The following is a 143,599-nucleotide window of genomic DNA, read 5'->3' on the forward strand; positions in this document are numbered from 1 at the left end:
GGAGGAGGTTCACATTGAGGCACTAGACTTGCAAGACACCTTGGAGTATGCAGAATACCAAGTCAAGATCTTAGATCGCGTGAAAAAAGGTACAAGGAGGACGTTCGTCCCATACTGAAAAATGCTTTGGAGCAACCATACCGAGAGGGAGACAACTTGGGAGAAAGAGGTCGATTTGAATAAGGAGTTTCCACACCTTTTTGAGGGGGAGGTCGAAGCTTAAATCTCGAGGACGAGATTCTCTTAGGGTGGAGACTGTAATATTCCAAAAATTGTAATATTTGTATGAGTGAATTTTTGTAAAAATCTAAAACTTTTTATTTCAATTGTGTGCTCATTTGAAAAGCTAGATATCTCTCTCTTACCCTAAATTCCATTTCAAAAATATGTGGCATGATTTGGATCTTCTTGAATTTCATTTGGAGTTCATGTTTGAGTGTTGTTTGAAATTTGAATTCAATTCAAAATTCAAACTAAATTTAAAACTAAATCAAAACCTAAATAAAAACAAAACCTAAACTAACCAAAACTAACTCCCCGGCCTGCTAACTGCCAGCCCAGCTCACACTGCCCTCACCCACGCGTGTGCCCACACCTCGCCGACCCAGCAGGCCGTCTGCACTGCGCACCCACGCTCGCTAGCCCAGCTCGCCCGCTCGTGCTCGCCTCGGACCAGCAGTCCACCTAACACCCCTGCGTGCGCTCGCCCTGGCTCAGCACGCGATGTGCCTGCTCTCGCCCTAGCTCAGCACGCGACGTGCCTGCGCTCGCCCGCTTGCTCGCCCCTCTCTCGCTGCCGCCTTGGACCCACAGGTCAACCACGCGCCCTGTTCTTCTTCTCTGCCGCACCCACGCCCGTGCCGAGCTAGAGCGTACTCCCGCACTTGCACGCACACCTGTGACCTCGCCCGCGCCTTTAGCTTTTGCGCTGGCGGCTTGGGATGCATGCCATGCTGCGCGCTACCACATCCCGGCGCCCACATCATCGGTGCTGCGCCACCAACCCCCTAGGGCACCGCCGACCGCTCTAGAAGCCTCCACCACCTACCTGAGCCCTAACCGTACCTGCTTGCCACTATAAATAGCACCCCGGTGCCCTCCTCTCGCCATCCCCCCCAAGCGCCGCCCGTCCGCTGCCACCGAGAGAGACAAGAGAGAAGAGGGCCGCAGGAAAGGAAGGAGGGAAGAGAAGAAGGAGAAGGGGAGAAGAGGAAGAAGAAGAGGAGGAGAGGACGAGGAAACCGTCCATGGGAGCACCGCCGCTCGAAGCCATCCACTCCCCTCCGTCGCCGTGAACCGCTTCTCCCGTCCCTCTCTCTTTGCCTCGGTAGAGTAGCAGTAGCCGTAGGCCACCGCTGTCACCACTTTGCTGCTGGCCGCTGCGGGCCCGGAGCGCCGGGACCCCTCGTGCCACCGCGGCCATGCCGTGGCTAGAGAAAACCCTATGCTTACGCGCACGCACTCGCGCGCCCTCACCGCGGCCAAAGGCTCCGCCTTTGGTCGGGTAGTGGCCGCAGCTGCGCTCGCCTGCACCCCGCGCCTGCTTGCGCTCGCCGCCACCCGCACGCCGCGCCGCCGCGCGAACGCAGCCCACGTGGAACTGATGTGGCCAAGCTGGGCCCACCAGTGGGGCCTCCTGACAAGCTGGGCCCATATATGGGGCCCACTAACCCGGTGGGGCCCACCTTTGACCGTTGACCGATCAACGCTAACGTCAGCATGACGTCAGTAGACACATGGCACCCCCTCTGGCTGCCACGTCGACCAATCAAGAGTTGTGTCACCCTTTAATAAATATTTTCTGAAATAATTAAATAAATCCTTTAATCTTTAAAAATTCATAACTATTTCATTTTAACTCTAAAAAATATGAAACCAGTTGCATTAAATTTGTAAAATCGAGCTCATGTTATTTGTAGCTAGTTTGGTGTTATTTTATCTTCTAAATTTAGATTTCTTGGAGTTTTTGCCTAGATGTAATGCCATTTAATTTATGCTTCATCGTATCTTGTTCTGTTCAGTCCTGAGTTATGACCAGGAAGACCTTCAGGACCCCGAATACGCTGAGGAGGACTCGATCCACTATGAACAAGGTGTCATGTCACTCCAAATCATATAGATCCTATGCATGCTTAGTTGCTAGCGCTTTACTTATATTGCTTGATGATGATGGATTGCATATCCAATGATTTTAGCCATGCCCTGATAATTGTTTTAACCTATTTTCCTTGTTTACCAACTTTTTTGGACTAGCTACAGACCCCTAGCTAGTCCATCGCTCATATATCCATATACATGCTTTTGAGTTATGGATGGACATTTGCCATGGATTTGGTGATGGGATTTCTTCAACACTATCGCGTGTGTTTTGGGTGAGTGTGACTCCTTGATGTGTTTTTGGTGGGAGCGAGCCATGGTTGGTACTGAGAAGTGCCTAGCCGGGAGAGAGCTTTCTAGACTCTCTCTATACCCCATACCTGTGGCGGGTACCTTGTTTGTTACTGAGGAGCAGGTGGCGTACTTGTACGTTGCAGGTGCTTCGGCACATACTTGTTGGTAGAGTGCTCGCTCTCAACCGCTTAAGGATCGAGTAAGTTTACCACCAGTCACAGTAGCTACTTTTCGTACTTACCACTCGCTTACGTTATGGGCGGGGTTCGGTCCAAGACTAGTAGTGGATAGTGCTCTGCCTGTACAGATTGGAGGATCCTGTAAGGAGTTTGAGGCGTTGGCCCGCTCTAACCAGACTGCACCCCAGCGTGGGTAGGTTTCACAACTTCGAGGTTCTCAGTTGTGACAGCGTACCTTGCAGCTAAGGACAGTTCTAGACTCGAGGAAATAGGAGAGAGCTATCCACTTACTAGGGCTCCGGCTATTAGGTGGGGTTTTCACGGGTAGCTACCGTTCAGGCAGCATCCAAGCGGGTACAGTTGTACAACCTCTGCAGAGTGTATAAAGCTATAGCTATAGTCCATGTCCACTGGTTATGAACAGTGTTGTTGACTACCGCTACTTCTGACTAGACTTTTCTCGTGCTTCTAGCTTCCCTCTTTTTGAGATAGGCTGGTGTTTGCCGTTGAGATGTGAGGGAAGGGAACTCTCACATCACCTAGTGTGTTTGGGTGCTAGACCCTTGGGTGAAGGATTCAGTGATTTGTGCCGACTTCCTTGATTGAGGTGTTGACCTCGGAGATGATGTGCTTGCTGCTGCTGCATAAACCCCTACAACCATATATAGGTTTTACTCATGCATATAGTATAATTCTCTCATTTCCTTAGTTTTGCTGCTTTTGGGAGTTGACATGGCCTACCTACTGCTCGAGTAGATGCTGGCTTTTCAGGGTCGGAGCCTGACTATGACTTTGACAACAATGGTTGGGAGGACTAGGGGCCGTTCTTTGCTCGAGTTGCCTCTGAAGATGGATTTATCCATAGCTCGTGTTTCCACTGCGTAGATGTTTTACCTTTGTTTATTCAATCCTGATGGACTTGTACCGGCATGTGCCGCTGAGATGTACTCGTTACTCATGTTAACTATTATGTTTGTACTTTGTTTCTCTCTCTCTCTCTGTTTCTATGTTGGTATGGATCTGTACTACCTGAGACATGGATTCGCATGTGATAGTCTTCCTGGGACTATCACCGAGGTGCGTAGGCTTGAATTCTCAGAAATGGGAATTCGGGTCCGTTTCAGGTGAAGTCTGCAAAAGTACTCGAAACTGCTACATTTGACTAAAAAGTGCTCAGGGGCTTGTCGTACATACATCTATAGGCCCTCCAGAAGGTTTGGACAGTTCTAAATATGGAGCTGGACATCGAGTCATATATGACATGGAGACTATGGTGCAAGACGGTGTAGTCTACGTGGCAAGATAGGAACTAGTCGAGGATTAGGAAAAATACTCATAGCAATAAGAGTAGAACTCGTCTAGTCGTTCGACTAGTATTCCTGTAACCAAACGACCTGTAACCCTACCCCGACAATATAAGGAGAGGCAGGGACCCCCTCCAAAGCAATTTTCAATCCAACCAACACACAGGACGTAGGGTATTACGCTATTCAGCGGCCCGAACCTGTCTAAATCGTGTGTCTGCATTCATTTTCGAGTTCCTGATCTTGACAAGCCCCACTAACTAAAACACTACCTCAGGCACCCCCTCGGTAGGTTGCCGGGTCTAAAATGGGAATATATATGTGTGTGTGTATGATAACCACCTCCAATTTCATCACACATGCATGTATATGCCATTTTTTTGCATTACAAATAAGCTAATTGACATTTAAGTGTTGAAATTAGGAGTTCCACACCACAATTTGGAACCATTTGAAGGAATTTAATTAGGCCGATTGGTTGTGTTCGAAACTTGTGTTTGCAAGTTTTGGACACAGGTGCGAGGGCACGTCTAGCTACCAGCTCATGCTTCCGTGGAGAAAGAAAAGCTGTAAGCAGCCCACTAATCCACCCGGTATTTTCTATCCCATTGCAATATATAAATATAAAACCCCAATACCGAAGTACAAGCGCCGCCCTGTTCTTCTCTGTTGTGCTTTGTGGAATTCGTGCGAGGTCTGTATTAATCGAGCAATATGTGGTTTATTTTCTTGAGGATGTATGTAGGTAGTCTGCGATGATTATTTCCCCGTCGACTATTCCGTAGCCATAAATGACTCTTTCAGTTGACATTTTTCCTTCGAAATTATACTTTTTTTAAAGAGAAGTTCGAAATTGTACATGCCGGCACGTATAATGTCAACTGCCACTTTTCAATTGGCGTCATTGCGCTAATTGCAGAATGTCAAACCCACCGCGTCTCAAAAAAACACAAAAACTCAGTTTGAACAAGTCTTTCCGATCGCGCCACATTCATATACATGTTACGATCCGGCAGTTGAAGCTAGCGTCGAGATTTGTCGAGTTTGGGCAGGACAATACATGATGTCAGTGAGCTGCAGGGGAAGCGCGATGGGCTTCCTTGCTCATGATGTTGCGCTGCTCATTGCTGTGCTCATACTCGGCTGCGCTGGGGCTGCAGCTGTGCAAGCATCCGGCAATGGCACCGTTCCCTCTGCAGCCACGCTCGCCAACTGTCCGAAGACGTGCGGCAACCTGACCTTCGAGTACCCCTTCGGCATCGGTGTTGGGTGCTTCCGGGACGCCGACTTCGAGCTCATCTGCAACCACAGCGCACAGCCACCAAGGCTCTTCCTCAATGACGGTAACACGGAGATCATCGACGATATTTCAGCATCTGACGGCCAAAGTTCTCCAGGTACGCACGTAATAAGTAGGGATTTTACATTATTGATAAATAAAAATATCGGTGGTTGGTGATAAATGAGAATGCCAGATATATCTGAATTTTACTAGTGGTAGAGAAATTTTTTCCAACAAAATTTATGATAAAAAAAACTCTCATTTTGTACATAAATGGACATAGATTCTCTCCAAAGCATATAAAATAGAATAAAACTGCATTTGGAGGGTTGGATCGTCAGAGTGGAACCAAATGAATGGATTTATAGTGTTAGAGGATGACCACATGCCCATATCCATGCTACGGTGGGCTAAAAGGGCATGCACACGTTTGTAGGTTAGCTTAGTGCACACGTTTGTGGGCCAAATGGTGATATTTTTAGCGATAACCTAATTCTATCGGCCATCACCCATAAAACAGAGAAATCTATCACTGATAATGTGAACTCCGAAGTCAATCTGAGATAACATCTCAGACGACAGGGTTTACTCGATTATCAAATTGCTACTACCAACATCTCAAACAATCAAAAAACAAATTTTGAAACAGCATACTGTAGTACACAATATCTGAAAACCTGCCAACATTTTTTAACCTAAATCATTTCTTTTGGACAATTGGCAATAATCTCTTAAACGAGTTCAGTAATTTCTCATGCCTGTCAATGGCTACAATATGGTGTAGATTAGTGTTTGTGGGTTTTGTTAGGACATGAGAAAGAAAAGCTGCAAGCAGCCACTATTCCACCCGGTATTTTCTATCCCCATTGCAATATGAAAGTATAAAACCCCAATACCGAAGTACATGCGCCGCCATGTTCATCTCTGTTGTGCTTTGTGGAATTCGTGCGAGGTCTGTATTAATCGAGCAATATGTGGTTTATTTTGTTGAGGATGTATGTAGGTAGTCTGCGATGATTATTTCCCCGTCAACTATTCCGTAGCAAGTGGCCATAAATGACTCTTTCAGTTGATATTTTTCCTTCAAAATTATACATTCTTTTTGAAAGAAAACTTCGAAATTATACATGCCGGCACGTATAGTGTCAACTGCCCCTTTCCAATTGGCATCATTGCACGCGCAAAAAAAAAAAAGGCATCAGTGCGCTAGTTGCAGAATGTCAAAGCAAGGTACCCACCGCGTCTCAAGAAAAAACAAAGACTCAATTTGAACAAGTCTCTTGAAGGGAAACGGGTACGCTACTCTAGCAATAACAAATACATCTACCACTTCACGTAGAGGAGTCATGAATCGTTACCACTAGACACGTAGCGTAGACACGTAGCGCAGTGGAAGAAGAATTGGAGCAACCGGTCCAATATAGATGTGCATCGGTGTAGAGCAAGTAGTCGATCGGATCGTCTCCTCCTCGTCCTCACCCCAACAACAGCCTTGCGCCGCCGTAGCCGATCAGCACAGTAGCAGCACCTCCACGGAGTCTACACGTGCGGGGAAGGAATGCCCTATGCCGGTGTGCTAGCACCGTGCGCACAGCTAGGGTCTCGGGTCAGGTCAAGAGGAAATGGCGGCTAGGGCTGCGGCGTGGTGGAATGGTGCGTCCCTAGCCCTACCCCTTATATTTATAGAGTACAATAATGAGCTTCCACCCTAATCCCTCGTGAATCAATTATTATGTGGACCTTTAGTCCGAATTGTTATGGTTGGCACATCACCAACATCACTCCGAGCCACAGTCATGATTCATATGTATGTAACGATCCGGCAGTTGAAGCTATCATCAAGATTTCTCGAGTTTGAGCTCGACACGATATATTCACTAGAGAGGCAGTGAGCTGCAGGGGAAGCACGATGATGGGCTTCCTTGCTCATGATGCTGCGCTGCTTATTGCTGTGCTCCTAATTGGGTGCGGGGGGCCTGCAGCTGCTCATGAATCCGGCAATGGCACCATTCCATCTGCAGCTATGCTTGCCAACTGTCCCAAGAAGTGCGGCGACTTGACCATCAAGTACCCCTTCGGCATCGACGCTGGGTGCTTCCGGGGTGGCGACTTCGAGCTATCTGCAACAACAGCACAAAGCCACCGAGGCTCTCCCTCAACGACGGCGAGACAGAGATCACCCTCGACATTGATGCATCAGACGGTCAAAGTGTACGTTCCTGGTATGCGGCTTAATAAGTAGGTCTTGCAGGGCTACCGCAACGTTCACTGCCTAATTATAAAGTGGCAACTGCATCAATTTCTATAAAGTGGCAACTGCATCAATTTCTCAAACAATCAGACAACACATTTCCAAACATACTGTCTCCATCCCAAAAAGAATGATATTTTAAGATTCAGAATTGTCCCTAAAAAATGACATCCTGTGATTAAATCTCGTTCACTCATAATCTGACGTGCTAATCTCATACACGCATGATTAAATGAAAATAGATTTCTTCCATCTTCTATATGCAAACTCAACTATCCAAGGTTTTTTTTTCATCCATAATCTGTCTGAAAAATCTTAAGATGTCATTGTTTTAGGATAGGAGGAGTACTGAAAAAAACCCGCCAACATTGTTTGAACCTTATAATTAGTAGATTTTTGAGTATTTGGCAACAATATCTTAGTTGAGTAATTTCTCATGCCTGTCAACGGCTACCCTATGTGGTATACATTTGTGTATGTGGATTTTGTTAGCACTTGCAGATGTGCAGGCATTGTTCCATCTGTGTTTAGTCGGGCTTTGTTTGCTACGGTACTCCCAAATGACCGTGGGCCATCCATTTGGATATATGTAGTAGTTATTATCACATATTACCTCAAGGAGATAATAGGAGAAATATATATTATATAACTTTTATTTAGGAAAATATGCAAATATCTTTTATTTAGAGCTAACTACCTTTCATGATGCCATTAGAAAAAACTAACTTGTCATGTGGGATTTTGAACATGTCACCAATGGTAAACAAAAGAGATGTTTGTACGCGTTAACTGCAACCAGTGGCGTGGGCTTGGATCGGTCCCCATGTTTGGAATTGGATGGCTCCCTTAGCATGCGGCATGCATGTGATAGAGATTCCGAGACAAATATAAACACGCATGCATTCACTAGCGGAAAAGTCCTATGAGTCTCGTGTGTCCAAACCCTCTTTAATCCCAATTGTTGGATTCGGGACTACAAATCCGGGACTGAAAGTCCCGACCTTTAAGTACTGGCGGTAACTCATCCGGGACTTAGGACTAAAGCATACCTTGTAGTCTCGATTATTAGCACCAACCTTTATTAAACAGTTTTGCGTCAAAAAATTATTCTAAATTCTGGGGAAGCTCACACACACGCGCACATCGTAAGTCACAAGTCACGTGATTTTCACGTGAAATATGCATATGTGCGGTGCGTGGAATTCAAACCTACGACGACCTCTTGCCTCGCGCTTAGCTTCCTTACCATCTCACCTACACAGCACATGTGATTGAGTAGGAGATGCTTTCATTTTGAAGTCACGTACTCATGGGCAGAGATGGGACTTGGGCCATGTTGTACCAGCCCGGCCCTCTCATGCCTTGTGTTGCATCGTGCCTAGACTTCTAGGCATGCTAAGCACATCGTGTTGTGCCATGCCGGCATGGCATGACTAGTCTTTTACTAGGCCCAAGCATGGCACGTGGCACGGCACAACACGGCACGACTAGTCTTTTACTAGGCCCAAGTATGGCATGTGGCACGCCAGCACGTCTTCGTGCCGTGCTAGCCCATGCACGACCCTCATGATACATGTGTTTATCTTTTATTAGTACTCATTTGCTTGCAAATACTTCAACTCACATACGTAGAAAATAATTCTACAATTAATAGTGGAAACAAACCTTATTATATAGATATTGTCAATGACTACCTGTGGCTATACGAGAATGTAGCATTGTTATGTTCATTATCACGATTCCATGTTTATAAGGTATATGTTGTGGTTTCCTTCCATGGTATTAGTTAGGTTACGCTATACAATACATATAACAAATGATATTCGGATGATATAGCCTACTGATGTGCTAATGGACCATTTCTGTGCCGAGCCGACCCAAGCTTGGCTCAAGATACGTGTCATGATGTGCCACCTGTCTTGCCGAGATCCTAGACATGGTACGACCCTCACATTCGTTTCGTGCTTTGGATCGTACCAAAATGTCGTTGTCAGCACCAAGGAAACCAGAGTCCCTAAGAAGGTGCTAAAAATATGGGGCTCCTAACGCCCAGGGGTTTCTCTCTAGAAGAGCCTAAGTAAGAAGGTGGGCCTAAAGCCTGAGGGTCCCAAACCAGAGCTTCCTCCGGGCCACTACAGTGCCCTCTCCCAGACAGACCTGGAGGGCCACACGTGGCGGCCGCAAGACGATTAGGACGGTTCGCTTCGGGGCGAAGGAATGGTGGCGTGCACGGCACGGCCGGGCACGACAGACGAGGGGGCCAAACTAACAGTCGCCCCTAAAAACATCATCATTACGGTCGATGAAGTGAGCCTGAGCACCTCAGGGGACGGTGGCCTATCCCGTCCCGTCCAATAGGGGTGGCAGCGCTGCAGTTGCGGGCGCGTTCACACGACCCCAACCTCCCTTTTTCCAAGGTTGGGTCCCACCCGGCGCGTTCACACGACCCCAACCTCCCTTTTTCCAAGGTCGGGTCCTACACTGCGGGGCCCCAGGAGGGACAGGGACCTCCCGGGAAGGAGCCCCACGACAAGATCAATGCGACTCGAGAAGGAAGAACCCGGACTCGGGGGATGAAAGGCAGTAAAAACAAGGAGATTGCCCCTCTTGAGGTAAAATAGTAAAAAGAAGGAATCCAACATGCAGAGGCATACGAAGCCCTGGAGGGATCCAACATGGAGAGGCATACGAATCCAACATGCAGAGGAATCCAACATGCCAAGTCACAGTGGGTCAGCCTAGTGGCCTAACAACCAGAGCACTGTAGCAAGGAGCGCGGTCATTGGGCCGCTGCTTTCACATGTAAGGGTGGCAGGAAGGATCGGGGAACAAGCCAATCCATCCTCACCATGGTACTGGGCCTCGCTTATAAACTTGTAACGTAAGAGGGATAAGCAACTAAAAGCCACAACACACAGAACGTAGGGTATTACGCTCATGAGCGGTCCGAACATATCTTAAAACTCTGGCGTAGCCAAGTCTCACAACCTCTCGAGTGCTCTCTCAAACATCACGTGCGTACTAACACTACTAGAAAACGCGGTATTAGTCCCGGTTGGTAGGGGTCAAAGATCCTGAAAATCCATCCGGGACTAAGGACCCCCTTTAGTCCCAGTTGGTAAAACCAACCGGGACTAAAAGATTTCAAAAAAATAAAAAGAAGGCACCCGCGCCGGCCGTCCGCCTGGAAGAGAGGGAGGAGGGAGAGGAGGAGGAGGAGGAGGAGAGATAAGGTGCGTCTGGAAGAGAGGAGGAGGGAGATAAGGCTGCGTGCGAGATAAAGAAAGGGAGGGGACGAGATAAGGTGGAGAGAGAGGGGGAACACGTGGAGATCTGGGCTTTTGTCCCGGTTGGTAATTCCAACCGGGACAAAAGATTTAGTCCCGGTTGGAATTACCAACCGGGACAAAAGTAGGGGGTCTTTAGTCCGGGTTGGAAGTACCAACTAGGTCAAAAGGGGGGAGCGTCGATGGGATTTTTTGTAGCTATTATAACTGGAACTAAAGAGGGGCTTTAGTCCGGGACTAAAGCCCCCCTCCCCCGTCCCCGCGCGCTGGCTTTCGGTGGTACATTTTTGATAAGTGACTTTAAGGGGTCCCATCAGATCCCCGCTCTTGGTGCTCAACCATTGTCAGTCGTGCTTAGGGTGGCCCACAAATAGCACGGCCCAAGTGGACCTTTTACAACAACTCCAAGAGCTCCCTTAAATTACCTGTAAACCCTTAATTAGGGGGAAATAGGAAAAAAGGTTTCTCCGACAGGTCCCCCAAACCTCCCGCAAAGTTGCGTACACCCGCATCCAGAGCTGTTCCGCCTGCAAATTTGCATGGTGCTTTTCCTCCCCCAATCCACCCACGCACGCCCGTGCCTACCATTTTGGCTTTTTTTTCGCGCACCCGCGCCTGCCTTTCCCGAGCGGCGACAGCAGCGGCGGTGGCAGGCCCTCCCGAGCGGCAGCAGCAACGGCATCGGCAGCTTCTTTCCCGAGCAGCGGCGGCTGCTACTCCTTTCCCGAGCGGCGGCGGCAGCAGTGGCAGCTGCTCCTTTCCCGGGTGGCGGCGGCAGCTGCTCCTTTCTCGAGCGGCAGCGGTAGCGATGGCGGCGGCTCCTTCCCGCGCGTGCCAGATGCTTCCCACTCTCGTTTTTTTTTTTTTGCCACGCGCGTGCACCAGCACGCCGGCCGTCACCTGCTCGCCCCGCGTCGCTCGCCCCGCGCTGGCTAGCCGAGTAGGGAGGGAGGGAGAATATGACGCGGCCCTCAATGTAGTAGACGACGCACTCGATTTAGAACTCGTGTGCGCAATGGAGCTGCAGAGACCCTGGACCGTGGACGAGAGAGGCCGGTGATGGGTGAAATGGATGCGGGATGGTGAGGGGAAGCTGCTTGTGCGAGGAATCAAACGGAGGCGGCCGGGATACGGCAGATTTGGCCGGCAGCGAGCTCTGCTCGAAGGAGCGATGGAGCTCTGTTTTGGAAGTAGAGGGGGGCTCTGTTCTGGAGGCAAGCTCAGTTACGATGACGTGGCAAATATTGGGGCAGTTATTGATATTCTGCTATGGGTTGATATAGTTTTTGGGAAAGAAAATTTTAGCATAGTCCCAATACATTATTTTGGGAAAGAATTTTTTGGGTAACTCTTGGAGTTACTCTTAGCACCGTTTTGCAACACTAACCGAGACTAAAACCTACCCTTTAGTACCGGTTGTTATTACTACCTAGTACTAATGTCTTGAGAAGTATTAGTACCGGGTGGTAATACCATCTAGTACTAATATGCCTCCTCCGGGGATTATAAAATTTAAACCCGGTACTAATGCCACCGTGTCCAATTCATTTTCAGATTTTTCTACTGTGATTTGGGGGAATAATTCCAAGATTCTAGGGATTTATTTATTTTTCATGATTAAATAAAATGTTTTTATCTATTCTAAAAGTCAACAGATGTGATTTATTTGAGGTCTTACCTCCTATATGGTAACCGGTATCTTAGAAACGATTTTAGTTTCATATGCTTTGAATTTTCCGGAGAAACAAATTCAGATTTCATTGGTAATTAACAGGTTTATGGGTCGAATTTTCGCGCGTCATCCCTATTAGTTCTGGCATTGATGTGTACAACATGTCTTGGACACCTGGCCGGTCTTTTGCTGGATTGGGCATTATGGAAGTATCCTTCACTGGGTGCAACTTCGACGCGTACCAGCTCTATGACCTATACCCGAGGACGTTGATATGCACGGTTACCTGTCCTAACGAAGGGATCACGGAAACAGACCCCGACCTCTATGACCCGCAGCAGTGCAATGGCACTGGATGTTGTCGGGGGGGTGTTCAATTGAAAAGTGGAGAAGATTCCAGCTTGAACCTCCAATTCGTCCGGCACAACCACAAGCTCGAAGATGAAGCAGAGATGCCGCAACCACCTACTCGGAACTCTCTATGGGAAAGAATCAAGGTTCAAGTCAAATACGCAACGCTTTTTTGGGCTGTCGTAGATGAACCGAATTGCGCAGCTGCGTCCAAGAACAAGACCAACTACGCATGTGTCAGCGAGCACAGCACCTGCACTGACAACTCCATGATTTCCCCCTCGTATCTCTGTGTGTGTGGGGATGGATATTTTGGCAATCCGTATGTACCAGGTGGCTGCTCGCGTGACCGAGGTAAAATGATTGTGTCCTAGCTGTTTAAATTCGTCACACTATTTAAATAATGTTGCTGTACGTTGTTAATGGTTAAAATTAACTCGTAGTCGTAAACGGGTAACAGGATACAGTTCAGCTCCACAGAAGGCGAACTGTGACAGAGCATGCGGGAACATCAGTGTTCCATTTCCATTTGGCCTAGAAGAAGGATGCTCTGCCAGGGCAGAATTTCAGCTCGACTGCTTTGACAAGACTTTTTCCAAGCTTCAACTGCATAATTTTGGAATGGACGTGTCCGATATAAATGTAGGGGAGGGCATGATGGGCGTTAAAGTCACTTCTTCTGGCTCTAATTACCTGCTTAGTCCTGGTCCTCTCTACACTAGCTCTTCGCTCACTCAACAGATGCACTGGGTGGTAGCCAATCTTAGCTGCCAAGAGGCAGCGCTTGATATTACTACATATGCATGCGTTAGTGCGAGCAGCACATGCCTGGGTCTCAACCTAACAGATTATAACTACGGCCATCGCTACATTGGCTATCGATGCAAATGCGAGCTTGGCTTTCAAGGAAATCCATATATTGCAGACGGCTGCCAAGGTTATTACTCATACACAGAAATCACATATACATTGTGGAAGGCACTATAATGTGTTATCTTTAAATTGATTTCTTTCATCTTACAAAGATGCATGTGGTTGCAGATGTTGATGAGTGTGAAACAACACCGGGCATTTGCAGTGGACTATGTCATAACACTAAAGGAAGTTACTATTGTACTCCATGCCCTCACAAAACACAATATGATACCGTACAAATGCAGTGCACTCAGTCAAAACGACAAAAAAGTCTGCTGTTAGGTGAGTTTATCGTCCATTACATTTCACAAATTCAATCAGGATATTGATAGGTATGATAATTCATGACAGGTATACTGATTGGTCTTGGCGTTGGCTTTGGAGTTCTACTTATTGCCTTATGTGCAACATTTGCTGTTTATAGATGGAGAAGGGATGTCCAGAAGAAACTGCGAAGGAAATATTTCCGAGAGAACCAAGGTCTTCTCCTTGAACAATTGATATCGACGGATGAAAATGCAAAAGACAAGACAAAAATCTTCTCTTTGGAAGACCTTGAGAAGGCAACAAACAACTTTGATGAAACACGCGTCCTTGGCCGTGGAGGGCATGGCATGGTGTACAAAGGAATCTTATCTGATCAACGTGTTGTGGCAATAAAAATATCTAAGGTTATTGAGCAAACTGAGATCAATCAATTCATTAATGAGGTCGCTATTCTCTCACAGATAAGCCACCGAAATATCGTAAGACTTTTTGGATGTTGTCTTGAAACAAAGGTTCCATTATTGGTATATGACTTTGTTCCTAATGGCTCCTTATATGAAATTCTTCATACTGAATCAGAAAGCACATTCTGTTTGTCATGGGATGATTGCCTAAGAATTGCTGCAGAAGCTGCAGGGGCACTCTGTTATCTCCACTCTGCAGCCTCAGTATCAGTCTTCCATCGTGATGTCAAGTCGTCTAATATACTCCTTGATGCAAACTACACAGCTAAAGTTTCAGATTTTGGAGCTTCGAGATTGGTTTCTATTGACCAAACACATGTTTCTACACTTGTACAAGGCACATTTGGTTACTTAGATCCAGAATATTACCATACTGGACAACTCAATGAAAAGAGCGATGTGTATAGTTTTGGGGTTGTGCTTCTAGAGCTGCTATTCAGAAGGGAGCCTATTTTTACAAGTGAGTCAGGCTCAAAGCAAAACCTATCTAGCTACTTTCTTTGGGAGTTGAAGACAAGGCCAATCACAGAGATAGTTGCTACTCAAGTTAGAGAAGAAGCAACTGAGGAAGAGATTGAAAGTGTCGCATCCCTTGCGGAGATGTGCTTGAGGCTTCGAGGTGAAGAGAGACCTACTATGAAGGAAGTTGAGATGGCATTGCAAACCATGAGAACAAAAAGGTTCAAGTCATACCGCGCCGTTTCTGGAAGTGAGCTTCATCAGTTGATACATTCATGAACTAATAAAGATGGTATCGATCATTCATCAGTTGATATAACCTATTTACCAAGCCATAGATGGTACAGCTTGGACAAAGAGTTCATATCATCCACTGAGGTAACTCCATAGAAGCGCACGTGGGTATCTGAATGTGGATTAAATAATTATTTGCCGTCCTTGTTAGTAGAACCTGATTTGCCATCCTGGTCCACTTTCAGCTATTAATCCATAATATCTAACTGAAGTGCATCGCCCTTTGTACTTTGATGCATCTGCTTTGTTTTGTGTCTTTTTGGATATGTTGTATATTATTTTTTTCCTTAGAAGCCCTCAGTGTACTGTATTCTTAACTTGTTTGAACACTAATTTGCTGTGAGATGTAACATGCCATCAAGAGAGGTAAACCCAGTTGTACACTTTTTTTGAACGAATGGGCACGAGATTGTGCCTATTTCATTGATAGAGAAGGGAGTTACAACCGACTAGCCATTTAGAATACACGTAATTACACGATTACTCTTTAGAGGAAAATAACGCTAAGTCCTTTGCCCCTGCTATTATCCATGCTCCAACTTCTTCCTTGATTTTTGCAACTAATGTGGTGGCTGCCATCTCTGCTTGCCAAATTTCCCATATGATCAGCAGTGTCATGGAGCACATTCCCTTCCTGGGTGCTTCTATTTTGGTGGTCATGTATATCTACCAGTCCAACACGTTGTTGCTTTGTCGCCATTCTGAGGGGTGTATGCTTAGTTGTGTCATCCATTCCGCCACCAGGCTCCAAATCCTCCCGGTGAATCTGCATTCGGCCAATAGGTGATAAGCTATCTCCACTTGGCATCTGCATAAGGGGCATGTAGGGAGTGCAGCCATCCCCTACGTGCCATCCCCTACGTGCAAGCCGATCAGCTAACCACACTCGGTTTTGTAATATCAGCCATGCAAAGAATTTGCACTTCGACGGCGCCCAGCAGCGCCAAAGTGTTTTGCTATGCAGTGCTTTGTGGATCCAAAGAACTGTGCTTCGTATGCCGAGGCCGCTGAGTACTTCCCATTTGACATAAATTTCCAGCGAATGAGGTTGCCACTGGATCTCTGTAGTTAGTTGCCAAAGTGTCGTAAATTCTTGTAGGTGCATTGTTGTTACTTCAGCGTGTATGTTTATGTCCCTGATCCAATAATTCCCCTGTATGGCCTCCGGCCAGACATCTTTTTTTCATTTTGGAGATCCCATAGATATTCAGCGCAATGTCCTTTGCCCTCATGCCTTGCACCTAGCCCGAGTGCCAGAAGCTCGTCTTCTGCCTGTTCCCCACTGTGATATTTGTACATGCCGCGAACAAAAGTCTATCCGTGTCATCACTTGGCGTCTCCATTCCAATCCACGTTTTTTGCGGCAACTCCCACTCGTACCAAAGCCATTGTAGTCTCAATGCTCTTGTGAACTTGTGAAAATTAAGCACACCTAGCCCTCCATTTACTTTCCGTAGGCAACTCCTGATCCAATTTACCTTGCATTTGCCTCTAGTGAGCGCCTTGTATCCTGCCCACATGAACCTTTCTTTATTTTATCGAGATCCTCACGTACTTCGTTTGGCGTCTTGATTACGGTCAGTAGGTATAGCGGTTGTGCTGGTAGTACCATTTTGGTGAGGCAAGGTTGTCCTGCTTGGCTGAGATTGCGGTTGTTCCATCTTGAGAGCTTGTTTGCTACTTTATCAATCAGAGGTTGAAACTCAAATTTCTTTAGTCGTCTAGAGAGTCTGAGGTATCTCATCGGGAAACCTATTCGAGTTATTGGCAGCTCTGATAGGACTTCCTCCAGATCAACACTCTCACAGCTGATGGGAGCCACGATTGTTTTTTGAAGGTTTGTTTTTAGTTAAGTTGCCTCTCCGAAAAGGCGCAACAGTTTTGTGGTGTTCGTGATGTCCGCAAGTGTTGGCTTGTTATACTTTGCTTTGATCAAGTCATATTGTTAAAATTGGACTATGAGAACTTTCATGTCAGCTTCTTCATTTCCACTGTTTCCTTTAATCGGCAAGCCAGACTTACATGATCTGTCATATGCATACGCATGGCATACTTCTACATATACAAAGGGATAAAAAAAGCAACCGGAAACAATTGCCGGTCGATCAGGAATAGGCCAGATTTCACAATTTAAATATTCAGTGGTGACTAAAATACGGTACTGGAAAAAATAGAAAATCCAAAATTATATATGGTAATGGTCGGAAATGGTGCCACTTTTATGGAAACAATACGAAAACGAGCCCCGTAAATAGGATTTTCAGTTACGGTTTTCATCCCTACTTTCTTTGATCCCTGTTGCACAAATTGATGGGCGATATGATTCTTGCTGACCAACACCACCACTTGCAACTTTTTGGAGAATACTGTTGCTTAGCGCGTTGACCCAAAGGGGATGTTTAGTGAAGTCGGCCTATAAAGTGTAGGAAGAATTAGAATATACTCAAACATAAAGTATGCATAGATGATGGGAGCACAGAACATGGCAGCAGTTCGGGGCCACTGGTCACTGTCTGAATGGGAACCTCCTTCCCGTGGAGGAAGGTTTTGAAGATGCGCTGCTCTAACAAGCAGAAGCTGCAAATGTTTGGGTCGCGTCTGGCTCACAATAGCTTGCCAATGCGACGGAGGATCAAGTCCAGGGGGGATGCAGGTCGACACTATTATATGTCCATTGTGCAACAGACTTGACGAAGATGGGGGCCATTTGTTGTTTAAGTGCAAGCTTGCAGAAGCGGTGCGGCGTTGTCTGCTATTGGAGGAACATAGGGGCTGCATTGGCTGTGCTACATACCATCGCCAAAGCAAATGTTGCTATACTTTTGGGAGCAATCGGAGAAAGTGCAGGTTTTGCTCATCACTACTCTCTGGGTGTTGTGGTCGGAGAGAAATGATGGGAATGCTGGGGAGTGTTTAAAACCTGCGCCTCAAGTTTTGGGTCGTATCCAGAGGCACAAGCTGGAGTTCTCTGAAGCATTCTCTCGGGGAAGGTGCTGCCTCACTGTGGCCTGTGGGTACGGGAGAAATCGAAGCCTCATCTCAGCCAGATAGGGCGTGTTTGGAAGGCTGAAAAAGGTTGGACTGGCCCGTGCCCGTACTATAGGATGTGTTTGGTTGCTTGGATTAGTTATAGCCGGGCTAATAATTATGCATGGTCCAATGTAGCCTGTGTTAGTGTAGCTAGAGCCCATCTGTTTGGTTGGGTGGCTAATCTGGGTCAGGCCAAGATGAATTCGTGTTTGGTTGATTGGCTAACAGTCCGGCCTGCATAACAATGGGCTTTGCATCATGTTTGGTTGGACTGGCCAAACCCGGTCACTAGTGTCAAACACACGCCTGCAGGATGCCGCATCAGATTTTCAGACGGCAGCAGCCATTCGTCTGCCTTTTGAGTTTTTAACGACTGTTTCACAACTGAATACTTCTCACTTAAAATATCTCGTTTCAATTTCCAACACTGATTACATTTGAACACGCATGCGAAAAAATGTTTTCAGAGTATATGAGCAGTCGCTTACACAGATAATGTATGGCTTAACCTGACTTGTCTTTGTAACATCTAAATCATAATTTTCCTGAAGGAAACAGCAACCCTTTCATCTAATGGAGCCACAGCAACCCTTTCATCATACTATTCAATAGACAGCAAGTTCAACAACTCACCTTGATGTGCCCTTTGTAGTGCTCTGGTGCTAGTGTTATCATGTAGTTCTCTTCATCCCAATTGGACCCGCTAAGCTCCTTCAGTTTGCTGATTTTCACCCATTTGGCCCGCCATTTGCGAAGATGATTGTACACCTGAGTTCCGCTAACCTCCAACCCTGTAAACTCACGCAGATCACTAGCCACACTATTCAGATGTACCTCTTTAAAACCTTTGTCGGTCTTTAGTCCCTCCCCAACCAGCTTAGTGAACCTCCTTAGGACAAATGCAGACATTACTTCTGTCCACACTAGTCTTGCAGGCCCCTGCCCACCATTTCCCTGCCCACCATTGCCCCCAAATCCCTCAAAGATACCCTCAAAGATACCATCATCCATCCCTGACTATGTAAGATAAGTATGTAAGACATATTGTAGTCAGAGATTTGAATCCAGCAAGAGTTACAGTGATCAGAAAAGGTAACTGATGATCTACAGAGCACACATTCAGGTAATTCTTCTAAAATGCAATATATACAGGAGTATAAGATCAAGAACATGTTGAAATAACTGGTTGCAAGACATGTTGAAATGTCTCATTCTAAAATGCCCGTGATACAAACTTCTAGCATAGGATACCCTAACACAACAACTTAAAACAAGATTTCAAAGTGGAAACATGCCGCTGTGCAAATAATCTGCATGTTGTGACCTGACAGAGTTGAAGCAAATTCTTGAATATATATACAGACATGGAGTGCGGCCATCGGAGTAATTTCTAACAGTAAATCAGAGCAAAATCAGACATGCGGCATTTTTCAGAATATGAACTGGTTGCAAGATAATAACAGAAAAATATTTTAGAATCTAAAGAGCAAAAGTAACAGATAAGTATGTAAGACATATTGTAGAAATGTAACAGATAATTAGGTAAAAAAATAAGTAGGTAATCATTGCAGTGCAGCAAAGGTCTCAGAAAAATTTAACAGATAAGTCTCATCATAGCAGAAAAGTAACAGATAAGTACGCAAGATATATTGTAGAAATGTGACAGATAATTAGGTAAAAAATAAGTAGGTAATCATTGCAGTGCAGCAAAGGTCTCAGAAAAAGTTAACAGATAAGTCTCATCATAGCAGTGCAACAAAGGTCTCAGAATAAGTTAACTGCATCATTGCAGCAATACATAGTCTTAACAAATGTTACAGCAACAACTGATAACAACAGTATATTCTAGTTTCTAAGGTTGCCCCTGTTATTCCACATTTGCTCAGCACAGTTGTCTCTCAGGGAGGCCCATGTGCTATTATCCACAATGACATCATTGTGGACAGCCTCATCATTCACATTCTCATTCCATGTGGACTCATTAGGTACATACTCATCTACTCCAAACCTAAGGATCCAATTGTGCAAGATGCAACAAGCTAGGACCAATTTGACTTGTGTCTTATATGGGTGGAAAGGCTTATTGTCCAAGATCCTGAACCTATTCTTGAGAGCACCGAAAGCCCTCTCCACTGTGGTCCTAAGGGAGGAATGCCTGAGGTTGAAGAGCTCTTTAGGAGTCTGTGGCACCCTTGCACCAAACTCTCTCAAGTGATATCTTGTGGCTCTGTATGGAGGCAGGAAGCCTGGCCTCACTGCATATCCAGCATCTACCAAGTAAAATTTACCTACCATATGACAAACATAGCCAATGAGGTGGTGTTTCTAATTGTGTGTGGTATAAATAGGAGCATCCTATTGTTAGTTACCTGGTGGCACCCTTAAACCGTCTTCCCTTTTAAGAGCATCATTCAAGATTAATGCATCATGAGCGGAGCCCTCCCAACCAGCCAGAACATATGTAAACCTTAGGTCAAAGTCTACAGCAGCAAGCACATTTTTGGTGGTTGTGTGCTTCCTTCCTAGAAAGGCAGCCCTGATTGACCTTGGAACTCTTGCAAGAACATGAGTCCCATCAATTGCACCTATGCAATCCTACAATGTGAAACAAAACAGATGGTTACTACTTCCCATCAACTGCACCTATGCACTGGTTTGTGTATGCTAACCTTAAAATATGGGTTCCATCGACGGCTACCCACAATCTTGGGATGAATAGCAGTTGAGGGAGGTTGGATCATCTCCAGTCTAAGCTCACCAACAGTATAAAGGACCTCCTGAAAGTGCCTGCTAATGGTTTCAAATGACCTCCTAAAGGATAAATTGATTACCCTAAACCTTTGGTTGTGACCAACTACATGCAAGAACATTGCCACCTGCTCTTCCACATTACAGTGCATTGTGTCCTTCAGCAGCTCTCTTGTGCGGAGAAGGTCACACAATTGGAAGAAGGGTGCTCTTTTCATTCTAATGAGGTCAACACACCTAGTGTCATCAGCTTGATAAATGTAACTGAGATTGTTCTGCCTCTGTTCCTCTCTAGCACTCATGGGGGCATATGTGATGGGTGATCTGGTGAGACAACGGCGCCTGAACCTAACAAACATCCAAGCTGTGACTACAACAACAAGTGATGCACCCCTCAAAATCAGCCATCGGCGTCTTTCAGCACCATCCATCCTCTAGAACAAAGCATCACATATATCAGAATACTACTATTTCATCAGTTGTGCTACAACATTTGAAAAGAAATAGATGCAAGTCACGGCTGCGACACCCAGACAGATGCGCCTCCTAGTGGCAACCATCAAGAACCGTGCACTGCTACTCAGATAAGTTTAACTAAAGCAATCAGCCAGACATGAAAAATTAGAAATTTGTCATCATTGACCTTGCTACACCGCTCATATGTAGGTAACAAGAGTAACAATTTAAGCATTACTGCCAGATCTACAAAATCAGTCATACTGTACCATTTCATCAAGTAGACCTAATATTTCTCAAGAACATGAGAGCACAAATTCACAAATCAAGACACCAGTAACAAGCATCAAGAACCATGCACCGCTACTCATAAAACAATCGGCCAGACATGAAATTTATCATCATTGACCTTGCTGCACCGCTCATATGTAGGTAACAAAGTACCAATTTAAGCATTACTGCCAGATCTACAACAAAATCAATCTCGCAAGAATAAGCAAATCAAACACATCTCATAGGAAAGCATCACACGCAGAAGGGAAACCATGCGGGAGTGACAAGTCTTGAGAGGAACTCGCTCACAAACCAGTCCAAGGAGCCGCTAGGCAAGCGATCTTACCGGATCGAAGAAGCTTTCAACCTTGCTACGGGAGGAGGAAGACGAACGGGAGGAGGCGACGGCGAGACGAGAGGGGTGCAGGACCCCGATTGCGGCGCAAATGGGGAGGGCAAGCGGTAACCCTAGCGGCCACCTGCGTCAAGGAGCTGCACAAGTCGGGCCATCGATCTGCACAAGTCGGGCCTGGCTGGTTGGAAACGGCCGAATCGGCCGTATTAGCTGAGCCTGGCTATGCCCCCTCGGGTGGCTTGGGCTGGGCTGGCTAAGTCCTCTAGCCAGGCAACCAAACTAGTGCATCTTGCATTGGGCTGACCTGGTTAGGGGGATAGCCACCCAACCAAACACATTCATAGACACGGCCCTCTTGAGCTAGCCTGGCTGCAGCGGTGCAAGAGATGCTGTTTGGAACTTGGAGACATCTGGAAGGCGGCGCGAGGTGCAGAAGCCGCCGCCCGCCGGTGAAGTCAAAAAGCGCGCGAGGCCGGCTACCTGCCTTCCCCGAGCGCGGGGTGCAAGAACTGGATGGCTGGGAATTGGAATTAGGCGAGGAGCCGCGAGCCGAGGAAATAGCCAGCACCTGGGTCCCGGCAACGCCTGTGCCATGGGTGGATGCTACTCCGCCACCATCACGGATACCAAATGGAAGATCCTGCACCGCGGTGGTCGACCAGCTGCGACCGGCTGTGCTGCTCCCCGACCATGACATCAGCATCATCGACGCACCAAGGAGCACCGTCACCACCGGGGCCGGCAAGTTCGTTCCTCTATACCTGGCTGGATGCCTGTCTAGCCTACCAAATGGGCCCATAGTTGCATCTCCATGAAGGAAATCAATAGCACTTCTAAATTCAGTGATTATGGAAGAAAACGTTACAGAACTATGCGGTATACAGATACTGCAATACTGGTGAACCAATGAGATACGCATAAACTCAAGAAGAATGCATAACAAACAAGTGAATAACAGTATCTTTCTCACAAAAAGATATACAATCCAAGACTTCATTTCATTCTTAGCACCGAAGTCATGACAGCAGGAAACCCACTGCTAAAGTTTCACTTATTTTGTGAACATTATGGCAAGAGATTGTGGGACCTCCAACATTACTTGGCTTTGGCAGATTCTCCAATCTTGGCGAGCTCCTGCAGCTTCCTATCGATTTGCGGTTCCGTCAGGCCATCTAAGTTCACGCATCTCTCCACACCCATTTCTGACAGTTAAATAATATCAGAGGATTAAGACCAACGATATGTTCCATATAGCAACCAAGCAGTGATGAAGATACACAATGGAGCAGCTATATCGTCCTTGAAGAAAAGCATCCAAAAAAACATAATGTGCTGTGGCCATGATTATCTTTTACCTAATATTCCTTAGTGCATTTATGAAACAAAACTCATTAGCATAACCCAAAACACTGTCTTGTATAAAAATTGCTCTTGCCATGTTGATTCCATTAAGATAGCAGACATAAATGAGAAGAAAACAGTGTCAATAGTAGTGTTGCACCAAGGTTATTAAGGACATGTTGCTGATCTAACTTCTGTCAAATTATTTGTGCGCACATTAATGATTAATGAGCTTAGGAGGCATTTGTCACAGTAGAATTAATCTGAGGCCTAAAATAGAGCTTGGTTCAACTTACATAGTTGAGCAGGTATTTAGGTTTTATTTGGCTAAGGCAAGATTGGCAATACTAAAAAAAGCCACACCACGCCACCTTTTCCCAAAAAGCTCAATATTCCTATCAAACATTTTCTTGCAGTTATAAGATTATTTGTAGTGAAAAAAATGCCAACTGCTTTGTATCACCACAGCTTTGATGGCTACAGCTGCAATGAGCAAACCAAGAGATGCAGAATAATGGAATTCTGTGGAATTGGAGTGAGTAGATGCATGGCACACTAGTGTCAGGTAAATATGAAAATGTTGCAGCCCCACTTGAAAATAATGAGGTGGATGAAATGAGGAACGATGAAATTTTATTTAGCTGCGGGTTGTTGGAGAGGGATGAGATGGCAAACACTATGGGTAAAAGGCAAATCTACCTCCTGCGGAATGTGGCAGCTAGATGGAGCTTCAGGCAGGATCTACATTGTGACTGCCCTGAGCCACAAACTGACTAATTTGGTATGCTCAAACTTGGCCAAACATCCGGGAAATAATGTAGTGGAGTATCACAGTAAACCTACTGTAATTAGCGTATGATGCAGATGAATCTAGATTTTAAGTTGAGCATATGGCCATAGCATGCTATAATCCTTTTGACTGCACATCTGCTTTGCAACAACTGTGATATAATTTTGAAATCAAATCAAGATGTTACTAATGAGATAGCTCTATTGCTTTTACTTGCAAGCCAAACGAAGAAACAGAAAGAATGCAACAGTTACAACAGAAGAACTGAGGAAGAGAATCTTCTCCCGGACTACAAAGCTGAGGGGGGCCATAGAATCAATTTAACCGTCACATACCAAAACAGTGGCAACACTAGTTTTTTAGGTTGGATTTGACATGGTCCTGGTACAGTACAACACAACATTTTACAGTCCAGGGCAGCTAACCCAGAGGAGGTTTCACACGAATAGACCATCAACTAGCGCGCACAGTTATCCTCAACTAATCTCTGGCAGGTTTTTTAGTAGCTACTACTACCATTTTGGCTCAAGCATGAACCGTGGGAAACCTCGGGAGACAAGATCCGGCAGTACATATCAGCTATCAGAAAATTCCACACGGGAGACGGCAACAAAGAAGCTGACCCCTAGAAATGGCTAAAACTAAAAAGCAGTCGAAATCTGATCTCGAGCCGGAGAAAGAGGGCCAAGGAAGAGGGATGCGGTACCGTAGCGCGCCCAGAGCTGGGGCTGGACGCCGGAACACTCGCGGACGAGGAAGGGCACGGAGGGGTTGCGGGACTTGATCTCCGCGTAGTTCTTCTTCACGAACTCCCTGCGGGCGAACAGATCGGCAACACCATGAGGGGAAGCGGCTCCAGAGATGGAGAGAATCGGAAGGGAAGAGAAAGGAGGGAGAGGAGATTGTTACCGAGCGGCAAAGCTGGCCGGGGAGGACTGGCAGAAGAGGAAGCGGATCTCCTTCACGCTCCGGGACAGGGTCCCTGTCCACGCCATCGCCGCCGGCTGCTCGCGCGTTCTATTCGATTTCTCGCCGCCGGCTGGTGTCTCCGGCTGGCTTGTGGGGAATGGAGGATCCGAGGCCGAGCGGGGGAACGGACTGCAGCCGGGCTCGGTGGATTGTTGGATAGGATCCACACCGTCCGATCACCGGTCGGTGGTCAGGATGCAGGAGGTGTGAATACGAAAAGATTGGGTGGGTTTGGTTCGGTCTCCTATTTTGCAACTTTACACTTGTCCCGAAATATTCCAGCTCAAAAAAACCACGGCTTGGAACATGGTCTGGTTCAAATTGAAGAAGTAAACTGAAACAAAATGATCCATGAATTTAACCTTTGTAACATCTTCTTATCGCAGCTAAGGTTCACAAATATTTTGTAATCAAACGAAAAGAAATGTATACAAAGCTTTAAATAGACTTTCAAGTTTAATTAGGCCTTTCAAAATTCCAACGGAGATAGATTATGTGTGAGCGTACGAGATCATCTGCATTTATTTTCTACATTTCACAAAAAATTCCAACTTTAGTTGCTGAACTTGGGAACAAAGGAAACCAAAGACTCAATGAAAAAACAAAAATTAAAGTTTGAACTTGATTTATTTTACTTTTCACCAATAATTAAAAGTTTATTTTTGGAGTTTTTGAACTTTAAAGGCAAGACTATGAGTTTTCAAGGAATCATCAAAATGGTTCTACTCGTAACACGTAAGCCCCCTTTTGTAGAGTTTCTCCACCAGTTTTTGGTAAAGCCCTACTAAAGAGGCAACTTCAAAACAGCTGAGGAGAAAAAAAATTGCTTCACCGGCTTCTCCTCCCTCTCTAAGTATTAATTGACCATAAAATTACCCATATTATCATTGAAAAGCCGTTTTACCAAATGTTTTCCAAAACGGCTTCAGCTCCACTAGAATAGCCACTCCACCAGAGGAGTCAGAGTCAGAGCCGTTTTGACAGGAGCTAGAGCTCTACCAAACGGGATCTAAATATCCAATTTGTAGGCCAATATTCAACTACGAGCCACTCTTTTACACGAAATAGCATAGAGAGAATAACGAAAAAGATGATCGGACAATAATGCCACTCGTCCATAGTCGACCAAGCGATGCTTTTACATTACCGACCAAGTGATGATCAATGTGGCAGCCGTACGTGGAATGAGAAAGAGAAACAGGAGCTTGAGGTAGAAGAAACAGTGGTGGATACAGGAGGCTCATCCACCTTTCTTTTCCTCTACCTCGTCATTTTCTTCTTTTTTTCTAAAAAAAAGTCATGACAGAGAAACATACGGAATCGGCTTCTCTTGCTTATACACTCATAAAATAGTTGTTCTCAAACGGTTTCTGCAACCGGATATAGCACATGTTCAAGTACATAATTGACAACACCTCTAGCGGCACTCGTTTGAACTCGCATTTTGCCTAGCGCTCGTATACATACTCCAAGCAGGGATTTTAAGTTGAGCGTGGCTACTTGCCCTCTGCCGCGGCGGCCGCCTTGGCCCTCTCGAGGAACTCGTCCCTGAGCTGCCTCCGCAGGATCTTGCCGGACACCGACTTGGGGATGGCGTCCACGAACCGCAGCAGCCGGAGCTTCTTGTACGACGCCACCCGCGCCGCCACGTACGCCATCACGTCCGCCTCGCTCTCCGCCGCGCCGCGCCGCCGCACCACGCACGACGCCGGGACCTCGCCGGCCTCCTCGTCCGGCAGCCTGCCACGACGACGACCCAAGAAAAACACGAGCTCAGTCAACGTTCGGTCAAATCCCTGTACGATCAGGCTGCTGCTTACCCGAAGACCGCCGCGTCTTCCACTGACGGGTGGGACAGGAGGATGGCCTCCAGCTCGGCCGGCGCGACCTGGAAGCCCTTGTACTTGATGAGCTCCTTGATCCGGTCGACGATGAAGACGTCGCCATCGTCATCGATGTAGCCGACGTCGCCGGTGTGGAGCCAGCCCTTGGCGTCGATGGTGCGCTCGGTCTCCTCCTTCTTCTTGTAGTACCCCTGCATGACGGCCTGGCTCCGGACGCAGACCTCGCCGGGGGTGTTCTTGGGCAGCGACCGGCCCGTGTCCGGGTCAACGAACTTCACCTCCAGGTTGGGCAGGATGAAGCCGACGGAGTTCTTCTTGGCGATCTGTACGGGTCCCCGCTGCGGGTCTCCGCCGGCGTGCGTCAGCGTGATGCAGCTGTGCTCCGTCAGCCCGTACGCCTCCTCCACCTGCACCCCCGGGAACTTCTCCTGGAACGCCGCGAGGAGGTCGGGCGCCAGCGGCGCGGCGGCGGTCATGACGGACCTGAGGGCGAGACCGGAGAGGTCGAACTCGGCGGCGACGGGGCTCTTCACCATGGCCAGCATGACCGGCGGCACGAGGGGCGCGAACATGACGCGGTGCGCCACCAGCGCGCCCAGGAAGGTGCGCAGGTCGAAGCGGTCCATCACCACCACCGTGCCCTTGTGCCGCAGCGTCGCGCAGCAGATGCCGGTGATGCCGTAGATGTGGAAGAAGGGCATGAGCCCCAGCGTCACCACCTGCCCGGCGAGCTCCTCCCCGACGGCGAACATGGAGGAGCAGAGGTTGGACACCAGGTTCCGGTGGCTCAGCATCACGCCCTTGGAGACCCCCGTCGTCCCGGACGAGTAGGGCAGCGCGCACAGGTCCGACTGCTGCACGGGCTCCAGCGCCACCACCGGCGCGCCGGTCCGGTCAGCGGCGGCGAGGAGCTCGTCCCACCCGATCGCGCCGGGCATACGCTCCGCGTCGCCGATGCCGATCACCGGCACGCCGGCGTCCTTCACCTTGTCGAAGGCCACCTCGTTGGCGACCACGAGCTTGGCCTCCGAGTCCTCCACCTGCTTCCTGATCTCGGCGGCGATGGCGCGCGGGTTCACGCCGGAGAACACCGCGCCGGCAGACATGATCCCCAGCGAGACGACGGGGTACACGGCGAGGTTCGGGAGAGCCACCACCACGACGTGGCCCTTGCGGACGCCGACGGACCGGAGCGCCCGGGCGAACCGGGCCACGTCACGGGCCACCTCGCCGTAGGTGTAGGACCGGCCCCCCGGCGCGGCCTCCACCAGCGCCACCTTGTCAGCGTAAGCCTCGGCGCCCTCCAGCACGAACTCGGGCACCGTCACGTCGTCCGGCACCGACACTGGCGGGAACCGGCTCCGGAAGATGTGCTCCTCCTCGTCCTCACGCACAACGGCGATGGCGGCGTCGCCCATCCTGAGCTGCTGCTGGCTGTTGTTGCTGGTGGGTTCTTCTTGGGTGTGGGTAGAAGCGAGTGCGGCGGTGGTGGGGAGGAGGAAGGGCGCGGCGGCCTTGGAATTTGTAGAGACGAGCGGAGGTCTTGGCGAGGGATGGTGACGGGAGGAAGGTGAAGGCATGCGGCTCGCCGCGGCGGTGACACAATTCTTGTGTGGTGTCAGGACTAGTGGTGTGCAGGTGAGGTTTGGTTGGGTCATGGCCTTTGAGCTCTCACCGAAGACTTTGGCTTATTGGCTGTTATAACACCGGGTCTCTTGTGGTAATCTTGTACAGTAACCACGGTTGCGCGTTCTCGAAAAAATAAAAGTTGTTAGAACATCTAGAAACACACTCAGGGCTCTAACATGATATCGTGGCAAACAAATAAACTAACAGTCGTTAAAGCACAACTGCTATATTCTGCAATGCATTATGTGTGCATGCCATTATGCATTTTCATTATGTTTGTTCAATTGTTTGGCTTTAGGCTAGCGGGTGCTCATCGGTTTCAAGATCCTAAGGTACTACTCCATCCGTCCTAAATTACTATTCATTTTGATTTTTCTTAAATACATTTTAAGACGAAGGGTAAAATGCAGAGTAATTTAGGACGAAGGGAGTAACTACAAGCTAGCCGTAGTTGCTAAGCTTACGCACGTTGTACTTCTATAAAATTGAAGCACAAATGCCCGTTGTATTAGTAGTTCTTCAAGTGAGCCTAGATGAGTGCTCCTATTAGTTGTCCTTTGTTACTTTGTGTGATCACAACTTATGAGCTGCCGGTGGCGCTAGGCTTGTTAGATATAGTTTATCTAACTAATGAGACTGCTTAAACCGTATGGGATCCTACCATGAAGTGCGTTTTCTTGTGAAATGGACATACTACTACCACCAAATGAAGGTGGCCAATGGTCAATGGAATCTCCAATGGATTGAAGCTAAGGTCAAGAATGTTAAGTTAATTTTGGGAGATCGTGAGAAGAAAACCATCCAAGGAGATAAGCAAGTTGCCATGATTAGTACAAAAATTAATCATCCATTGAACAAGCAATGTCTTCTAGCAACATTTATACAGAGTTTTTTTTGTCAAATACAATGGAGGCCAGATAATAATTAGCATTTGACAAAGAAAAAGCAACTTCATGTATTTTAAGAATCAAATATTACAATATTCAGTATAATATTTATACAAAATCTATTTGGTAGATGTGCACTGTGTGTGTCCTATATACAAAAATAAACTTTGCTGCATTCAATACCAACGCATGAAAAAACATTTTTTTTGTGGTAATTTATGTTACAAGAGGATTATGATGAGTCACAATTTTGGACATTCGCTAACCTTTGATTCACATGATAATAAATCTATTAAATTGCCATGTGATGGAACTAAGTGGTTTCTTAATCCCGCTAAATTGACATGTAGGAAAATCTGCCAAAAGAGGAAAGAAATATACGTATTGCAATTGTACTAAAAGTATAAGTACATTTCCTAAAAAGACAAACTACAGACGAAAAAGTCCACACACATTGAAGTGATTTGTACATCTCCAATAAATGAAGCATCCATTTTATTCCCATAGTTGCATTGGCTGTAACATTGAGCACCACTTGCATGTATTAAGTTTTGTTTGCATTCTTCATTATATACTTATTATATATTAGATGATAAATGATTTTTTTCTCTAGGGAATAAAATTGTTAGACCACGTGTACCTACCAAATTAAACATCTTTAGTTTATTAAAATTTGTTAGTGCTTGGTTGGTGTACAATGTCTTATAGCGTGTGTGCTTTTTATATCACAAATCCCATCTACCCTTAAGTTTAAAACAATTTGTATGAAAAATGCATACACGGTACAAAGCTATAATGATGATATAATTTTGTTTGAAATACAGTTTAGATGCGGAAGATACTCATATACATGTATGCACACTCATCTCTTAAACATAAACTCTTCCCTATATATGAGCATCTTCTTGAGGCTACAGGGTGATATGAGCTGGTTGTTTATCACTAATTGTAATTAGGCGAATACATGAGGACCCGTGCTGAGTTGGAGGCTTGGACCTAGGTGGGTAGGTTACCACAAGAAGCAAGTCTCAGTAGAAGCTAGGTTGAGATGTGATATACTGAGCTTAAATTTGATTCTCCATCTCCAATTGTAGGGCTTCTTTGTCATATGAAAAATATAGGTCTCTCAATCCTATTCTTATAAGATTTGGTACTGTAGCAACATTTCGAACGTAGGATTGAGTTATAGGAAAAATAAAAGAAGCTTACCCATAGGTGTGGTTTCATAGGAAAGTTGTAGGATATGAAATATCCACTCCGACCTTGTTTCTTTTTTCACTCCACATGTAGGATAGAGGCAAACGATAGCTCTTTGAGATAGGTCAGTGCTTAATTGTAGTTTGGTGTACGTGCTCATGGTTCTTCAACTTCTCATATGTATCCTTATTTCAAAATCCTGTGTTTTTTTTATGATCCATCCAAACGCCAATTCCTATAATTTTGGTGTTTTAGAATCCTCTAATTTTGTTATGCAATTCTATCATATTCCTATATTTTTCTATTCATGTGTTTTTCTACACTGCCTTCCAAAGAAGCTCGTAAGGTTGCACCAATCCATAAGATGGAATGTTCAATATCAAAGGATGCCACAGATACAAAATTAATGTTGTTTTTCTTCATTTATTGGTTGGATTCTATTGCTCCGGGCTCTTCATGGCATGCCTGCAAAATTCATTACTTGATTAAATGAAGAAAAACAACATTAATTTTGTATATGTGGCATTGACATCCTTGCTCTTCATTATCTCTTCAATAATCAAGTAATGGATTTTGCAGGCATGTCTGAAATATTTGTTTGTTGATTGTTTATTACACTTTTAGCGGAGAGTATCGGTGTTTGTCGGAATGGAAGTGCCATCATGGGAACTTAATTAGGGTTATAATTACTACCTAAATAACTATTGTACAATTGATGATATATATTGTTGGTGTATATGTTAGCATATATAGATGTCATATGTGGACCGTGAATATTTTTTATAGCAATTCAATCCCATAAAATTTCTTTGTTATCCCACCATTGTGCATAAAGTCTTTTGATACATGAATATAAAATTTTCTTTACTAGATTTTTTGAAAACACATCATAAGTTATTTGATATAAATACTTGCGGTACGGGTTAACTTATTTGGTTGTTACTGAGTTTAACTCTTTTTTAATAGTTTTTTTTGAAAATATGCACTCGTTGCCGCATGTGCATATTTGCTCTAAATGTAAAATTACTACTCCACATGCGGCAAATAATTTTATATATAATTTTGTTAGTTTTTTTTTGAAAATAAGCGGAGCAGTTTCTACTGGCATGTTTGACCACCGTCCACCGATACATCCATACATGCATCTTCGTCAACCTCCCATCCCATCTTCCCAGCGTGCTTGATCGCTTGTCGCACCAAGCCAGGTGGCCCCATGTGTTCCTCTACATGCCACATGGCATCCCTCTACGTAGCAAGTGGCAACTGCAGTAATAGCATCTCCAGCAGATTGCTCATCCTCCACTACCAAAACATCTTCTCTCTCCATCTCCAATAGTTACTTTTGCATTTTTGGTAATCACCACTGCAGCAGACTACCAAAAACTAATCTCCAATATCTCCTCCCAACGCATGGACCCATACATCAGGAGGTTTTATTTATTTATTTTCCCCTCACCAAGTCACCCTTCTTCCTCCCACACCTCCCTCCTTTCTTCTCTGCTCTGCTCAGATCCGCTGCCCCACTCAACCTCCCCCTCTTGCCGGTCGCCCCCTCCCAACCTCCACCCTCCGCCCACACCCTCTCTCGTCGGCCACCCTCCCTTCTCCCTTCTCTCCTCCTGGCTCCCCTCCCTTTTCTCTTCTTTTCTCCGCCGGACCGCCGCCGTCCCGACCTCCCCGCGTCGGTCGCGCCCCCTCTCGGTGGCGATGCCCGCCCGCTCCTCTCCTCCCCTCACCAGCGGCGGCGCCCGCGCTGACGCTGGCCCACTCCTCTCCTCCCCCTCACTGGTCGTGGCCACGGTCGCCTCCTCACCCCTGCGTCGTCGTGCTCCCCGACGGCAGAGCTCACACGACGAGGTAGGGGTGCGCTAGCGCGAGTTGAGGTGGGGCGCGGCCGCCAGGCCCCTAGCGCAGCCGGAGGCAGGGGGCGGCTGGCGCTGGGTTGCCGACGCAGGCTGAAGATAGGGCGAGATCGCATGGCCGCTGGGTTGACGGCGCTGGGGTGGAGCAGCAGCGCGCGTGCGGCGCGGACATTTCCGCGCGCCAAGATCAACCGCCGATAGGGGAGAGGCTTGCATTCCCCTGTATCAAGGGAAGAGGAGGTGAGTTTTTAGCAATTGGTAAAATTTTTTTGGTATTGTGAATCTATTGATAATTTGTTAAAGTTCTCTCTAATCTTCAAAATCTCTAGTTTTTTTATATCGGGAGCGGGAGCAATCCGCTGGAGAGATTCCCTCCCCTCATTCCGTTTCACTCAGCTCGGTCATCTCCGCTTCCCTAAGCTTGCAAGTCATTGACATTATGGCCCACCAAACCCGCGTGGGGACACATCGCGCATTACCAAGCCGAGGTGGCGAGAAAAGGTAAGAAAAGTTCACGCCTCCATCCTTTCCTCTTCCTAAGGCGCTTTCCAGATTTCCAGTGCCCCTATCCGTGTGCGCCCGGCCCAGCTGCAAATAATGGACCCACATGTCGGTGAAGTATGCAAATCCGGCATGCTTCTGTACCGCGTTCCGGAGCGCGTGCCGGTGCCAAATAGAAATCCGGTGTGCGTGGAGAGGAAAAAGGGTTCAAGGGAAAAGCAATAAAAAAGAGGGCAGAAAATTTACAGATGGATCCCTCGAACTTTTCGAGATCGCTCATGAGCCCACCGGTGGTGAAAACCGAGGCGGCGGAGGAGCGCGGCTCCCTGCCCCGGACGCCGGCGGCGGCCACGGCGGGGGCCAACGGCGGGGCCGCCAGCGCGTCCCCGGCGGCGGTTATCGACCTTAGCAGCAGCGACTCCGATTCCGACGGCGAGGGCGCGGGCGGGAGCGGAAAGAGGGCGCGGGGCGCGGGAGGGGGCGGCTCGGCGGGGAAGCGGGCTAGGGTTTCCGCGGCCGTCGACCTGCCCCCGGGGTTCCTCGAGCCGATACCGCTGCCACCGCCGGTGGTGCCGGCAGCCTGCGCGACGAAGCAGTTCTGGAAGGCCGGGGACTACGACGGGAAGCCGCTCGGAAATGGGGTGCCGCAGCCGTCAGGTACAATCCGATGCTAAAACCCTTCTGCATTCATCTCCCTTCGTGGAATTATTGTTCCTCTTGAAGAATTCGTGGACTTCTCTTTAATTCGGAAAATCATGCGATACGATGTCTTCAGATTTTTGCACGCATTACTGCTTTCTTATTTTTGCTTCTGGACATCAATGAGTGGGGAAAGAGATAATGTCGCTGTATCTATGAGCTTGGCTATGGATTAATTACTTTTAATGACAATGCAAAATGAGTAATGGCCCTGCCAGTCATGTCTTGAGACAGGCCGGATCATAAGTTTCCACATGCAAAGTATAGAATGATGTTTGTTGTGTCTGACGAATTTTCTGATATTAGATTTCTATATGCTGAAATGCAATAAGTCACTTGTATTACAGTATTAGGGTGTTGTGTGCTGTTGCTTGTGTGCGTGATGTTTCTAGATGGGCATCTAGTTTGTCTTTCAGTGGTTATCTGTGTCCTCACCAATTTTTCATTTCAGCGTCTGGAATGGATCATGTTCGTGTGCATCCTAGGTTTCTACACTCAAATGCAACAAGTCACAAATGGGCTCTAGGCGGTATGGTCTTCCTTTCATTTCTCCTTATTCCTATCTCTTTTCTATAACATGTGGAATCAGAGTTCAGACACACCACTCAGCAATGTGTTACTGGCTTCTGTTATAGACTACTTTGATCATATTTTTTGGTTAACATGTGCTGTGATATTGCAGCTTTGGCTGAGCTGCTGGACAATTCTCTCGATGAAGTAAGCTTAAATAGAAATATTAATTGTTCTTTTTATCATTGAATCCTTTTATGGTTATTGAGTACCTATTCTTTTGAAGGTCATAAATGGAGCTACCTATGTGAACATAGACATGTTAGAGAACGAAAAAGACAGTGACAAAGAGATGTCAAGAATGCTTCTTGTTGAAGGTGCTTAACTTTGTTATACCTTGCATTAAGTTGCATTGTTGACACATATGTCGCTGAGAGGATTATTTATGTTAGCTTGATTAATCTGACTAGAAGCAATAATTTTGCTATCTGCAACAACTATCAAAATAAACATGCCTCTTTCTAAGTTCCTTTCATGCTAGTACTGAATATAAACTATTCTAAAACTTGTCTGCTGAGATAAGCGCTGATTTAAGAGTTGAGAAAATTGCTTCAAACTCTATCTTTTATGTTTTTGGATTTTAGTTCATATTAGCAGGGTGCTCATATTGCAATGGGTTTTAAATAAACAATCATTACAAGGCCATATGAATGTCATTGTGTCTCAGTGATTTCGTTGTGAGCAAAGGGATCCAACATTGGATAGGTATATGTGCGCCAAACCAGTTTGCAAAATCCTCCAATATCCTACTACCAGTTATTAAGTACCAAAGATGCAGATACTATCCTTTGACTTTGGCAGATCTCTTGACTTGTCCTGTTGACATGTTGATGTGGAGTCGGCTATACAGTATTTCATAGGATGTCATCCTCATGTGTTAGAAGTGTACATGGAATGCTGTTCTATTTTTTCTCTACTTACCAATTAAGTAGCAATAAGCTATGTTCAGCAGAGAAAGAGCTATATACTTCTATAGAACACTGTAATAGGCATATTCTTGAATGAACTCATAAATAACAATCAGCAAATTGCTATTTTTGAATTTTGACCCCGTATGCAGTGTTCAGATTGGCACATAGGAAGCCTGCAACGCAACTATCTGATGATATGAGTGGACTAGTGGAGCCACTGATAGCATTCAGATAACCATGTTATAACTGATGTTTTTCTTGTTAATTACTGTGTAGATGATGGTGGTGGCATGGACCCGGATAAAATGAGGCAGTGCATGTCCTTGGGTTATTCAGTTAAGAGCAAAATTGCTAGTACTATTGGGCAATGTAAGTTTTGAAGAATAAATTATATTCACCCATAAAATATCTGTTAAAGTTTTTTACATTCAGTGTCCTTAATTTGTTGCCTTGTAGATGGTAATGGTTTCAAGACAAGTACGATGAGGCTTGGTGCTGATGTTTTAGTTTTCTCCCGTAGTCGTGGAAAATCAGGCAAAAGGTTCTGGTCCAGTTTATCTGACTTACAATGTAGCAACAAATATTCTTGAAGATGCCTGTTCTCATGATTATTGTGTAGTATTTTAAACCATAATCTGTATTTGCCTATTTGGACAAAAGAGGAGACAGAAAACACTTTAGTTTGTTTGGTTTATATGATCTTTTTTTTTGTGTGGATGGTTTACATAATCTTGATTGCACAGCAATATATCTGTTTAATTTTGATGGCTGTTCAAGTTTGATACGGAGTGAAATGTATGGTGGATTTTACTGTCAATATTTTTGGAGAATTTTCCAATTCCAGTGACTAACACATACAATTAGAAGCAACTTAGATTGGCTATATCAAATTGGCATCATGTAGCTTAATTTTACTAACACATGATAAGAAGCAGTGGTAAGAGAGAGTAAAAAACAACACATATGGAGTACTTTGTAGTTGGATGAATATGTAGACTGCATTCATATGGCATTTCTAGCGTTTAAATGGTTAGGATTCCAGTAAATGACTCATGGTTCTTTTCCTTTTCAAACTAATTAGTTACATTTTTTTTGCTATGAACTTGTATTTTCTTTTACTTTGATTCATTTTGAGTTTTGTCAACAAACTTAAACCTTTTTACTTATTACTTTTGGTTGACATGAAGGCCTACTCAAAGCATTGGCATGCTATCTTATACATTTCTTAGGAGCACTGGCAAAGAGGACATAATTGTTCCAATGGTAGTATCTCTTTCTTCATGAATTATTCAATATGTTCTTAGAAATCACTGTATTAGTTGTCTTCTGAATATATTTTTGACAGACCTAGGTCGTTGTTTGATTATTATTTACTATGAGGAATAATTTGCTGGACATTTAGTGTGCTGTATCTAGAAGTTGGCAGGCAGTCCTTTTATTTTGAGGCACGTGATCAGCTTCTTGATCTTAAATAGACCAGTACTATCTGACTTTGTATTTTATTGCGCATTTTCAGATTGATTATGAATATAAACAAGGATGGGAAAGAATGGTCCGAACTACATCGGATGATTGGAACACAAGCTTACGTACAATCATTGCATGGTCTCCATATTCAACTGAAGCAGAATTACTTGAACAGGTATAGTTGATGCCATGTACGATTGTACCGTGCAGTTTCTCAAGCATCACCTTTTCCTGGTGCTTGCTTTAGAGAAAAAGAACATCGTCTATCTAACTTTGTTGGATAAAGTACTACTGTGATTGCTTGTTAACGCAATAATACTTAGGAGTAGTTGGCCCTATTGATGGTCAAATAATGTACAAAACAAAGGTTCGTAAGGCATCTAGGTGATTATGCATATCTCGCCACAAGTGCCTAGTTACAGCTTGTCACCATAGGACACCCTAGAGCCTTAAGAACCTTGTAGGAAACTATTAGTGTGCTTGAGTCAAAAGTATTGGGTTCATTTTTTTTCGAGACGAGGCTCAACCCCATCTCCATTTCAACAAACAGAAATAAAAGTAGTGGATTCATGATGTACATTGGCTGTGGAATTGTATCTAGAGAAAAATGCAAAGACACTCTCCCTGGAAGTCACTTCAAGATGGAAATACTAAGCCTACTTAAGCTCCAGCTTTGGTGCAAATCCCTGTGAGGCTGCTTAGGCGATCCAGTGTCAGTAGTTCAGCTGTGATTACCTTGGATGCTCATGTAAGATGCCAACATGGAAGCTGGGGAGTGGTTGAGGGTTTAACTATGAACTAGGTCCCACAAGACTTAACGCTTGGTGTTCATGGAGGGAACATTGTCTACACATCTGATATGGTGGGCTCTAGTGCTTAGTTACATCCTCCCCAATTCCCTTTCGGTGTTGGCATACTGGCATGTGGCATCCTATGTGGATGATTGGAAGTGGCATCTACCCTTTGGGGAGGTTTTGAACTGGTGTCGAGTTGTACCCTCCACCCCAGAATACAAGCACTTTTAGGATTTAGGACAGATTAAGCATGAAGGTAAAAATGTGCCCCTCATTTATCAGCCAGCTGTTTAGTTAATCTAGACCATAGATAGCAGTTTCAATTTGTGCACAGATTCACTCGTCAATCAGAACGACAAGGTGGGCCCGAGGATCAATTAATTGTAAGTGGTGTTGGGAATGTTGAATTCCCAGGGACAAATTTTGAGCGCTTTAGAAGGTTGTATTCTGGGATGGAGGGAGTAGAATGGTATGTAGCAAGGTATTTGCATCTTGAAGTGACATCTACAGGATATTTGCAATTTTTCCTTGAATTTTATAATCATTCTTTTTAGAGCATGCTTTGTTTCATTGGAAGCGTCCTATTATTTATTCTTTTTCCCTATGACTGTATATTATGATGTATTTTCAAGATTAATTTGGAATACCAAAATATTGTAAAAAAGCTAAATGATATGAAAAACTGTCAATCTGTTTTCTGGAGTGCCACTATCCATCAAATTTTGGGCCTCTAATTTTTTAATTGTATGTGTTTTATTTTACTTTTAGCATGCACTACATTTATAGTATTCTAAATGGCCACTGCAGTTTAATTCTATGAAAGAACAAGGGACGCGTATTATTATTTACAATCTTTGGGAGGATGACCAAGGGGACTTGGAACTTGATTTTGATGCTGATGTACATGTAAGTTCCATTGTCCAAAAACTGTGCCACCATTCTAGTTAAACAGCTCCTCTGTGATTTGTAGTGATGTCTCACATGGCAGGATATTCAACTCAGAGGTGGTAACCGTGATGAGAAAAATATCCAGATGGCAAACCAGTTCCCAAACTCCAAGCATTACCTCACATACAGGCATTCATTGAGGGTAAGCTTGATGTATGCATACACAATTTGGTAGTAAATTTTGTTGAAGTCATGTATAAAATTGATGTCTGGTAGTCATAAATCTCAGCACTTTTTTTTTGCTATTAGTCACAAAATAGTGTTTCCATTTCAACGATTTATTTTATGTTAGATTTTATTTTAACTCAAAACTGTACTTTAGTGCATCCCCCTTTTTTACTGATTTAGCAGTGACTTGGTCAGTTCAGTTCTGATTAAATGAAACTGGACATCAAATGCTTACCTTATGTTTCTGCTGTGTGCAAATCGTGAAAACCTGGTGCTTCTGTTCTAATTGATGTGTCAATAATTCCTTTTATGGTATCTTGTAAAATAAGAAGTCTTAGGATTCTGTGCATGAAATTTTATGTACATTGATGGTTTCTGGCATGTTCACTAAGGTGACAAGGCAGCGTGCAGTGCCCGATTACCATTACACTGCCCAGTGCATAAGGCATATCGTGTAGAGGACAGACATACATTTCAACCTGGCACTGCAGTAAATCTAATCAGCATTTAGTACCACTGCATATGATGGTGCTTGATTAGTTATCCGTTTGTTTCACCCAGGAGTAGCTTAATGTTGTAGTAAGCACAATAGCATGCACTATGCTGCAGTAGTTAACTATCTATCATCAGCATCGCACTGTAGCACATATGTGTACACCAGCAAAAGAAAGAAAAAAAAGCTGAGCAGAAAAACAAATGCATAGGAATGACAGAATGCATACACACGGACATGTTTGTATGAGGGAAGGGTATACACAGATTTGAATGTCGAGGCAGAGGAGTCGAGCACGAGGATGGCGGCATGAGGCTAAGCAGCAGATGGAGGCTTGGAGGAGTGTAGGAAGACTTGTTTTGGCCCCTTTTTCCTTCGCTTCCTACTTATGCTATCTGGTTTGCATTCATGCTCCTGTTAGCACTTGTGAACTGCTTTTGCCCTGAGGTCATGCCATAACACACCTTACTGATGCATTATGCACATGGTTGATACCATATGCATGCAAGCTATGTATCATCGATACCTGATATAGGTACGCCGACACAGTGATATGTTGATGCCTGAAAAACAAGGATACGCTGATACGGCGAATAATAATATATTTAAATTAACTGCATTATCAGATCCTCAGAGAATTCAACAGTCAAGAACAGCCACAATTCTTATGCATTTCCTCCCACAAACTTCATCCCTGGACCATTCCAGCAAGAGAATCAATCGGTACCTCTTCAAGTCTTGACCTTACGTGCGACAAAGCAGCTTTAGAGTACGATGTCTCGGCTTCATGATGCTCCAGCAGCTTTACTCCAGCTATCGGCACATGCTTTGGAGAACTGATTTTTCTTGTACCGCGGCTTCGGGTCCCTGTGGCGGCGCTTGCTCTCAGCAGCAAACGTGATCCCAATGGCAAGGCTACCAAGGGATGGCACTCGCTAGCTCCCCGCATGTGCTCACAGGTCGCAGCTGCTCTCGCTAGCAAGGGGCAGCCGGGAAAGTGGTGGTGGTGGCAGCGCACGAGCTAGGAGATGAGGGAGTAGAGAGGATGAGTTGTGTGGTGTGCTGTGTACCTGTGGGCCAAATGGTGCTGGGCTTTGAAAAATGGTTTAGCTGGGCCAACACATCGGGGAGGAATACCGGGCCTATGCACAGCATATCGATAATTACTTGTTTTATTTTTAAACCGTATTTTTCTGTTACTTCCCGATACTTGTATCGGGACATATCGCCGTATCCCGCCGTATCTGATATGGGTACGGCACCCTTCCTGCCGTATCGGTGATTCATAGCATGCAAGGCAAGTCAGGGCCATGGCTAGAGATCCTGGACACCTAATCGATCCTTAATAACCATGAACTCTGGGCATAAAGGAATTGAACATAACTAAAATATCAGGTTTATTACGTGCCCAAGCATGGGCATTTGATCAATTTAACTGTTTGCAGCTTTATTGAGACTCAAAGTACTCTCATGTTCTCTTAGTACTGCTGATTGCTTAGAAGCAGCAGCTCGAGTTTATGCAGTTTTATGTAGGATATAGTATTACAGTAGCCCCTTAAGTTTTGTTTGCAGATCAGCATAGTTTTTAGAATACATAAAGATGGTTTAAGTGCATCTTTACAATGCAGAACTATTTTCCTGCTTTGCATTCTCCTTGGTTGATAAATCATAATTTATCAGCATGTTATTCAAAAGAATGTTAGCTTCAGTCTTAATTGGTGTTGCCTTTAGATATGCTTGCTAAGAATGGCTTGTAAATTTTTTGCAGAGTTATGCTTCAATTTTGTATCTGCGACTTCCAAATTACTTCCAAATGATTTTACGTGGAAAAGAGATTGAACACCATAATATTGTGACTGATATGATGCTGAAAAAAGAGGTTACATACAGGCCAGTGGCACCTAACGGACATCCAAAGGATTCAAATGTAAATGACTATGACTGAAGACATTTTTTCTTAATGCCGTTGATGTATTGGTAACTCATTGGAGATCTTTGTTGCAGATGGTAGCTGATGTAACCATTGGGTTTGTAAAAGATGCAAAACATCACATTGATGTTCAAGGATTTAATGTATACCACAAGAACCGCTTGATAAAGGTATTATTTTTCTTTTGTAGTCCTGCTGCCACTATAATTACTGGTTTCTCACTGTTCTGGTATATTTTTTGATGTATCAATGGTCAGTAATGCTGGTAGAACAGATGCTTGGTTAGTTATCAGTATTATGTAAAAGAGAAAAAATTCCTTCAATACACTCAATAAATCCCCCATCTGCAACTGCATGCTGGCCTATATACCTTTGATTCATAAACCGGATGTTCCATCTTTGTGGCCATTTTCTTGTAAAATAGGGTGTCATTTAGTAAAGATGAAATTTATTGTTTACTCTGAATAGTACTAGTGATTGATTGGCCTCACTCACTCAATGGTGTTTACCTGTATTCTGTATTTCTGTTTCTAACATACTTCATGGTAGTACTTCACATGGTGTTTATCGATTTGTTAACGTAAGTGTTTTTTAGCCTTTCTGGAGGGTGTGGACTGCTGCAGGAAGTGGTGGCCGTGGTGTCATAGGTAGGCCCTCTTCCTCGCTTTGGTATTTTTAGTCTTTTATTGTATATTGAGTTCAAAATCTAGTAATGATCAATTTACACTGCAGGTGTACTTGAGGCAAACTTCATAGAGCCAGCTCATGATAAGCAGGACTTTGAGCGCACAACACTTCTGGCAAGACTTGAAGCACGCTTAGTTCAAATGCAGAAGGATTACTGGTACATTTTGCTATTATTTGTCTTCGTTCATCGTGTGGCTGTTTGGTATAATAATACATTAGTAGTAAGGGAACGTTTGGATGGACGCTTGAGTCCACCCATCATTGGGTTGCCTGACCCAGTGCTGGCTTTGCTAGCTGTGTTCTGGTCAAATCACGGGCAAACCAGCTATAGCGAAATCGGGCGCCAATTTTCTAGTGAGTTCACTCTTTGGTGGGCAAGTGGGGCGATTCCGAACTACTTCCTCGTTTGTGCACCTTTTGGCAGACCAAGTTGTATGGAGTGTCAGTCTTGTTCTCAACATTTATCTTCCTCTGTTTCTTTCTGATAGGTCAGGGAATGCTCATCGGATAGGATATGTTGCGCCGCGACCTGGCAGAATCTCTGAGTCAGGAGAGGGAGGTAAATAATGGGATAATTCTGGATTTGACTATGCTGTGACTTGCTGCGAGCATTTTAGTTTACTAATTCTGTACATACTTAGTTGTTACTCCGTCCCAAATTATTAGTCGTTTTGATTTTTCTAGGTTTATACATTTTACTATGCATCTAGACATAATATATATCTAGGTGCATAGCAAATTCTATGAATTTAGAAAAGACAAAACGACTAATAATTTGGGACAGAGGGAGTAGTTAGGAACTTTATAACCTGTTGACTCCCATTGCTTTGGAGTGATTAGAAACAGAGCCACTTGTCTTGGGCCTCTAAACTTTTGGCTTTTCTCCTGCTTCCTTTTTTGGTTGTGAGCACATTGGTTCTCTTTTGGTTCCTCAACTTTTATATCTAGTTTTTTTATTTTGCTCCCTTCATTCAAGCAGTTGAGCAGTTGTTAGATCTGCAGACTTTGTGCCACTCACAAGTGGGCTCAGACTACTTGTTTGTGACAGACATCTCTGTTGGGCCAGGGGTAGGTATAGCTACCAAATTAGCTCCCATCGAATGGTAAAAGAAACAGTTGTCTGGACTTAAACTATCAAAGTTGTGCCTCTAAATTATAATAACCTAGTACGCCCTCCGATTCGAAATATTTGTCACCGTTGACTTTTCCTCGCAATGTTTGACCATTCATCTTATTCAAAACTTTATTGTAAATATACAAAAAGATAAGTTATGCTTAAAATACTTTTCATGACAAAGTAAGTCACAAACTAAATAAATGATACTGACATAATTTTCTGAATAAGATGAATGGTCAAACATCGTGATCAAAAGTCAATAGTGACAAATATTTCGATATGGATGTAGTATCAGTCATGCCAAAAAATGCATGAAATAGAGATACTACTTAGTATTGTTGCCCACATATTGGAACTTGCAAGAGAGTTTTGAGGATCATCAATGTAAAACATAAACTATTCTTGTAAAACAACAAATAATGAAAATAGCAACAAAAGCCTTTGTCCTAACTCCCAAGCAAATTGGGGTAAGCTATTTGAGGACTATTGTAATGAGAACTAATTTTTTCTTCTTTGAGCAAATTATCTTTGCCATTTCTTAGAGTTTGCATTAATTGTTCTTCTGTTCATGCACTAACCTCAAATCCAACAACCACTTTAATTACAATATGATTTCGTATGACATCTTTATCGTTTTTGTTTGAATTTATTTTACATATGTGTAAGGTAGCGCAACAAATTATACAGTTTATTGCATATTGAATAATCAGAAGCATGACAATTTTCTCTCCTATTTTGACAGAAATTTTTCCTGAAAACACCACAAGTGCACAACCATCACCCTATTGTTCTGGGAAAGGCTACACATATTCGAAAGATTTCCACAATAGTAAAAAGAGTGGGAAGGCTGGCACATCATTTGGTATCCAGCAGAGAGCTGAGAAGTCTGCAAGGACTAAACGATCTACAAAGTCAGTACTACATGGGCTACCTGATAGCGATGACAGTGATTCTGAGTTTGTGGGCACTCCGTCATCAAGGTCAAGATCTCACATCCTTAATATAAACCAAAAATCATTTCAAAATGGCAGTATTGGTTTGACAACACCTCAATCCAGTGGACTCACAGAAAGAGAGAGAGTCAGAACTGAGTCACAGTTGATGGTAATTTTCTTCTGCTAATGTTCAATTATACCAGCCTACATGCTTAATTTCCTATTTGCAAATGATAACTGGGGCCATGGTGTGCTAGAGCATTATGATTTATGCAGCTTTCAAGAGTTTTTCTTATTGTATTAAGCATGGAAGCTTCTTACCACTTTTTTCCATAATAACCTGTATCCTCCTATGTCTTTGCTTTGTGTTGATTCCTCTATTGTCTTTATCTTTTTGCATTGCTTTAGCTGGGTTTAGGTGAAATGCTAGTTTTCTTTTAGTTTGGTAATATAAACTGCACAGTTAAGTGTAAAATTTATAATCTGGGTTGGTCCATATTTTCTTGCTGAATCGCACATGGCTGGCTGTAGTGCCTGACAGCTATTTCTGCCATAAAAGGTATTAGAAAATTTTTGGAACAAGTAGTAACATTCCTCTGATGGAATAGCTGCGATATCAAAATTCTACAAGAGTAAGTAAATATGGATTGATGCACGCAGGTGTTTATGCCCTGGCGTGCGCACATTCCGGGCTGTTCGATCGGTAACTGTGAGGTCCAATGTGAGATCAAACTGTGAGAAAGGGCCTCTAGCCTAGTGGTTAGAGCAGGTTCGATTCCCCGTGGGAGCGAATTAAATGGGGCTGGATTAAAATAAAGGTTACTCACTGGTTCCCTTGGTTGGCAACCGACCTGTGGTGGGCAAGGCCCTCGTGTAAGGGGCTAGTCGTGGGTTGGGCCTCAAAGCGCGGGTAAAGGCCTATACCACAGGGGGCGGCATCTCCATGTATGAGGGGGGCCAGCTCTCGTGACCTTTCTTGGCCGGGCTCTGGTTGAGCTCTTCTTAGTGAAATACTGTGGGGGCAGTGGTTTTCCCCCACCAGCCGAGTTTTTTTTCCCCCAACCATTCACTTCTTATCCTTTCAGCCTTAACCTTTCTCCCACTGTTTCGAACCGTCGCCCCGCCATTCTTCCTTCGATTCGTGCTCGCTCGCCCAGCTTCGGTGCGATGGCGGACTCCGACAACCCCAAGCGAGTTATTGAGGTTAGCGCTTATAGGGTTTGTTGGTTTGGGATTATGGTTTTCGGGTTTTTATTTTGGGTTTTTTTTGGGGGGGTTGGTGGGTGGGGATTAGAGGATGGTCGTGGGGCTGGCCCGGCGGTGGTGATGGGTGCTGGCCGGTGGGGCAAGGCGGCGAGGGTGCCGCCGGCTGGGCAGCGGAGGACGGCCAGTGGGGAGACTGATTGTGGGTTGTGGGTGGCGTGGCTGACGGTGATGGCGGCATGGCGCCACCGGCCGGGCAGGGGTGGGGGCCAGTGATGACGGGGCAGTCCTGGTTCATTGAACCTGGACCGTGTGGTGGAGGCCAGCGGTGATGGAGCAGTTATATGCGCAGGCACTAGTTGAGTCCTTATTTAGTTATATGCCATGTGAATTAATGGATTCAGGTACATTGTTTTCCTCATTTATATGGTATTGCAGTCCTATATAACCTGCTTGATATAAAACTTATTTGTTGTTAACTGCTGATAATATTCACTGAGCTTCCAAATTTTTATGTGGCACTCATTGCTACTTGCCTACTTTATAATTATTGATTATCTTGTCAAGGCATCATTATTTAATCTGTCTGATATTTACTTCCCAGGACCCAAATGCAACTATTGATGAGTATGAGGCTGTTATCAAGCAATTAAGGGATGAAAACTCATCACTAAAGGAAAGGTAAATATCAGCAGGTTTAGCTTCTATTTTTCTTGTTACATGGCAACCAACATAGTTACTGTATGTGGATGACCTTTGATGGGATTTAATCAAAGATCGAAGTATCAGATTGATCATATTGTCACTTTCTTACCATACTCCAAGTTGTGCAACTGTTGAGAGAATGACCTTAAAATGTAGCAACAAGTTTGTGTAATTGAGTTAAGGGATTGCTTGCTCAAATGAGGTATAATATCAAGAGTCATGTATAAGAGATTATGATGGTCCACATCCCACATTCAGAAATTAAGACTTAAATCTGACAATGGATTTGTACTATATACCAGTTCTTTTGATCTTTTAGTTAGGAGAGGTATGTACTTTTATGAAAAAGATGAGGGCAATGAGATGCATACCTAGAAGCGCATTTTGAAGGAAAACCTAAGATTTCCATCCAAGTAAGCAACATTGTCTATTTGACCATGATAACTTGGTAGCTGGAACTACCAAACCAGCATGCTTGCAATGTATCAACGATATTACAGTTTACTGAGTTGCAGACTTGCAGTATGGTGGCTTGTTAATGATGTTCTTTCCTCAGATTATCAAAGGTGGAAGAATCGATGCAGCAAGAACTGGTGATGGAGCGTGACAAGAATAAGTCTCTGACAGAGAGGGTACGCCCTTCTGTCTTTTCTGCTTGACCTAGAAAAACAAGAGTCTGCCCGCTCTATTGCAGTGAATGCAGGGTTTAGTTTTGTTGCCTGTTAGTGTCTTGAAATGTTCTACCCATCCATCTAAAATGTAGGTTGTTTAGTTTTGTCCTATGTCAAACTTATCTGATTTTGACAAAGTTTATAGAAAAGTATATTAACATCTATAATACCAAATAAAATGCCCTAAACAAGTTCCATGGTGGATTTAACGAAACTGATTTGATGCTGCAGATGTTGGTTCATTTTTTCTGTAAACTTGGTCAAAACTAGAGAAGTTTGACTTGACAAAACTAAGATAACTTATATTTCGGTATGGAGGGAGTACCACTAGATTCTGTGTTTACATGCCTGAGCCTGACACACGTGCTTGGTAGCCATAGTTTGCTCTTCCACCTTACAATTTACAAATTCATTGTTTATCTGTGTTTGGTCAGTAAGATAACCGACTATCTTTCTATATTACCTAAATCCATGACGTGATCAGTGACTGCTTGCTAGCAGCACCTATGAGTATTTGTGCTTATTGTATCCTTTACTTTGCTCCATAAGAATACATTTTGCTCCTGGGATAATATATTTTGCTCGCCCCTTATCTATTCCTTTTACCTTCCAGGTGGAGGATTTGCAGAGACAACTTGTGTCTGCAACCAAGGAACAAGAAGCACTGATTGACATATTCTCCGAAGAAAGAACCCGTCGAGACCTAGAAGAGGACAGCCTGAAGAAGAAACTGAAGGTGAGTGAACAAACTGTGACAGCAGTTCCCTGTGTGGCATGTCGCAGCAACGCCTGACTCTTTTCTTTCTCGTCTCTTATTACATTTCGTTTCAACTTGCATTGTTTCCTCTTTGGCAGGAAGCATCTCTCACCATACAGGACTTGCTGGAGCAACTGAACAACGCCAGGAAAGGCCGCAAATTTTGAGGAAATAAACTAGCAGCATCGCTACCCTTTCACTAACTAGTGGAAGCCGTCGCAGAGGATGCTGTAGGGCAGGGTTCTCCTCCATGGTTTGCTTGCCTCATTGTTGGTTTAGAGTTGAGGATTAGCTACACCATTGTCGTGCACCTGATCGTCGTCTGGATCATCTCGTGTCGTGTACAGCGGACAGCCAAGTAGTAGTGACAACCAAAGGGCACATCATGGTGTACCGGCAGTCAGTGGTAACCCTGAATAAACCCCTTGCTTAGTTATCTCAATTCGTTCTGTTAATATCATTCATGCATGCGTCGAGTCGTTGCCAGTTTCTGTGCGCTAGTGCTGGCTTAGGCTTGGTGCATAGTACTTTGTAGCATTGGCCAATTGTGGGTTTGGACGACCAGGTTGCATCTTACAAGTCTTGGATCTCAGCAGCGCACCTTGCATGCGGGCAAGTGTAGGCACGGTAAATGATGCCGAGATCCGTAGTTTACGCTTAGATTTGAAGACGGGTAGTGTATTACAGTGGCTTGAACGTGCTTTGCCTAGGGTATAACAAGGTTAGTAAAGGCCAGATTCGGTCAACGTGCTTCTCTTTGAAGTTTGAACTAGTAGTAGTACAAAAAACTAAACCACTGTATAACGTTGATATGGATCTAGAAGAACCGTACGCGTAACTGCCGCAGCATCCAAAAGTAGATAGATAAAAATAGGACACTAAAAAAAATTACCAAAATGCAAAGCCAAGAGCCGGAGCACCTTTCGGTTGCGTAGGAGTTAGCAGAGATTGGCAGAGAATAGTGTTCAATTCTATGTAAATCCCTCTATCCATGATAAGTGAAATCGCCTTGTCCCCTTTTTATTGGCGGGTCCGATGGTTTGTTCAATTCAAGGGCCCAGCAATAAACCATAGAAGCACCAAAATAATGGATCCCTCATCTCTCGTTGACTCACTATTACATGAATCGAAACATAGCCAATCGGTTACACTGATCCCTCATCTCTCGTTGACTCGCTATTACATAAATCGAAACATAGCCAATCGATTACACTGATCCCTCATCTCTCGTTGACTCACTCTTACATGAATCGAGACATAGCCAATCGGTTACACGAAGTGATTCTGAGCTCAAAACAACTTGAATCTGAATGAAAACCATTACCCGAAATAAGACCATGCCAAACTAGCCAACTGGCCGAAGAGACTGCGCGGCAAGCCGGCAACCATAATGCTGGCTCCGCATGACGACGTTCCAATCAACAAGGAGGCGGATCGGAGCTGCTGTCGAGTCGCAGGAAGAGTAGAGTGGCAGCAACGACATCCGGAGACGCATGGACGCCGGCCGAATACTCCACACGCGCAGAGACGAGCTCGCTTGTGATGAGATTCTCGCTTGGCACCGTACGGCCGGTCGTCTTCCTCACAGGGCTGGCTGACACTGGCAATAGTCCGCTTCGGTTTGGATCAACGATGACTCGACGAGCCGAGTCGATGTCGACCTGGATGATGACCACAAGCAAAGCAACGTTGCGTGGCGGTGGATGACAATGTGGGCCAAAGCCTGGGACTGGGCAACGTCGACGTCCTACGTGGCTGGCTGGCTGTGGACCGGACCCACAGCCCCGCAGACACGTGTCCACGTGGATCTCGCGTCCGCGCGCGCAGAGCAGCACGAGCCGTCTGATCGTCTGATTGGTTCGGCGAGCATTCTTTCTCTTGGCTTCTTTTGTCTTTGACCGGCACACACTGGTAGTATACTGCTTAGAGTGCTAGGTGCCCTACCCGTCGGAGATTCTATACGGCAATTCTGACTTGTACGCTACTGTGAGTGGCGACGCCCTGGTGGATCAGGATTTTCTGCCTACCACTTCATGTGGTCACGTGTTGTGAGATTCTTTGGAAGTTCACAACCTCCAATCATTGTGAAGCACATCAGATAACATTAACGAAACCTAGACGATGGATGTTTGGTATTATTTCCAAGACAAAAAAGGTATTATATTTTTCTCTTTCCACTCTTTTCTAGGGCTATTAGACCTTGCTTGATTCATGGTCATGGCACGACAGAAATCACAAATGAGTAGCAGAACTCATGGATGCAGCTAGCAAGGGGAAGAGTAGAGAGTGCTTGTGACAAAATTAAAACACGTCGCTTATGTTGCTTTGGCATGTTAGTCCCTCCGCAACAGTTTAATCTCATCAAAATTTACTTTTGTTAAGAGCAATATATTCCTTGAAAATAACCATTGGAGAAGCAATGGGAGAAGAAAACTTGAAGCCTACTATATATGTTATAGTTGTGGTGAGCGTCACTAATTATTGTAAAAGAACCGTTTATGCTAGCATGAAAGCTTCGAATGATTTATTCCCAACAAGATCTTCACACTTTCAACAGATTTATGTGTTAAAAAGATAGTAATAAAGTTCATATTCTTAAAAATACTCAAAAACCATAAAATTTATAGAAAATATTTTGCACACGATGGCAAAGTAGTAAATTATTTGGTACCTTCTCCGTTTATACAATGTAAGAGCAGTAGTAGACAAAAATATCACCTTGCAGACTTACATCCAGTGGGCTACATGTCGCTCTCCAAGTTACCATTAACATCCTTATCACAGCATTGATAATTTGATACAACAATTATACACAAATCCTTGATGCCTATTGTCTCCACGCAACCGCATCCAGCGAGGCGACCACGCAAGCAAACACCCCCCCGAGCTCAAACCATAAATAACGCCCCGAGGCGGTAACCACTCCAACGCCACAGCCGCCAAAAAAATATCCTACCAGTCAACAGTACCATGGCTCGCCGCCGCCTCCGCCTCCTCGCCGGCGCCGCCCTCCTCCTCGTCGCCGTATTCTCAGCCGCGGCGCTCTGCTCGGCGGAGCCCGACGACGCCTCCGCCGCCGCGGAGGACCCGCTCATCGAGCAGGTGGTAGGGGACGGCGCGGCGGACGACGAGCTGGAGATGGAGCTGAACGCGGAGGCGCACTTCGCCAGCTTCGTCCGCCGGTTCGGCAAGTCCTACCGCGACGACGGCGAGCGCGCGCACCGGATGTCCGTGTTCAAGGCCAACCTCCGCCGCGCGCGGCGCCACCAGCGGCTCGACCCCACGGCCGTCCACGGGGTCACCCAGTTCTCCGACCTCACCCCCGACGAGTTCCGCCGCCAGTTCCTCGGCCTCCGCCGCTCCTCCGCCCGCGACCTGCTCAAGGGGTCGTCGGCGCACCAGGCGCCCATCCTCCCCACCGACGGCCTCCCGACCGACTTCGACTGGCGCGAGCACGGCGCCGTCGGACCCGTCAAGAACCAGGTCCGCTGCCGGCGGCCTAGTTTTGTTTCTATCTTTCTCTTTCTCTCTGCGGGATTCAATCCAATTGATTGGATTCGATCGATAGGCATAGGTCGTCGATTTGATTTGGTTTGATCTGGATTTCTTTGGATGCAGGGCTCGTGCGGGTCGTGCTGGTCCTTCAGCGCGTCGGGGGCGCTGGAGGGGGCGCACTACCTCGCCACCGGCAAGCTCGAGGTGCTCAGCGAGCAGCAGATGGTCGACTGCGATCACGAGGTATCCACAAGAGACTGCTCTTCGTCGAATAGCTATCGTTAATCAACTAGTGAAATTTCACTTTGAATTCTAGCTCTCACTCTTGTTCTCTTGGACTAAAAGGATGATGCAAGAATATTCCTTTGGGTTATCTTGTTGCCTTCTGCTGGGATGTCATTTTCGGGGTTTCCTCTGTTCTGGTTGGTGGGGGGGAAACAGAAGGTCCTCAACACAGAAAGTAGGAAATTATGAAGAAAATTGATAAAGATAACTTTTTTTTTACTATAGAGGACTATCAGAAAGTTGCGATTTGTTTACGCACCAAATTGTTAGCTTGGATCTTATCCATTTAGTGGTTGTATAAAGTCAACTACATGTGGTTGGCCATTGGCCGCAAGAAACTTCTCCTAGGTTGCAACTTGCAAGTCCAAGGCACCAGCAGCATCAAGCATCTTCTAATGTCTTGTTTCAGTTGTTCTAACAGTTCACTTCTTATGAATGGAAGTGTGTAATTTTTCAAGGGTTTGAAAACTTGTTAATTCTTGGTCTGTTTTTTTTTGGACCATCCAAAAGGTCTGATAGTATTGTAATTTTAAGCTATGTACTTGCAACTTTTAGATGATTCAGAGAAATAATTTCAAGCGACAAAAAACTAGGAAACTGTTGGCCTTCTTAGCTTTTATCCCCTGCTGGCTCGCATATCTGATTTCTGTGCTCTGTTGCTGTCTTGAATTTGCAGTGTGATCCGTCAGAACCACGCTCGTGCGATGCAGGATGCAATGGTGGCTTGATGACAACAGCTTTCAGCTATCTACAGAAATCTGGTGGCCTAGAGAGTGAGAAAGATTACCCTTACACTGGGACTGGCGGCACCTGCAAGTTTGACAAGTCCAAAATTGTAGCCCAAGTGAAAAACTTCAGTGTTGTATCTGTGGATGAAGACCAAATTGCTGCTAACTTGGTTAAACATGGTCCACTTGCAAGTAAGGATAAAAAAATTTCATCGTTGTATTCCTAAATTAGCCTATGAATACCATGAACACACTGATGATGTTTTCTGTCCTGCAGTTGGTATCAATGCAATTTTCATGCAGACATACATTGGTGGTGTTTCGTGCCCATACATTTGTGGAAGGCATCTTGACCATGGTGTTCTCCTAGTTGGCTATGGATCTGCTGGTTACGCACCAATCCGCTTCAAGGAAAAGCCCTATTGGATCATCAAGAACTCCTGGGGCGAGAACTGGGGTGAGAATGGTTACTACAAGCTCTGCAGGGGTCCATTCGTGAAAAACAAATGCGGTGTTGATTCAATGGTTTCTACGGTCACTGCCATCCACCCCTCTAAGAAGGAATAGGATCTGATTAGTCCTCGTTTGTATATACCATTGCATATGTTATGATCTTTGCTAGAACACATGCAACCAAGGGCCATCATATGGAATTATGTGAAACTGTTTTCGATGGCTGTATTGTATGTTTGGGTTAAGTTATTGTGGATGTTTGTCACACCAGAATAATTATTCGGGCATCAGTAGCTACGTGTTATCATTGGTAACGTTTGCAATATGGTAAATATATGAACATTTTATGAAAAATGTGCTATGGATGAATTGTAGGGTTCTTAAAGTACTCCATAGGACAGAAAAATATGATGCTTTGTTCTGAAGCACACTGGACTACTGGAGTAACAAGCAACGCAGACAGTACAAATCCAGATGCTTATGGTTCTAAATTACAATACCAAATGCTTATTAGCCCCTCAAATCTAAGTATGGTACTGTGAGTAGAGCATGCAGATTCATCTAGAGACTCCTGCGATGGTGAAATTTTCACAGCGGACTGGCTTCAAGCAAATGTATAATGGCCTAGCAATACTCCTGTCCTAACATCCCACAAGATGAGGATCCAACTACAAACTTTTTGTAATCTGTGGAATGCCTCAAGGGTCCGTGGTCTCTGGAAGTGAGCTGCGTTCCTACTTCCTTGCAAACTTGCGTTCATTCAAGCCTGACCATTGGCAACAAACCAATAGTTTGCAGGGTTGTCTGAACGCCTCTTCGGCATGGGGACTTTGCAGTCAGTGTACTTGTATACAGGCTACATTGAAAACTACCTTGAATTCTCAAAGCAACTTGGAACGGGAGAAATTTTTAACACTACACCTTGTATACCATCGCATTACAATCATTACTGATTCTTTAAGAGTGAAAAACAAGTGATATTTGAACTTGCTTCCATGAGTACTGCTGTTTCATATCTATCTCCTCTGGAAATTTAGCTTCGAAATGTTGTAGGCAAATATAGTGCCGAAGAGGATAGGGAATATGGTCAGCATAACAGCTGCTAGTGGCAAAAGATCACGGCTATAACCAAAGTAATTTTTGACAAATGATGTCATAGGTATGATCTCTCCAGACACCATGATGTTCTTATCATCATCGTACAAGAATTGCGTGGTGAAGAGGACGTTCAGCATCCATGATGTTGGGGAGATGCGATAAAGCCATATCCACCACTTTGGTATTTGCTGCAGAGTTGAAGAGGCAAGGCATGACTACTTACTACTTACATAGTTTTTTGTTTGAGCAATAATAAATTATTTCAGACGACAAATTAACATAACAAGTGAATGAAGTGATGGTAATTGTGGAAATATCTACTGCACTCTCAAAGATACACGTACTTCTTCAGTTTCAGCACCAAATCAATGACAAAATTCCAGAGACTGGTAGAGCATAGTTCCTAACACATTACTGTTAGACAACTTGTATTTGTGGTGTATCCGTGTGTGTATTGGGCCTGAGCCCAGGCGCCTAGCGCCGGCCGGTCCTGGATAGCTAGAGGGATCTTATTTGGTTCTGTTTCATAAACCTCAAGATCTCCTCAACCCTATATATATATGTACACCTATCCCTCTATCCATCCAATCTATTATTCCACGCATCTTCGTTGCTTTCATGGTATCACGAGTTCGGGTTTCTCCCTTATCCACCTTCCGCACCCTAGTGTGCTGCCTTTGGTGCCACACCCTAGCGCGCAGCCACCAGGTGCCGCTTCTCCTCCCGCATGCGCCCCACCCCTCTAGCCTCGTGTGCCCGATCTGCTGGTGCTGCACGTATGGCTGGCGCCTCCATCCCCATCCCCGGCGCGACCGCCGACAGCGCTATCTCCAACCTTGACGACTCGACTCCCCTCGATCCCACTACTGCCAAGCGCGCCGAGGAGGAGCACGCTGCCCAGGCAAAGCTCTCCAGGAAGCATGCGGCCGCCGCCCGCGCCATCGCTGCCCGTGACCTCGCCGCCCGCGAACGTGCCAAGGTGGCCCCGCCGCCGCTCGCGCTCCACCACGAGGACGATGGCGACGACGTCGGCTCCGTTGCCTCGGACGTCCCTGTCCGTGAGGCTCTCCTCTAACACAAAGCTACTGCGATCATCAATCTCCACACGCAAGCCATGGCGGTTCAAAACATTCACGAGATTGTTCCCCTCATCCTTGACGTCACGTCGACTTTCTTCCCCCGCTGGTGCGAGTCCTTCCTCATGACGCTGGGGAAGTACTCCCTGGAAGGTCACGTTCTCTCCAGCATGGTTGCACTCAAATCTTCGGATTGGGTCCGCATGGACTGCATCGTGCGCTCGTGGCTCATGGGCACACTCTCTAGCGAGCTCGCCGACACCGTCGTGGAGCGCCGCCACCGCCTGCGCCACCTGGCTCGCCCTTGAGTCCCAGTTTCTCGACAATCGAGAGATGCAGGCTCTCTTCCTCAACGCTGAGTTTTGCAACTTCTCCCAAGGGGAGCTCTCCATCACCAACTACTGCCGCAGCTTCAAGACCATGGTGGACTCTCTTTGTGACCTCGACGAGCACATCATGGCCCGGACCATTGTCCTAAACGTGATTCGGAGCCTCAATGAGTGCTACAAGGATGTTGGATGACACCTCCGGCGCAGTCATCCCTTCCCCACCTTCCTCCAAATGTGCAACAACCTGCTCCTGGAGGAGCTCACCATGGCCAAGACGGCATCCGCCGGCGCTTTCATCACCTCCTCCAGGACCGGCAACTCCGCCTCCGGCTCTTCCTTGTCAGCATAGCCGCCCAAGCAGCAGCAACAGCCCGCCTTCGGCTTCGGGGGCGGCAAGCGCGGAAAAAGGGGGGCAAGCACGGCGGCAAGGGCAATACCGGCGGCACCAACAGCAACAGCACCGCAGGCGGATCCAGCTCCGCAGGCGCGGCCACCCTTGGCGCGGCCCAGACCAACACCTGGCCCAGCTACTACGTTTCGGTCCAGATGTGGCCCGGAACCAGGGCACCTCCTACGCCTGCGCGCTCCCCTAGGCCTCCGGCGCAGTATCAGGCGCTGCTGGTTCAACAACACCAGCAGCAGGCCTTCGCCGCTCAACAGCAATAGCAACTCCTGGCGGCCCAGCAACAGGCATTGCTGGCCCAACAGCAGCACCACGCCCTGCTGGCCGGCCCACACGGCTAGTGGGCCATCCCACTGCCGGGCTACTACAGACCCGTGGCCGGTCTTCCCGGCTAGGACCAACAGACGCTCGCCTCCAACTTCAGCACCATGTCGCTTCAGCAGCCACCACAGCATGATTGGTACTTCGACTTCGGTGCCACCAACCACATGACATCCGATGCCGATATCCTTTCACATCCATTCACCTCCAGTTCGGTTTCTCCATCTTCCATTATTGTCGGAAACGGCAGCTTCTCGCCTGTCACCTCCACTAGCGCCACCAACCTCTCACCTAAGCTTCGCCTTAATAATGTTCTTGTCTCACCAAATCTTATTAAGAATCTTATTTCCGTTCGCCAGTTTACTTCTGATAATAATTGCTCTGTGGAGTTTGACCCTCTTGGCTGTTCTGTGAAGGATCTGCCCTCTCGGAGAGAGATCATCCGATGTGATAGTTCCGGTCCCCTGTACCCGCTACGGCTGCCGACGTCCTCCTCCCTTGCTACCGCCACACCCTCGCTTTGGCACCAGCGTCTCGGCCATCCAGGACATGAAGTTTTGTCTACATTAGCGTGCTTGTCTGCTATTCCTTGTAATAAAGGCGCTGGTGATTCTACGTGTCATGCTTGTCTGCTATTGAGTGTATCAAATCATCATCTCACATCATGTCATTTTCGATGAAGCTTCCTTCCCCTTCACTGAATGGCCCTCTCCTCCTACTCAGGAGGACTTCGAGTTCCTGATGGATTTCGCTAACCCTGTGCCACTGCTCCCAGCACCACAACATCTTCTCCCTACATGTCCCGCTACCGCCATCTCCACACAACCCCATGCGGCTGTTCCTGGCAGCGCCACTCCCGCTGGGGCGATGCACACGGCCCCTGCGCAGCCGGCCTTAGCTGCAGCCCTGCCGGGCTTGGATGCTCTCCCGTTCTCGCCGGCTGTCCCGGCGCCGTCAGCAGCCGCCCCAAGGGCGTTGCCTGCAGCACCATCGCGGCCATAGTCAGCTCCTGCACCACGGGCTGGGCGCGTTGTCGGGTTGCACCTCGTCGCCAGCTGCCGGGCCGTGCGCGTCGCCAGCAACCCCACCGCGGTGCTTCGGCAGTTTCGTCTACTCTCGGAGGCCTGTGGCCCGTCGGCTCCTACGGCCCTTGCCTGTGCTGCCTGCTAGTCCCTACAGCCCCCGCCCATGCCGCTGAGGGGGCAACTGCGCCTCCTGCGGGGCCGTCCACGCCACCCCACCCAGCTCCCTGCTAGGGCCGTTCCAGCACCTCCAGTGACCAACTGGCACACCATGACCACTCGCAGCAAGCTTGGATTTCATCTGCCTGCTCTGTTTAAGGTCTCTTCGCTGTCTCCTGTCTGCGCTCGCCGATCCTAACTGGCGCGCTGCTAAAAAGGAGCAGCACTCGGCGCTCCTGGCCAACCACACTTGGGACTTGATCCCTCGCCCTCCTCGGGCCAATGTGGTGACTGGGAAGTGGGTCTTCAAGTACAAGGTTGACGGTTCCCTCGAGCGCTACAAGGCGCGGTGGGTTCTCCGCGGGTTCACCCAGCGCCCAAGCGTCGACTTCTCGGAGACTTTCAGTCCGGTGGTCAAGCCTGCCACTGTCCGGACTGTGCTGTCTCTTTCTGTCTCCCGCAGCTGGCCTATTCATCAACTCGATGTGAAGAACGCTTTTCTGCACGGTACTCTATCAGAGACAGTCTATTGTGTTCAGCTCGCCAGTTTTGAGGACTCTGCTCATCCAGATTATGTGTGTTGCCTCAACAAGTCCTTGTATGGGCTCAAATAGGCGCCCCGAGCATGTTATAGTCGGTTCGCCTCTCACTTACTACAGCTCGGTTTTGTGGAAGTTAAGTCTGACACCTCGTTGTTCGTCTACCGTCACGGAGCAGATATGGCCTATCTCTTGCTTTATATGGATGACATCGTGCTCACTGCCTCCTCTACGGCTCTCCTGCACCACACCATCAGTGCTCTCTAGCGGGAGTTTTCTATGAAAGATCTTGGTCAGCTCCACCACTTTCTGGGTATGCATGTTCAGCGCCATGGGACTGGTTTGCTTCTCTCTCAATGGCAGTTCATGCTTGAGATCCTCGATCGTGCTGGGATGACAGATTGCAAGCCATGCACCACACCTGTCGACCTAAATCTGAAGCTGTCTGCTGATGGTCCTTCGTTGACTGATTCCACTGATTATCGCAGTCTTGCGGGTGCTCTGCAGTATCTCACCTTCACTCGACCGGATATTGCTTATGTTGTTCAACAGGTGTGCCTTCATATCCATGATCCTCAGGAGCCTCATCTTGCTGCTCTCAAGCGCATCCTTCGGTATGTCCGCGGCACCCTGGATCTTGGCTTGGTGATCCGTCCCTCCTCACAGTGTGACTTGGTGGTTTAGTCTGATGCTGACTAGGCTGGTTGTCCTGATACGCGCAAGTCCACCTCGGGCTATGCCGTTTTCCTTGGGGATAATCTTGTTTCCTGGTCCTCTAAGCGGCAGAACACAGTCTCCAGGTCCAGTGCTGAAGCCGAGTACCGTGTGGTGGCCAATGCCGTGGCTGAGGCCACCTGGTTGTGCCAGCTGTTGGCGGAGCTCCACTCTCCGTTGTGCCGTGCAACTTTGGTATACTGCGACAACATCAGTGCTATCTACATGTCTTCGAACCCCATCCAACATCAGCGTACCAAACATGTGGAGATTGATCCGCACTTTGTTCGGGAGCGCGTCGGTCTTGGTGACATCCGCATCCTGCATGTTCTTACCACTTCCCAGTTCGCTGATGTCTTCACCAAAGGATTGCCATCTTCGGTGTTCACGAAGTTCCGATCCAGTCTGAATGTTCGATGCATCAATGATTCGACTGCGGGGGCATGTTAGACAACATGTATTTGTGGTGTATGCATGTGTGTGTTGGGCCTGAGCCCAGGCACCTAGTGTCGGTTGGCCCTGGATAGCTAGAGGGATACGAGGAGATCTTGTTTGGTTCTGTTTCCATAAACCTCAAGATCTCCTCACCCCTATATATATATATATGTACACCTATCCCTCTATCAATCCAATCTATTAGTCCACGCATCTTCATTGCTTTCAATTACCTTGTCTACCCTGCTATAGTACCATGACCAGTTAAATTACTGTGATATATAGTTATGTTCTATAGATGGCACATTTAATATTTTACCTTTAGGTAGCACAGATTATTTTCATTTAAAGTCCTGTAGAGAAATTTTCTATAATATATCATGACTGCCCCCCACACAACATAGTTAACTGTAGAAGGACACGTGAATATCAATCTTCAAAGGTTGCTTTCATCTTTTGTATTAAGGCTGCATTGTATAATATAAGCTAAGTTATAGGACTGGTATATTAACTTACTGGACCAGGCACTACGAAGCCAGCCATGAGGTTTTGAGTAATGAAGCACATCGAAGACATTATAGTGGCCACTTGATTGTTGGGAGTCAGTGATACAATCATCATTCCAAGGTAGACAAAGTACAGCAATGTGCAGAACATTGTATAGAAGAACCACAAAAGCTTGGTGGCTGTCCATGCATAGCCGATCATTGGATATGCTATAAACAAGAATAGTACTACCTGTATTGCCACATATGGTATCTCCATGGCCAGCTAGCAAAATACACAAAACAAGAGAATGAAAAACAATGTTATGCTATAAGTTTAAGCACACAAATGGATTTAAGAGGAATGCTTCAATTATAAAACTGTTGGATGTCCCTAGAGCATCAGTAATTAATTAACAGTTGACGCACATTTCCAGTGTCAGAAGGTATTGCTACTTAAATCAATATATGCATTGAACTCCATCTAATGTTGTTTCTGGTGGATAGATTTACTTTCCATTAATAAATATATTTGGAAAATGCAATAAATTACATGATGGTTTTTTACTCATCCCATATTTTTAAAGGCTCCCATATTCCTCACTCCACAGTATTATGATGGCTGACCTGTGCAAAGGAGTAGGCCCAAGGCGAGTACATTCCTGCAAACCTTTCTCTGTACATGACTGAGCGTTCAACGGAGACAAAGGGCATGACTGATTGGCAGTTTTTGACGCCAGTGTACAAAGTGGTGCAATACATGGACCCCAATATGGTGAACAATCCTTTCCGGTCGTTTCTACCAAACAAAGGAAAAGGAGAAATTCTAAGTTAGCAATAATCATGTATATTCTGTGCTGTTACATATGCTACATCACTCCAATATACTACATCACTCCATTGCCCCTACCATGTGTGAGTTAAAATAATAATATGCAGTATCTCTACATATACTACATCACTCCATTGCCCCTACTATGTATGAGTTATGAGACAGAAGGATTAAAATATGTGATACTTAAATTAGTAACCTGACATACATGTGAGCTATGTTGCCTTGCTGCCAGTACAGAGCACCAAAGAGAAGGCTGCAAAGAGCTACAGTTACAATTCGCACCAAGTTGTAGGATGGGGACCTCCAGTGTGACAAACATTGTTTCCAGAGGCAGGCTTTGAACTGCTCCCAGAATTTCTGCGGGAACCGCATTAGGAAATGGAGATCACTTGTTTTTGGTGATGGTATGCTCAGCTGTTTGACAATTGCATCATTGTCCCTACAAGAGCATTTGGTGAACAAACCAATTATTATTTGGTAGTGTAGAGTATAGACAAGCTGAAAAGTATCATAGACTATAGGTATGATGCCTCTGAGAATTATCAAGCAAAAATGCATCATATATATCTTATACAATTTTTAGTTTTTCTTTTATTAGTGACGCGGGCTGGAGAAAGGTGTATACGCACATGACCAGTAGGTACATAGGAGATGTCCAGAATTTTGGTTTTGTGAACCGGGCCTCTCACATATGTTGTGTAGGGAAGTCATATATATTGGGTTATGCTATTTCCCATCTGTTAAGAATTCCTAATCTGCCAAGGATGTGGTTGAGTTATCATGTTATGGCTCATCTCTACAAATCTCTTACAAAGGCAAGCAAAGAATAACCGAATACCGTTATCTCTCTGTTTCCTACTATCTTCCTCTTAGGATCCACATTTCCAATAAAGAGAGGTTTTCCCATATATATAACAACTCCCTTGTTCTTCATACAAGTCACACAATAACCAGTTAATGAGAGCTTTGAAAATAAAAGTGGCTAGGCCAATTCATATGACACCATAATATTCCAGGAAAGCGCAGCAATATATAGATTTCTCAGAGCAGCTTTACTTTGCAATGACCATGTGAGAAAACGCACTCTGTTTGGTGCGCAAGAGATCCAGAATGTTTCTAGGAAGTTCCGCTACTGCGCGCTGTTAAAACTCAGAATGAAATTACAAGAATTTTCCTCTAAAGCTTACTTGTATAATGACGATTCCCTGTATATTTGAGCGAAGTTGACTCCTAGGTATGTCTCCATGGATTGTGATGTAACTTCTAACATCCATGTAGATGGGTTATAGTCATCCTTGATCATGGGTACTCCAGGAATAGCCTGAAAAGGTTATAAAAAAATAATTGGTGTATAGAATTGAATAATTTCTCACTTAATTATTGTTACACGAAGACTATGTCAGTATTGCTTAACATTTCATCCATATAGATATGAAGGAACTGGGAACATACCGATAGGAAACTTTAATGAAACAAATATAAGAAGTTAACTTGAATAAGAATTCGTCATTTGTGCATAACTATCAAAAATTACCTGGAAATACTGGATGACCTTGCATGAGTTATGTCCAAGTGGCCCAGCATAAATTAACTTTCCACCTCTTTTCATTAGCATCAACTGCATGAATGTATAAAAAATTAATTAGTGGGCTTTTCTGTCTTCTTGTCTTTTTCACGTTGATATATTGACCCATTGGCATTCAAGACATGGTATACAAGCCAAGGCAACCTTCCCTCCCACTCTTCCTCCTAGGTGCTGTTTCAGCGAGTTTCCCAGTCAACCAGGATTTGATACTCCCCTCCATTAAGATGAAGCCGGCAGGATGTATCCACCCCGTGCTCGAGTTTTTTTCAGAAATTAGTGGAGTACATCCTAAAGTAATATTCCATTTGTTTCAGATGAAGTTTTTCTTGAGAATCAGCATCTTCACATTGTTCTGGGTAACTATCTTGGTTCTAGCCAATATCTAAGAATGAACTAATCATAGATCAATTGTTTAAGTTTGTGCATACACCTATGCAGAAAATAAAATCATAAATTTATACTCCACAAAGTCACCTCTGGTTACTTCATATAAAGTTTTGCTAATGCCAGAACATGAAATATTTAATATTTGTTTCCTAATATTTTATTCGTATTCACATCTGTCCAATAGTTTTAATCTTATTTTTCTCGAGTTTCAAACAAATTTGCAAAAAGCTTTATGAATAGCAATTACTTGATCAAATGCCTCAAATATTTCAATACTTGGTTGGTGAACCGTGCATGCAACAGTTCGTCCTGTATCTGCAACATTCTTCACTGCACGCATGACTATAGCAGCAGCTCTCGCATCCAATCCTGATGTTGGTTCATCCAGGAAAATGATACTAGGGTTGGAGACAAGCTCGACTGCAATTGTGAGCCGTTTGCGTTGCTCAGTAGATAGTCCATTTGCTCCAGGGAGTCCAACCAAACTGTCTCGAACTTCATCCAGTTCTATCGTTTCAAGAACTTCCTTAACAAAGTCCTGAGAAGAAAAAAAGTTTCACCAGATCAAATAATTTGCATATGAACTGCAATTACAGCCATCGCATTGATATTTATGCTTTGAGCAATTCAACTTTGGCAAGATATTTTTTTTGCAAGGACAGCAAATGCTTTGCCTAAAGGAGAAAACAAAAGATAGATCTGGCCCAGTGAGATAATATGTGGACATAAAATCCAACTATGCAAGAAGATTATGCTTAAAACTTGCCAGAGACCACTGACATGGATCTAAAACATAAACAGAAGATACATGAGATCAGTCCAAAGACAAATATATAAATTTAGGAATCAAGCACAACAATGATTAATTGAAGGTGGCACCATGTGATATTCTTCAAATATAAAACTCACATATCTTATCTCTGGGTCAATTTCTGTTGGCAAACGCAACCAAGCTGAATACACAACAGACTCCCATACTGTGATCTGGGGAGAATGCACATCAGTTTGCTCACAATAGCCTGATATCCTAGCAAAGGTCTCCTGCACTTTAGGATAGCCACCTATTCTAATGTCGCCTTCAATAACTCCTCCTGTTTTCCTGCCAGCTAGAACATCGAGTAAGGTTGTCTTGCCTGCTCCAGTGACTCCCATGAGCACTGAGAGAACCCCTGGTTGAAAGGCTCCAGTGATGTTGTGGAGCAACTGTAGTTTACTATCTGAAAATCCCTTCTCCCTCATGGCCTGCAATAAGACAATTCTTGTTCATATACATGCTCTTCTTACGTCCCCTGAGCATGCTGGGCTAGACTTTTATATCTTATATCTGAGTAGGTTGCATGTTACTCCCTCCAACTCATAATATTTAACATTGGTTAGTTCAACGTCAAATACAACGATATGGAGGTACTCCCTCCTTCCCGAATTACGATTCGTTTTGGCATTTCTAAATACATAGCATTTGATATGCACCTATACATATATTATGTCTACATACATAGCAAAAGTGATGCATCTAGAAAAGCTAAAACGAATAGTAATTTGGGACGGAGGGAGTAGCATTCTATAGAATCAACACATCACATGTCAAAACTTTTTCTCTCTGTTTCCTCACACTATCTCTTGCATTCATTATACTGAGTTACAAGATTAGTACCATAGGGGTATCGACGTAGTAATTGACATCTTGAAATGTTATCCCGAGAGGTTTGAAAGGTATGACCTTCCCTGTAACAAAGAGTTCATTTATAGGTTACTCCTGTTTCACTTAGATGGGCATTCTAAGCTACAATTTAGAACTTAATTGACCAGCAATATTAGGTGAAACATAGAAATTGACTGACCAATAAAATTAGGTGTATCCAGAGCAGCTTTTGGTAACTTTGGGCTTTTGTTCACTATGTCTTCAAAATTAGCTCGCTCTTTTCCTTGTAGTATAGTAAGCTTATCACGAGACACAAGAGCTTGAGATGTCCCTAGAGCCATGAGTTGTACAAAAAAGAGGTTAGACTGGACAGACAAGTTTTTTTTTTCTCAAACACGCAGGAGAGTTGCGTATCTTTGTATTAAGAGGAAAGAGCGGTCCAATTACAAGAGCATCACCTCACTTTGGACCATGGTGAGGTGTGCTGGGTCAGCATAAACAGAAACTATACCAAAAAACACGATTGGTATGACCTGACCAACATTAGCCCACAATGCTACCTAGACCCAAGGCACAAGATTTCAGAGTGAAGTTCCCCAAAGAGCAACTCAATCTATTCCATGACCCAAAGGGCAAGATGTACATATGTATAAGTGCAGAAAACCCTCCAACTAGAGGGAAAATACATGTAAGTATACACATCTAAGGCATACATCTAACAGGAATCACTCCCTCTTCTTTCTAGGTGTTTATCACAAACACGCTAGTATTTCTTCTCTGGTGGCACATGCCACCAAAGAAGAAAAACTAGATTGTGTCAGTGATAGACACCTAGGATAGGGAGTGATTTCCAACTATGTGACTAATGATTGAAATAGTTCTTCCAATGAATTGTTTCATTGTTGCTTCATAGGCAACATAAGCAAGAGAGTATTTGTGCTGGAAGCAGTGCCCAGGTAGTTCATCTAGATGAAACCCCTTTATTCTCTCTTCATTATTTCTTGCCACTTCATCTGCTCATAAAAAATGCAGACATGGCACCCTAAGTGTTTAGTTGAGCAAATACCACAATCAGCTATTGAAAAAACTCAATCATCATTTGACACTTTTAATTTGGCAAATAAGTTCATTATTCGATGGGGTGGCACATGCTGCACCATTTGTTACTCCCTCCATTCAAACACCCAAAGTTTTTTTGGAAATGACAATGTAGAGTGTGTAAGCAATCATATGCGACTCGAGAGAGAGCTGTCTGCTGCAAATATTTTACCCAAAAGTGATTCAGATTAGAAATTTAGAGTGTACAAAATATGTAATTAGATTCCAATTTCCAAAACTTTCATACTATATTGGTTTTGTAGCTATGCATGGCATATTTTGTGAGAACAATGATTAAAGTTTATAGCCTTGAAAACCACGTAAAAAAAATATACCTTGTATTTTTTAATGGAGGGGTATAGGTAACTCAAGTACTCAACAAAAACGTTGGATTTAATTCAGACACTTACAGAAGCTTAGTGATAGTAATAGGATAAATTTTGTTTACCCTCAAAACAGAGGCCAGGGGTGCACTTTTTGCCACATCTATCGGAAAGTACCAAATAAAATCGATTAAGGTCCTAACAAAGCTGGAAAAGCTCTAGGAACACTAATACAGCTTTTTCTTCAATGAGATATCTCACAGTGCTTGGATACTCAGAATTCTTACGTCTTACGGTAGTTAATCCAATGGCAAACCCTATGTTCAACAATAAAATGAAGACAATTAGTGCTCCAATAGAGATCCAATAGAAAATGCTGGAGAAGTCTAGCCCTCGGTCCATTAGAATGCTCCTTCCAAGTGTAACACCTGATACCATAATCTATCAAAAGGGGGGGAAAATAGCACATGTAAGTTGCTGCAGTCAGCATTTTATTGACTGTTCTTAGTTAAAGTATACCTTTTCCCATCGTGGTGTTAAAAACTCATTTCCAGTTAAACTTATCTCACCATATGACATTGGAGAGATCCAGAAGACCCATTTTAGCCAATTCGGTATTGATGCTGCAACAATGAGACACCGGAGCTATTTATGTTATAATGGTTATTAATTGTTAAATGCATAGCATCGGATTTATAACTCTTTGACTACAAATGAGGGATACCTGCACGTATATGATAGTGTAAAATAAAAGCTTATGGGATTTCAAAACATATAACTGGATGCTAATTATGCTAGCCTTTCTTGCACAGATCGTCATCTTTATTTCCTATATTTTATATTCTTATTCAAGAACAATTTAAACCACATATCCACAGGACAAAGCAGTGGTTAGGAGAAAGAGATGGAACCACAAGATTCTCTACTTTGGTTCAAGTTGAGACCACATGTTTTATTTCCTCATATAGGTACAGGAAATGGATTGGTTCCTGATTAATTCAACTATTTGTTCCTTTGTTAACAGCTCGCAACAAAAAGTTTCCCAAAGAAATAAAAGTTGTACATTTCTATATGGAAACATTGAACAAACATATGGCCTAATTAAGTAGATTTTATGAAGGCAAGGGGGCTTACTTTGGGGAATGACGAAACCTCCACACAAAAGAATGAATAGAAGTAACAATGTACTACCAACAGAAGAAACTGGTGCTGTTTGGCAATAAGAGACTACACATCGGAACAATGACAGTGCTGTTGAATGCATGAGGAACAGCACAAGTAGCTGGCGGAAGAATCTGAATTGAACAGACGGTCAAAAGAGAGCATTTATCACTCAATGGCCCAGGTTTTCCAGAAAAATAAATTGGTTTTTTATTCTGTGAAACCTAGTATTTGAATCTAGAGAGGGTTGTATGTTCATATTGATTAAATATTACTCGCTTACATATTAAAAGATGTCTGCATGTACTTATTCATGAACATCAAGCAAAAAGTATAACAAACCTAAAAATATAAGTGTAGTTAATAGTTACCTGGATGCTTGAGGAGTATAACCAATGAGGTAGTAAGTTATGCATGTCCAAGTTACGGATTCAACTAATGAGACTGGAATCTTTGTGAAAAATGCTGGTATCGCATAAGCCCAGGAAGGATAGAAGCAGCAGTCTCTTTGTTTATAAAAGACTGGGAGTCTATTAATTGTCATAGCCATCTCAGGTAATCCATTGACAATTAGAAAAGTAAGTGCGAAAAACAATGAACTCATGTAACTGTTAGCATGAGTTCTATCATTAGACAAGTGTGTCCGCAGAAATACTGTCCCAGTAAGTATAGCAACAAGACCAACCTGCAATGCACAAGCATTATTAGTTTTCAACACGGGACATTTAGGCCCTGTTTGGCACGGCTCCACTCCTAAACTCCAGCAACTCCATCAAAAAATTCGGCCAAACACCCCAACTCCAAAACTCCATGGAGTTGCCAACTCCATGGAGCTGTAGTGCAAATGGAGGTGGAGTTTTGGAGCACCTCTTTTGCTGCTCCAGAAACCTCTTTTGAACCTCCTCGTGGAGTTGGTGGATAATTACCCACCAATACCACTGGTTATGGAAAAAAATGTTTCGTTCTATTCTACCTGTTCCCCGTCACGCACCTCCCTCCGTTCTCACGACAGCAGGGCGCCGTTCCGGTCTTGGCCACCGTCAGTCGCCCCCGCCACCAGCCGCCGTAGCCCCGCCGCCGGCCGCAGCATCCCCCGTCACCGGCACCAGCCCCACCCGTCGCCGCCCCGTCCCACTCGCCGAGCTCCGCCCGTCGCCGCCCCAGCCCCGCCGCCCGTCATCGTCGAGCCCCGCTAGCCGCCCAAGCCCCGCCGCCGGTCGCCCCCGTCACCGCCCAAGCCGCCCCGCCGCCCGGCCCCGTCCCGCCGCCTGTCGCCGCCCGCCACCCAAGCCCCATCCCCGTCGCTGCCCAGCGCCACCCCCATCGCCGCCCAAGCCCCGCCCCCGTCGCCGCCCAGCGCCATGCCCGTCGCCGCCCAAGCTGCCCCGCCGCCCGTCGCCGCCCACCCCGCCGCCCGTCGCTGCCCACCCCGCTGCCCGCCGCCCAGCCCCGCCGCCCGTCTTGCCCCGACTGCAAAAACTATCCAGGGGAAGAAGAAGATAGGATAGAGAGGATGACAAGTGGGGCCTTAATTGGGGGGCAACAATGACAATCCATGCTGAAATCGATCTTTTTTGGAGCTGAGAGAACCCATCTAGCCAAACACCCCATTTTAGTTCTGGAGTTTTGAAGCGGAGCTGGCTCCATGTGGAGTTCTGGAGTGGAGCAGCTCCACCCGGAGTTGGAGCCATGCCAAACAGGGCCTAAGAAAAGCATGATCAGCTCTTGGTTGATGCACTATTTAAGTTTGCTATCTGTTAGACAGTTGTGTATAGGCCGGCCCTATGGGCCTTGGGTGCTGGCCGCACCAGCCCATTGCTGGGCGTGCGCCGCCCCTAGGGTTAGATAGGTGTTATTGTATTAGGCTAGGATCTCCTGATTGGTGGTGTTTCTATAAACCCTGGAGACCCCAGCCAATATATTTAACCCCGGTGCTTTGCATCAATACATCTATTATTCCTGAGCCATATTACTTTCATGGTATCACGAGTCCGGGCTACCATCCCGATTCACCTTCCGCTGCCCCAAACCCCACGCGCCACCCCTTGGCTGCGCAACCCATGGCCAGGTCCTTACCCCTCGCCGCCGCCGCCACCGCCGACCAGGAGGGCGCCGACGCCGCTGCCCGCGTGCGCGCCTGGCTGAGCGCGAGGAGGCTCTGGCGCGCGCCCTCCAGGCCGAACAGGAGGCGGCCACCGCGGCCGCTGAGCGCGACGATGCCAAAGCTCGCGTCCGCGACGCCCATGCCCGCGCCGCTGCGGCACGCAAGGCTGCCGCTGCCACCCTTCCCGACCCGGAGGCTCTGAACGACGACGCTGCCGCCCCGAAGGATGATGACGACGCCAAGTCTCACGTCTCCAACCGTCCCCTCGATGACGCCCTACAGCTCCATGAAGCCGCCGCCGTCAGCAACCTCCACGCCCAAGCTGTTGCTGTCCAGAACATCCGGAGCTTGGTACTCATCGTCCTCGACGTCACTTCGGGTAACTACACTCGCTAGCGTGATCAGTTCCTTTTCACCATCGGCAAGTATTCCCTCCAGGACCATGTTCTTCGCGACACCCCGGCGACGATTCTCCTAGACTGGACGCGCACGGACTGCGTCGTCAAGTTCTGGATTTATGGCACGGTCTCCCCAGACCTTGCCGAGATCGTGATGGAACGTGACAAGCCTGCACATGCCTCATGGCTTGCCATTGAAACTCAGTTCCTTGGCAACTGGAGACCCGCGCCCTCTACGCCGACGCGCAGTTCCGCAACTTCGTCCAGGGCAACCTCTCCATCGCCGACTACTGTCGTCGCTTCAAGAGCATGTCAAACGCGCTCGGTGACTTGGGCTAGCCAGTCTCCGACCGCACTCTCATCCTCAACGTCATTCGCGGCCTCAACGACTGCTTCCTCGACATCGGGAAGCACATCCGCCGTGGGCTGCCCTTCCCCACCTTCCTGGCCGCCCACTCCAAACTGCTCATGGAGGAGCTCACCATGGTGCACCGATCCTCTGTGCCGTCCACCACCCTCTTCGCCAGGACCACGCCGGGCACGCCAAGCAAGCAGCGCCCGCCCGCCCCGCCTTCTTCTGGCGGCCCAGGCTCCAGGGGCGCCTCCAGCAAACCCACTAACTCCAAGAGCTGCCGCAGCAAGCGCAGCGGCAACGGCTCCACCGATGGCGCTCAGGCGCCCTCCAGCGGCGCCGGCTCTTCCAACGGTGCTAGGAGGATAGGACAGGGGGCGGCACCCAGGCCATCTCCGCGCAACTCGTGGAAGGGGTCCATCCAGATGTGGCCTGGACCCCCGCCTCCTCTTGCGCCCCTGCCCCAGCCTGGCCAGCAGTAGCAAGCCCTCCTGGCGCAGGCGCAAGCCTTCACCCTCCAGCAGGCTCAGTACGTCCAGGTGGTGTAGGCGCAGCAAGCCCAAGCGCAGCAGGCCATGCTGCCATGGTCCAACCCGGCCATCTACAACATTGTCGCTCCGTCCTAGGATCAACAGTCCCTAGCCTCCTCCTTCAGCACCATGAGTTTGCAACAACCTCAACAAAATGAGTGGTACTTCGACACAGGTGCTACTTCTCACATGACCTCCAGCCCTGGCACTCTCTCTCACACTTTCACCTCACGGTATCCTTCTCCGTCTTCCATTGTTGTCGGTAACGGTTCCTTACTTCCAGTCACCGCCACAGGCACTGCGCACCTCCCTGGTCATTTTTTTCTTAATAATGTGCTTGTCTCACCCCAACTTATTAAGAATCTTATTTCTGTGCGCCAATTCACTTCCGACAACAATTGCTCAGTTGAGTTTGACCCTTCTGGTTGTTCTGTGAAGGATCTAGAGTCCCAGAGAGTTCTCACCAGGTGCAATAGCTCCGGCCCCCTTTACCCGCCTTGCCAGCCTGCTGCTTCTGCGCTCGTCGCCGGTCCCTCCTCGTCGCTGTGGCACCAGTGCCTTGGTCATCCCGGTCATAAGGCCCTATCCAAGCTTGCCTCCATGCTTCCCATTTGTAATAAAGATACTAGCCCCTCATTGTGTCTTGCGTGTCAGTTAGCCGTCATGTTCGGCTTCCTTTTCATGCCTCCACTTCGCGTGTTGTTCACAACTTTGATCTTATACATTGTGACTTGTGGACGTCTCAAGTCGTCAGCATTTCCGAGTTTAAATATTACTTGGTTATTCTGGATGATTGTTCCCATCACTTGTGGACTTTTCCCTTGCGCTTGAAATCTAACACGTTCTTTACTTCGGCTAATTTCTTTGCTCATGTGGCCGCTCAGTTTGGTGCTAAGATAAAGGCGGTCCAATGCGACAACAGGCGCAAGTTCGACAACTCCAGCACCCGCATGTTCTTCCTCGCCCATGGCGTGCACCTGCGCATGTCCTGTCCCTACACCTCCTCCCAGAACAGTAAAGCTGAGCGCATCATTAGAACCACTAACAATGTTATCCGCTCCCTGCTGTTCCAGGCCAGCATGCCGCCATCCTACTGGGCTGAGGCCCTCGCCACTGCCACATACCTCCTCAACATCCTCCCTACGGAGACGCTTTAGTTCGCGACACTGCACTTTGCACTTCATGGGAAACTACCATCCTACGATCACTTGCGCGTCTTCGGGTGCTCTTGTTACCCGAACCTGTCCGCCACGGCTAGCCATAAACTCGCCCCCAGGTCCACAGTCCGTACCGTTCTATCACTGGCCCTCTCGAGGCTGGCTCATTCATCAACTCGATGTGAAGAATGCCTTTCTTCATGGCACCCTGTCAGAGCCCGTCTATTGTGCTCAACCTGCAGGTTTCGAGGATCCCGTCCATCCTGACTTTGTTTGTCGGTTGAACAGGTCCTTATATGGCCTCAAGCAGGCGCCTCGAGCGTGGTACAGTCGTTTTGCAGGTTACCTGGTCACTCTTGGCTTTGTGGAGGCCAGGTCAGACACTTCGCTCTTCGTTTACAACAATGACTCTGATCTGATTTATCTGTTGCTCTACGTTGATGATATTGTGCTCACAGCTTCCTCTCCAGACCTTCTTCGGTGCACCATCATGTCTCTACAGCAGGAGCTTTCCATGAAGGATCTTGCGGAGCTACATCACTTCCTAGGGATGAGGGTTCACCGCAGTGGCCCTGGTCTTCTCCTCTCACAGCGACAGTATATGATCGACATCCTCGACCGTGCTGGTATGACGGATTGCAAGCCTTGCTCGACTCCAGTGGACACTAATCCTAACCTAGCGGCTGATTCCTCATGTGAAGGATGCCTCTGGATTCGCAGCATTGCTGGTGCTTTGCAGTATCTGACTTTCACCAGGCCCGACATCGCTTATGCGGTTCAGCAGGTTTGCTTGTTCATGCACGACCCTCGGGAACCTCATTTGACTCCTCTCAAGCGGATTCTTCGGTACATTCAAGGAACTTTGGATCTTGGCTTGCTGTTGCGCCCGTCTTCCAGTGCTGAGTTGACTGTGTACTCCGATGCTGACTGGGTCGGGTGTCCTGAGACCCGGAAGTCCACTTCTGGCTATGCGGTCTTTCTTGGTGATAATCTGGTGTCCTGTTCTTCTAAGCGTCATAACACTGTGTCCTGATCCAGTGCCGAAGCTGAGTATCACGCCGTTGCCAATGGGTTGCTGAAGCTGCATGGCTGCGCCAACTTTTGGTCAAGCTTCATGCTCCCCCTGGGCACGCCTCCTTGGTCTACTGCGACAACATCAGTTTTGTCTACATGTCCTCGAATTCGGTTCAACACCAGCGCACCAAACACATTGAGATTAATCTTCATTTTGTTCGGTATCGCGTTGCCACTGGTGCTGTTCGTGTCATGCATGTGCCAACTTCTTCACGATATGCTGACATCTTCACCAAAGGCCTTCCTTCCTCGGTGTTTTCAGAATTTAGGTCCAGCCTGAATGTTGGCGACCCGACGATCAGACTGCGAGGGGGTGTTAGACAGTTGTGTATAGGCCGGCTTTATGGGCCTTGGGTGCTGGCTGCACTAGCCCATTGCTTGGTGTGCGCCGCCCCTAGGGTTAGATAGGTGTTATCGTATTAGGCTAGGATCTCTTGATTGGTGGTGTTTCTATAAACCCTAGAGACCCTAGCCTATATATGTAACCCCGGTGCTTTGCATCAATACATCTATTATTCCCGAGCCATATTACTTTCACTATCAGTTATTACCTGGAGAGATTTTGATTTGTAGATGAATGCATTTTTCTTCATGAGAAGAAGCTCTCGTGCAAAACAAACCATGAGAAGCTCCCACTTGGATAATGAATAGATGCTGAAAGATAGTGCATTGTTGTGTGCTTTTGCTTTAGCTTTATTAGCTTTAGCAAAAGGATTCAAAAGCTCCACGGCAAGATTCTGACCAACATGACATGCTTTGAACCTCTCACAAAATTGATCCACGGTAACAAAGTTGTATGTTTCATCTCCAAAGCTCCAAAATTGTTCTTGGTCCTTTTTGGACAAGACCTACATAAGACCAAAGAGTAAAATGATACTAATCCCTAAGAGTGAAAATGAATCAACTTATTAATCATAAAGGATACTTCTTAGACAACTTCTGAACATTCTAACTTTTCTTTTTGGAAAAATGTACATAATTCTACAGTGGCACTTATCGACTATAAAGTATAAATTTATTGAAATTGCATTTGTAACACACCATGCAGTGCAGGCATGATTTCCTGTGAGAAGGTAAGAATAAGAATTGCAGGGGGAAAAAACTGTGGGAAAAAATATTGAAATCCAATGTGCAAAGACGAAAAAAGGTATTTTGAAGTATTCTGCTCTTAAAGGTATAACTTAGCCCTATATTATTTTACCAAACAGGGTGGACTCATGGGCAAAATCTTACTATAAGGAAAACCGGGTAATGTTAAACAACAATCTACAGAAACTTCCTATGAGAAAGAAATGATGCTCTTTTTCAGTGCATTGGCTGTGTAAAAAGGATTCCAATTTATAAGTTTAAGTACCTCTTGGAGGAAGTCTGCTGCTCCTTTTCTCCTTGGGCACTTGAACCCACAGGATTCAAAAAAATTAAGAATACAGCTTCTAGGACCATGGTATACAATTTTTCGTTCAGCCATCAGTATAACATCATCAAAAAGTTCATATGTCTCTGGTGCTGGTTGAAGAAGTGAAACCAATACAGTGTATTGTGAGACTTGAGCCAGTTGCTGGAGGCAGGAAAGAACCTGGAAGGTAGTAGAGCTGTCCAACCCAGTAGATATCTCGTCCATGAAGAATGCCTTTGATGGTCCTATCATCATCTCACCTGATAAGCCAAAAATAGGGGGAAAAGAACATAAGACTATACATGTATTTACAAGAAAGCATTGACATAAGCAAAATAGCACGAATAATGAAATGGCAAAATCCAGTGAGCGCCAGCAGCTCATGCATCTTCATGAACCATTATTTATCCGATCTCTTGTTTGATTTGCAGCAAGAATTACCAATAGAGCATCTAATCCCTGTTTTACTCTGTTGTGATGCAGGCAGAACGACATTGGAGTGTTCCACTTCTGCTGCTCAAAGCCAAGCTACCATGTGAAATTCTGCAGGTGATGTTTTTGGAGCATGAATAAAGAAACCAAGTATGAAAGTAGTTGCAAGTCTGAGACTCCAAAAATGAAGCCTATGTAGCACGGAAACAAACATGGAAATACAGGGTACTGAGTGCGCAGAAATGGGCCAACATCGGCATATCACCCTTGTCGGGCATTTCGTCGAGCACCTAATATGCGAACATACCGGGACATCTGCCTCGCCCACACTCAGTCACTCACAAGGTCGGCAGACAATCTGAGCGACGAAAGAGAAGCAGGAACGCGCGCGGGCCATCTGCGGGAAGAATGACGACTGCGCATAATCCCACACAGACACGGGGGCAGAGGAAAGGCGGCCTGTCCTTACCTTAGACGCCAGGGCGTGGACATCGCACCAGCCATGCTGGCCGAGCTCGGCGTGGACAGTCGGCGCTCGTGGCCGGCCCGGACTTTCATAGCGGCGGCGGCGTGCAAGCCCTCTTGGCAGCGGCGAGGTTGCGACAACGCACACGAGCGCACGCAGCGATGGCGCGCCGCGCACCGCCGGCGTCGGATGGATGTATGGAAGTAACGGGAGGGAGGAAGGATGGTGTCATGGTGCTGAGGGCGAGGGCTACTTTGTAAATTTGGTAATTAAACCTAATAATTTCAAAATAAACCTAAAATGCAAATTTAGATTAAGAAGTAAATTAAACTTTACTTTCAAAAATAATCTAATAATTCCAAAATAAACCTAAAAATGAAAGTTAAAAGTTTATACATTTAAAATATTCAAATAATTTACTAAATAAAAAATAACTTTAATAAATATTCCAAAAACAAAATAAATAATAAAAATTAGATATACAATTTTCATTAAAATATTCTAACTGTTTTGGCAGTTGGTTTGTCTATGTGATCTTTATTTAGTATCAATATATTCGTGACTGACATTATCTCGGTCCAACTCATAACGTATTTGATTAGTGTAGATTTAAGGTCCATGTCCGTGACTTCTGGGACTTAGACTATCTATACCATGTACTATGAGTCTGTTTGTTTGAGCTGCAGGTTTTAAGCTTTTCTGAAAAGCTGCTGCTAGGTTTTTGCTCCTGAAAAACCAACACTAGCTTTTAAAAGATGTGTTTAGTTTTCTAAGCTCAAAAAGCTACGAAAAGCTCATAAAACTGAGCTTTCCAGTTTTCCGTACAAACTCAACTTTTCTAAGCTTTCAACTTTTCAGAAGCTACACAAGAAAATCGTTGTTTGTTTAAGCTTATGGCTTTTCACGCTAAGAAACTGCTAGGAAACTCAAACGAACATGTAAAATGTGGAATATGATACAAGATCATTTTTGGATGAAACATGATACAAGATCATTGGTGTCCATATGTGTCTTTATTTCTTATGATACATTTAAATCGCCACTTGTGATTGGATTTGTTTTTCACTTGATTTGCAGATCGAGCAAGATTGTGTATTTGTTTGTTTGATATGTGTAAATAGAGCAAAGATTGTCACTGTTGATTGGCTACTGCTGCGTATTCTTGTTGGAACAAAGTCACCATTTTTTACTTGGTTTTCTGTTTTTTGGATGTTTCGGTTATTTCTGGAATTTTAGAGTAAAAATATGGGAAAATATAGTACATCCCAAGAGCTTGGCTCGTTTCTTTCTTTTTACTGTTGGGAACTACTATCATTTGGTTATAAAACCGGTAGTAATGGTGTTCGACTTTCACTCCCACATACATATTCTACAGTTGGGGCTAGGTCAAAAGCAACAGTATGTATATATGCATAAGATGTATATACATTGGATTTGTCTCCAATGTTATGGGGGCTGAAATTACCAAGTGCTGCTATAATTAAGTCGCTTTCTAGACATGGATAAGTACTCGTGATTAACATCGAGCAAGATCACAACCTCCTTGTATACATCTTGGTGCACGAGTGGGATAACAAAAGGTAACTAACATAATATCCAATTTATGCTAATGGTGCAGCATTTTTGTCTCTTTTTCTCACCTGTAGTTAATCTCTTTTTCTCACCACCTGAAATACCTCTTCTCATGGCATCTCCTACCATTGTGTGTGCACATTTGTCTAGCCCTAAGATCTTTATAGGCAAGCCAAATGAGAAAAATGCATACATTTCAGTGTTGAATGAAATAAGAACAAAGAAATTTACAGGAATTATTATGATTACAATTACCTTCATGATGTACTCTACGTGGATACTCCTGTCTAAGCTTTCCATAGACATTGCCTACAACATAAGTGTTGCTTCTAGGTTTGTTAGCTGTGCTAGGTAGAATGTGATCGGTACTTGTCTAATAGTTATCGGAAATTTTCAGAAAATAGTTCAACTCTTATTGGAATTGAAATACTTCCTGTGTTTGAAACAAGGTTTGAAACTCTGCTTTTACCTTCATAAACATATCAATGTCAGGATCAGGAATAATCCCGGCCTCCTCCTCTTTCCTGATAATCTCCTTCAGAATTTCTAAAATTGCAAAGAATACATAGAGAGAAAATGTTAACTGGGTGAACTATTTTTTTCAAATGTCTTATATATATTCGGCTGTATCGAGATAGTTATGTTAGTTTTAGTTTATAGGTTAAAATTTCACCACACACCGGTGGAAAACGGAACTTTACTCCTAGTTGGCAGGGGTCATAGATCTCGAAAACCCATCCAGGATTAATTATTCGAGACAAAGGGAGGGTCCTTTAGTCCTGGATCATTCACCCGGGACTAAAGGCCCTCCTTTTGTCCCGGTTGGAATTCCCAACCGGGACTAAAAAATTTCCAAAAAAAAATAAGCCCGCTCCGCCGGTGCTGCTCCACCCCACACCGCTCCATCCCACGCCGTCGGGCCCGCGCTGCTCCACCCCGCACTTGCCGGCGCCGCTCTGCCCCATGCCGCCCCGCATCCCTCCGCCCCGCTCCACCCGCCCTCCCTTTGCTTCCTCCCTTCCTCCCCGCCTCCCCGGCCTCCTCCTTCCCGCGGGTGAGGGCAGCGCGCCGTGGGTAGGCGAGGGAGGGAGGGAGCAGAGGGAGAGGAGGTGGGGAGGAAGGGAGCTGAGGGAGGAGAGGAGCGCTAGGAGATAAGGAGAGAGAGGGGGGAGAGGGTTGGGTGCAGGTCTCTAGGAGATAAGGGTGGGCGCGGGTTGCTAGACAGGGAAGAGAGAGGAGTCGGAGAGGTGGATAAATCCCGGTTGGTGGCTCCAACCGGGACTAAAAGGGTTCTTTTAGTCCTAGTTGGAGCTACCAAACAAGACTAATCATTTTATCTCGGCTGGTGGCTCCGACCAAGACTAATTCATTTTATCTCGGTTGGTGGCTCCAACCAGGATTAAAAGCTCCACTTTTATCCCGGTTGGAACCACCAACTAGGATTAAAAGGGCTCTGCCACTCTACAAAATTTAGACCCGAGACTAAAGGCCCTTTAGTCCTAGGTCCAAAGTCATCCAGGACAAAAGTTACTGGATGGAAGGTCAGTTCTCTACTAGTAACTCTTCCAACTAAATTCGAATATCACACTTCCAACTAAATTTGAACATCAGAATTTTTGCTCTACAAGTTCCTCTTTCATCACCATTAAGTTCACCCCATAACCGAGACTATGGGAAAACAAAGGACCTTTTTGGTCCATTGAAAATTTTAAATTTCATTCAGATGTGAACTAAAGACTAAGGATCTAGATCTAAATAATCCTCCTATTTTTATTCTGTTCACATGATTCTTCTTTTTTTCCTGATGAATTATGTTTACAGCTTTCCATAAAAAAATATGTTTACAGCTTTGCGCGTCCTGTGGAAATAAACAAAAGCTTCATAGATCGATATATACCTGCTCTCCAACCAACACCCTGGAATCTTGCAGAGAAGTCGAGCGTCTCCCTCACTGTCATCTCAGGCACATGAAGGTCACGCTGGCTTACATAGGCCGATGTCTTCGCCGGCACAAACTCATTCAGGCTGACGCCATTGTACTCGATCTCTCCTGTCACCTGTAATGCATATACACACGATACATGCACTCGGTGAAACTCATTCATGTTGCAGAAACTAACTTTAGGTGCCCACTACGAAAATCTACAACTACTTTGACACTTGTCACATGAAACTATAACTTTCTTAAAAATAGCTTATTTTGTGGTTGAGTGACCATATATACCATTAAAAATACGCTAATTAATCGTGCAATGGCATGCGATGGGCCTATCAACAATGAGGTTTTGTCACTCCGAAAATCTAACGGCATATATAGTTTCATGTAGGCTTTCATGTGCGTGATGACGGTGTGCTCATCTAGGCCTGTACAAAGATCCTTGGTACGAGGAGAAAGTCCAAATTACTCTCCTCAAGTATAGACAAAGTGCGGATAACTCCTAAAATATTTTTTGGTTTAATTTATCTCTAAACTATATCATTTGGTTCAGTTTACCCCTTAATACAATTTATCTTTTTTATTTCTCCTTGTACAAGTGAAATCTTAGGTTCAAACTTTGCGAGATGATAGTAGACATTATAATACATGCTAAAAAAATACATCATGATTTTATCATTATTACAATAGAGTAGGACATTTAATAATAAATGAAGCCTTATGATACAAAATTATACCTAAAATAATGATGAAAAATTTGTAATATATTTTTGGACATATATTGTAATGTCCACTACCACCATGCAAAATTTTAAATCAAAATTTAACTTATGTATGGAGAAAAAAAAAGACAATTTGGGTCCAGATCTTAGTTATACTCGAGGGAGTAATTTGAACTTTTTTATAATAATTTTAGTGACTTGATAGTGAAAAGGCACGCACCTTGAGGTTTTTATCGATCCTTCCTGCAAGCGCACGCAGGAGTGTGGTCTTGCCACAACCTGGGGGCCCAAGCAGCAGGGTCAGCCTGCACGTGTGTACATACAGATATTTTAACCTTTTAGTCATATTGTCGCACTACTAATGAACGCACACGAGAGCATCGGTTTAATTAATCAATAACTTAGGGGAAGATGCACTTTCCTCCCTGGCTTAACGACCCCATCGACATTTTTGATCAGCTGGATCCTCACTTTCTCGCTGTAGTTCAAACCGAGCATACCTGTAAGGGTCTGCCAAGTGGATGCAAATTAAACAGCAATAGGATCAGTAGGCCTGGCAGAGAAAGCATACTTATTAGTGTGCCTGACATCTTTGTTTGGAAGCTGGTTTAGTCCTTAATGCTACGGCTAAATTTTAGATGGCTAAAAAATTAGTCCACAATTATTTATTGAGAACTACTATATAAAACTAAAGTCTATAAAATGTTATTTTTCTCCTATTTCTCCTCCCCATTCATAGAGTTGCATTTTTATCTTTTTCCAAGCTGCTCTTCCTTCTAAAATTTATATAGACATCTTTTTAGATTTGACTAAGTTTAGTCGATCCATTAGCATCTCTATTTAGATAAACTAATGCTAAAATTTAGCACTTTGATGCAAACGGAGTCTTAGTGGCTCACGGAGACGGCGGCAAGCGCGGAGTTCCAGAGCGTCGGGAGGGGCTTCCCGTTGACGACGCGGCACTCCGCCTCCACGCTCAGATCTCTGAACCGCACCTCTATCGTCGGCTCCTGCACATCCACCCTGCGGGATCCATCCATGCGTCACCACTACTGACAACAGATCAGCAGTTACGAAAGGGTAACTAACAATGATGTAATTTACCTGTCCATCCTGGCTCTGATGTTCTGCAGCAGCCGGAGGTTGTCCTTGAGGACGTCCACGATGAGCCTGTCCACCAAGTCTCCCGGCCGTCCGGTGGCGCCTCCATCTGATGGGTTCTTCACGGCGGCGGCATCGGCGGCGGACGACGTCTTCTCGGCCTGCTCCTTGTCCTGCTCGCCACCGACCTCGACGCCGGCCATATCGTCAGTGGCGCACAGAACTGATGGTGCCGGCCGCATGCTGCCCCGGCCGACGGCTACGCACCCTGTCTACTTAAATGGAAACCTTTATACATGTTTAATTTTTCTAAAGAGGGACGATATGATCGTGCTGTGCTAGTGCGATCACATATGTGTTCCATCAGAGCCACTATAGTGGAATCCGATGCGCGCTAATTAGTGTTTGGGGTTCATCGTCAGCTGTTGCATAATGCACTCTAGGGTGACGCATCATGCATCGGTTATTGATCTATGAACTTCGGTGGGATGACCCTATTCATAATGTTGTTCATACTCCCTCGTTTCAAATTGTAGGTCATTTTAGCTTTGCTAGGTTCATGGATAGTATTATGCATCTAGACATTCACTTAATATAGATGCATAGTAAAAATTATGCACTAAAAAATCAAAACGACCTACAATTTAGAACGGAGGGAGTACTAATTAACTATAACAGAGGGAGTACTAATTAACTATGTATGTGCACAATGATAATGATGTGGTGATTAAGAAACCACGTTCCGTTTCTCAAACCGAACAGAACAAGAATCTGGGGTGCGGGAAAGGTGACAAGAACTCATTGGTTCCTATACCACCCAACTAATGGTTCTCATATCGAGGCCGATTATTCTAACATGCACGTCTGGAGGATCAAATTAAATAGTAGTACTTGCAGATAACATGGAGCAAGGAGCCAGTGGCAGATGCAACCTATGAGTTAAGGAGGAGCTTTCTCTTCTTCCCTTTCCTTCCCTCCCTTCTCTTCTTTCTTCTTCCTAAAAAAAATCATGAAGGGACTAAGGGAGCTCCATTATCCGAGCGGTAATAGGGGGGCTTGAATCCCACCCACCCCACCACTAGATCCGTCCCTGCAGAAAGCAACCGAGAATGAAATAGTAACACCGACAGGATCGTCAAGCTAAAGGAACCGCACGGGCAGCAGGTGCCGGATAAAAAAGCCACGAGACATGCCCTTTGTATCCGATGTGGATTCGGTAGTTTACATGGGACATGCGAAAAATTTTATGCATCTCTCAGCTAGTCAGCTGTATCATATGATAGCCATATATCCGATGTCTTTCAAGGTTTACAACATGCTGTGTGTAAGTGTAAGAGATTGGCTGATGGTCTCTCTCTCGTTGTTGATACACTCTTTAGTAACCTACCACCTTGGTAGGACGTACATGCAACAAATTAAATCTGCCACTGGTGAGTGACGATACTGAGCATCTGAAGTTCTGAACTCAAGGATCTCATGGCTTAAGGAAGGTCTTTGTATTCCAACCATGGACATGGAGCACACAGGTTGAAGGCGTAACTAGCACCCTTTCTAAATTCTCTTGTATGCAGATGACCTTTAATTCATGATCAGTTTTGAAAAGAGGAAATATGACAATAGCTGTTTCTGAGAAAGAAAAAGAATGATATTGCTCTTTGTTTCTACTACATCTAAACTGCTCCTCTTTCTTCATCTCCTTGCACAACACAGCAACTGGCATGCCCTTTCTAAATTAGCTTGTATGCACATGAAAAGATGACCTTGAATTCAAGATCAGTTTGAACAAAGAAAAAAATTGAAAATAGCTGTTTAAAAAAAACAGAGAATATTCTCCTCCTTTCTTTATCTCCTCTGGAAATTGAGCTTCGAAATGCTGAACGCAAAGGCAAGCCCGAAAAGAACAGGGAAAACAGCCATCATGACAGCTGCTTTTGGCACAAGAGCATGATGGAAACCGAAGTAGTCTTTAGCAAATTCCGAGATAGATTTGATTTCTCCAAACACCATGATGTTCTTATTGTCACCATACACGAACTGTGTGGTGAAGAGGAGGTTCAGCGTCCACGACATTGGCGTGATGCGGTACAGCCAAATCCACCACTCTGGTACTTGCTATAAAGACGAAGTTTTAAGACATTAGTGCCGAAGGGTGATGGATACACACACAAGCATGAACACAGTTGTTTCAGTTTAAGCAACCAGTTAAAGTTTATTTTTTTACCCCTACTGCAGTATTTGTAGTTTTTTTGGTGGTTAAAGTTGAAAATTCCAATAAAAACTATATGCATAGTTAAATAAAGGCAGTCCTTTAAACTATATACCTTAGACTGACAGTTAGATCACTGCGACATAAAGTAAAGTTTGCTGTCGATGGAGCATTTAACATTTTACCTCCAGTAATCTACCTATTTTCATTAAATGGTACAAAAGAGCAATTTTACATTGCATAGCCAGAGAGAACATAACACAAGATAAGTATATAGAACTATAAAAGGACCCATGGATGCCATTGTTAAAGGGCAGCTTTGATCATTATCTTACAATGAAACTTCATAATACAAACAACTGAAAGAGAGTATATTGACTTACAGGACCAGGCATAATGAAGCCAGACATGAGGTTGAGAACAGTGTAACACGCGGAAGCCAATATTGTGGCCACTTGCATGTTGGGAGTAAGTGAAACAATCATCATTCCGAGGTAGACAAAATAAAGCAATGTGCAGAACATGCTATACGAGAACCACAAAACCTTGGTTATTGCCCATGCAAAGCCAATCATTGGGTATGCTACAAGCATGAATATTAGTAGCTGAACAAGCACGAATGGAATCTCCATGGCCAGCTAGCAAAAGACAACATATAAAGCATCAGAAACAATTCTCTATAAGCTACAAGTTAAATACACAGTAGGAACTACTTATGTAATTTCAAGTCAGCAGTATAACACTGGCTGACCTGTGCAAAGGAGTATGCCCAAGGAGAGTACATTCCTGCAAACCTTTCTCTGTACATAACTGTGCGTTCAACGCCGACAAAGGGCATGACTGATTGGCAGTTTTGGATGCCAGCGTACAAAGTGGTGCAATAAATGCACCCCAATGTGGTGAACAATCCTTGCTGGTTGTTTCTGCCAAGGAAATCAGCAAAGAGAAAAAAAAAATCCAGGTTAGCTATGATCGCGCATATATAATAGCGATACATACAGTTCAACGCCTCTACAATGCATGAACCATGACACAAATCCAAGAGATGTAGAAGTTACATTAGTAACCTGGCTTACATGTTATTTATGTTCCCTTTCTGCCAATACAAAGCACCAAACATAAGGCAGGAAAGGGCTGTAAATACAATGCGCACCAAGTTGTAGGAAGGGGTTCTCCAATGTGATAAAAATTGCTTCAAGAGGCAAGCTTTGAATTGATCCATGAATTTCTGTGGGAACTGTGCTTTGAAGTGGAGATCCCTTGTTCCAGGTGATGGTACACTTAACTGCTTTACCATTTCATCATTGTCCCTTCAAGAAAATTAGATGAACAGATTGATTATTAATATAGAGGTTAACATAATAAAAAAATCATACAGTATACTATACACTATGAACCCATCGAGAAGTTTCAAATGAAAAATTCACTATATATGGTATGTACCTTTTCTTTTTATCAATGTTGTTGGCTTGAGAAAGAACAAGCGTATGGGTACATAGTAGATATTTAGCTTGGTCTAGTAGAATTGTTTTCCTAACTCAGGTTTGATTTTGCAAAGTATGTTTATGTTATGAAGTCATATTTGTCATCCTATGATAGTTTCTACTATCGATTTGGTAATGTTTGGGATTTTTTCAAAAGAACCATATAACAACAAAATCTATTAGCACTATATTCCTGTACACAACTCTCTGTTTACTAGCAATGTCCATCTCTTACTGCAGTTTGCCACCTTAGCCGCGCTCTATTTTGCTGTTGCTGCAAATTCTCTTTCCTCTATTTCATCTACTTCTCCATCACAGCTCAATAAACTAATCTGGGACCTTGCTGTCTTCCCAAAAACATATATTCCCTTCATTCTTCATCCAACCACACAAAAACCCATTAATGAGAAATTTGGAGATCAACCTGTTGGGGTAGGGGAACTGGGGCCTGATTAGATGCAAATGACAAAGAACAATGACAGGTTGAGCTGCTCTCCCTCCCTGAGAGGAAGAAATTGCATTCAATATCCGCCTAACTAACACATGCGCTAACCTTTGGCTTACATGCTGCCGAGCTAACAAACCAACTAACAAACTGCCCACAATTTGTGATAACAAATCCCCTGGCTAACTAACCAAATCTATTTCCTAATCCTGATTATTTGCGGCTGAAGATGACGCTCCCGCGTCCTTCTTCCTGCGCTGCGTCCTGAAGTACATCTGACCCACAAAGGAGTCCATAACACAACCTGACCAAGGCTGTAATTATCTCAAGCTGAGCATCCTAGAGAATGTAATAGTGGTGCCACCAATATATTTATCTTCTAGAACAGTTCTATTTTGTAAAATACTACTCCCTCCGTCCCAAATTACTATTCGTTTTGGCTTTTCTAGATACATAGCTTTTGTTTTGCAGCTAGATATATTATGACTAGATACATAGCAAAAGTTATGTATCTGGAAAAGCCAAAACGAATAGTAATTTGGAACGGAGTGTTAGAGTATATTTGGTAGTTGTAGATAAACTGCCATATGTATCCGGGGGAACCTTACCCCCAAAGTCTTGTACTCAATGTATACCGGCCGAGAGGCTCAAGCAATACAATCCATCCATTATACGCAATCTATCCATCCTACGTGGTATCTTCCACTGCTTGTCGCGCCCTTGTCTCCCGCGCGCCGCCGGTCGTCCCCCACGGCGCGCATCCAGCGCGCCCCTCCGACAGCCCCCTAGCGCGCCCCTGGGGAGATCGCTCGTGTCAATCTCCGCCGGGGGCTGCGCCCTTTTTGTTTGATGGCTGGTTGATTCCGCCGCCGTCGTCAAGCAGGATGTTGTTGCTACATGCACCTGGAGGTTCTACACGAGATGTTGCTGTTTTTTCTCTTTTTCCCGACCAGAGATCAGGTTTGTGTCACCCGCCGCCATATTGATTCCGCATGCTTCTTCTTCGACATCGTCACCGGTCGTTCTTCTTCAACACCTGTGTGGTTTGGGCTGGTGTGCGGTGTGCGTAGGGGCACCTCCCGCAGCGCTGCTAGGCCCCTCCGCCACACGGTCTCCATGCCGGTCGTCCACTACATCACCGCCACCACTCCGATCTGTGTGGCATCATCGTCCGTCATCTTGTACGTGCGCCCTCGGTCTGATCAGCCGATCAGTGCACGGTTGTGGTACGTGCGGATCAGTGCATCGTCTTCGTCTTCAGCGTCTTCCCCTATGCGCAACCATCCTCATGGTGCCTCCTCGTGCGCCCACGGCTTCATGTGCGGCTCCCCTGCTTGTCTTCGACAACCTTGACTGCTAAGTCAACCACAGCTACCCCAAGCATGACATCCTCGACCATGCTATTCACCCTTGTCTTGGCTACCTCGACATTGGCACAAAGGGCTATCATCCACATGAGTTACTCGCCGGTTTTCTCTCCAGTCGCAACATCCGCACCGCATCGATGTTATAACTGCGGGGGGAGTCAGTCCGTCGACTTCTACCTTCGGGTTCTTCTCTAGTCTCACCGTCTACGGTGCTCTCGCTGTGACTGTGGGAGAATGTTAAGTATATTTGGTAGTTGTAGATATACGTATCGTAGACTGTCTGCCATATGTATCGGGGGGAACCTTACCCCCAAGTCTTATACTCAATTTATACCGGCCGAGAGGCACAAGCAATACAATCCATCCATTATACGCAATCTATCCCTCCTACATGGAGGGAGTAATATATGTGTGAGGAAGTTCTCTCATGGTGGTGCACAAGAGCTTCAAAAGGTTTCCATGATTTTTTTTACTACTCAAGCCTGAATTGTATAAGAATTTGCTTCTAAAGCTTACTTGTAAGTTGATGATTCCCTGTATATTGCTGCAAAATTTATTCCTAATTGTTCCTCCATTGATTTTGAAGTAACTTCTAGCATCCAAGTGGATGGGTTATAATCATCCTTGATCTTGGGTACTCCAGGAATTGCCTGGGAAAGTAAAAGATCAAAATTAAATGGTGTCGAAATTGAGTAACTAAAAGGCAAATAACTAAATTAAGCTTATACAAAGTATACAATAGTATTGTTTGCCATTTCATCTATATAGATATGAAAGTATTGACCGGCACACCAGCGGCGATCGTAAAAAGGAAAACAAGTTAACTAGCACTAAAGTAGTCAAACACATTGTATTTGCATAGCGATTGGAAACTACCTGGAAATATTGGATGACCTGACATGAATTATTTCCCAGTGGCCCAGCATAGATCAACTCTCCACCTCTTTTCATCAGCATCAACTGCATGATTGTGTTTAAAACTTGGTATCACTTGTTACCTTGCTTTAATACAGAATTATGGATGAATGTTAATCGGTTCTCAATTGATGTAAAATGGTAAATCAATCAATATACTAAAAAGAATAAGAACTTATGTTGTGATCATTCTTTGAGGAAAGAGTGACCAAACATTCATTTTAACTCCAGCATGCTTCCCAAAGCATTTGTTGAAGTGGAAAAACTAGAGCACAGTGGGGACATATTCAACAGTGAACTTAGTGTATTGCGGGTGGAGTTCTTGAGATTCTATCTGAATTTTGTCACATTGGCAGGGGAGTTCAACTGTTTAACTAAATATTTTTATATCTATTACCTTATTTTTCCACAAAAAAGTTTTGCTAATGTCAGTTAGGTGTACAAAATATATAGATTCAAACAATATGTTTTAGTAATAGAAGTCTTGTATCTAATTAGTGATGAAACCATTCTCAAGTGTTACTCACTTCAACATGCATACAGTCTATCAAACAACAACAATAAAGCTGGGGATGTTTGGTTCCTAGCCACACTTTGCCACACCTAACCTTAGGCAAGTTTGACCAAGTTGGCAAGTGTTTGGTTGGGCAACTAGCATCTGGCAAGATTCTTTGGGCTCCACATGTCATAGAGACAAAAGGTGTGGCAAGATTCCCTTTGTCATGGCAAAGTGTGGCTTCAAATTTCCTAGCCACAGTTTTTGTGGCTTCCCACACTTGCCTAAAGTTAAGTGTGGCAAAGTGTGGCTAGCAACCAAACATGCCCGTAGTCCCAAGCAAGTTGGGAGGTAGCCTATAGATTGTGCTAGCACCGGTGACTTTGCAAGCCTCCATTGAATATGTCCAAACTATCTTAACTGATGTTGGACAAGCTTTTTCTTCGTTTGGTGCTACCCCAAGCTTACCAAGTATGCTGTCATTTCAAACTCAATCCTCCTCGTATGCCAAAAATCCAATGCAACTTACCCATCTCTGCCACACTTACTACTGAGCATGTCACCTTTCATTTCAGTAGGCCAACATTATTCACCATACAAAGTTGAGGCCTAATCGCTGCTCTATAAAACTTGCCTTTTGTTTTTTTTGGCACCTGCCACCCAAGAATGACAGATGCTTGGCTCTATGGTGCATGCACCCAACAATAATTATATGACTAAAATCTTCAAAATATGAACATCACCCTATATAGTGCATACATTCTATCCCCCCTAAATGGAATTATTTCCTTTATAGGTCCTCTAAAAATAACCTGAATTTGAGTTAAGCAGGTAATATTGCACAGACATAAAGTGCATAAGCAGACATGGGGCATTTCAATTTTGTTTCCTAAAGATTTTCATATTCAAAGCTGCCCAATAATTTTTGTGTCTTATATTCCCCTTAACATTCCAACCTAATCCAGCAAAAAGGTTATGTAAATATGGTTACCTGATCAAAGGCTTCAAATATTTCGATACTTGGTTGGTGAATGGTGCATGCAACAGTTCTTCCTGTACCTGCAATATTCTTCACTGCACGCATGACAATAGCTGCAGCCCTTGCATCCAAACCTGACGTTGGTTCATCCAGGAAAATGATACAAGGGTTGGAAACAAGCTCGACTGCAATTGTGAGTCGTTTACGTTGCTCAGTAGATAGCCCATTTGCTCCAGGGAGTCCAACCAAACTGTCTCGGACATCATCCAGTTCAATCGTCTCAAGGACTTCCTTAACAAAGTCCTGAGAAGAAAGAGAAGTCATCAGATAAAACAATTGCATGCAAAGTGCATTTACTTCCAGATAAGCAGTGCAATTTATGCTTTAAATAGTCCAACTTGGTACCATGTTGATCTAATCCTACTATGCAAGGAAACACGATCCAAACTTGCCAGAAATTAATGGCCATGGACTTAAAATTAGAAGGTAAAGATGATCACCAAAAAAAAATCCTAATAAGTTCAGGTAATCAAGGACAAATTGATCAATGTCAGGGGAAAATGTAAAACTCACATTTCTTGTTTTTGAGTCAATTTCCATTGGCAAACGTAACCGAGATGAATACACAACAGACTCCCATACTGTGATTTGGGGAGAATGCACATCAGTCTGCTCGCAATATCCTGATATTCTAGCAAATGTCTCCTGAACTTTAGGATAGCCACCTATTCTAATGGCCCCTTCTATAACTCCTCCTGTTTTCCTTCCAGCAAGAACATCAAGCAAAGTTGTCTTGCCAGCTCCAGTGACCCCCATGAGTACTGAGAGAACCCCTGGTTGAAAGGCTCCTGTGATGTTGTGGAGCAACTGTAATTTACTCTCTGTGTAGCCTTGCTCCCTCATAGCCTGCAGTAAGACAATTTTTGTTCATATACATCAGTCATGTTCTATCCTAAAATTGCTAACCTATGCTGTATACTGTGCATTTGAGTGAGCTGTATGCATTAGAATGAACACATTGCATGTGAAAATGTTTGCCCTTGTTTTCTAACACTGTTTCTTGTATTCATTATCTTGAGTTACAAGATTGATACCATAGGGGTGTCGATGTAGTAATTGACATCCCGAAATGATACTGCAAGAGGTGTGAAAGGTAAGATCTTCCCTGTAAGCCAAGACTCACATGTTAGTTCTACTGTTTTTGCCTGGGAAGAAAGTGTGGGTTGTAAATAGCTGTCAAGTGTAGAAGTTGACTGACCAGTCATAGTAGGTGTGTTCAGAGTAGTTTTTGGTAACATGGGACTTTCTCTTACCATCTCTTTGGAGTTAACCTGGTCCTTCCCTTGCATTGCAGTAAGCTTATCATGAGAGATGAGAGATTGAGAAGTCCCTGAAGCTGAATGGTATAAAGGAGGTTAGATTTGACAAGAAAAACAGTATACTTGGCTGTAGTCTTTAATGCACTTTATTGAACCAAAACATGCCAGCATGTAATAGGAAAGGGTAGTGTCATTTTGCAGCGGCGCAAGCCTATGTCAATCTTTTGTTCACTGAGGTACTGTTTGGTTCATGGAATGTCCTAGGATGGAACCATCGCATCCAAATTTTGCTAGTGTTTGGTTCCAGGCCTAGTGGGATGGAAGCATCCTAGAACAGGAATATTCCTTATAGATTCAGGATGGGCTGGTTCCAAAAAATTGGTTGGACACATCTCTCTCTCAAACAAGGCTTTCTATTTCTGTTATTGTAATGGAAATGGGGTTCGTGCCTCGTTTTGGAAAAAAATGGAGAAATGCAAAACATAAAGGATCTTCAGTGTTTAGTTGAGTAAATTGCACAGTGCAGTGTTGAGATAGTTCTATCATCTCAATTAGAGCCAGCTTTTGTTTTGACAAATGTCCTCATTCTTAGATTAGTCAATTCATTACAGGGTCACCCAAAAAATTTTTAGCGGCTATTGAGTTTCATGACCCAACCAGTTCAACCCAAAAGCTTAAGCTAGTAGGAAAAGGTGGTCAATTCACTTATACTCCAACAGCGGCATGACTACATCCATCCTCATTTGCTATTGACAATATAACACATGGTAGCTGGACATTACATTTCATCCATCAACTAAATAAGATTTGGTTCTCATACTAGGACAAATCAAATCCATCCGTCAAACCCTTTTTTAAGTAGATCAATGCTACAAGCTTTAGACCTTTTCGCGGATGATGTGATCTGCTATTCTTAATTGTTTTCCTAAAGAATTCTATCTGGAAAATCATATTATACTTTACCAAATTATGTTATCCAATTTCCCTCATGGAATTTTGTTTACTAACTACTCATGCATCATCTGCCATCGGGAACACAACAATACCTCTTTTACATGAGTACTTTTTTGAGGAAAAAGAAAACTTCTAAACCTATAAACTTGAAGGTGGTTTAAGTGAACTGTGTCGACCAAAACTATAATTTGGAACCTATTGAACATATCATCTACAAATGTTTAAAATGTTTCGTGAATTTTAGTTCTAGTTTCGGCAGGGTCTAAACATGCATACATGCATAAAAAAGTTCATCTATCAATAAAATGTTGGAAAAGATACATGATGTGGACCAAATGTCGAATCTACATAAAGTTTAGGGATGTAGATAGCCAAACCAAACACATTTAGGAACCTCACTAGCACACAACACCATTTTTTGAAAGTAAACTAACGGATGTCATGTGCCATACGTCAGGAGTCAAGAGATCCATATTAGTTAGCAAATTTATTTAGGAAACATTGGTTCATTAGTTGATATAGTTCGAATAGCTAGAGCAAGGGTTAATTTTAATTCAGCCTATTTATATGAGGGCTGGTTGTATCTGGAAGGTCAAGCAATACATTGGATCTCAACTATCTCCTCTATCCTCCTTCCTGACTCACCCGCGCAATAGCATCAACTAACACAACGTTGTGCCGTCAAGGTCCAGGGCTAAGCCCCCAGACTACCCATGACTACTACTCATGCAATCCTCTATCCACAAACCATCCACAAATTCGACGTCCATCACAACGGATAAATCATAATCCTAAATGATACAGTCATGGATATTTAGAGGTAATACTAGGGTAATTCTATTATCCCTCAAAAGAGAGGACAATTTTTTCACCCTTATTAACAATTACCATGTTAAATTGTCTGGACTAAGTCGAAAATGCAAAAGACAAGCTCAATGGTTCAAAAGCAATTCTTACATCTTCTCATAGTTAATCCAACAGCAAACCCTATGTTGAACACGGCAATGAATACAGCAAGTGCTCCAACAGAGATCCAATAGAAAAGGCTGGAGAAGTCTAGCCCTCGATCCATTAATACTCTATTTCCAAGTGTGACACCTGATACCATGACCTATCAACAAAGAAGAATCAATACATGTGAGTTGTGCCAGCATTTTTGGTATTTTTCTGAAGTCAGCTAGTTATCAATTCAAAGTGGACCTTTTGCCATCTTTGTGTCAAAAACTCATTTCCAGCTAAGCTTATCTCACCATAAGACATTGGAGAGACCCAGAATATCCATTTTAACCAGTTCGGAAATAATGCTGCATTAATGGATCACTGGTGTTAGTAATGCTGTATTTCTCTAACTCCGATGCTTTATCCATGTATGCGTATAAAAAAGGCCAATCCGAATGAGGGTTTTATTTTCATTAAATAGGGTGTCATGTCAGTAGTTTGATGAGTGAAAAAGAAATAATGAAGAGAGAAGAGGGGTTTCATGACTTGATCTAGGTGAGCACCATTTCTAACACAAATACTCTTGCTTATGTTGCATATGAAACAACAAAAATGAATCATCAACTAAATGCTTTCTTGCAGATGTGACTCCTGGAAACACCAATATGAAATTCCCCATTGGAATTGGCCTAAGACATATTTCTCACTAACATGCAGATTTAATGAAACCAAGAATCTTACTCCGGGGAATGATAAAACCTCCACATACAAGAATGATGAGAAATAACAAAATACCACCAATTGAAGCAATTGGAATTGTTTGGCAAAATGAAGCTACACATCGAAACATTGATAGTGCTGTTGAGTGGTGGAGGAAGAGGACGAGTAGCTGACGAAAGAATCTAAAACAAATAGATGGATGTTAAAGAAGGCACTAATCAGTTCTTATTAGCCAAGGATTTCAAGAAATAAATGGAAACAAAATGGAACTTGGCATTATATTTTTCAGACACACTTAGCATTTAAACCAGACTAGAGGTTGTGTGGAGATGCATACAAAGTATTAATCAGTTCTGTATTAAAACACATCCATATTTACTGCCCAGATGTGAACTGGTACAAAAGCACTGCAAAGTATATAGATTTCCATATGTACTGAATAGTTTAATGAATAAGGTATCAGGACAATAAACTAAAGGTTCACTGTATAGTTAGGAATGCACTAGCTTGTTGTACCAAATGAGAACTATCTACATATTCATTTGAAAGTTATGCTCCAATAAGATTTCTTGGATCTAATCTGCTTGCAGTTTATTTAAAATTTGTGCTTAATCAGGGTTAGCAATTGAAGCCCACATCCAAAACTTTAAGAAAGTACAAAGAAAAGGGAAAGCCCCTATCCTTTGTTAGGATCTGAAACGTAACTCTCATCGAGAGGATGGCACTAGGAAGAGTTGGGGCAATTTTCTGGGTTTTCTTTCCACAATACCATATCCAACCAAGGGTTGGGGATACATATTTATAGCTGGCCAAGCAGCCAACCAGCCAAGCATCAAGGCATATGCTAGTCTAAGATGCCTTTTTGATGCTGTCCTATTTAGTCTAAGATGCCTAGGACTGTCCTACCCTAAAAGTAGTCAACAAAGGTGGTGCTGCAGCAAGCATATGCTGCAGCCCCACCGTCCTCCAGTCAACAAAGCAGCTGCAGCCCTTAAGGACAGCAGCACAAGAGCTAGTCAAGCAGCTGCAGCCCCACAAGGACTGCAGCCCCACAAAGACCACAAGGACCAGCTGCAGCCCCACAAGGACTGCAGCCCCACAAGAACCAGCAACAAGACTTTATCCAGCAGCATCCTTAGCATAGAACACCCCCAGAACACACACAACACAACGCAAAGCACACAACCCACTATTAAGCTAGAACAAGCATGCCATTTAACAACAGAGCGAAACAAGACCCAGAACACCACGCCTAGGCGGCTGGTGCAAGCAACCTAGTCAGCAGTTCCCTAAGTTTAGAAGCCCCTGCCAAACACCAAAGGGTGCTTTCATTTGTTATTTCCTGAAGGAGCAACTGAATGTTAGGAAGAGCGCCCTCAAAAACGCAGGAATTACGATGCTTCCAGATTTCCAATGCCACCAGTATGATGAGGGAATTTATTCCTTTCTGCAAAGCTTTTGGTGCTGCTCTGATGACTCGACCCCACCAAGTTGAAAAACTAGATGAATCAGCCGGCACATCAACGACCAAATTTAGATGCAGAAAGATCAAAGACCAGATCTGCTGGGTGAACACGCAAGATAACAATAGGTGTTGGGCTGTTTCTTGTGCCTGGTCACACAATGGGCAGGCAGCCAGGTGCTGCAGCCCCCTATTGGCGAGCCGGTCAGCCGTCCAAAGCCTCTGCTTAATGGCTAACCAGACAAAAAAAAAATTGCAGCGTAAAGGAGCCCAGCTTCGCCATATCCTCCTCCATGGGATAAACTTGATTGAGCCAACGAAGAAAGCTTCATATGCAGAATTGCTGGTATATGAACCAGTTGGGGTCAGCTTCCATCGATATTGGTCTGGGATGTCATGTTGTAAAACCACCCATCCAACTGGTCCCAAAGTAGCAGGTACTCCATCAGGACCTCAACTGAAAGGGCTCCTCTAATATCTGACACCCAGCACCTATTAAAAAGAGCTTGAGCAACTGTTCTTAGGGCCTGTTTGGATCTAAGGCTAAATTTTAGTTCTGCACTTTTAGCTCAAAATTTAGCTCTTAGGATCCAAACAGGTGGGCAAAAAGGGGCAAAGAGCTAAAGTTTGAGCTAAAAATTTTAGCTCCCAAAGAGGCCCTCAACTAGGCTAAAAGTGGTCCCCAAGACCCAAGTTCCACCCCTACCCCCCTTTCCTCTCTCCTCTGCGTGGTCCCCTTGCCCCTCCCGCACTCCCTCTCTCCTCCGCCTCCAACGCCCGCCGCCTCCGCCCGAGCGGCCGCACCGAAGCCGGCGACGGAGACGCCATCGGGTGTGGTCTGGTTGTTGCGGTGGTGGTGTTGCTGCTGCCTGCGAGCTGGTGGAGAGGAGGGGTAGGGAAGGAGGGTAATAGTGTCTTTGTTGAACAGCATTTATGGACTTTAGTCCATTCTAGTCCATGGATCCAAACAGCCCAGCAGAACTAAATTTTAGGGGCTAAAGTTTAGGAGCTAAAATTTAGCTCATGAACTACTGATCCAAACACCACCTTATTTTGACCACTCTCTTCGGAATTGTTTGGAATAGATTGGGAGCTACTTCAGACATAGTCTTCCCATACATCCATCTATCTGACCCAATGTTCTAAATAACGGGCTATGACATTTAGCGGAGAGCTCTTCTCAGCCGCTATAGCTCCGCTACATCCCGCTATAACGCCGCTATAGCCCGCTATTTAGTACAACGATATTGTAGCGGCAATTGCCAAAAACTGCTATAGCTCCACTGTAGCCCGCTATTTTAAACATTGATCTGACCAGAACAGAACTGACTTGCCATTCCCAACCACTGAATCTACTGCCATATTAAACATAGCTTGAGTGAAACATAGCCCACATCCAAAACTTAAAGTGTGAAATACAAAGCATCCTATGATGTTGTGCAGTACTGGAAAGTGTGTACTGTGAACACAGCCTTACTGGCACAATAGTCCAGCCTAATTCAAGAATAATTTGTTTTCGGGTCAAGTATTTTCCTTTGAAGCTAGACCACACTGCCTGAAGGGGATTAAGGTATAGAGAAATGGAAACACACACTTGTGAAGAAGATTTTTGAAAGAGGGATATTTAATTCAATTCTTAATCTTAAAAAAGGGATAGCAATAACCTTGTTATATGTATGCATGTGACAGACTACAAGATAGGGCCAAATCAAAATAAAAAATTAAAACATGGCAAAAAAAGAAGCAAAGCCTAGCAAGTAAAGCTCAGCATATGGACACAAACTAATTTCCAACGTCTGTAGCACTGTTGGGCCCTACATCAACATTAAGTGTGCAGGTGCTACTCTGCAACATGAACAGTTTGCCATGAACAATAACACTATAGTCGCTTCCACACTATTTCACTGTTTACGGAAATAGTTGAGACTCAAACTGTATGGTTGTAACCAGGGTTGAGGTACCTGATACAGAATGTCATAGTGCTACAATTGAGTCAAGTCACGCATGAGATAAGCTTACACCATTTCTAATAGGGCAGCAAATCAGCGGGTGTCATGATATGCAGATGATGTGGCGCTATTTATCAAGCCAACACAAGATGAACTGCTGATCACAAAGAAAATCTTAGAGTGCTTTGGAAAAGCTTCTGGGTTGCAAACCAATCTCCAGAAAAGCTGTGTGATACCTATTAGATGTGATGAGGTGGCAATAAGGCTGGTTGATGACACCTTTCAGTGTCCTTCGGCTGATTTTCCTAGCACCTACCGTTGCCAATATCTAACAAAAAACTAAGAAGATGTGATCTGCTGCGTTGGATTGAAAGATAGCAAACCGATTGCCTGGTTGGAAGGCTAGCCGTATGAACCTTGCTGGAAGAACAACCATGGTCCGTTTTGTCCTGTCAGCAATACCTGTCTACTTGCTGATTGCCATAAATGTGCCTAAATGGGTTATCAAGGCTATTGACAAAATTAGAAGAGCCTTTTTATGGAAAGGAAGAAAAGAAGTGAATGGAGGTTGTTGTTTGGTGGCTTGGGAAAAAGTGGCGCGCCCAATCGATCTTGGAGGTCTTGGCATTCCCAATTTACAGATCATGAGCTGGGCCTTACAAATGAGATGGTTGTGGATACAAAAAACCTCTTCAGATCAACCCTGGGCAGGGCTAAAATTCCCAGTTCACCCTCAAACCAAAGCCATATTCTGCATTTCAGTTACCACACAAGTTGGCAATGGACCTAATTCTCTCTTCTGGTCGGATAGATGGTTACATGGGTGTTCTCTGTCTGTTTTAAGCACCAGCAGTGGTCTCGTGTCTCGCAGAGGTGTATGTCTAGCAGGACAGTTGCACAAGCTCTTGATAACAGAACTTGGGTAAGGGACATACAAGGAAGCCTCTCTTTGGAAGGGCTGGTCCAATATCTTCAAATCTGGGATTTATTAGAGGATTTCACCTTGGTCCAGGACACTGATAAACATATATGGAGACATGAGAGGAATGGAGTTTTTTCCTCCAAATCCACTTACAGGGCCTTCTTCAATGGTGCCATAACCTTTGAACCTTGGTGCAGGCTCTGGAAATCTTGGGCTCCTCCTAAGTGCAAAATGTTTTTATGGCTGGCTATTAGGAACAAGTGCTGGACTGCAGACAGGTTAGCAAAGAGAGGCCTCCCACACCCTAATCAGTGTGTTTTGTGCGATCAAAAGGAAGAGACGGTGCAGCACATTCTTACCAACTGTGTTTTTGCTCGTCAATGGTGGTATAATCTGCTAGCTCCTCTTGGCCTAGAGAGTATAGTACCAAGAAGGAATGAAAAGAGCTTTTCTGATTGGTGAAGGAAATCATATAAAAAAGCAGGGAAAGCAAAAAAAAGGGATTTAATAGCACGTTTATACTAGGAGCTTGGATGCTATGGAACCACAGAAACAAGGGAGTTTTTGATGGGGCAACCCCTTCTTTGCAAGCAGCACATCAGTTCTTTAAAGAAGAGTTGAGGCTTTGGGGCCTTGCCGGTGCTAAAAAAATTCAGGATTTATTTCAGGGTCAAGGGGAGGGTCAAGTGAGAGTTTCTTGGTTTAGGTCTGTGGGGTGTTGCAACAGCCTTATTTCCTCCTTCGTGAGGAAAGGAGACTGCTTTGTACGGGGATCTTTCCCCTTCTTTCTCTCTTAATATAAAGATACACAGCTCTCCTGCATGTTCAATAAAAAAAAAAGATAAGCATACACATGTCCATGGTCAAAGAACTAGCAATTAAAAGAGGGTAGCACCTTCCTTTGTGGTGTGTGGCCCATTGGAGCAAATAGGATGAGGATGCAAACAGTAAAGAAAATCACTTAACAAGGCCAAACGTCAAGGTACCATGCGGAAATAGGCAAAGCTTCATAACTCGAATGGGATTAGGGTACTAGAAGAGGGATAGGCAGACTATAAAGAAAGTTTTAGAGAGCATGACCCATTATTGATGTAAAGGAAGATAAGCACCAAGGAAAAAGAACTCAAGGAAAAGTATAATTCTACAATTAAATTGTAATTGTTATGATGGTCGATATTGTGTGAACATGAAATGGACCTACACTGTTACTGTGCGTTTCAACAGTATTGCTGCAATGGCTGCACCATAAACTTTCAAATTTATAAGATATAGTTTGATCACCTGGATGCTTCAGGAGTATAGCCTATGAGGTAGTAAGATATCGATGTCCATGCTATGGATTCAACCAAGGAGACTGGAATCTTCAGGACAAAAGCTGGTATTGCAAAAGCCCAAGCAGGATAGAAAAGGCAATCTCTTTGTTTATAAAAGATTGGAAGTCTATTCAATGTCATAACCATCTCTGGGAAACCATTGACAAGTAGAAAAAGAAGTGAATAGAATTGTGAACTCAGGAAAGAATTAGCATGAGTTCTATCGATGAGCATGTGTGTGCGTAGAAATACTGTCCCAGTCATGGTTGCAACTAGTCCAACCTGCAATGTACAGGAAATCTATTAGTTTCCAACAGTGACATTTTAGAAATGAATAATCATAGTCTTGGGAAGTATACCAGTTGCAATCAGCTACTATTGGGAAATAGAGATTGAACCCACTTTCAGGTAATGAATAATTTACCATGTTCATAAGCATACATGGTACACAGTAAGGGGACTTGGGTGCTGATTCATTGTAAATGATTCAACTGTATAACTATATTAGCAAAAGAGGGCAATGCAACTTAGATCCCTGAATTTTCAGTTGAGTGTCCATTGTGTGCTTGAAATTACAAAGTAAACAATAGGTCCAGCAACATGTATCTGTGACAGTGAGTGAACTTGATCCAAATCGTCTTAAATTAGTAACTTGTATGGAATTTGCTCCGATTGAAGGCAAGTTTCAGTACATCTTTACTAGGTAAGATTAAGGACACTTCAAAACATCATTCAAACCCAAAGGCTTCAAATCTCCAATGAATGCAAACGAAGAGTCTGGCCACGAAGTACTTTCAGAGTGAAAAAAAATTGAGCCATCTCTAGTTAATATTTAGTTTTGGGTATGAAATACTTGGCTTGCTTCTACAAGTTTTAAAGTTTAAATATAAAGTTCATGTTCAAGGACCCAAAATCGATTACAAATTTACTGACCTACGATGCACTTAAAGAAAGAATAAAAGCTGCAGATCCCTTGGTTATGTTCTGTATTTATGTACCAGTACTATAAATGTTAGTTCGCCAACTGCAGCTTCAAATTTATGCACATCAATTATAAAGTGCGCGACCTCCCACAATACCATGTATTAAATTGTGTTTGATATCCAAAATAAGGAAACACAAGTTCAAAGCAAAGTGGGTTATGTCAGAGCACAAAATATAATTCATGCATGGCATTTTTTCTCACTAGAAACTGTCTAGCAGCTGTTTACCTGAACGGCTTTCGTTATGTAGATGAATGCATTTCTCTTCATTAGAAGATGCTCCCGTGCAAAACAAGCCTTGAGAAGGTCGCACTTGGATAACGAATAAATACTGAAAGATAGTGCACTATTGTTTACTTTAGATATTTCATAAGGTTTCAAAAGCTCCATGGAAAGATTCTGGCCAACATGATATTCTCGGAACCTCTGGTAAAACTGATCCACAGTAACAAAGTTATATTTTTCGTGTCCGAGACTCCAAAATTGCTCTTGGTCCTTCTTCGACAAAACCTATACATAAGCCCGAAGGAAAATGATACTAGCTTCTAAGAGTGACTAGGAATCACATTAGAAATCAGAAAAGCTACTCAGCTATTGGACAAATTTCAATCCTTCTAACTTTTCTTTTTTCTGGTAGATCAAAAGAGTCAACAAGATTGCAATGAAGTGTTCTCCAAACTACCTCTTGGAGGAAATCTGCTGCTCCTTTTCTCCTTGGGCACTTGAACCCACATGATTCGAAGAAACTTAGAATACTGTTTCTAGGACCATGGTACACGATTTTGCCTTCAGCCATCAATATAACATCATCAAAAAGTTCGTAGGTCTCTGGTGCCAGTTGAAGAAGTGAAACCAGTACAGTGTATTGCAAGACTTCAGCAAGTTGCTGGAGGCAGGAAATAATCTGGAAGGTGGTAGAGCTGTCCAACCCAGTGGATATCTCATCCAAGAAGAATGCCTTTGATGGCCCTATTATCATCTCACCTAAAAAGCCAATTCGTAAAAAAATATAATTAAAGTATACAAAGTGAAATTGTGCACCAAGAATGTGCGCGGCAGGTTTACAATGAAGGTACATAGCAGACTAACCTTTGTGATTAAGGTTCATGCACTAGAAGAAAAGCAGTACAAGGAATTCCGGAAGGCAGTACGCGATACGGTGCCAACTCTATCGAGCATTTCGTCGAACACGTTGTACGCGATGCTGCCTAGACTCTAATAAGGTAAACCTACTGCGTCATACAAAGGTCGTAGCGACCGATGGAGAGGCAGGAGCGCAAAGGAATGGAGCAAGATACACACGGACAAGGTCTGGTGCGCGGTATAAGTAGGCTAGGTCGGGACCTTACCTGGGACGCGACGGCGCGGCCCTCGCGCGAGCCGAGCTCCCGGAGCGCCGCATGGACGGCGTGAGGCCGGCGCGCGCTTCCGGATTGAAGGTGGATGACAGCGCGACGCTCAAACAGGGTCGGCGCCGGCGACGAGGCATGGCAATGCTCGCGCGCGGCGTCGGGCCCCGGTCAGAACTTCTTTTTGCCGGCGAGGCGGACGGGCGCTTGAATTTTGATACTTTTTGGAGAGAAGTTGGGCTTAATTCAGCCCTTTATAACCCTAGAAGGTTGGGTTTAATTGAGAGCGGCCCTTGCTTTAAGTCCAACGTGGCCTGTTTTGGAAGCCGTGTCAGCCCATTACTTCTCGAAACGAACAAGGCCATTCCACTTTCTCGTCGCTCTTTGGTTGGGCTTCCAAACCTTCTTTTACTTTTACAAAAGCTAAAAACTAATCAAAGTGATAAAAAATCATATGTGCTTTTACCTAAAAGTTGTTTTCATTTTAGTACAAATCCAAAAGCAGGTTCCCTCCCCGTTGCTTTCACCTGCTTTTGAACAAAGAAATTACCCACCTACCACAGTACCATTTTCCCCTTCTATTTCTCGTCCATACCCTTCCCTCCGTCCACGACCCCCCCCCCTCCACCCCCACCCGACCGCTGCCCCATCCGCCAAGACCCGCCGCCACCCCATCCGCTAAGGGCCGACTCCCTAGCTGCACCCGGCCGCCCACCCCAGCCACCCGCCGCACCCCACCGCCTGCTGCCTGCCACACCCCGTCGCCGCCCCCACCCGGCCGTCGGCCGCCAAATCTGCTGTAAGGTACGATTCGAGGCTCTCAGGCCTTAGCTATTTGATTTGTTCAGGGGCTGTTCACTGTCTCCTCCACTACAACCATTGGTGCCACGGCCGTGGCCGGCACCTGCACGTACAGGTCACGTGGACTATGCCCAGCACCTGTTTGTTATTTTGCCCGAATGAATTTTCAGTCCTGCTTTTCCATATATTTGCTTTGCTGTCCATTATGGACCCTGTCGCTGTATACTTCCTCCATCATTGATGTTAGTTCATGGCTAGATTAGCCGATCAGCGTATCTGTGGGAGGCTGAAAGTGCTTGATCTGATAATAACTGTATCTGATATGCTTGGGTTCAGTTATGCATGATGTTTACTAAATGCAGTGAGCTGTTTGGTTGATTTGCCTGATTAGGTAGGATGTTTGGTGCTTGATTTTATTGGCTTGTAGTATGAAAAAGACTTAAATCAAATAATATTTTTAGTTGGTTGAAGAATGGGTGACAAGGCAACTTGGGGTGATGCTTTTTTAAGGCATTTGATTGATGGCTGCAAAGAAAAGATTGAAGCCGGGAATAGGTCGATGGAAATTTTCACTACTACTGGTTGGAAGAATGTTATTTTCAAGTTTGCAGAAAAATCCGGTGACAGGCGAACAAAAAAAACAATTGAAGAACAAGTTAGATATTCTGAAAAAGGAGTATTCAACGTTTATGGAGTTCAAGAATTGTGCCACTGGTCTTGGATGGGACGAGGCAAAATAAACTATAGACTGCTCAGAAGATGGTGGAACGGACACCTTACTGTAAGGACTATATTGTCATTGTAAATATATTTTTCCCATTCTTTGTTATGGTGTGCCTTGCTAACTTTTTTTTTAATTTTAGAGATGCAACAATCGTGACAAAGGAATCAAATGCAATCATGTGAAGTTTCAAAAACAAGGACCCAAGTTTCTTGATGACCTGCGTATCTTGTTTGGCAAGGCACATGTTAGTGCATCTTCTGCATCCTATCCTGGAGATATATCCTCCAATGAGGCAAGTGATGAGGATGTGGATGAGATACCACAACCTACACAGAAGGATAAAATAGTGAACTTAGGAAAAAGGAAACGCAAGGGGACCTCCATTGGTGTTGAAGAGAAGGATGAGAAGAGCCCATTCTTTCATTTGTACAAGAACACTTGTTCGAAGATAGAAACTGCTACAGAGAGGATCTCCACAAGTGTTGAAGCATCATCAGCTTCTCCAACCAACCTAGTTCCTACCGTTGGAGAGACTATGAAGATGGTGAAAGAATGTGGGGTGCAAGAAGAAACTGCTCTAATGTACACAGCCGCCTCCCTAATTGTTAAGCCTAAATTTAGGGAGCTCTTTAGCTCTCTAGAAACAACTAAAGCTCTCTAGAAACAACTAAAGGAAGGCTCGATTTGATTGAGAGGGAGCTAGAAAAGGAGATGATGAAGTACCACTGATTTGTTTTCATGTTTGTCAGATTATTTTTTTATCATATGTGAGAACATTTTCCCTATGTTGAACCAAAATAAGTTACCCTATGTTGAACCATGGCATGTGCAATATTATTTATCTATTATTGTGTTATGTTGAACTTCTTTATATAGTATTGTCAAGAATGTTGTATTTAATTATTAGTATACTAGTGTCTCATGTAGATGGATGATAGATTGGGAGATGTAGCCAAAGAAGGACAAAAAGGACTACTATTGCTAGCTGAACTTGCACAGCATGCTGGTGCTATTGGAGAAATGGGCAACTTGTATACTGAGCGGTATTTGCACAAAAGTGAATACAAGAAACGCTAGAAACTAGAATTCAATGGGTGATAAGGTGTATGTCACGTCCAAGGTATTTTTATAAGATGTTTCGGATGAGCATCGAGATTTTTGAGAAACTTCATGACTTGCTAGTATCTACCTACGGATTGACCTCAACCAACAATGTTTCATCTACTGAGCCATTGGCGATATTCTTGTGGATCGTCGGAGGACCACAATCTTTTTCACAAGCTGAAATCGTTTCACACAGTCACTTTGGACAGTTCACAACAAGTTTCACGAAATGTTGAAGTGTTTTCGCAAGTTAGCTAAGGGCAACATTAATCTGAGAGATCCTACTTTTTCTACGAAGTATGAAAGGGTGAGAGAGGACCGTGTTTGGCCATACTTTAAAGGTACAATTGGAGCAATAGATAGTTCACATGTTCCAGTGGCAGTGCCAGTGGATGAAGTGGTTAACCACACATGCTGTCATGGATATATACATCTCAGAATGTACTAGCTTTTTGTGATTTTGACATGAGGTTCACTTTTGCGGTTGTCGGTTGGCTAGGTTATGCACATAACACACGTATCCTTAATCATGCATTGGCAAATTTTCCTTCATTTCCCATACCTCCTAAAGGTATACATGGTTCCTTCATCAAGTTAGCAATACTTGTATTATTATGTACCTTACTAACTTAGTTTTGTAGGAAAATATTATCATGTGGACTTGGGTTACCCAAACCAAATTGGGTATCTTGCACCTTTCAAAGAAAGCACGTACCATATATCAGAATTTTGGTATCATTTGGGGCCTCCCCAAGGAAAGTACGAGATGTTCAATTTCTTACATTCATCTCTTCATCTCTTCGTAACGTTATTGAAAGGTTTTTTTGAGTCTTAAAGCAGAAGTGGCATATTTCGAAGGGCATGCCAAGTTTCTCACCTCGTACTCAGAAGCATATCATTATGGCTTGTCTTGCACTGCATAATTTTATCCATGACAACAATTTGTCTGATAAGGAGTTCGAGAGATGCGATGTTGATGAGGAGTACTTGGTACAACATACAAGTGGCACGACACAAATACAAGGAGATGGGAGTGATGATGTGGAGAATGAGGATACTATAAATACCATTTGTACTAGGATAGCTGATGCTTTGGTTAGTGCGAGAGGAGGACAGTTATGTTGAGGGATGGCATCATTGTATAAACCTTTTGATGGATATTGTTCTACGTGGACCAATCACTTTGATGGATGAAAAATATAGAAAATTTATTTTTTTCCTTTCTAAAATGGCTATTTACATGTGAATTAGTGAACACATTATTTTGTTACGAGCAATTTGCATATAAACAAACCTTTAGGGGCATTACAGATATTTCTTATACAATCTACAGTTTCACAGCTGCTCTAATAAAATGGCCTTCTGTTTTCCCTACAGCTGCTTTCTCACAGCTGCTCCTCAACTCACAGTTTACATCAGCTTTTCCAAAAGCCACAGCCCAACCAAACAGGACCTTAATTAGATTTTATAAATTGCATAGGATTGGTTCAAGTGATTTGCGTCTACAGAATCGTGTTGTTTGTTGTAATTGCGTCCTCTCGATGTTTAATCTAAGAATAAGAATTAAGAAGCCGAAGCAGCAGATTAATCTCTAGAATCATGTTGTTTGTTGTTATTGCGTCACCTAAGCCTTTGATGAATCATCTATCAGCGGTTCTAATCTCTTATACTATCTATTAGATGATAATATGTCAACATCCAAGAGCCTAATTTTTCACTAATCGCAGATGACTTGTTAAAAGTAGGAATTCCTCAAAAAAAAACCTTGAAAAGTAGGATTATAGGATTTTATCATGGTAGTTCGCATTATAACCATTGTAATACCCAAGAGACAAGCAAGATTTGCTAATGGAGCGGAAACAAGCTGAAAATTATTGGGCATTTTGGCTATTATATTGCAGTTCAGTTTTAAAGTTTGATGAACAATGCTCTTTGTTTTGCGACAATGGACATATAATTTATATTTTTTATCAAATTTTAGTAGAGCTTACCACTATCGTTGTATGTTGATATATATTGCAAAGATTATATAATGGAATTCTGAGCATAGATGTTCTATCTACAAAAAGTTTCACGTGTACAATATATTATTAAAGTACCTGAGTAGCATCTAGCAGGCCTACATTCGACTACCCGTCGGAACAAATTAAATATGTTTGGAATACAAAAATTACAAAAAATAGGTTGCGGTTTCCCTACCAACTTCGGTAAAAAAAGACGACGGTTCAAGAAAATATGTTTTTTCCTTGCTTCCATGTGAAGAACTGTCCTATATCATTTGTAATTGCCAAATCTCATAAATTAATGCAGTAAAACTAATTACCTGTGGTTAGTCGCTTCTTCTCACCACCTGAAATACCCCTTCTCATGGCATCACCTACCATTGTATCAGCACATTTTTCGAGTCCCATAATCTTATTTATTGGGAAATTAATTAAGAGGAGTAATAACTTGGTGTTAGCATTCCATGATACTTAATAGAACTTATTAGATTTTGCTAGGGACGCTTACTTTAATTATGTACTCAGTGTGGAGACTCCTCTCTGAACCTTCACTATACATGGCCTGCAAATGAAAGTGTGCGCTTGGTATGTGGCGTATGATAGCAACCTTTCACAAGAAACATTTCAATTCCTATGGTAACTGGCTAAAGTGTATTGTGTGTTGAAATCAGGGCTAGCTATCAAATTAAACTTTGTTTTGTACCTTCATAAACGTGTCGATGTCAGGATTGGGTGTAATCCCGGCCTCCTCCTCCCTTGTAATGACCTCTCTCAGTACATCTACATTTGCAAAAGGAAAGGAAAAAAAAAAGTTAACGGAATCAAACACGAGTAAAAACTCTAAATATCTATTAGTTACACAGTAGTTCTCTTTTGGCATTGCAATTGAATCCTGTCTCGTGAAGCTTTCTAATGATTGATACCATTTATGCTTAATCCGTTTTAATCGCATATAACAGCATCGTTACCTTCTCTCCAGCCAACACCCTGAACCCTTGCTGAGAAGTCGAGAGACTCCCTGACGGTCATCTCAGGAACATGCAGATCATGCTGGCTTACATAGGCTGACGTCTTCTCTGGAACAAACTCATTCAGCTTCAGGCCATTGTACTCGATCTCTCCTGAAACCTGCAGTTCATACCCAGAAAGAACATTGTAGCATGCAGTTCTATCCTGAAAGTACCCATGCCGTTATTGATTTACTGCTATAGTACGCATGGCTTATATCCATTTCATTTTTTTAATTAAGGAAAATATCCGGTCTTAAACATTCAACATGTGAATGTCTACGACCAGAAAGAAATAAATCTGATCACATAGTCGGACGATACACGAGTACTTAGACTTCGAGCCTCAACACAGAGACACTCCAAACAACAAGAAAGGAAGCTAAAGACTAAGCGAGAAAATAAAGACTAAGCTTCGATCTTCTTCCATGTTTTTCTTCAAACTTGAATTGTCCTCACGCAACAACAGTCCTTCACCTCTCTTGTCTACTTAGAAACAGTTGATAATAGAAACATTCTGCAAGAAACGATTAACCATAGCTTGATGCTCCTGCCTCTTGTCACATAGTAACCGCACTGAATTGATCTTGACTGTGACCTCAAGCTTGAGCAACGTCATACACTGCCACAATATAAGCGATCTCGACCACGGCATCGCAGGGCTTAACAACTCCTCCATGGAGACGCTCCCAAGAGGGAAGCGACATCAAGATGCCGCCGTCGCGAGAACCAGCCTAGTAGTTCAAAGGTTTTCACCTGGAGAAGAAGACGGCAAGATCCTTCCAAATGACGCCTTCAGGAAGGAGAGCGATGCACAAAATCACCGTCGCTGTCGACCGATACAAGATCGAGTAGAGCTTTCGCCCAAAAGACCTGCCATGAGCCCAATCAGCGCCCCTATCGGCTCCGACGGTGTGCGCGCCCACTGCAACTTGCCATAGACTCCCAGGACGCGCGCCCACTGCGACCTGTCGTAAGCAGCCATCCCACGACAACCTAGGATGCCCAGTCCGAGCGCCTAGCGTCCTCTAGCCTCGGGTGCAGCCCCAGCCGTGCCATGGAAGGAGGGACGCCGCGCGCCAGCCATGGGCGCCGCCGCAACCGCGCCACGGAGGGCGCTGGGTCATGCCACTCGCTGGCCACGGGCACTACCGCTGCTGGGCCGTGGCACTCACTGGCTAAAGGCGCTATCGTAGCTGGGCCTCGCCGCTCGTTGGCCGCACGTCGGGATCCATCGCCACCGCCGGAAGGCACCGCACGGCCCCGATGTGCCGAGGCACCGAGGCAGCAGATTCAGCAGTGGGGGTGCGGATCCAGCCATCCGAGGGGTGGATCCGGCCGTGAACCATTGGAGACAGCCGCCGCCGCCATGGACGACCAAAGAGAGCACGAGGAGGGAGGGGGGAAGGAGAGAAGGAGGGATGGGCGGTGGAGCTCTACTGCCGCCTTCCTTTCGGCCGTGCGGACTTCCAGTGGCCGCTCGAGCAGCGGCGCTTGGGGGAACGAGATCTACCCGAGCTGCTCATTTCATAATCTTTCAAAATTATAGAGCGGATCTTTTTTTATCAAACTTTCTCGCTTTTCTTCCAGTAACTATCAAGCAATATTTGTCGATAAATAACGCCTCGATATAAACGACAACAGTGTGTTAAACTTAAACCACAGCGTGGATGTTGAGCGGAAGCTGCAAAAATAAATAAACATTGCTTACCTTCACGTTTTTTTGGAGCCTTCCTGCAAGCGCACGCATGAGGGTGGTTTTGCCGCATCCTGGGGGCCCAATCACAAGAGTCAGCCTGCATGTGTGTGCACATGCAATTTTAGTGCTAGTTACAGATGGAACCACGTGAGAGTATCTCCAGTCAGACAAATTACAGTACATGCTAAAAAGATACAAATTACAGTAAAAATATGCACTTTCCTCCCATGCCTGACGATCCCATCGACACCTTTGATAAGCTGAACCCTTGCTTTCTGTCTGTTGAAGCCTACCCTAGCCATCAGCGCCTGTTTGTAAATTTGATCAAAATTAAATGGTAAGAGGATTACCAGGCAGGCGTGCAGGCACAGACAGCTAGGCTCTCAGATTTTTGCCATAGGGTGCTTATCTATTCACGCCCTAGTGCTAGTTAATCTTGTTGCTACAGAAAAAAAACCCTCCTACATCTTCATGTTCAGATACTATACGGTCGACTTACAGAGGCCATGGCGACAGCGGAGTTCCATAGCGTTGGTAGGGGTTTTCCTTTGACAACCTGGCATTCGGCCTCAACGCTGAGGTCTCTGAACCTCACCTCTATCGTCGGTTCCTGCACATCCACCCTGAACAATCCACGCATTATATTCATGCAGCAAGGTCACTGTAATTAGGTAACTATATATGTATACAAATGCAATACCGCAAATACTCTGCTATTCAAAACAGATGAAGGTATAACGTTACAATTACATACCTGTCCATTCTGTCTCTCATCTTCTGCAGCAGCCGGAGGTTGTCCTTCTCGACGTCCTTGATGAGCCTGTCCATGAACTCTCGCCGCCGCCGTTGGGCGGCCTCGTCGTCGAGCTCGGTTCGGCTCATCCTGCACAAACCCCACCAAGAGGTTGCTCGTGTCTAGGGCACACGATTGCAATTTAGTTTGCGAGACATTGATGCCTCCATGTTAATTTAAATGGTCGATCGACCAAATGAGTCCTCGAATCTTGTGTGGGGGGTTGACCTGTCACTGTCGGTGAACAGGATTTCTGATTGCTCCGATCCGATCTCGGAGCGGATCTCCTGCACAGGCAAGAAGGATCCATTTCCCAATCTCTAGGCGTTGCCAAGATTAGATGCAGAGAAGGTTAAACAAATTAAGCGGCTACGACTTACCATGCATTGACGTTCAGAGTTGCTAAACAACATGTACATGTCCTGATGCGCCTGTGACGACCAACATATCACGTGACGACCATAAACCAAAGACCATGCGTGTGAACATCACCAGGACTCAGATCTACAGTGCTGATTTTTTTCCCATCAAACAGATTACAGATGTATAACGTGTGTTCATAAATTAGTATAAACAGTTGAATCTACATAACACCAACAATGTCGTCGTCATGATGGTCATATTCAAGACGCGAATGCGTGGAGCCATGGTTGCCAATTGGAGTGTATTATTTTACGGAAATGCTATACGCCGTGCGTCTGGACGCGAGTTCCTCCGTCAAACGGCTACGTGGCTCAGTCTGGTCCAAGAATTCTCTTCCACCAGACACTTGCAGACGCGGTCCCACAGAAGTCTCCGCTGCCTTTATCCCTTCACCCACCGCTCCTTTCACCCAACAAATCTCTCTCTCTCTCTCTCTCTGGCTCCGCCAGGGAGTGGGTTTGTTGCCGGGGAGCTGCTTGGCAGGGAAGGGCGCTGCTCGAGCGCCGGGGCATGGACGGGCCCAAGCTGACTCTGGCATCGTCGAGGAGCACCTGAATGTTAGCGCCTCCATCCATGAGGTTGTGGAGGTAATTCTGGAAGAAGATGACCGGGTCGAAGGGCTCCGGCTCGTTCTCGGGGGTCGCCGTGCTGGCGGCGGAGCATACGCTGCCTCCCCGCCGACCCTGCCTGGGTTGTTCATGGAGTTCGAGGAAGGTGTGAAGGATGGAGGAGATGTCGTTGTGCCTGGACGGGGAGGTCGCGGCGGAGGAGGATGAGGATGAGAGGGAAGGGGACTCGCCGGAGCTGGTGGATGGGGCACCAGCTGGGGCGGGGGCGGTGCTCGCGGCGGGGATCATGGTGGAGGCGAAGGGGAACGGGAAGGGGAGCGGGATGAATGTGGGGGCCGGGATGGTGACCTCCTCGAGGAAGTCACCGCGACAGTCGGGGCAGAGAGCTCCCCGGCAGCGGCGGCAGGGGAGGCCGTGATGAGGACGATGCGGTTGCATTGGTAGAAGAAGTACTGCTTGCGCGCGGGGTTAGGGGTGAGCCACTCCAGCCGCCGGAGGATCTGCTCCACGGGGAAGGGCATCGTCCACCCGTTGTCATCCTCCTCCACCACCATTTCCTAACGCCGGATTCCACTTTGCAGTACTCCTCCCGCTAGGTTTTGCTGCATGTTGCAAGCGTATGTTCCAGGTGTTTCATATGTATGTTGCAAGTATTTCATATGGATGTTGCAAAAGTAGATCCAGATGTTTCATATGTTGCAGTGGCTATACATGTGTGTTGCAAACGTCTGTTCCAAATGTTTCATTTTTTTAATACGTATATTGCAAGTGTTTTATCTATAAGTTGCATATGTTTCACACATATGTTGCAAGTGTTTTATCAGGATGTTGCATACATTTGCAATGGCTTTTTCAAGTGTTTTTCGGTGTTTGCAAGTGTTCCAGACGTATGTTTCAATTGCTTTGGACCTATGTTATAAGTATTTCATCTGGATGTTGCAAAAATAGATCTGGTGTTGCACATGTTGCAATGGGATTGATGTGCCGCAGTTGCTGGGGTGCCGCCGAGGGGCCCACATGGTCCCACGTGCATGTGCATGGGAAGGGGAGGGGTGAGCGGCCCCGCGTGGGGTTGGGCGGTACGGGCCCCACGTGGGCGTGCGAAACGGAGGCAGGCGTGGGCGTTGGGTATTATTATGGTGCTACTGTAGCCGTCAGATTTTAAACAGATGGAGATGCATGCGTCCGACAGGAGTTGCTCCCGCCGGACGTCCGGGCGCTAGCAAGCCTGTTTTATTTTATGTGAACCAGCACAATTTGGAGTCACGGTAGATATATGGCTGGATTTTCTCTCTCTAGCTGATATAGAAATTTCTGAGACAACATACTAAAAAACAATGTAAAGGTGCTGGGCTCTCCTTGGATACATATTGTAACCGGCACATCTAACATATTGACTAATTTTGGCAAGTACTAACCAATAGCATGGTGGGTAATTTCAAGCAAACTTTTTTGTTAACCTCAGTCGTTGAAGGTTTTCTCAACAATAGATGGGTGGCTAGAAATTTTTCTTTTTTTGGATTAACGTGGGAATTTCTAGAGAGTCTGTGAGTAATTTCAAGCAAACTTTTTTTTTAATCTCAGCCATTGAAGTTTTTCTCAACAATAGATGGGTGGCTAGAAATTTTTCTTTTTTTCCCGATTAACGTGGGAATTTCTAGAGAGTCTGTGATTAGTATATGTATAGATATATAGATAGAAAGATAGATAGACATGTTCAACAAAAGCAGAAGGATGAGTCATGAATTGATAGAAAATAGGGAGACAACAAGGAAGAAACTACTGATAATACTGTAGCACTCAGAGCTAGCCAACAACGTCTAGTCACAATCTCAGTTCCGTCTATTAGTATCTGCGATGCACGTGCCCTAATCCCACAGAACTGGCATGGGCTGAAGAAGTAGACATGCTACTATATATTGGAGTCTACGGGCACACATTGAACTCCTCTGCCTTCGTAGCTGTGCAGAAAGCGCCCAAGACTAGCCACTGAAATCAAAATTCGCACCACCAAATTAAAGTAGCAACAACTTGAACGTAACTGTATTTAATTTTGTTGAATAATGTCGGATGCAAGAACAATAGTTCTTCTGCTTTATATTGTGTAGAGTAAACGTTCAGGCCACCTAATATTTACAGAAGAACACAGTAAAAACCTAACATAAAGAGATTTTGGTTCTCTATTTTACTCCAAGGTCTTCTCTCCCCCATCCCCTTCTCAGCAGATGGAGAGTATATGTACATATGCATCCACAGCCAAAAATAAATTACAAGGGAGGAAGAGATATGAGTTTGCTGTACTGTAGTACCAATAGATAAGACCACTTGTATGAATGGGAGGTCTCAGGAAATTAGTTACCAGGTACTGCAACATTACAAGACAGATGGACGAATTTCTCGAATCTGATACCGCAACCATTATCATTTCTCTTGAGCATCTACCGAACGTGATCTTCTGGTCGGTTATTTGACTTGCTACTGTCTCTGGCTATCTTGGGTACCATTGCCATACGTCGATCATTCTACCTGCTGCCGATAGGGACATGTATAATAAGGCTACTGGTGTTACAGAAGAAGCCCTCACTCTTTGATGATGTTCCTGGTAATTAGGACTGGTAGGTGGATGCTTTGCAAAAGGAAAGGCTGTCTGCCTTGGTGACTCCCAATCCTAAACCCTTCAATTTCGCCTGTATCTTTCTTTGGAAGCAGAAGAGCAACAATGCCCAAACAATCTGTTCACAAATATTGGTGGGTGTAATTGTGGTTGCGAAACTAAAGGTAGCTTGCGCATTGAAACTTCCAAAATTTAATCCAGCATTTGGTCTTTATTCTTGCATCTTCATCTGTCAGCATGCAAGGTTCATATATAACAGTGATATCCTTTCAGGACCATTACAACCTACAAGCTCATACCTTTCTACAACTGTCATAGCACCACTCTAATTTCTTCACATATGAGCAATTGACTAGATTGTGCAACAGTACATACTATGTATCCGAGTGGTCAAGTGCAATAGGCATTAATCCACTCACATGTATTTCACACGGTCACCTTCCAAGCTAGATAACTAGGATTGAACATTGATGCTTCATGTGTACAACCGAAGAACGAGTAGAGGAACATTCTACCATTATTTCGTCACAATTCAATGCCACACCTCCCCTGATATAAGTCCAGATTGGTAAAAGAGAAATTGTTCAGAATAAATGAGGTGACTAGGAAAGAAACAAATGCTGCTCCTTCTATCCACCATATATAGTAGAATGTAATAACAGCGGATAGTTCATCCATTATTTTGTCAACAATTCGATACTACACAGACAAAGATAAATGAGAGATTCAATGATTCACTTTGTAGTATCAAGACCATCTTTCTCCTCTCCTGTACTTCATAGTAGGGTAGGTGTGCATGCACCCCAGCCCACAATGAAATACAAAAAGGGTGAAATAAGAGTTTGTGGTACTCTTGTAGAGAAGACACAATATCCTTCATATGAACGGGAGCTGTCAGGATATTAGTTGCCTGGTCTGAATGCATAAACACGAACAACACCATGAGTTAATCACTATCCTTGCACTAGAACACCTAGACCTAAAGACTTGAAGTAGATCATCACCATTATATTAGCTGAGCCGGAGTGCTTGGTAAAGACATGCTGAAGACCTCTCACAAGCGTGATACGATGTAGTTGTGGTAGAGGTCACGGCTTCCCGTCGTCGTCAGCATGCTTTAGGATTGGCCAGGCTGGTTGGGGTCAGGCTAATCTCACTGGAACGTTGGCCCCTTGAGATGCTGGCCCACACTTTTAATGTGGTGGTAAGCAATGGATGGAAGCTGTGTTGTAATTTTCTTTGTTTCCTGATTTGTTTTGTTGAGACCTCTTGTTTCATCAAAAAATTAAAAAGAGACCCTGACGAAGGCGAGATAGTTAGCCAATGTGGCCCCGTTGACCCGTAAGACTGGGTCCTGTGATTGACCGAGATCATTATCCAACCGGGTCGTCGTGTGTGTTCGAGATCATCATCGGTTTTCTCTTTTTATTTTATCAGTTAGCACCGAAGAATCTAGCATATTGCACATTAACAGAGTATCAACGTGAACAAAGATGCATATGGCACCGCTATGATGGATATAAGAATAATTAATACTCTTCGTGTTACATGAAGGCCAATTCATTTTATTGGAGAAAAGATAGAGGCTGATGCCAACTTTGCATAGTGGAAGTGGCTGGAAATTAAATGGCCAAAGCTGTCTCATGCTACCTGACGAACGCTAGATAATTCCGCACAAGCCATGTTTCCAAAACAGAAGAAGTTATAAAATGAAACCGGTGCATTGCCCTTTCATGTATATATTAGACCAACTTCACCTGAGTAGTCATCTGGATCTATCCTTTCATCCACTCTCTAGCCAGTTCACCTGAGTAGCTACTTTATCATTTTAGCAGGAAACCCAGAGATATATGACAGTTGGAAACTGGAGATATATGAAAGGCCCGTGGGGATTGGAGGGACAGGGAAAGCAGTTAGAGTCCAGAGAAATAATTGTAGGTTGAACTCACTGCTCCAATGTTTTGTATGGCTCCTCGCTTGACATGGGCAAGCAGTATCCAGAGATTACCAAGTAATCGAGTGATAATGTTCCATATCTTCTGCTCGACAGAGAGGTGATTCCATACCTTCATGCAAAGCTCAGTATGGAAGCAGTATTTATACCAAGGGAGTTAATTTGATTATATCAGACTGAGGAAATGGGGCTTGAGTAGCTTATCAATTTTATCAACCTACGATTTAGTGACCCTGGGTGGATGTAATTAACAACACTTCTATTTAGAAATTATGCTTTGTGAAAGTTTTGCAAAAGAAAATAATTTCATGTGTAGATCACAGATTACTATATTTTTTGACCGAAATCAGCAGGGGAAGCTTCTACATATTTTTTATAATTTTTTATTCTAAACTTGTTTAATTCACTCCCACGGGGAGTCGAACCTAGGCCTGCTGGGTGCTACTCACGTGCTCTGACCACTAAGCTAGAGGCCCTTTCGCCACAGTTTACTATATTGACAAAAAAAATCGTGGAAACAATTGACCATACCTGAGCTATAAAGAAAAAGATAAATCCCTATGGTTTTTTGCAAAATATTGGACCATTTATTTGCCTTTTTTATGTTTGGCATACGTTACAGTTTGTATGGCAACATAGTTTTCCATGGTCCACGCACGTATGTTTTCCTTTAACAAACTTTGAAAGTGCGCAAAATGAACCTTTTTATGCACCTTTGAAAGACGGTGTGGTTGCAAAGCAATATCCTTTTGTTTACCTGATTTTTGTCATCTTATTATAATGTAATCACCCCCTCTGTTTTTCAATGTGGAAATAAATACGGTTTCTTCTGAATTCTTCAATAATCTCGGAAAAACAGTATGGCCATATGATATGAATGCTATTCCAACTTGAGACAGTTGATGCCCAGGTTATCGTCATTGTTGACTGCTGGGCATACCTCCCTTTGGACCTCTAGAAAGTGGTCGTTACTTCATATGCCGAAGAAAAAGGTTTGTGTTTCACCAACCCAACCAGACCGTGTGATGCTAGAACCCTTAGATGAACATCCTACAGCTCACGGTTATGGAGTAGATCAAATATAAATACGACATTAGGCTGCCACTGCTGCCAGCAAGCGTGACTGAGAAATAAGCTTTTCATTTCAGGGGGTGTTTGGATACGAGATGTTAAACTTTAACAGTGTCACATCGGATGTTCGGATGCTAATTAGGAGAACTAAACATGAGCTAATTATAAAACTAATTGCAGAACCCTATGCTAATTCGCGAGACGAATCTATTAAGCCTAATTAATCCATCATTAGCAATTGGTTACTGTAGCACCACATTGTCAAATCATGGACTAATTAGGTTTAATATATTCGTCTCGTGAATTACACTCCATCTGTGCAATTAGTTTTGTAATTAGCCTATGTTTAATACTCCTAATTAGCATCGAAACATCCGATGTGACATGTGTTAAACTTTAACACATGGTTGCCAAACAGGCCCTCAATCTATTTATTCCCTACTTGAAAGCAGACGAGTCAACATATACATGCAGCGTGGACATTTGAGTAGTAAAAAGCATATGACTGAACACTTACACACATGTTCAGCAGAAACAGAAGGATGAGAGTCATGAGTGAAGGAGAAATAGGACATGAAGATATTGGGAACTGGAGACACCTAGGAAGAAACTACTGGTAGCACGGTTGCACAAAGAGCTGACCAGGAACGTCCAATCAATCAGTTTTCGATCTATTTTAGTATCAGTGACACGGAGAGTATGCGTATGTGCATCCACACCCCACAACAATGACATAAAAGGAAGAGAGTTTGAGTTTGGTCTACTCCGATGCAAAAAGATAAGACCTTTCATGTGAATGGGAGCTGTCAGGAAATCAGTTAGGAAGAGAGGGAGTTAATTATCTTGTAGCTGGCAGACCCTTTCTTTGTAACCCTTTTTCTGCCATGAAAAAGAAATCAGCAACTACTCCCTCTGTTGTATAGTATATGAAGTTTAGGACAAGTTAATTAGTTATATTTAAAAATAGTTGGAGTAACATGAACAAAGCATCATTGTCCGGATTTGATGTAGCAAAACTACTATTATATCCTTCATATAAATGTGCTTTCCACCCGATCAAGTAGTGATCCAACGATGATGGCATGGTCACAGACGTCGGTTCTAGATGATGTGATGACATGTGGTTGTTGATGAAAGGCTGGTGGCCATGATCTTGCGCGATGGCAACCATGTGTTCAGATTGGCATCAAAGGAAATAGGCGTACGGACAAAGTATCATGCTGCATCATTATCACGGGAGGAGGCACTAGAGAGGTTGAAGCCAAGGTGGTGCAGTTTACAGGCGCTACCACGTACGAGTCTGCAGGGAACATCTACCAATATATGATTAGAAATAAAATGAGAAATCCCGATCTGGAGCACGATTGGGGGGAAATCCTAAGGGGTGGCCGGTCCATTGAGATCTTTGTGATGAATCTCCCTAAGGAAGAGAGGGGGAACATGGAGCTGGCGGTGCGCCAGTGCCAGATCTATAACATGTGATGATCCGAGAAGATAAACATACTGCAAATGATGGATGATCTATACAAATTCTCATAGGTTGTATGTATAGAGTACATGTTGACTTAGATGTCAATCAATCCTAAAACATTTGATGAAAATTAAACTAATTCTATCCTGACATAAAAATAGGATCATTCAGATTGTTATCCATATACTCTAGCAAAAAACATATGATCCAACACTAACGCCACACGAATATGACCCACAAAAAGAAAAGGATGAGTGGAATGAACCATTTGTCATGATGGACTCGTCATCGCTGGCCAGTGGAATAAACCGGCGGTGATGGGTACCCTATCACCGCCGATCTTTATATGACAGAATTGAAACCGGCGGTGGGGGGTGGGGGGGTGGGGGGGGGGGGGGGGGTTGGAGCCAGCTGTGACGAGGGTCTGTGGAGTAGTGGACATTAAGAGAGTTCAAATTTGAGACAACAAGGAAGAAACAACTGATAGTGCAGAGCTAGCTCTTGCAGTTTCTAGTCGGTCTCAGTTCTACCTAATATCTGCGATGCACATGCTCCAATCCTATATAGATGCAGAAGAAACATTAATTGGAGACTACTAGCCATTCAAGCAAAATGCGCACCACCAAACTAGCAATTTGGAAAATAGGTACACTTATGAATTGATAGATGAAATAATAATGTTATCTAGCTACTTCTTGTAAGAGGAGAGAGAGAGAGAAAGAGAGAGAGAGAGAGTAGAATAAATTCTTTAAGGTCATCTATTATATATCTACACACAAAGTAATCTAAAAAGAGAGATCCGTTCCAGTGATTCACTATTTAACACCAGGACCGTCTTTCTCATCTCCTTTCCTTCACAGAATATGTAGAGCAGGCGTACGTCCACCCACAAGTACACAGTCCACAGCGAAAGATAATGGAGAAAGGAATACGAGTTTGTTGCACTCTTAAAGATCAACGATAAGACTATTCATGTGAATGGGTGCTGTCAGGATATTAACGGATTGCTTTCGCCCAAGCACACGATGCAGCAGCACAGAAGCTGCATGTTCGTGATATATAGTTAAGTGGTCTGTGTCTATCTTTATGCTTAGAAGCTGCAGCAGAAGTCAAATTAAATTAGCAACAACAGCCAGGAGAATAGAGTGCTCATACAAGCACAAGGATATTGAGCCGAGCGGGAAAATGTGAACCTGTCACAGTGTACCTTGGGCGTTGGTTCGACATGAAGAAGAATCCACACTTGAGGAAGGGCACACAATCCTGCTTGTAAGGAATCAGTGTCGTCTAGTTGGAAGGAATCGGTGTCATCTACTCTGAGGGGTGAATCAGAAAATTTTTAAAACCTTAAATTACGATTTCCACTATTTACAAGAATATAAACTAAATCATGCTATCTAGATGTGTATCTAAGCTTGCTCTAATAAAAAAACCATACCACCTACAATGAATTTTGCAACCTAAAGCCAAGCCAAACAAAAATTAGTCAAACCGTCGAGCAGCATGGGGGCCATGATGGTGGAGTCCAGAGGTAGCCATTGCATTCAAGGTGGGCAAGCTCCAGCAAGGACTCAAACTGGTAACACCATGAAGTTGGCGAGCGGAGCGCTGGATGTTTTGAAGCAGGAGGGTCCGAAGGTGGAGAGCATCAAGAGGATAGGAACCAGAAGGGCGTCACCCTCAAGGGAATCCATCATAAGTGAGTGATCCATCATGCACCTTCAATGGCTTGAGGCCGAGGCCTCATTGTTCTTCTTGTTGATCTCCAACTTCTCGCTTGTTGACGGTCCTTCAGTACCAAATCTGACAGTCAAATCCTGCATAAAAAGCTATCAAGATCGATCGCCAAATATAGTGGTAGGGTTTATTACTAACCATGTCCACAAGTGTTGGTAAATATTTGTATGTAGGTGTAATATGTATGAAGAGAAGGAGAAAACACACCCAAGGAGCAAGGAAACACACTCCTAGCTAATCAAAGGGAAGCACACGAATCCATGTGCCCACTTCTGGTGTGCAAACCGACATAAACCACCCTGTACCCACTTAAGGACCCACAGGGCAATATCCTAGGAAAAAGGCATGGCAAGAGGCGGTGCCCGGGGATTGGCCGACCCCCTGGATCAGCCGACCCCCCTTAAGTGCCTTCCACGTGTCGCCTCCTTCCATATGTCACCTCCTTCCATGTGTCGCCTCCTAGTGCTTTCCCTATGGCAGTTGTGACCAGTTCTCACGTAGTTATCACCTCAGAACCACCTCTTGGAGCCCGTAAAAGGAGGGGATTGGCCTCCCCATAAACACACACAAGATTGAAGAAGTTAGAGCTCCACTCAGAAGGCGAAGTGTTGCCTAGCTACTGCTTAGAACAGGAAGAGAGTGAGGGGTAATATGGGAAATATCAGGCATGCCGGCGTTCTTCCACAAGCTTGTACCTCGATAAATGCTTCTATCTAAGCAATTGTTCATAGTTCCTATTGTTCATAGTGCTTGTGTACAAGTGAGATCTGTTCTCATTGCTTATCATGATGTAAATACCTAGCTACAGCACATCAACACATTTAGCTACCAAGCAGTTGAGTCACATGGTTAGTCGATATACCACAAATGAACATAAATATAACATCTTTATAAATATAACATGAACATCAGTCATCAACATCAGAGATACTGGCGATAACATGAACATAAATATAACATCAACCAACACATGACATGCTAGGTACACATCTAACAAGTCCTACCAATCTACCAGCTTCAAATCTACCAAGTCCAGAGATAATGTGATCATAAGATCTGCACCTATACTTGAACTACTCTTATTTAGGAGACCCATAAAGCCTAAATCGGAAAAATGTGCAATTTGTTCATAACACTGGCGGTCGACCCACCTACATCATCGCCATGGCGGGCGAGGTTGTAGTCAAATGAGAGGCACTGATAGTGGCATGTGAGGTCCCGCTCCAAGGCTGTGCGAGCTCGGGCCTTCGCTGCAACCAAGGTTGCTGCTAGTGCAGCGACATGGGTCAGTACAGTTTAGGGCTAGCAAGAATATGGAGGTATATGTGCCGGTTAAGGCTTTTAAGGACAGAAATATGTAGTTTGGTGAAGTTTATAAAAAAAACACAAAATCTCAATAAATGCATACAAATAAATTATAATAAAACATGAATATATTAACTTATTACATAATAAAACTCGAAATCCCAATATATACATCAATTTCTGGTCCACCAGCGCACTGAAGAAACTCAAACTGTAATTAACTTACTCGAGACAACTCTTTGTGACAGCCATCCTCCTCATGGACATGGTTGAAATCATGGATGTAGAGTTTGTTAACGCACTTCAACACTACGGACTCGTCCCACCAACGCCTGGTGTGGCCATGGAACTTTTCCATGCGGCCATGCCTGCAGAGTAGAAATGTTAAAAAGCAGAGCGTACAAGATATTGTTGCCTTCCTCACCAGCATCATCGTCTTTCATAATCTTAAAGTTGCAGTGTTCCAGCTTCTTGCTGATTCAGACGATTGCGGTGACAAAGGGCTAATCGAAACTTTTTGCTCTATGATTTTCTTTGGTTTTAGTTTCATATGCACTCTCATAATCTTGTTCTATTCCAATTTTGTGGTCTGGAAACTCTGATTGTAACTGCAATATTTACTGCGCCTACCCAGCAAATGACATGGAATATTAAAGCATAGGTAATGACGATCAAACTCAATAACCGTCCTGTCCTCATTTCATATGTGCCCAACTACCAAACCCGAGATGAGTATTTCTGTAGCCATAACTCAAAGAAGTTTAAAATAAGTATCACGACCAACCTTCACCCCTAAATGCAGGAAATAGCAGAAAATTCCAGCATTGTTAATTGATTTTTCACCAAAGTTCGAGTAGCGGAAAATTCCTCCATTATTTCTTCAACAATTCGATGCCACACTTCCCCCTGATATAAGTGCACATCAGTAAAAGAGAAATGGGTCGGAATAAAAAGAAGAAGAATAGAGAGCCTATAGGGGAAGACGAAAACTCAAAGACTCTGAAAATAAGGGGACTAGGAGACATTGGGAAAGAAGCAAATGCTGCTCCATCTATTCACCATGCTAGGAATGTTGGTCAATGTGATGAACTACTTGCCGCTGCTTACACCACATTTCCTGCTGGGCTTGCAGCAGATTCAAGGAGAGCCGCAGAAGACAGAAAAGTTCGAACATGAGCTAATGCCGAGCTATCCAGACGAGCTGTCCTTTTTGGCAATATCATTGGATTACCAGTACTGATATTACAAGTAATTTATTTAGAAGTATTGCATCGCAAGTATGGTCATATAGCAGGAAACATACCCATGGTGCAGTGAAGTAACCATATATGTAGCTCTCCTTCTGTGATCAAGAAAGACAGGGGAGCAATAATACGCAAATGAAGTCTTGGTGGATCCAAAGATTAATTCTAGAACTGCAGCGGACACTAAGATGTACCTAGTTTTTTTTCCCTTTTTTGAGAGGGGGTGCCATTGGTATTGTACGTAGTTTTACTTGAAGTCAGGGACAAGTGGATAATATAATTCTGAAACATCCACAAGACATAACTAGCGGGATTCATCCTACACATTTCCGTTACTCGGAGAGCTACAAACCATTTTCACTATGCAAAACAGTTATTTATTCAGTACATTATATACTTCCTCGGTCATTAAATATTTGACGTTTAGGACAAGCAAAGTAGAACTAACAAGCTTGTCCTATACAAGGACGGAGGTAGATATCAGCCATTTAGCGCCGCGATCTTCACCCAAGGGGACACATAATTCAAACGCCTCATGTGAATGGAAGTTGTCACGAAATTAGTCACTAGGCAGAGTTTCATGAGTAGGATTTCGCCCAAGCATGCGTTGCAACTTCACAAACCTCCATGAATATGTGCTAGTTCAGTGGTCCGTGTTGATCTGCTTCCATAGAATCCCACACGTGCACTGCAAATTGGCCACCGCGGAGGAGTCGAGCGCGTGAGGCTCAGCCGCTCACTGTAGTGCCCCGTAGGAGACCTTGAACAGTTGAAGGACTGATCGTTGATGCTGAATGGGATGGCAAGCAGAGACCTTGAACAATTGAAGGACTGATTGTTGTTCCTGCTGAATAGTCACCGACGGAGGCTGAGGTTATGGTCGAGCAACCAGAAGGAAGGGCCAGGACAGGAGCAGAATGCCAGTGACTATTCCTTTTCTTCTTCCTGGAAAGCAACCAGCCATGATTCATCAGGTGTGGCCTTTCACAAAAGAAAAGGACAATTCTGCAGGTGTTGCTGTGTTTTGCAGCAGGGGCGGACCCAGTAAGGCCCGAGTGAGGGCCCATGCACCACTCAATTCTTAGGGTCCAGTTATATAGTCCAATTTTTCACCATTAGGGCCCCAATTCAGCCCAGCTAAGGTGTCCCCTCACTTACCCACATGCTTTGTCTCGGGATTTGGACCTCAGTCCACCAAAAGAAAGGAACAGACGGGTGGCCACAGCTAATCTACTCCCTCTTTCCTTTCCCATTTCGCTTCTCTAGATTCATAGATATTTTTTTCATCTAGATATAGTGTACTACCTACAAAAACTAAAATGACCTACAATTTAAAATGGAAGGAATAGTATCAGTTGATGAATACTCCCTCCATCCCAAATTATCATTTCAAGAATCTTGGAGAGTCAAAGTATATCAAGTTTGACCAAATTTATATGATAATGTAATAATATTTATGATGTCAACTAAGTAGTATTAGGTTCTTCATCAATTATATTTTTATAGTATACCTATTTGATGTCATAAATCTTTATAATTTTCTCTATAATTTTGGTCAAACTTGAGATGCTCTGACTCTCCAAGATTCTTGGAATGACTTATAATTTGGAATGGAAGGAGTAATAAATAATTCTGCACAAGACATCTATTCAGGACAGAAATTATAAAATTAAACTGGTGCATTTCCCTTTTTCATATATTAGAACCACTTCACAGGAGTAGTCATCAGGACTCTTCATTTCATTCACTCTCTTAAATCACTAGTTACTCTAGCATGATAGGAAACCGAGATATAAAGCGATAGGAAACTTGAGATATATGAAGAGCCAACGGGAATAGGAGGGGACAGGGAAAGAGGCAGTTACTCGTCGGAAGACATTGTTGTCATGGGCTCATGGCAAAGGTGTATCCGAGCATTATCTAGAAACTGAAGGACAACTATAATCTTCTGCACAGTCGACAAAGTGATTCCGTACGACCGGCGAGCTCTGCACTAGTGCACCGGATCCTCAAGCAGCTCAGTGCATAAAATTATAGTAAAGAAAACAATGGACACACGAGTAAATGGGTCTGTTTGGGAGGGGTGCCATTTAACACCTTTTTAACAAAATGCTGCCAAACACTTGTGTTAAAAGAGTAGTGTTAAAATTTAACACCTCTCTTTTCATAAACACATGAAGGAGGTATTAAAATTTGCTAAAGGTGTTAAAAGTGGTCCCCCTCACTACTTATTCCCTGGTTACCCTCCTCTCTCCTCCTCTCTCCACTTATTAGAGAGCATTATTGAGGGGTAATGCAGTCCTTTTCCAACAAAGATGTTAAACTTTAACAACCCATCCAAACATCACACATGTGTTAAGTTTAACACCTTATTGTTAAACTTTAACACCCCTCCCAAACAGGTCCTAAATTGGTTCTATTAAAACAACCAAATAGAACTTAAATAGCGAACAGATGTAACCTACATATAAAATTTATAATGAGCCTGACTGGGCGTAGATTTCTAGAAGAAATTAAATACATGTATAGATCATCGAGCAACACAAAAAAAGGAAATAACCATGTTTTTTCCAAAAAAACCTGGACAAGCTATTAGTCCTTTTCTGTTTGTCACGCTGTCTGTTTGAACCTGACGTAAAACGAGAGCGAGAGAATGAAGAAAAACTTGTATTCATTCAATCAGAGGTATACAATATATACAGAGAGAATGGGCGGCAGGAATGGGCGTGCGACGTCGGTGATGTCAGTTCCTGGAACCGTTAGATGGATGAGATCACCGTTTTTAATCTCATTATTTTGTAACACTCCCCCTTGATGGAATCCCGCTTTTGATCCTCTAACAAAATGATGTATTCTTTCCAGATATCCTGTGTTGGAAGTACCTTCGGCCTCACCATGGTGGGACCAAATTGTGTAATCATACATAAAACCTCACTTCATCAAATGTCTCTTAATGAGGTCCATGTTCCCCCATACTATGTTGTTGCTACAGTCAAAGCATGGACAACAAATTCACTTTGTCATGTTACTGCGAGCGTGCTTCTCCACAATATTAATAATATTTGATGCTTCCGATATGAAAGTATCTGAATGTTTCTGCATGAAATACATCCATCCCTGTCATCTTTAACTACCTACCTATGTCAATAATTCTATACTATATTAAACCAAACTCAATTAATCGCTAATTTAATTTATTAAGCAAACAATTTACTATGAAAATAATAAAAATAGGAAAAAACAATTTCAAAAATCTATTAAGATGAAAAATAGTCTTGTAATAATTATAAGAGTAAGTTGCACCCACCATACAATAACTTGTCATGTGGGTGCAAATTGGTGCAATAACTTGTAAAATGCTACATTTGGTACAATAACTTGACAAGTGGGTGCAGGTTGGTCCAACTCAATTTAGTGCAATAACTTGACAAATTGGTGCACCTACAATCCAAACGTTACAACAACAATGTATTAAGCAAAGTAGATGGACTTGTAAATTTTCTTCCGGTCAATAATTCTTTTTTGACCGAAGTCAGTAGGGAAACCCCAACCTATTTTTTATAATTCTTTTTTATTTCAGACATGTTTAATTCGCTCCCACAGGGATTCAAACCTAAACCTGCTGGATGCTACTCAGGTGCTCTAACCACTAGGCTAGCGGCACTTTTTAGCTCCAATCAATAATTCTTAATTTTTGTTAATAAAAAATCTTGATCGTGATCAGGCTAATTGCTTCAAGACTATTTATTTGTTCATTAGTTAAATTGGATAATATTTCAGAATTAGGCCATTGTCATTATCGAAAGACACGTCCATATGGGAGACCCTAGGATCTTAGGTTTTTTTTCTATGCTTCTGCTCATATATTCAATAACTGTATACAAGCATGTTTGTCTCTATTCTTTTACCTCATTTTTCCTTTCTAAACAAGTACACGAGGCTTTAAAAATATTTATGCCAACTCGTAAAAAGTATTGTTAGTATATGCATATAACATATTGGTTTTTTGTGTAGCTGAACAATGGATATAATTAAACATATAAAAATAATGAGGGTATACTTATCAATATCTAATATGAAATTAAATATTCTTAATCAAAATTAAATCATAGTATAAAAATAATTAATCTGAAGACACCTAACATTAATTTCATAAACACTGAAGGTTCTAATTTTGGTTGTGATGTAAATATCAATAGCAAAATAATGCTAAATAATTTATTCCGACGTAAATATACCCTAACCTAGCATTAGCAAATATGTTGCACGTTATAAGATTTGGACTATGGATGCACTAATTTGTTAAGTTATTGCACTAAATCGAGCATTTTACAGCTTGTTGGACCAATCTGCACCCACCTATCAAGTTATACTAGATTGAGCATTTTACAAGTTTTTGGACCAATCTGCACTCACCTATCAAGTTATTGTACTAGATTGAGCATTTTACAAGTTGTTAGACCATCTGCACCCATTTAACAAGTTGTTGTATGGTGGATTTAATTTACTCTAATTATAATATGATAATGGAACTTATTCGAAAAATGATCAAGCTCGTACTTGCTGCCTCTCCTCTCCTCTCCTATCTCTTTCTAGATGAAGATCTAAATCTAGATGAATATATAGGGCTCCTAATGCTAGCAGAACATGTTAAAGCTCCTTGCTAATGGTACAATCATATGAACCTACACACTCAAGTAAGATTTGGTAGAAATTCAAGCTCAATTGTATCTATGAACGGGGAAGAACACCGTGGCAACCCCTTCTTGCAAGAAAACCCTAAGCAAGCTAGAAATGATGGCTAAAACTTGGAAAAGAAGCATGGAATGGCATAAACTCACCTTGTAGAGTCACCTCCTCCACAGAATTCATGAATAAAACCTTCCCTTGTGTATTTGATGTTTCTAAAGCTTTTCGCTCCTCTCGGTCAAGCTCCAAATTGGAAGGCTTCTTGGGGAAGAAGTTGTTCGCGGGGTAATCTGGGCAGCATCGTGCTGATAGGTGTCCTAAACACCCGCCAGCACAAATGCTACCCATTTATGCTGACGGATGTTGACGTGCCAGCTCCTGGCTCTTTTGTGCTAGTAGGTGGCAATCTTACCCACTAGCACCCGAAATCTCATGTGTCAGTACAAATCTTTTTTTGATCGTAGTGATGAATGCTCACGGAACTGAATCAATAAAACTAGCTAGATCAGTGGATGTGGATCAATCAGAATGTGGCAATTTCTGCAGCGGCACCGTTAACATTGTGAAATATAATGACACCATGGGCAAGCCATGCTTGCGCCCATGCGCACACACACACGCATGCTAGACCTAATCATTCAGCGGAAAAAGCTGATCGATGCTGCCACATGCATGCATTCAGACTCTCCTGTGTTCTACCTACGTGCTCTTGCTCCTTTCGACCCTAATCATATTGGCATCTCGACAATTCGTACATGACGACTCACAATCACAATTTGCGCTAGAATCGCATGATGCACCGTTCGATTGGTGAAAAAGGCATCCGACCAGGCTACTGTGACATCACTAGCAAGGATCCCTGATGCTTCTGAAAACGTATTCCCAGGTCCTAAGCATGCGTGTGAGAGGGAGAACAAGGCATTCTTCACAATTTTGTCCTGGTTCAGCAGGGTAAGGTAAGAGTAAGAGTCAAAAGTTGTAGTCATACATACCTTACCCCTTAGGTTTTGGGGACCAGGAAGAACCCAACATAAGCAGTATCATTTTCAGCTTTATGTTACCGTTGAAGGAGACACCTCTTTTGACTCATCATTCAACCATACTGAAAAGTGCAGCATTTCGTGATGTGATCGGTTGCTTTTTTTGTTTCCCCATTGTTAAATTTGAGTTGAAATCAATAAGAGGTTGTGGGCGAGTTGGAATGGATCACAGCATCATGTGCGAAAATGGCGAAATCAACCGAGCTGCTGCTGCTGCTGCACAGGACAGTGAGGAGACGACCAACCTCTAATCATGCAAGAAAAAGTCGTCTACCTTTTTCAACGTAAACTCTCCTGCCATCCTGTGGCCCCCGGTCGCCTCTGCACTGGCCTGTGTTCTTCACATGCGTGCATGGCCCATACACCTGCAAGCGTGCATCTATGCGTTTTACGTACGAAATTTAAAGAGCCAATCCGGAGACGGGTTACACGGGTTGATGGATCGATGGATGTGAATCGAAAGTGCCCTGAAAAAGGCCCTGACGATGGACTCGATCGGTGTCTTCTCAGCCGGCCGGAGCCGGTGACCGGCCCGTGACATCACTGCCGAGTACTGACATTGGGAGCATAAATGATATCCAAATCCTGACATGCCTGCTAGCTCTGTACTGGTGGGTCAACTAGGAGGTGAATGATGAGTGGTGAAACGAACACATTTTCAGTGCTTAGCTGTAGTTTTCTCGCTGCAATATTGTGGTAACTTTGTCAAACGCACATATCATGTACATTGGATCAAATTTCGAATATGGTACATATTTTACTAATAATAAATCTATCCAATTTTAACAAAAAAAATCATATTTGGCGAAATGGAATCATTCTAAAAGAAACTTCGTAGTATAGTAGTCCATCCGTCCCAAATTATAGGTCGTTTCGACTTTTCTAGATTCATAGATGTTTGTATGCACTTAAATATATACTACTGGAAAACTAAGCATTCGTCCAACGCGTTAGTACCGAACACCTTTTCGTTCGGTACTAACGCCGCGCGTTAGTACCGGTTGTCACGCACAATGCCACCGGAGCCCCTGTAGTACTGGTTTGGAGTTTTAGCTGGTACTAAATGGCGGCACGTGGACCACGTGGCCAACGGCTAGATTTCCCAGTAAGCCATTTAATACCGGCTGGTGGGTAGAGCTGGTACTAAATGGTGTTCATGCATTTTAGTACCGGCTGGTATCTTCAACCGATACTAAAATGCAACCATTTAGTACAGGCTCTACCCACCAACTGGTACTAAAGGTAACACTATAAAATGAGCTGCTTCTTCCTCTCGAGCCCAAGCTTAACCATTTGACCGAGAGCTCGCGCTTCTTCTTCATTCGACCTTAGGGGAGGTAAATGTTAGCAACTCCCTCCTCTCATGGTTAATATTCTATGTTTTATGTTCTGTAGTTAGAATGGAGAGTATGTTAGCTAAAATGAGGAGAATGGAGAGTTGTTTAGAATGAGTTTTATGTTACAAATGGAGTACTTAGCTTGTTGGTTTTTTAGAATGAGGAGAATGGAGGAGAATGGAGAGTTTTGAAAGGAGTTTTATATTACAGATGGAGTACTTGTTGATTTTTTAGAATTAGAAGAATGGAGAGTAATTTAGAATGAAGAGAATGGAGAGTATTTTAGAACGAGGAGAATGGAGAGTTTTATTGCAGCATTTCCAGTGTGCTAACGGTATACAATGGAAGGCAAAAAATATTGATTTTAGGATTCTTTGTGTAATTTTCATGTCACTTTAATTTAACAATAATTCTATTTCTTTGATAAATAATTTATTTATCTTATGTTTATTGCAAGGATTAAATATTATAAACATATTTACTCTATTTTTCCCTACCTAATATTGATCAAGTTCTTTATCTAATATGAAGTCCTTTGTTCATTTTTCACGTAATACAATGCCGATGGATAGGCAATGGATGTACCACCTCCGCTCCTCCAATACCAGATAATAGTATCCGCACATGGCATGAATGTGCTTACACTATTCTCTGGTACTGGAGGAGCGGAGGTGGCTCTCCATAGACTTGGAATTCGCATGAACAATGTGATTTCACTCGAGAAATCCGAGGTGAACAGGCTCGAGCTGGTGGGATCCGACAGAAACGGGCACACTCATTGAGATTATCTTCAGAGAAGATTGAGTAATATATTTGAATTATTGGTGGTTTTAATCTGGTTAGATTGAGTCATTCTGCTCTGTTCTACCATTATTTTAGGATTCTTGATTCTATGAAGTCCACTATATGGAGTGTCTGCAGTCTTTAGTGTATCCTTATTGTCTTGTTACAGAATGAAGCATTTTTCTTTTTGGCGAACTAGTGAATGATATGTATTTGATAAAATTTTGTATGACAAAATGCTGATGTGTCGTAGCGTTGAACGATATGTCCTGCCGTTTCCCCCAGATCCCTTGCCATTTCCCCCAGATCCCTTAGCGCAGCGTGCTGGCGCTTCCTTCCCCGTTGGTCATGGACCCGTTCCCATTACACAACCGCACTTATGTCAAAGTGTGGTACTTACGACCTTCATATTATAATACTAATTTTATTAGTCATTACATCGTACTAATGATTTTATTATAATTTGTATTGAAGCTTGTTTCACCAATCGAGTGGTTATGACAAGTAATAACTAACGTGACTGAACAAGCTCCTATAGTGCTACATGAATAAACAAGTCGATAGAAGGAAGATATATGGTTTCTATGTCCATTAATTATGCAGGCATGCGAGAGCAAAGACTCGGTCAAACAAGTATTATCCATGTCAATTCTATTGCTGCACAACAAACACATGTTACCACATGTAGTGCTATGAGGCAGGCACTAATCCAAATAGAACATCAGACAAATCACGTATTTCCAGACTACAGTTACTTCAAAATTAAAGCGTTCGAATACAATGAGGCGGACATCACATAAATGCCTAAACGGATATCGCTAGCATATCAATCGCCCATTGTATGTAACTCACAGTTAGTAATTATTTTTAATTTTGTTTTGTGATGATCTGCCAATATCTATACTAACACTTTTGTTGGTTGCCACTTGACTCAAGGACGCACTGTATAATAGCTTCATGCACACCGACGAAGATCTAAAAGAAGTCCTACGTCAGGTACTAGGGAACATTGGCTGGACATCCACTAGAGCTGACCTAGGTCAAGTACGTGGGGGTTGGCAAGCTGACATTACCTTATCATCATCCATGATTTCAGTGAGAATATTTGGAGAGATATTCCACATGCCCTACAAGGCTAGGGATAGTGCATACATATATGCGCTAGATTATGTTGATAGGTTCTTAAGAATCAACATTATCGATATTAATCGTAGTTTTGTATGTTGTGATGATTAACGGTCATGATGTGGACGATCCTCATTTATGTAAGATTTAATATGTACGATGAATGTAATGTACAGTATTTAATATTTGTGATAAATTTTTATCTCTACTATTTCATATATATATACACATACACATACATGTGACAACCTTGTCGTAATGATTGAAACATTTTATTAGAATTAAGACAGTGTACGCGGGAAAGGAAGTTGTTGGCCGGACACTTTTAGCTCCCGCCATTTTGGCAACTTTAGTACCGGTTAGAAGTCCTGCCCGGTACTAAATGGAGTAATTTAGTACTAGGCAAAGGCTATAATTGGTACTAAATGCCTTAGATTTCCGCTCCCGCCATTTTAACACCTTTAGTACTGGTTAGAAACCCTGCCCGCTCTTAAATGGAGAAATTTAGTACCGGGCAAAGGGTATAACTGGTACTAAATTTCCCACCTACAAATACTTCGTTTTCTCCAAACACTTAGCAATTTTCACCCTCCGTAGTTATTCTTCCCTCCATCCCGCGCCGCACCCCGTCCCTGTTGCCATCATCGTCGCCCCCGTCCCTGTGGCGCCTCCCCGCCGGCCTCATCCCCTGGTGCCGGCTCTTTCACCCGCCGCGCCGCCTCCTCCCCGCCCCCGTCCCCAACACCGCCTCCTCCCTGCCGCCTCCTCCCAATGATTCGCCTCCTCCAGCCGCGCCACCTCCTCCCCGCTGCCGACGCTGCTTCCTCCCGACACACCACCTCCTCCCCGCCCCCATCCCCGATGTGGCCTCCTCCCAACACGCTGTCGACGCCGCCTCCGTCCCGCCGGGCCACCTCCTCCCCGCCGCCGAGGCTGCCTCCTCACCACCGTGCCACCTCCTCCCCGAGCGTCCTGGTTGCTTTTTTTCTTTTTTCATTTTTAAGTAAATTGTTACCTTTTTCCATTTTTATTCCATGCAATTGCAATATGATAATAAATATGTTTTGATTAGTTATCACAATGTACATGAGATCTAAACTAACAATTGTAAATTTCTATTAATGTTTTACGGCATAATTACTACTGAAGTTGATGTTTGATTACTAATTAAGTTGATGTTTAATTACTATTAGTTATTTTGGACAATCTTTTATTCTTAGCATTTCGTGCGGCGTAATTACTATCGAAGTTGATGTTTGTGGAATAATGTATCTTATTTTAATTTTATTTGGATAGTTTGGGCTATCTATGGCAAGTGGAAGTTCTTTTCGCCATGGTGACGGCGGCCGTGGAGGTGGCTGCCATGGTGGTGGTGGTTGTGGACACTACATGTTGGACGAGCCACCGTTGACTCGTCCTCCAAGAATTCACTTCCCTAATCATGTCACTGACTTGCCTACTAACGATTGAAGCAAAGGAGCAGTTCCCAACATAGTAATATTCTTTCCTTCTTGTAATTAATAATTCCTAAATTTACTTACATACAATGTAGCTTATCGACCCTATTAGATAGTTGAAAGATGTTGTTGAAGCTATAGGTGGTACTTCTCCTTTAGTGCAAACAGAGGTTGCTGGTGAACCAAATTTTAAAAGAGTAAATATCTCTTTTCAAGTACCTGTTCAAGAAAGACAGTTCACCTATAGGGCACCAGGAGAGCCCATCCCGATGGTTTCAATTGCCGTATGGGGTCAATTAGCACCAAATAGGGTAAGTTTTCATAGGACCACCATGGAGGCCTACCTACAACAGCTTAAGGATCATGGGTACTTTGTGCCAGACTTCTCATATTTTCGAATAAAGCAGCTTGAGGAGGGAGAAAGCAATGTGATTGTCACTACTGAGAGGTTTTGTCGGCTAAATCAACATGACATGGTATGGAACATTCCTTTATCATTCTAATTATTCTTTTATCTTTAATTATGTTACATCTTTTAACTTTCATCATGTTATGATCATCTTTTAGGATCTTTGGTAAGACCATGTCAATGAGTTTAAGTGCGATTCTGGAGCAAGTCTTGGATGTGTTGAATTTGAGTTACCCACATGCAAACCCCATACGGAATAGATATTTTAAGCTCTAGGCTCATCTAACTTTCTACGGGCCACATTAGTTTACCTCTCCATTATTTGAGATTTATGGTAGTGTATGTGACCGTCCATGTGAAGCAAAGGAAAGTGCACTCATCCGTGCTCTAGCTTATTTTGATGAAGTTCTAGGTTTGATGATCGGAGACCTTAACTATGTTCCATATCTATATAACATGCATGGATGTACCGGTACCCTATGCTTTTCTTATGAATTTGAACTTGTTCTCTCTAAGACCTTAAGTATTGATGTATCTATTTCATTGAATATACAATCTTCTCTGAGTGTTAATGATTTGAATGAGCTGATACTTGTGAGACTTGGATTTGAATGGATTGATATATTAATGTAATATTATTAGTAAAAGCTCTGTCGGGTAAGAATACGAATTATAAAATAAAAGGAAATTGAAAGGGGAAAAAAGAAAAGGAATAACATTTAGTACCAGTTAATAAAACCAACTAGTACTAAAGTGTCGTGTGCAACAGCGCGACGTTGCTTGCAGTTTAGTAATGGTTTGTTTCACCGATCGGTACATGTGCCATTTAGTACCGGTTGAGCTGACCGGTACTAAAGGTGTGTCATTTAGTACCGAACTAGCGGTACCAGGCAGGCGCCCGGTACCAAAGAGGGGGTTACCGACCGTTACTAGAGGTCGATCGTCCAATAGTGATAGTGTATATCTACATGCATACAAATATCTATAAACCTAAAAATACTAAAACGATCAATAATTTGAAACGGATGGAGTAGTAGATAGCATAAGTACCAACTGACATTGTTCCCATCATAGATCTATGACGTTTCTAGCTGAAAATATCATAAAGTTTCACATCCGAGTAAATTTAGTGACAAAGTTACGGAACGTCACAAAATGTGCCACCATAGCCAAAAAGAAATCATCACTCACTATTAAATGGTGGTTTTGTGACAATATAAGGTCCGCGAAAATGTCATAAACCAACAAGGGTCCCACATGTAAGTTTAAGCTGATAAATAGGGCAGTAAAATAAAACGAAAAACGTCCTCTTCCCGTGGGTCGAAACTATTACCGATCGAATGGGAAGTCTTTACCGCAACCAGGTCCCACATGTAAGTTTCAGGTGAGTTGGTGGCAGAAGTTTTGGTAGGTTATGTTAGTCTAAGATTAAAAAGGAAAGGAGAATAAAAAGGAAATAGTGTCGATAGCAAGGATCGAACCTTTGACCTCTTTAATGTGCTGAGATAGCACTACCACTAAGACTTGAACTATGTATGTTTTTTTTGAAAGGATACATTTTATATATTTTGGTTCCAATAAGTGTGGTCCACATGCCAGTTGTAGGCCCAAGCCTAGGGTATATTTCTCATTTCTCGATACGGCGTACACTACTCCAAGAGACTCGCCGGCACCACGCTCCTGTTGGCTGTGGCAAAGACTAGAGCTAGCGTCAATGCGCAGATCTGCAACCACCCACGGTGGGAATGGTGAATCCTAGTGGGCCTAGCAGTGAAGGGAGGACGAGGAGGAGCTCTAGTCAGGTCTGTCCCCTATTTTGTACCGCTACTTCCCCTATCGTCCTAGGGAAGGGGATTTCTAGATTTGGGGATCTAGAAGGAAGATACTAGATTCCAATTTCATAGTACCCTTAGATTTACATTCCGATTGGTGTTAGAAGTTGATAGGCTATAATTTATGAAGTGATTCTCCATCCTGATTTTAAGAGTCTATGCTAGAGAATCAAAGAGAATCACTTTCAGCCACAAAATCACTTCTCTCAGAGGGTCAGCTCCCATAGGTGCATAGCAAAAGTCATGTATCTATAAAAGCCAAAACAACCAACAATTTGAAACAGAGGGAGTAGTTTATAATTTGATAGGTTCATGTATTTTATTAGCTTCCACAGGTGCTTGAAGTCACTAATAACTACAGCTCGCCATCGCCTGATCGTGATGGTATCGTTGTGGATCCTGAAAACATGTGCAAGCACGAGTTGCCTTTCTATGTGAGGTATAATTGGACATTTGACAACCATGGGTGCCGGTATGCATGCTGCTGCGAGGTAAACAATAACTTGTTTCAATTCTAATAAACCTTGCTTCTACTTTTGATGTTAGTGTTGTAAATGACGAATTGTGTGAACGTAATCGGTATCTGCAGAATGAAGGGATGAAATCCGCGTCGTTTAGGTGGGTTGATCCTCAATGGAATGCCAGGACTAAAGGTGTTCTGGTGAAGCTGATGAAGAGGAAGAAAAAAGCTAAAGAGGAAGAAAGGTCATTGGAAGAAGCATGGAGAATTGCTAAGAAGGAGGTCAATGACACAACCTATGAGCTGCACTTGATGAAGCGATACTTTGGGGAGGCAACTAATTTCCTGATGAACACGAGGAAGAAAATGAGAAATGGTGCATTGCTAAAGGAAATGGAAAACCCTTACATCTATTATGATGCAAGAAAGTGGAAGGGAGAATACGCAAGGGCTAGCTTGAAGAGATTGCCGCTGAGATGCACAAGGTGAAGGGACATCTGGACCAAGCCACCAATGTGGTGAAGAGGATTAAGAAATCGATGATGGAGGCCAAATATAGAAGGAAACTCATCAGAGATGATTAAAGGCATAATGTCACTCATCAGGCCAAATTATGATGAATGGCTATAACATGCCATCTTATGAAACTTGTTGCTGCTATTGATGTTTGTTGCTTGTTGCTGCTGTGAACTTTGTAGTGATGAATGGCTATAACATGCCATCTTATGAAACTTGTTGCTATTGTGATGTTTGCTGCTTGTTGCTGCTGTGAAATTTGTAGTGATGAATGGCTATGACATGCCATCTGATTATGCCATTTTGGTTTAATCTACTTTCGATTTGATTCCAGCATATTTACCATTCAGAATTCAGGTATGCTGCATAATTGAGGAACACTAATAATATATATATTGGTAGTATATATACAAATATGTTACAGGTGTTACAAAATGAAAGATCACTAATCTACTAATAGCTAGGCAACATCCATGTTACTCGTGACCAAATCCAGTTCCCAGGAACCTGCATAATGCGGATTGCAGGATCATTGTTGATGCCTACCATATTTCTTAGTCCCTGCTAGCAGATCCAGTATTGCTCCTCTTCATCATGCTGATAAGTTCCTAGGAAGCAAATGTGATTTCCCTTCAGGTTAGGCAAGCCACAAATGGCACGCTCTTGTACAACAATGCACTTGTCAGGTCGAAATAGGATGATCTTATTCTGGAACTCTGGAGCTGTCTCCAAGGGAATAGGCTGACAAATGTCATCGAGGCAGAGGTTGCAGTTCTAAGAAAGACAAATAATAAGGGAGTGGAAGTGGTTGGCGAAGGTCCAGTGTATTGATGTTTTGCAGAAAGGGTCTTCCTGAGTAACAACTGCATCTGTCTGTTCGTGTACAGCAGATTGTCTTGTTTAACTATTATTTACCAGACTGGAATTTCCTATATAACAATGATATTTAGCTATTCATCGGCACATTTATCACTTGTTTAAATGCTGTGGCTTGTATGCCTTGGAAACAAAAACCAATGAAACTTTGCATTGTGTGAAGCAATTAGTTTCTATAAATAAATGTTATCACAAAATAAAATTAATTTATTGGAAATAGCGCGATGGTGTGGCACTCATGGAGAGATTGTAGGACCGCTTTATGATTTTACATTTCTTTGCGAGGCAACGGAGGGACGACGTCATCCCTGTTTATATTATTACGGTATTACCATGTTCTCTTCCCTTGTTGAGTAAGCTGCTTCTTCATTCCTGCAACCACCAAAAAAACCTTAGTCTGGTAGCGCGCCTCTTCCTCTCCCCATGGAGCCATCGTCTCCTAGAGCGACGGCATATGGCACATCCTATGATGAACAGGAGAAAGCTCCAGGGCTGATGGATCTGGAGCTGAGCAATTCGTTGTCTCCTAGAGCAACGACGGGCACATCCTCTGATGATTCGAAGTATGTGGAACAAATGGAAATTGTCGATCAGGTGCCTGTCCGACATCGCACCATCCGCAAGTCAGCCAGAGGTGGTTGTGGTTAGGGGCGCGGAAGCACTGCCACTCTTCGGGGCACCACTATCCCCAAGCGCGGGGCTCGAGGAGGTAGGAAGGGACCGCCACCATCCTCATCAGTCAGTGGCAGTCGATCTCTACCATCCTCGTTGAGCGGCGACCATGGACCTCCGTCATGGTCCTCGACCGGTGGCCATGGAGCAGCGCCATCGTCCGCTGGCGGCAGCAATGGAGGGAAGGCCTCATCCGCGGGCGGCGGCCAAGGAGGTCCGCCATCTTCCATGGGAGGCAGCAACGGAGGGACGCCCTCATTGGTGGGCAGCCGCATCAAGGCCCTGGATGCACCATCGACCAAGAAGCGGCACCTCGATTAGTGATACCTAGTACTAGTAGAAGAAGAAGTAGTAGAAGTAGTAGCAGCAACTAGAAGAAGAAGAAGAAGAAGATGTAGTAGTAGTAGTAGTAGTAGTAACAATCTGTTATCATCTTGGATCTAGATCCCAAGTAGATCCAATTGTGATGCAGTTTTTATCTTCAATCTTAATCCCAATGTGATGCGGTTTTCTCTTTTTAATCTAGATCTAGTTGCTATTGTTTCCTTTTGCTAATAAGATGGGTTTAATTAAGTAGCATTATTATTGGTAACACTTTCATCCGGTTAGTTCAAAAACATAGCAACGAACTTTCCCCTTCATTCGGCCAGTTCAAAAATAGAGCAACAGAGCAAGAAGGCCTATTGCTTGCACTATCATCCGGTCTATTTGAAATCAGGGGAACGAACTTTCCCCCCTTGGAACAAATGTGTCTTAGAATATAGATAAACGTTATCTTTTTTATTACAAACAACACACTGCAAGCACAAATGACACAAATGCTTACATAGGCACAAATCCACTATCGGTACAAGTACAACGACACACTCTAACAAAGGAATGAAGGATACTTAGGCATACATCCACTGCTAGTACAATGACACACTCTAACGAACGAAGCACGACAACACATAGGCATAGAAGTGGTGCACTGACGACATACTACTACCATCACGGGCTCATGGCAACCCCGCAGCAGTACGGAATTCAGCAAAACGGCCATCTTGGCGGAGATACTCCTCTAAAGCATGATGCCTAGCCCTAGTATCCCACACCCACGCAGGTGAAATGGCGATGGTATGCACATGGAACACGAGGTCATGAATGATCAACTGCCTGTGACCAATCTGGCAAAAAGGGTAGACCCACATACCATGGAGACAAACACAGCTGAGCCTGGACTGCTGAAGCCAAGCCAACACAGACCATTTCAGCTCATGTGATTCATCTGGTTCGATGAGGACTAGTCGCGGAGGTGGCATTTCAACGGGCAGCAGCAGAGGTGGAGGCCTAGGCCGCGGGTGAAAAGGTGGTGCCATGAGGTTCAGCTGATCATGAGGTGCCGTTGCCCGCGGTTGAATCGGAGGTGCCATGCAAATAGGGTGCTACTGAGGTGCCGCTGCCAGTGGCTGAAGCGCATGTGCCGTTAGAGCCAGCTGCTACTGAGGTGCTATGGGGGCAGGCTGCTCCCGCTTCTTCAACTCCTCCAAGTTCCATGCTTCGTCTTCCATGTCTGGCCATTCTCCACTACATACACAAACAAAGAACAAAATCACCATACATTTACAATGCTGACCATATCAATACCATGCATGTATAGTAAACGAGATAGACAAGAAAATAAGCTTGCGTACCTCCAATCGAACAATGCAAGACGGTGAACCGATGAGTGTAGGCATTGCCTTGCAAGAACGCTGTGCATCCGCCTATTTATTGAGCACTACGGCGAGCATGCGAGCTCGGTGTGGTAGGACAAAGTTGCAATGAAAAACGTGAGATGCTCGAAATATATTCAGGCCTAAGCCTGCCACAATTCTAGGTCGGAATCTTCAATGTTGCACATCGGTTATATGTGTGCATGATGGGTGTCACAGGATAGCCCAACATGTGCATGTGTACATTTCGCTGGACTGTCCGGCATACAGCACAAGACATTCTTGCGAGACAAGTCATGCGAGATTATGAGTGATAGGTTCCCTTTTGACGGTGAGTTTAATGTAAGAAAGATGTTGCCACCATTCATTTGTGACAGTTATAGGCATCAACTACATCTGTTGGATCTAGATCCCATTGCGATGCGGTTTTCTTTTGCTAGTAAGATGGGTTTAATTAAGTAGCATTATTATTGGTAACAGTTTCATCCAATCTGTTCAAAAACTAAATAACGAACTTTTCCCTTTGTCAAACCTAGAAGAACTATTTTGAGACCAAGAAGGCCTATTTCTTGCACTTTCATCCGGTTAGCTCAAAAACGGAGCAACGGACTTTCCCCCTTCCTCACAAAAGTTTTTTCCCTTGTGGATGCTTTACACAACTGTTGTGAGATCAAGAAGGCCTATTGCTTGCGCTATCATCCGGTCTCTTCAAATGCCTAGTAACGGACTTTCCCCCTTGTTGAACTTTACACAACTGTTGTGAGACCAAGAACGCCTATTTATTCAGCTTTCATTCGGTCAGTTCAAAAAGTAGCAACGAACGTTCCCTCTTCCTCGGTAAAGATATCTTGGGAAATGACAATGTACCAATCACAAATGCAACAATTTGTGTTAGAACATAGATAAACATGACCATACTTATTACCAGCACCACATTCATAGGCCACAACATACATAGGCATAGATCCACTGTCGGTACAAGTTCAACGACACACTCTAACAAAGGAATCTAGCATACATAGGCATACATCCACTATGGGTACAATGACACACTCACGAACGAAGCACGACAACACATCGGCATACAAGTGGTGCAACGACATACTACTACCATCAAGGGCTCATGGCAACCCCGCAACAACGTGGAATTCAGCAAAACGGCCATCCTAGCACAGATACTCTTCTAAAGCACGATGCCTCGTCCTAGTATCCCATAGCCATGCAAGTGAAATGGCAATGGTATGAGTATGGAACAAAAGGTCGCGAATGCTCCATTGCCTGTGACCCATGTAGCAAAAAGGGCAGACCCACATAGAACAATGCAAGACAGTGAACTGATGAGTCAACGCGCCACCTATTTATTGAGCACTATGGAGGGCACGCGAGCTCGGTGTGGTAGGCCAAAGTTGCAATGAAAAATGTGAGATGCTCATAATATATTCAGGCCTAAGCCTGCCACGAATGTAGGAAGGAATCTTCTATTTTGCACATCGGTTACATGTGTGCACGACGGGTGTCACGGGATAAGCCCAACGTATGCAGGTGTACATTTTGCTGGACTATCCGGCATACAACACAAGACATTCATGTGAAGCAATTCATGCAAGATTATGCGTCATAGGTTCCCTTTTGAATGTGAGTTAAATGAAAGAAAGATGTTGCCACCGTTCATCCAGAGAAAGAGAATAATTGTTGTCATGTTGCACATATCGATAAGGTCGGATAGTCCTTACGTTGTCAGACGCACGGTGTAGGATGTCATGACTAGTCCAACTCATTTGTGGTGCGTGGCTGAAAAGGTCTGCCAAGGGCATGGATTTGCACTAGATGATTCTCGCATGCCAGCGGAGCCTGAAAAACGTGAACTGGTTGATGGGGCTAGGCCTAGGTGGAATATGGCGAACCAAATACCTCCAAAGGGTGGGAATCAAGACTGGTAACGGGCGTTCATGGCCGCCACTATAGGGACGTGTCAATTCAAGACCGGTAACAGGCGTTCATGACCACCACTGTAGGGACGTGTTGATTCAAGACTGGTAATGAATGTTCATGAATGGCCGTTTCGGAATGACACACTCCCACCTATAAGAGGCAGTGTATTCACGAGTTGATCATTGTCATTTACAATTATGGCATTACACACTACCATGTTCCTTGTGTCGCAAGTCGACTTCTCAGTCTCAAGCGCGAAAGCAAAAGCAGAAGGAACTATTGGGCAGTACAAGGAATCCAGTACATTCATGATCAGAGGCCGTCAATGGAGGATAAGTTGCTACCCTATGGGTATTCATGATCCATGATACCCACCAGTAGGACCAGAAGGAATTTCTATCATCCTCGTTCTGGTGAACAGTGCGCAAAAGGTAGATGTCTCGTTGCATGAATACACATGCTCACATATATGATCCAATGGTCAACCCTGTGAATGCTTGCATGTAGGTACAAGTCTTGTTCCATGCGGTGACTGGAGACGCAACAGATTAAGATGATACATTTTGAGTTCAAGATTTAAAGGAACTTGAATTTAGGAATGGGAATATAGAACATGGCTTTAACTGCCTCGTGGGGCATCATGAGATTGAGCATGTGTGGGACCATTTCGGTTACGTAAACATATCTTGCATTGATACAGTACAGGAGGATGACTGCATTGAAGTTCCACCTCCATCAGTAGGCAGAAGTATATGCACAACAATTGCAGCCCAAGCCCCTGTGGACGTCATCTTCGACATAGGCGGCCAGGTGATTTGGCAAGACGGGCCGATGTGGTGGCACAATCTCATGTGATGGAGGCATTGATCTATGGTAGCGGAGTGGACTCAAAGTCATAAACTATTTCCATTAAAGACACTAACCCTGATGGCTTCTCGCTGCTGATCAAATATGCCTGCGAAGGATCACTCCCAGAGGAGGCTGATTTATGGGACACCCCTGTCGACGCCTGGCCCATGTTACTCTCACTCGGCGACATGTACTGCATCGAACGGTTGAACCTGCACTGTGCATCAAAGATGTGGGACGGCATGTGAGAAAACTGTGACCATATTTGTACGATGGGCATTTGATACTAACTGCACCCAATTGCAGGAGAAATGCATGTCTCTCATAGCGCTAATCTCACCAGACGGAATTCTCACAGAGGATTTTGTGTTCGTGTGTTACCACCATCCCAAAGTTATCAAGATGATCCACGTGCTTGCTTTAAATAGCATCAAATAAAGATTAGAAGGCCGCCGTCAGGGTCCCCTGTAGTTTTAATGTATTATTTAAGTGTATTTATCATGTAATAGTCGAAACGGTACATTAATTTGTTGCACTAAAGCACATTTGTAATGCAATAGTCGGATCAACCTGTAGACATGAATCTAATAAGAAGGGTAATCCGTGGAGTGCTTATCAATGCCATCATGCCACAGACTATCCCAGACTCCTTTCTGGAATCGCTCGTCTACGTAAGGTCATTGATACTTGGGTCCGAGTCCCAAGCGGTCCAACATGCCAGTGACCCAGGTCTCGTGGCGGTTTCCAAAGAGTTTCGTCTCCCACTACCGAACACCAAGGCGGGATCTAAAATTTTGAATTCCCCGCTCCTCCTTCGGTATCGGAGATAGATCCCCAGTGAAGGATATTGGTACCCTATGGGTCCCCACCAACAAGGATGCAGGTCGGACCTGACAAGTGGGCTCACCTGACCAGGACTTGCGGGCCAAGGACTCGAAGTTACTTGGAGTACACGTTGAGGCAACTAGAGAGTCCAAATCTACCCGAACTTCATGGGACGTGTAGTCCAACTTAGATTGCTTTCCATGTAAAGACCGAGTAGATTAGATTCAAACCAACTTGTAACCCTTGGTCGTCGGACTATATAAGGCGGCCAAGGACACCCCCCGGGGACATCGACTCTCATACCGAGCAATACAATCCACGTATACAGGATGTAGGGTATTACTCTTTGGAGGCCCAAACCTGTCTAAAACCCCATGTTCCTTCGTGTTCTTGTGATTACCATCGAGTTCTTGATTTCGTGACCGCCCTCACCTACAAATCAACCACCTGGGTAACCCCCTAGTGGACTGCCGGATCCATAACTCCAATAGTTGCTGCACCAGGTAGGGGGGGTTGCGAGATCCGCTTTTGTGACCTCGATGGCATCCTATCCCAGCATCATTTTTCCTAAGATCATGAAGGACTTCCTTGACAATCCAGTCCAAATTCAATTCAGGACCATGCCGGTAGATTCTGTTCTGACCACCTTCTCCATCGACTCGGCGACTCCCGTCGACTCGGTGACTTCTTCCAGCTCGACGTCCAGCTTCAACTCGGATCCGCTCCGGTAGAACAGATCCTTCACCCAAGGATCGTCGTCCTGCTTGCCCAACGAGTCGGCAAACTTTCCCTCTCTGAGAGGGCTCTGGATTTGGTCGTCGGCGCCCGTCCACCCATGCCCTTTGACCTAATCTAGGGTTAGATGGCATCAGGAACACTATCGCTGAGTGCATAGAGATGTCCAAGGCAGCGCCGCATAATTCCAAGTTGGCACAGGGCCCATCCCGCCTACACTTCGGTCTACAGAACTCGGCTTCCGAGTACTCCGCCAGGCTTGAGCAACTTTTCCAGATTCAATAAGGAAACCCACCCGAACCCACCTAGTCTTCGGATTGCTATGAATTCCAGGTGCCTCGCATCGTCCTAACACTAAACCCTTATGGAAACAACGATGAGAGCAACTCTTCTATACTGGATCATGAAGCATTCGTTGTCTCCATTGACGAGCCGCCTTACGATGGTGAAACGAAATCCCAAGAAGAAGGACGTAACACCAGGAACCAAAACCGCGCAGCACGGCGACGACAGGAGCAGGCTGACACCCAGCAGCAACCTGTTGCTAACCCAGATGTAGCAGGTGATCAGCATAACACCGACCAAGGCAGAGCTCATGAAAGACGCAGGCATCCTCCATGAGGCCACAATCTGCTAGCCGACCTCGAGCAGGTTGGCCACAATGTCTTCACTACACCCCAGGCTAACCTGGGCTGTCGTCACTGAGCTGGAAAATCTTCCGAACCCAGAACAAGTCCGGCGGGCTAAAGCATGACTCCAAGCCGCCGACGCTCTAATCGAGGTGCAATTCAATGACTGACGCACACACTCTCGGTCCACGGCTTCTAGACATTCTCGAAGCCGATCCGGGCAGAGTAGATCCAACCGTCGCCGAGGTGAACGTACGGGTGGTCGACTGGACCCAATCAACACAGAGGTGGTGGAGCAAAACGCCGTCCAACCTGCCAACCCCCCTGTTAACAACAATGTTAACAATGCCCGCCAGCAAGACAACCTCAACAAATGACTGCAAGGTGAAGGCAACGATGGAGAACAAGGCCGACCTGATCATGACCTTCGTGATGAGCTGCATGAACTCCGCCAAAACCGTGATATATTCGTCAACCTAAACAAACGTCACAACGAGTGAGACGAGTATGAAGTCTGTCGACGCGTTGAGTATGATTGCGACTACGACGCTCCTACACCCAACCACGACGCAGTGCGTGATGACAGGCGTTAGGAGAATGAGATGTGCCACCGTGCTGACTACGACCACGCATACGGCGCCCCCGGAGGTGCTCATGATCCACACCAGGCGTGACTACAACTATGAAGACACAAACAACCCGCCCAGGCGCATGTATGATTATGAAGATGCTTATTACCCACATAGACGTAACAATGGTGGACGATTTCCTCCCGATCAATATTACCATGACGATGATTTGATGATGACATGGTGATAGACGGCTTTGCTACTTTTACACCTCGCCTTAGGGTCGTTGTTTGGCCACCCACGTTCAAGCCGGCCATCAACAAAAAGTACGACGGCCATTCCAACCCCACCATATGGCTCACGACCAGATGGCTGCTTATTTCCTGGTGGTGATGGTACCTGCTTCGCTTTTGTGGTTAGAGAATCTTCCTACAAATAGCATCAACAGTTGGGGTCAGCTTGCTAGAGCTTTCACCCAGAATTATCAGGCCACCTATAGCCGACCTAGCAATAGGGAGAAACTTGGCCAAGTTCATCAGATAGAAGGTGAGACACTTCGAGAATATGCCAATCGCTTCTTCGAGAACCGCAACAGGCTAGCTGGAATTGATGATCAGGATATCGTTTGGTATTTCCATGCTAGCTTGACAAACCAAAAGATGTTCGAAAAATTGTATGAGGCAAAACCAAAGACGGCCGGATAGATGATGGATGCTGTCAATGCTCAAGCTAACCTGAAGGAAGCATCCAAAGTCCAATTCCAGAGACACCGCTAGTCCGATAATTACAATCAGCCACTCCACAACGAGCCCCGAGCACATCCAAAACATCTATTTCGAAAAAGGACCCCGGAGGTCTACGCTGCTGAAGGCGATCCGACTAGGCAGAGCACTCTCAACCGGGAAGAACTCGATGGAACCCTCAGCGGTTTGTGCCCTTTCCACAAGGATGCCCATAATACTCTACGAGATTGCATGGCTTTGAAAAAAGAGCTCAACGCTCCTGTGGAATATAAATGATCTCGCCGCAACGACTACCGTCGAGACAACAACAAGCGTGACTACCGTAGCCATGATGGTGACCGTCGGCAAGACAATCGTGACAACCGCCATGATGATGAACATGATGACCACAATAGTAGACGTGACGACCGCAACAACAGAGAAGAGCACCGCGACCAGCCGCAGCCAGACGCCCAGCGGCCCAATGCCGACCAAAACGGAGATTTCCAATGGCCTGAACGCCAAGTCAACACCATTGTAGGTGGCCGCAGCGCCTTTTGCAGCAACCGCCAGCAGAAGCTTCATCAGCGAGAGGTCCACTTCATCTCAATTCAGCCAGTCTAGTATTTGCGCTGGTCCGTGCAGACCATAACCTTCTCCAGGCAAGATCACTTGGTCCACATCCCAGATCCCGGGTCCTACCCATGGTGGTTTGCCCGACCATAGATCGGGCCCTACTTCCAAAGGTGCTAATTGACGGCGGAAGCGACCTCAACATCATTTTCATTGAGGCATTGAAGCATATGGATTTTGATTTCAAGCGGCTCCAACCTTGCGAAGAACCCTTCTATGGCATTGTTCATGGAAAAGGATCCTACCCTATTGGCCGAGTTGTTTTACCAGTCACCTTTGGCACACAGGCCAATTATCGCACTGAGTACCTTACATTTGAGGTGGCTAACTTCAACACCTACCATGCTATCTTCGGTAGGCCAATGCTGGCAAGCTTCAGGGCTATTCCCCACCATACCTACCTTGTCCTCAAGATGCCAGCCCCAGATGGAGTCCTTTCCGTCCACAGCGATGTGGAAACTTCATACAAATGTGATACTGAGGCAGTCCAACTTGCAGAAGCCCTTGAGCTATCACCTATGACCAGATCCATGGTCACCAAGTCCAAGAAGATAAGCACGAATCAGCTAACGATTCCGGAGAAAGAGCCGACGTCCACAGCTGTTCAGCCTGACCCTAGGGTCAAGAA

At 44.3% G+C, this 143,599-nt stretch overlaps 8 protein-coding genes across 11 annotated transcripts; 3 read left to right on the forward strand and 5 right to left on the reverse strand.

The window, feature by feature from the left end:
• The first annotated feature begins 4,865 nt into the window (after positions 1 to 4,865).
• Positions 4,866 to 15,459, forward strand: LOC117863305 (wall-associated receptor kinase-like 8). The gene is given in 4 exon segments (XM_072295402.1): positions 4,866 to 5,271; positions 12,469 to 13,071; positions 13,178 to 13,654; positions 13,759 to 15,459. Coding segments are annotated over 4 exon segments (2,760 nt in total). The 5' UTR covers positions 4,866 to 4,934; the 3' UTR covers positions 15,102 to 15,459.
• Positions 15,460 to 19,991: 4,532 nt separating this feature from the next.
• LOC140223439 (protein ALP1-like) lies at positions 19,992 to 21,196 on the reverse strand. Its single transcript, XM_072295282.1, has 4 exons — positions 20,849 to 21,196; positions 20,516 to 20,741; positions 20,248 to 20,434; positions 19,992 to 20,154 (listed from the first exon to the last, which is right to left on the reverse strand). Exons 1-4 carry the CDS (start codon positions 21,194 to 21,196, stop codon positions 19,992 to 19,994), a joined length of 924 nt encoding a protein of 307 aa, XP_072151383.1.
• A 1,694-nt stretch (positions 21,197 to 22,890) lies between these two features.
• LOC117862499 (NADH dehydrogenase [ubiquinone] 1 alpha subcomplex subunit 2) lies at positions 22,891 to 25,205 on the reverse strand. The gene is made up of 3 exons (XM_034745990.2): positions 25,019 to 25,205; positions 24,816 to 24,922; positions 22,891 to 23,180 (listed from the first exon to the last, which is right to left on the reverse strand). Exons 1-3 carry the CDS (start codon positions 25,102 to 25,104, stop codon positions 23,074 to 23,076), a joined length of 300 nt encoding a protein of 99 aa, XP_034601881.1. The 5' UTR covers positions 25,105 to 25,205; the 3' UTR covers positions 22,891 to 23,073.
• Positions 25,206 to 26,391: 1,186 nt separating this feature from the next.
• Positions 26,392 to 28,602, reverse strand: LOC117865215 (4-coumarate--CoA ligase-like 9). Its single transcript, XM_034749368.2, has 2 exons — positions 26,899 to 28,602; positions 26,392 to 26,818 (listed from the first exon to the last, which is right to left on the reverse strand). Exons 1-2 carry the CDS (start codon positions 28,578 to 28,580, stop codon positions 26,575 to 26,577), a joined length of 1,926 nt encoding a protein of 641 aa, XP_034605259.1. The 5' UTR covers positions 28,581 to 28,602; the 3' UTR covers positions 26,392 to 26,574.
• A 4,606-nt stretch (positions 28,603 to 33,208) lies between these two features.
• Positions 33,209 to 47,513, forward strand: LOC117863707 (protein MICRORCHIDIA 7). The gene is made up of 20 exons (XM_034747524.2): positions 33,209 to 33,655; positions 34,149 to 34,226; positions 34,380 to 34,414; positions 34,494 to 34,584; positions 35,455 to 35,547; positions 35,635 to 35,719; positions 36,366 to 36,441; positions 36,695 to 36,820; positions 38,247 to 38,345; positions 38,428 to 38,529; positions 40,817 to 40,975; positions 41,053 to 41,148; positions 41,574 to 41,625; positions 41,711 to 41,822; positions 42,154 to 42,224; positions 43,525 to 43,886; positions 45,525 to 45,601; positions 46,182 to 46,257; positions 46,910 to 47,032; positions 47,152 to 47,513. Exons 1-20 carry the CDS (start codon positions 33,247 to 33,249, stop codon positions 47,218 to 47,220), a joined length of 2,391 nt encoding a protein of 796 aa, XP_034603415.2. The 5' UTR covers positions 33,209 to 33,246; the 3' UTR covers positions 47,221 to 47,513.
• Positions 47,514 to 49,973: 2,460 nt separating this feature from the next.
• On the forward strand, positions 49,974 to 52,304 carry LOC117863708 (cysteine proteinase 1). The gene is made up of 4 exons (XM_034747525.2): positions 49,974 to 50,536; positions 50,672 to 50,791; positions 51,510 to 51,753; positions 51,839 to 52,304. The coding sequence occupies exons 1-4, from the start codon at positions 50,024 to 50,026 to the stop codon at positions 52,126 to 52,128; spliced, it is 1,167 nt and encodes a 388-aa protein (XP_034603416.1). The 5' UTR covers positions 49,974 to 50,023; the 3' UTR covers positions 52,129 to 52,304.
• A 567-nt stretch (positions 52,305 to 52,871) lies between these two features.
• Positions 52,872 to 79,131, reverse strand: LOC117863706 (ABC transporter G family member 41). The gene is made up of 24 exons (XM_072294798.1): positions 78,870 to 79,131; positions 78,665 to 78,788; positions 78,186 to 78,275; positions 77,986 to 78,069; positions 77,005 to 77,164; positions 75,577 to 75,653; positions 75,363 to 75,416; positions 75,176 to 75,266; positions 72,596 to 72,897; positions 71,793 to 72,089; positions 65,998 to 66,311; positions 65,600 to 65,760; positions 64,985 to 65,088; positions 64,753 to 64,906; positions 63,244 to 63,375; positions 63,057 to 63,127; positions 62,312 to 62,644; positions 61,650 to 61,940; positions 60,965 to 61,048; positions 60,618 to 60,751; positions 59,636 to 59,869; positions 59,223 to 59,394; positions 58,627 to 58,881; positions 52,872 to 53,300 (listed from the first exon to the last, which is right to left on the reverse strand). The coding sequence occupies exons 1-24, from the start codon at positions 79,106 to 79,108 to the stop codon at positions 53,031 to 53,033; spliced, it is 4,227 nt and encodes a 1,408-aa protein (XP_072150899.1). The 5' UTR covers positions 79,109 to 79,131; the 3' UTR covers positions 52,872 to 53,030.
• A 1,262-nt stretch (positions 79,132 to 80,393) lies between these two features.
• On the reverse strand, positions 80,394 to 106,122 carry LOC117864329 (ABC transporter G family member 41). Of its 4 annotated transcripts, XM_034748385.2 has the most exons (21): positions 106,019 to 106,121; positions 104,269 to 104,428; positions 104,004 to 104,080; positions 103,809 to 103,862; positions 103,621 to 103,711; positions 98,002 to 98,303; positions 97,548 to 97,829; positions 96,305 to 96,618; positions 90,712 to 90,872; positions 90,232 to 90,335; positions 89,989 to 90,142; positions 88,017 to 88,154; positions 87,853 to 87,923; positions 87,332 to 87,664; positions 86,771 to 87,061; positions 85,245 to 85,328; positions 84,885 to 85,018; positions 82,149 to 82,382; positions 81,824 to 81,995; positions 81,456 to 81,710; positions 80,394 to 80,978 (listed from the first exon to the last, which is right to left on the reverse strand). In XM_034748385.2, the coding sequence occupies exons 1-21, from the start codon at positions 106,055 to 106,057 to the stop codon at positions 80,709 to 80,711; spliced, it is 3,720 nt and encodes a 1,239-aa protein (XP_034604276.2). In that variant the 5' UTR covers positions 106,058 to 106,121; the 3' UTR covers positions 80,394 to 80,708. The 4 variants fall into 4 exon arrangements, 3 of the variants coding, with proteins under 3 accessions (XP_034604276.2, XP_034604278.1, XP_034604277.1); XR_011898713.1 differs by lacking the exon at positions 80,394 to 80,978 and having other exon boundaries at positions 81,571 to 81,710; positions 82,226 to 82,382; positions 106,019 to 106,122; XM_034748387.2 differs by lacking the exons at positions 103,621 to 103,711; positions 103,809 to 103,862; positions 104,004 to 104,080; positions 104,269 to 104,428; positions 106,019 to 106,121 and adding an exon at positions 98,669 to 99,236.
• Positions 106,123 to 143,599: the final 37,477 nt, after the last annotated feature.

The sequence above is a fragment of the Setaria viridis genome, chromosome 7, assembly GCF_005286985.2.
Source record: "Setaria viridis chromosome 7, Setaria_viridis_v4.0, whole genome shotgun sequence".
In the NCBI taxonomy this organism is placed as follows: domain Eukaryota; kingdom Viridiplantae; phylum Streptophyta; class Magnoliopsida; order Poales; family Poaceae; genus Setaria; species Setaria viridis.

Coding starts and splice junctions, on each gene's coding strand:
- LOC140223439 (XM_072295282.1), bottom strand. CDS start 21,196: ATGAGTGCTAGAGAGGAACAGAGGCAGAACAATCTCAGTTACATTTAT. Junction 20,435..20,515: donor CGGTTTAAGGGTGCCACCAG/GTAACTAACAAT, acceptor GTCATATGGTAG/GTAAATTTTACTTGGTAGAT. Junction 20,155..20,247: donor TTCGGTGCTCTCAAGAATAG/GTTCAGGATCTT, acceptor TTGGATCCTTAG/GTTTGGAGTAGATGAGTATG.
- LOC117862499 (XM_034745990.2), bottom strand. CDS start 25,104: ATGGCGTGGACAGGGACCCTGTCCCGGAGCGTGAAGGAGATCCGCTTC. Junction 24,923..25,018: donor CCGGCCAGCTTTGCCGCTCG/GTAACAATCTCC, acceptor GTTCGCCCGCAG/GGAGTTCGTGAAGAAGAACT. Junction 23,181..24,815: donor CCAGCTCTGGGCGCGCTACG/GTACCGCATCCC, acceptor TTTAACTGTCAG/AAATGGGTGTGGAGAGATGC.
- LOC117865215 (XM_034749368.2), bottom strand. CDS start 28,580: ATGACCCAACCAAACCTCACCTGCACACCACTAGTCCTGACACCACAC. Junction 26,819..26,898: donor GAAGACGCGGCGGTCTTCGG/GTAAGCAGCAGC, acceptor TCGTCGTGGCAG/GCTGCCGGACGAGGAGGCCG.
- LOC117863707 (XM_034747524.2), top strand. CDS start 33,247: ATGGATCCCTCGAACTTTTCGAGATCGCTCATGAGCCCACCGGTGGTG. Junction 41,823..42,153: donor CAAATGCAGAAGGATTACTG/GTACATTTTGCT, acceptor TCTTTCTGATAG/GTCAGGGAATGCTCATCGGA. Junction 45,602..46,181: donor AACTCATCACTAAAGGAAAG/GTAAATATCAGC, acceptor TTCTTTCCTCAG/ATTATCAAAGGTGGAAGAAT.
- LOC117863708 (XM_034747525.2), top strand. CDS start 50,024: ATGGCTCGCCGCCGCCTCCGCCTCCTCGCCGGCGCCGCCCTCCTCCTC. Junction 50,537..50,671: donor TCGGACCCGTCAAGAACCAG/GTCCGCTGCCGG, acceptor CTTTGGATGCAG/GGCTCGTGCGGGTCGTGCTG. Junction 51,754..51,838: donor TAAACATGGTCCACTTGCAA/GTAAGGATAAAA, acceptor TCTGTCCTGCAG/TTGGTATCAATGCAATTTTC.
- LOC117863706 (XM_072294798.1), bottom strand. CDS start 79,108: ATGCGGCCGGCACCATCAGTTCTGTGCGCCACTGACGATATGGCCGGC. Junction 78,070..78,185: donor GGGTCGTTAAGCCAGGGAGG/AAAGTGCATCTT, acceptor CACACGTGCAGG/CTGACCCTGCTGCTTGGGCC. Junction 59,395..59,635: donor CAAGGCAACATAGCTCACAT/GTATGTCAGGTT, acceptor TTTGTTTGGTAG/AAACGACCGGAAAGGATTGT.
- LOC117864329 (XM_034748385.2), bottom strand. CDS start 106,057: ATGCGTGCGCTTGCAGGAAGGCTCCAAAAAAACGTGAAG. Junction 103,863..104,003: donor ACATCGACACGTTTATGAAG/GTACAAAACAAA, acceptor TTTCATTTGCAG/GCCATGTATAGTGAAGGTTC. Junction 85,019..85,244: donor AGGTCATCCAATATTTCCAG/GTAGTTTCCAAT, acceptor TTACTTTCCCAG/GCAATTCCTGGAGTACCCAA.